Source organism: Leopardus geoffroyi, chromosome E3 (genome assembly GCF_018350155.1).
Source record: "Leopardus geoffroyi isolate Oge1 chromosome E3, O.geoffroyi_Oge1_pat1.0, whole genome shotgun sequence".
NCBI classification, from domain to species: Eukaryota; Metazoa; Chordata; class Mammalia; order Carnivora; family Felidae; genus Leopardus; species Leopardus geoffroyi.
The window spans coordinates 15,864,578-16,008,756 of NC_059340.1; the positions used below are offsets into that span (position 1 = coordinate 15,864,578).

At 42.5% G+C, this 144,179-nt stretch overlaps 3 protein-coding genes and 2 non-coding genes across 10 annotated transcripts; 3 read left to right on the plus strand and 2 right to left on the minus strand.

Annotated features, from left to right (window-relative positions):
- Window positions 1–9,111: 9,111 nt before the first annotated feature.
- ASL (argininosuccinate lyase) lies at window positions 9,112–18,859 on the plus strand. 3 transcript variants are annotated; one of them, XM_045460355.1, is made up of 17 exons: window positions 9,112–9,223; window positions 9,331–9,488; window positions 12,776–12,970; window positions 13,341–13,424; window positions 13,668–13,724; window positions 13,868–13,965; window positions 15,164–15,241; window positions 15,332–15,409; window positions 15,880–15,932; window positions 16,279–16,341; window positions 16,520–16,634; window positions 16,808–16,892; window positions 16,980–17,039; window positions 17,311–17,394; window positions 18,234–18,314; window positions 18,461–18,567; window positions 18,672–18,859. In XM_045460355.1, the coding sequence occupies exons 2-17, from the start codon at window positions 9,477–9,479 to the stop codon at window positions 18,814–18,816; spliced, it is 1,395 nt and encodes a 464-aa protein (XP_045316311.1). In that variant the 5' UTR covers window positions 9,112–9,223; window positions 9,331–9,476; the 3' UTR covers window positions 18,817–18,859. The 3 variants fall into 3 exon arrangements, with proteins under 3 accessions (XP_045316311.1, XP_045316310.1, XP_045316309.1); XM_045460354.1 differs by having other exon boundaries at window positions 9,129–9,223; window positions 9,434–9,488; XM_045460353.1 differs by lacking the exon at window positions 9,112–9,223 and having other exon boundaries at window positions 9,236–9,488.
- Window positions 18,860–30,308: 11,449 nt separating this feature from the next.
- LOC123589838 lies at window positions 30,309–30,414 on the plus strand. The gene has a single exon (XR_006708485.1). It is a non-coding gene; the product is annotated as a U6 spliceosomal RNA (small nuclear RNA).
- Window positions 30,415–39,386: 8,972 nt separating this feature from the next.
- On the plus strand, window positions 39,387–52,921 carry GUSB (glucuronidase beta). Of its 4 annotated transcripts, none has more exons than XM_045461795.1 (12): window positions 39,387–39,657; window positions 41,053–41,238; window positions 41,568–41,749; window positions 41,930–42,072; window positions 42,525–42,712; window positions 43,034–43,186; window positions 43,437–43,615; window positions 43,694–43,840; window positions 46,215–46,299; window positions 47,895–48,071; window positions 50,894–51,029; window positions 52,551–52,921. In XM_045461795.1, the coding sequence occupies exons 1-12, from the start codon at window positions 39,448–39,450 to the stop codon at window positions 52,718–52,720; spliced, it is 1,956 nt and encodes a 651-aa protein (XP_045317751.1). In that variant the 5' UTR covers window positions 39,387–39,447; the 3' UTR covers window positions 52,721–52,921. The 4 variants fall into 4 exon arrangements, with proteins under 4 accessions (XP_045317751.1, XP_045317753.1, XP_045317752.1 ...); XM_045461797.1 differs by lacking the exon at window positions 39,387–39,657 and adding an exon at window positions 39,750–39,858; XM_045461796.1 differs by lacking the exons at window positions 39,387–39,657; window positions 41,568–41,749.
- Window positions 52,922–54,900: 1,979 nt separating this feature from the next.
- VKORC1L1 (vitamin K epoxide reductase complex subunit 1 like 1) lies at window positions 54,901–119,199 on the minus strand. The gene is made up of 3 exons (XM_045461799.1): window positions 118,917–119,199; window positions 62,425–62,534; window positions 54,901–58,793 (listed from the first exon to the last, which is right to left on the minus strand). Exons 1-3 carry the CDS (start codon window positions 119,108–119,110, stop codon window positions 58,567–58,569), a joined length of 531 nt encoding a protein of 176 aa, XP_045317755.1. The 5' UTR covers window positions 119,111–119,199; the 3' UTR covers window positions 54,901–58,566.
- Window positions 110,346–110,418, minus strand: TRNAK-CUU. Its single transcript has one exon. It is a non-coding gene; the product is annotated as a tRNA-Lys (tRNA).
- Window positions 119,200–144,179: the final 24,980 nt, after the last annotated feature.

Consider the following 144,179-nt stretch of genomic DNA (forward strand, 5'->3'; position numbering starts at 1 on the left):
GCTCTGGGCTGACAGCTCAGCCTGGAGCCTGTTTCAGATTCTGTGTCTCCCTCTCTCTCTGCTGCTCCCCAACTTGTGCTCTCTCTCTCTCTCTCAAAAATAAATAAACATTTAAAAAAAAATAACCAATGGTTTAAAGAAAAATAACCATGAAGTAGGAATAGGAGGGAAGTTCTGAACCTGAGAAAACGGGATCTATGAAAACCTGACTGTAGTGGATGGAATTATGCCGCCACCACCCATCCCCCTGGAAAAATATATTCAAGTCCCAGCCCCCCTAGGACCTGTGAATATGACCTTATTTGGAAATCGGATCTTTGCATTGTACTCAAGTGAAAATGAGGTCATAATGGATTAGGGTGGGCCCTAAATCCAATGACTGGTATTTTTCTAAGAGAAAAGGAGAGGGAGATTTGGATACAAAGACGTAGAAGAGACACTGGAAAGAAGGGCTTGTAAAGATGGAGGCAGAGATCAGAATGGTGCAACTACAAGTCAAGAATGCCAAGGATTTGCCGGAATCACCAGAAGCTGGGAAGAGGCAAAGAAGGCTTCTTCCCTAGAGCCTTCAGAAAAAGCATGGCCATGCCGGCACCTTCATTCCAAACTCTGGACTTCAGAACTGTGAGAGAATAAACTTCTGTTATTTCAAGCCATGACAGTTTGTGGTACTTTCTTATGGCCATGCTAGGGAATGAATATACCTACATCTAACACCATACTTAGTGGTAGAAGACTGGATGCTTTTCTCCTAAGATCAGGAACAAAATGAAGATGTCCACTCTCATCACTTCTATTCAAAATTGTACTGGAGGGGGGCACCCTGGTGGCTCAGTCGGTTAAGCTTCTGACTTTGGCTCAGGTCAAGAACTCATGGTTCCTGAGTTAGAGCCCCACATCCAGCTCTGTGCTGATAGCTCAGAGCCTGGAGCCTGCTTTGGATTCTGTGTCTCCCTCTCTGTCTCTGCCCCTCCCCTGCTCGTGCTCTGTCTCTCTTGTCTCAGTCTCTCTCAAAAGTAAATAAACTTTTAAAAAAATTGTACTGGAGGGACTAGTCAGAGCAATTAGGCAAAAAAAAAAAAAAAAATGTATTCAGTTTGGAAAGGAAGAAGCAAAACTATTTATTAGCAGATGACATGACATTGTATGTAGAAAATCATAAGGAATCCACTAAAAAACTGCTGGATAAACAAATTCGACAGATTTCGAGATACAAGATCAATATATAGAAATCAATTGTATTTCTATATATTAACAGTGAACAGTTGGGAAATGAAATTAAGAAAAACAATTCCATTTATAATACATCAAAAAGAATAAAATAGTTGGGAATGAATTTATTAAAAGTAGTGCAAAACTTGTGCCCTGAAAATTACAAAATATTACTGAAGGAAATTAAATAAGATCTTATTAAATTAGAAACATCCCGTGTTCATGACTGGAAGACTTAATATTGTTAAAATATCAGTACTCTCCAAATTGATCTACAGACTCAATACGTCATTATCAAAATCCCTACTGACCTTTTTTTGCAGAAATTGACAAGTTAATTATAATATTCATATGAGGATACAAGGGACCCAGAATGGCCAAAACAATCTTGAAAAGGAAGAAAAAAGTTCGAAAACTCAGTTTCCAATTTCAACACTTGCCATGGTACCACATTAATCAAGAGAGTATGGTACTGGCATAAAGTAGACATACAGGTCAATGGGGTAGAATGGAGTATCCAGAAATAAAGCCTTACATTTAGGTCAATTGATTTTTGACCAGAGCGTCGAGATAATTCAAGGGGGAGAAAACAATAGTTTCTTTCAACAAATGGTACCAAAAAAACTGCATATTCACATGCAAAATAATAAAATTGGATGCCTAACTCACACCATACAGAAAATTTTAACTGAAAATTAACAAAGTAAATCTTCATGACTGAGTTAGGTAATATTTTCTAAGATATGACACCAAAAGTGCAAGCAACAAAAGAAAAAAATGGATAAATTGAACTTCATCAAGATTAAAAACATTTCTGCTACAAACAATACGAACAAGAAAGTGAAAAGACAATCTAAAGAATAGGAAGAAAATATTTGCAGATCATATATCATATATCTGATAAGGGACTTGTATCATCAAAATTAAAAACTTTTGCTCCAAAAAAAATGCTGTTAAAACAAAGAAAAAACAAGATAGTACCTCACCAAAGAAGATAATACTTGGATGGCAAATAACCACATGAAAAGATGCTCAGCATTAGTCATTAGGGAAATGCAAATTAAAGCATTAATGAAACATACTATGCACCCATAAGAGTGACTAACGTTAAAAGACTGACCATTTGAAGTGTTGACAAGGATGTTCAGAACTGAAACTCTCATATACTGCTGGTGGGAAAAGTACACCTGTACGACACTTTTCAAAACTATTTGGTAAGTCCCTAAAAATTAAACATACACCTACCATGTGGTCCAGACATCCCACTCATAGGTATTTATCCAAAGGAAATGAAAGCATATGTGCATAGAAAGACTTGCCATGAGTTTTTTAAAAGTTTTATTTATTTATTTTAAAAGAAAGAGAGACCACAAGCTGGGGAAGGGTAGAGAGAGGGAGGGAGGGGATCCCAAGTAGGTTCCTCACTGTCAGCACAGAGCCCGATTCAGAGCTGGAACTCACAAACTTGAGATCATGACCAGAGCTGAAATCAAGAGTCGGGCACTTAACCAACTGAGCCACCCAGGCGCCCCTGTACGTGCATGTTTTATTTGTAATAGCTAAAAATTGGAAGCAACTTAAATGTCCACCAACAGACATCGGATCAACAAACTGGGGCATATCCATACAATGGAATAAAAAGAATTGAGCTATTGATACATGTAATAACATGGATAAATCTCAAAATAATTATGCTGAGTGAGAAAAGCCAGACAAAAACAGATTAGATAGATAGATAGATCGGGAGAATGCTAGCTAATATGATTGCAAAAAGCAGATCAGTGGTTTCCCAGTTATGGATGGGGGAGAGGCAAGAGGAAGGGATTATAAAGAGGTATAAGGATCCTTTTGGGTATGATGGATACATTCACTACCTTGATTATGGTTAATTTCATGGGTGTAAGTATATGTCAAAACACATCAAATTGTACACTTTAAATATTTTTGTATTATTGTATATCAGTTACATCTCAATAAAGCTAATATATACACTATATATATGTGTATTATATATAATATATATATAATACACACACACATAATATATATATACATATATACATATATATATATATATATATATGTATATATATACACACATACCTTTGAGTATATCCAGGTCCATTAGGGTTTTAACGGTGGGATTGTGAGCATTTTTTTAAAACACTTTTAAACATTTTAACAAGTTTTGTTTTGTTTTGGGAGAGAGAGAGGGCGCAGGTGAGTAAGGGGAAGAGAGAGAGAGAGAGAGAGAGAGAGAGAGAGAGCAGGGCTCACCTGAAGTGGGGCTTGTGTTTTACCTGAAACAGCCCTGGTGGTCACCCAATTCAGGGCTCAAGCTCACCTGATGTGGGACTTGAACTTATGAACCTGCGAGATCATGAGCTGAGACGAAGTCAGATGTTTAATGACTGAGCCACCCAGATGCCCAACACTTGGAAATTTTCAAAAATTCTCACTTGAACAGCTATTGACATTTTGCAAATCTTATATCTCACCAACTTCACTACTTTTTATTGTTGGAGCATTTTAAAATAAATCCCAGATAAAGCATTTCACCTGACAATTTTTCAGTATGTATCTCTAAAAGATTAGAAGTTTTTTTTTAAGTTTTTATTTATTTATCTTGAGAGACAGAGAGAGTGCAAGTGGGGAGGGGCAGAGAGAGAGGAAGAATCCCAAGCAGGATCCACACTGTCAGCTCAGAGCCCCATGTGGAGTTTGAACTCATGACATGTGCCCTGAGGTTATGTTTTTTTTTTTAATTTTTTTTTCAACGTTTATTTATTTTTGGGACAGAGAGAGACAGAGAATGAACGGGGGAGGGGCAGAGAGAGAGGGAGACACAGAATCGGAAACAGGCTCCAGGCTCTGAGCCATCAGCCCAGAGCCTGACGCGGGGCTCGAACTCACGGACCGAGAGATCGTGACCTGGCCGAAGTCGGACGCTTAACCGACTGCGCCACCCAGGCGCCCCCCCTGAGGTTATGTTTTAAAAAGTTCTTAGATTTTAGGGGTGCCAGGGTGGCTCAGTCAGTTAAGCATCGGACTCTTGATTTCATTTCAGGTCATGATCTCACCATTGTGAGATTGAGCCTGACATCAGGCCTGCTTGGGATTCTCTGTCTCCCTCTCTCTGCCCCTCCTCCTGCTCATTCTCTCTCTCTCAAAATAAATAAATAAACATAAAAAAAAACACCACACATAACCTTATGTCATTATCTATTGTAGGTATTTTCTAAAGTGAATGTGAATGGATTTTGTAATATATTATTGAAATTTTTCTTGAGATAATTTTAGATTCATATGCAGTTGTAATAAATGATCAGAAACATTCCTTTACACTCTGCTCAGTTTCCTCTAGTGGTAACATTTTGCCAAACTATAGTATATCACAACTGGGATATTGACATTAATATAATCCAATGATCTTACTCAGATTTCCCTATTTTACTTGTATTCTTTTTATGTGTGTGCCTATGTATGTATTAAGTTCTACACAATTTAATCACCTGTGTACGCTCATGTACCCATCACAAAGTTAAGATACTGAAAGTCCCAACACCATAATGATTCCTCATGTTGTCCTTATATAACCACCTCCCCACCATCCCTGACCCCTGGCAACTGCTACTCTGTCCTCCATTTCTAAAATTTCATTATTTCAATAATGTATCAGTAGAATCATATAACATGTAACCTTTTGGGACTGACTTTTTTTCCCCCTAAGAATAATATCCTGGCGATTCAGCAAAGTCATTGCATGTATCAATAGTTCATTTATTTTTATACCTTGAGTTATATTCCATAGTATATATTTATACTGTAATATATATTTTTTTAATTTTTTTAATGTTTTTATTTATTTTTGAGACAGAGAGAGACAGAGCATGAACGGGGGAGGGTCAGAGAGAGAGGGAGACACAGAATCGGAACCAGGCTCCAGGCTCTGAGCCATCCGCCCAGAGCCCGACGCGGGGCTCGAACTCACGGACCGCGAGATCGTGACCTGGCTGAAGTCGGACGCTTAACCGACTGCGCCACCCAGGTGCCCCAATACTGTAATATATTTTTAAGGGTCATTTTTTACATACAAAAATTATCATCATCGTTCTGCTGCTTCCAAAGGGTACCAATAATTTATTTTGCCATTGTTGGGTGGCATGTTGTATAAACGTTAATAAGGTCATGTTACTTGATAATTTTGTTTAGATCACTGATATCTTTCCTGATTTTTCTGATACTGGTTCTGTCAATTATAGAGATAGGGATGTAAACATCTCCCATTATAATTTTGGAGTTATTTATTTATCCTTAATCTTTGCTTCATATAATTTGAAGCTGTGTTTTTAGGAACATACTCATTTAGGATTGTTAATACTTAATGATTAATTGATACTTTTATCATTATACAATGACCCTCTTTATCTCTGGTAATATTTCTTGCCTTAAAGTTTACTTTGTCTGATATGGATACAGCCATTCCAGATTTATTATGATTAGTGCTTAAATGGTATATCTTTTCCATCCCTTTTATGTCTTTATGCCTACGTCTTTATGTTTTAAGTGATTTTTTTGGTATGCAGCATACAGTTGGATCTTACTTTTTTAAATGCATTCTGCCTTTTATCTCTGCTTTTAATTGAAGTGTTTAACCCATTTACACTTAATGTAATTATTAATACAGTTGTATAAGTCTATTATCTTATTTTTTTCTATCTGTATTTGTTTCCTTTATTCTTGACTTCCTTTGGATCAAGAATATTTTAATATTCCATTTTATCTCATCTTTTAGGTTTTTAGATGTATCTTTTTTTGGTGGTTGCTCTAAGGGTTACATTATGAATCCTTAACTTACTCCAGTTTGCCCTGAATTGATATTAGTATATCTTTTCATGTATAACATAACCACCTTACAACAGTATAATTCCATTAGTATCCTCTTCCACTTTGCTATAAAACTAACAATACATTGTTATTATTTTTAGTTTAATAGTTGTCTTTATTTTTTTAATATTTTATTTTTAAGTAATCTCTACACCCAATATGGGGATCCAACTCACACCCTGAGATCAAGAGTTGCATGCTCTACCAACTGAGCCAACCTGGCTCCCCTACTCATTTGTCTTTAAGGAAATTCAGAAGAGTGAATAAAGTCTTCAATACATAGTTGCTCTTTCTGGTGTGTGTTTGTTTGTTTATTTTCTAAGTAGGCTTCATGCTAAGCATGGAGCCCAATGTGGGGCTATCCTGAGATGAAGACCTGAGCTGAGATCAAGAGTCGGGCACTTAACCCACTGAGCCACCCAGGTGCCCCTTCTGGTGCTTTTTATTCCTTCCTGTAGACCCAAGCTTTCATCTTAAGTCATTTCCCTTCAGCATGAAGAACTCCCTTAGCCTTTCTTTTAGTCTGGGTCTTCTGGCAGTGAATTTGTGCGGCTTCATTTATTAAGGCTTGAGAATTTGATCCAATCTCAGTTACCATTTCTGTTGCATTATAGGATTAGGCAACCCTAGCAATTCCCTTGGAATGGACTCACCCGGTCCCCAAACTCTAGCAGCCACACTCTGGAAGTCTGAAGGGAAGCTGAGTCTGCTGGTCATCAAAGAGGCCCCCAAGAATATGGCTCTTGCAACTGATTTCCACCATGAACCAAGGCCCAGTCTTCCTTCTAGTCATGCTCCTACACCAACCTTTAGGGTCCCCTAAACAGCCTACTTGGGGCAGGAGTGGCTAGACTATTGTATGGACTGAATGTTGTCTCTTGAAAGTCTGAGATAGTCACTCTTCAGATCCCTTGTCTGACCTCTCTATGGACTACAGGTAGCAGATGATGGCCTCCTGGTGGTTAGAGAGGACCTGTCCTTCCTATCCATCTTCTCTGTGCTGATTATAGACTGGCCACTGGCAGGCACATTTCTCTGAGCCTCTCTCAGTCTCTCCGAGGTTTTGTTCGGGATCTCAGCTTTTTCTAAGAGAACTTGGCTGCTCTGCTCTCATGAGTCCTAAGTGCCAAGGACATTTCCTCAATATAAAGGGTCATGCCCACTTTAGTGTCTACTGTCAGGGTCTTAGCTGCAGACTCTTTTGATTCGTCTGGGTTTTTTTCTTCACAAGCCTTCTTGCTACCTCTTTGTCTTCCTCCTTCTCCTGAGTTCCCTTCCCCAACCCTGCAGGGACCTCTACACAGGACAAGCTTGCTATTTGCTGCAAGCAAACCTGTGCTCACAGTCTCTCTTCTGTCATGTGTGGGCAGCCAGACTGTCTCCTTCTAACTGGTTGCCATGGGGCATGTCCACTAATCCCTAACCCTTTGCAGCTTCAGCCTCTCCATCTATAAACAGGACTGTTGTAAAGGAAGATCGATCGTGTAAAGGCTTTAGCACAGTCTGGCACCAGTTGAGCCACTGTGTTAGGTGTTATAGTTACAGTACTACCTGTGTTATGCACTGTGTTTATAGCCCTGCTCCCAGATGTCTTCCCTGACTCCCTTTCCAGCCTCAGTTCATTTGCCAGAGCGTTGGTCCCTGCGTGTTGCCTGATATTCAGGGATGTGAACTCATGTTTGCAGAGTACTGCTGGCTTTCACACTTGGCCTCCCAGGAAGCTATGTCAGGCCTCAGACCCCAGCAGGTAGATCCCAGGGACTTGCCACAATGCTGTTGCAGTTTAGAGGACCACATGGCTCAGAGCTGGTTTCATGGGCTTCCACATCTCTGTCTACCTGTGGCCTGATGCAGCCCAGTTATGGGACTTCTGTGGGAGAAGACAGGAAATGGCTGGGGGGGTCACAGGGATAAAGGGGATGAGGCCTTGCTTCCAAGGAGCTCTCAGCTGGGTAGGGAAGAAGACCCAGAACTCACAACTACAGTGCTCCCAATTTAGGGAAAGACTACTAGATGTACCTATAGGATCCAGTGCAACCACAGAGCTGGATATCTGGGTCATCTGGGAATCTCCCTGACATTGATGACATTGATGATGCTTGGCTAGAATACCAATGAATAAATGGGAAATAGTGAGACAGTGGAGGAAGGGCATTCCAAGCACAAGAAAGAGCATTTAAGAAGGCTTGAAACAGCCTGATACATTCTAGGAACTGCAAGTGATTCCAGTTTGTTGGTTTCTATGATCTACAGGACCAAGACCAAATTGTCTCTCTTGACATTCAAAGCCTTTCGTAATCTTGCCCCAACCTACTTCCCACCGTTCCTGCCCACCCCACTCCTGTCCCTTTGTTATAGCCACTCTGACCGCTTCCTGTTCTGCAAGCAGGCTATTCACATTCTGGCCTCCCAGGCTTTGCCCAGGCTACTCCCGTTGCAGGGAAAATTCTAATCCTCTTCTTTGGGGAGCTAACTCTCCTCTTCCAAGACCCAACTCAGGGGACATCACCAGAAGCCATTGCAGGACAGAAGTTGGATGCTGTGCCACCAGCGCCTAGAAGCCAGCTTGTTGTTTCTGTTGAATAGTTGACCAGATCAAGGAAATCTTCCCTGAGAACCCCAAGTAGACACCCTTTCCACGCTGCCTTAAATGCTCCCAGAACACCCGTCCAAGCTTTGTCAGGGCTTCTTGAGGCAGGTATTTCTTTTTCTTCAGGGTCTAACCCTACCTGGCCCAAACGAGTTGAGGTGCCAGGCACGTGTTTGTTGAATGAATGAATGATCGAGCAGGCCTTTTCACCTTATGTATCCTGTGAGCCTGCTAGGCCTAGCCCACTGTCTCCAACGCCTGGCACAGTTTGTTGCCCTCAGCGCTGTCGCTCGGGCACCACCCTCACTGCCCCTGCCCGGTCCTGGGGGCTGCTCTACCCTAAGCCACTCCAGGGAAGGCTCCGCCCACAGCCGGTGTTGGAGGGTGGAGGCAACGCCCACCTCGCCAGGCCGCCTGGGATTGGTGCGGCCGCCGCCAGGAGGCGGGCAGGGGCCGGGCAGAGGCTGAAGCTCCCTGGGTCAGAAAAACCCCGCCAGGTGGCTGGCTAGAGGGTGACCGCGCGGCCAGGAGGTGGTGAGTGCCGGGCAGGCGGGACGGGAGGGACGCGCGCGGCGGGCGGAGCGGAGGACGCCGAGGACCGTGGCGCGCGCCCTAGGCACTGCCCACGTCCGCCTCCCCAGGGCTGCGTTGGGTCCAGCGCCGCGCCGGAGCCCAGAGCCCGCCCCGCCCGAGGGACTCCACCCAGGGGTCGGAGGAGGTCGTCAGTCTCGGCTTGTCTTCCAGACCCAGACGACCGAGGCTCCTGAACGACGAGGAACCGCCCAACATGGCATCGGAGGTGAGTGGGACCTCGGGGACCCAGGTCCTCCGTGTCTCCAAACGAGGGGGCGGGGCGCTCTGAGATCCAGCCAGGGCCCGTGACCTGCACACGGGATTTCGCCATGCCGGACGCGCCGCCGGCCACCCTGCCGGTAATTGTCTCCTCTGGCTCCAGGCGGTGGGTTCCTCCTGGAGCACTTGCTAGAGCCTGGGAAAGATCTTTGCGCGGACTTCTTCTCTCCCCCTCCCCGCTCCCCAGGGGCGCTGCTAGGGAAGGGGGCCTTGGCCTGACAGCGCTTCCGGCGAGGGGGCAAGAAAGGAGCTGCCCACTGATTCAGCCTCCTCACCTCTTCATTCCTGCTTTCCCGATGTCCTTCTGTCAGTCCCCACCCTGCGCCCCTTCTCCTGTTGTAGCAATTGTCATTACGTGGCAGAGTCCACATGACTCTGGCTTGTGGAAAGAACCAGGAGGTAGGGGACCATGCCCTGTGGCCCCAGTGGCCCCAGTGCCTGGTGGCTTCCTGTCTCACTGGCCTCTCTTCTTTAGAGCCAGAGGACTCCTGGGTTCTCTTCCTGACCACTGAGTGGCAGGAGTCCTAGGTACAGGTTCTTTTCCTTGGGCCTCAGTTGATTTATCTGGCAAATGGGAATAATAATAGATTTCCGCCTCCCTCTGTAAGGTACTGGATCATGAGGTCATTGTTTTGAACCCTTCAGGTGAAAGGGGCTGTTTGCTTGATGCCAATGAAGGAACCTAACCTGGAGCCTGGGAAACCAGAGATCTAGGTTCCAGTCCTTTCTGGTCCTCATTAGCTAGCAAGTCACTTCCTCTCTCTAGGCCTCAGTTTGTCCATTTGAATAGACTGGATAAGAATGCCTGCCCTGCTAGTTTCTGGATCAGGGCTTGCACTTTGGAGGCAAACAAATTTGGTTTCTGAAACAGTCACTTGATCTCCCAGAGTAACAGTGCCCACCTCATAGGAGGGTGTAATAGCATATGTAGAATGCCTAGCACAGGGCCAAGTTGTTGGACTATAGTAGGTGCTCAATAAATGGTGGCTAATGATACAGTAACAACAGGTTATTTCCCTTGCGCATTCTTTTTTTTTTTTTTTTTAAACGTTTCATTTTATTTTTTGAGAGACAGAGTGCGAGCAGGGGAGGGGGCAGAGAGAGACGGAGACACAAAATCCAAAGCAGACTCCAGGCTCTGAACTGTCAGCACAGAGCCTGATGCGGGGCTCAAACCCATGAACATGAGATCATGACCTGGGCCGAAGCTCAACTGACTGAGCCACCCAGGGGCCCCTCCCTTGTGCATTCTAAATTGGCTGTTGCTCATTCCTTCCAACCTCAAGCAGTCCTGCTCCAAAGGTATCACTCTGGCCCTGATGTGTCCTAGCTTAGAGGAGTGCTCTCTCCCTGCACATTAGCCACCCTCCCCCCCCCTCTTCAGAGCCCAAATGATGGCACCTCATTCTGACCTCCATCTGGGGTCTTTTTAAGCCTGCCAGTGGGGTGGGAGCTTGGCCCCAATACAGAGTGGGCTGCCTTCAGGAGGCCAGAGCATCAGGTGACTTTTGCTGGCCCCAGGCCGTCCTGTGGGTTGGTACTAATTGGTTTGGCTGCAGCCCCACTTGTTAAGTAGTTGTTATTACTAACAACCCAGGCAGGGAGTCCAGAGGCCTGCTGGAAGAGGCAGTGCCAGGTTCCCGGCTGAGGGGGGTGGGCTGGCTCTCAATCCTGGCTGGTTGGCCCTGGCCTGCTGGCCCCACTAGTCAGGACCAGGGACCCACGTGGTGCTTTGTGGAGATCTAGGCTTGGAGGGTAAGGGATGGATCTGGCTCAAAAGGTTGAGGGGGGTGGAGGCTGCTTCTGCAGGTCAGAGTCCTCTGGCAGTCAAGGCTGCTGGGCAGTGAGGAGGTCAGCTCACAGTCTGGGGCCAGAGCACAGTGGAGGCCCCCATGGTGCACACAAGAACCAGGAGTGGCTCTAAAGTGCCGCCTGGCTCTAGCGGCCCTCAGCCCCTCCCTTACTAAGAGAGGTTACTGGGTGCCAGGCACTGTGCTATGTATGAGCTTAGTAAATTTAATCTAATGAAATACTCACAAGTCTATCAGGTAGGTACTACTCTTGACTTTATATTATAGAGCGGTAATCCCAAGGCTTAGAGAGGTTGCATAACATGCCCACAATCAGGTGACTAGGAGAGGTCCTGGACATTGCAGGGGGACAGAGGAGGACATAGGTCCCCAGAGGCCATTATAAACTCCCCCTCCACAGGAAAGTTGGCAGAGAAGTGACATGCCTACCTGCACCCAGGCAACACTCTCCTAATCCTTGGCATTTTGGGAGCTAAGGCAGCTCCCCATGTGTTCTGTACCCCTCCCCCATCTGTCATATGCTGTGGCCTATGCCCTCTTTCAAAACAGAGGTGTCTCTGTCCCACCCCTCCGCCCTTGGCTCCCGGAGGGACAGAAGGTCAGCTAGTGACCTTCTAGAAAGCCAATGATAACAAATGTGTCAGAGGTGCTCTCCAAGGGAGTGGTGGGGGTTGGGATCTTAGGCCCCACCCCAAGCTGTGGTAAAGAGATGCTGGTCATTTGAGTCTGATGGGGCCCCTCAGGTGCTTCTTGCCTGTCCCTGCCACAAAAGTTCAGGGTATCAGGGCTATCAGAGCAGCCCTGGTGGAATGTGGGGTTTAGAGCCTGCATTCTGCTGCAGATAGCTGGGCCACAGTCCTGGCCCTACCGCCCCCAGCAAGGGCAAGCCGTGTAACTGCTCTGTGCCTTGCTTTTCCCCTTGTTTCCCCAAGGATACACTTGGTACCTGCTTCAGAGAGTTTCCGTCCGCGCATGCCAAGCAATTAAAGTTATGCCTGGAACACAGTGAGAATGCACTACATGTTAGCCAGTATTCTTATCGTTAGCGCTGGAATATCAGCTGGATTCAGACTCTGGACTCCAGAGTGACTTCTCCCCTTGGTCAGTGACAAAAGGTCCCAGAAACTCTGCTGTGGTCTCAGGGTGTCTTATACCCTGCCATCATTTCCTTAGCGAAGTGTCACATGGTAGGAAAGAACCCTAAGTTCAGTGTCCAGCCACATTCCCACACTGACTCCCTGAGTGACTTCAGGCAAATTCCCGATCCTCTCTGAGCCTCAGTTTCCTTGTCTGTCCAGCGAGAATAACCCTGCCTGCTGGCTCCCACTGCCATCAGACTTCATAACTCTCCTGCAGGCCCTTTGTGAGAGTCACTGTCCTCAAGGGTGGGGAGGACACTAACTGCTCCTGCTCTCCTGGCCAGAGCGGGAAGCTATGGGGTGGCCGGTTTGTGGGAGCAGTGGACCCCATCATGGAGAAGTTCAACTCATCCATTGCCTATGACCGGCACCTGTGGGAGGTGGATGTGCAGGGCAGCAAGGCCTACAGCCGGGGCCTGGAAAAGGCGGGGCTCCTCACCAAGGCTGAGATGGACCAGATACTCCATGGACTTGACAAGGTACTCTCTCCACCCTAAGGGCCACCCTAGAGCTCCTCCCTGTGGTCCCAGGCCCCTACCAAGTCCCGAGCACAGGTTACAGTGCTCTCCGTGCATGTCATTTCCTGTGATTAAATGTCGAGGTGCCCTTTAAACTGTCTCTCTTCATCCTTTAATGCCCATGGCTCATGGGGGAGGGAGGGCTGGGCCTGAGCTGCTCCCTTGGGGGCGGTGACTGCACCCCCTGTGGAGCACTCACTGTTCCTGTGGAGCACCCCCAGGACTCAGCTCCTATACAGAGACAGTCAGTGATCAGAGTGGGAGTGCAACCAGGGATGGGGCCCTTTGACTGTGGATGCCTGCCCCCTGGGATCATTGCCATCTTCTACAGGTGGCTGAGGAGTGGGCTCAGGGCACCTTCAAACTCAGCCCCAATGATGAAGATATTCACACGGCCAATGAGCGGCGTCTGAAGGTACGACCCCCTCAGGTCCCCCTGGCCTCCCCTCTTCACCTGGCCCTTGGTCACTTGGAGCATAAGTGCCATCATTCTGTTCCTTTCATCACTGGCAGAGTGCAGGCCAGACCCCAGAACAGGCGACCTGGGCAGAGACGGCAGGGACCAGGAGTAGGGAGGGAGGAACCAGGGCGTGCCTGGGCTGACCCCACTGGGCCACGAGCAGGCAGGCCCTGACCCCGTGCCTCCCTCCACCCCCAGGAGCTCATCGGTGAGACTGCAGGGAAGCTGCACACGGGACGAAGTCGAAACGACCAGGTGCTGCTAGCTCTTCTGCCCCGTGCCCCATGCCTTCCCAATCTTGGGGGACCCAGGAGGCAGATTTGGGGCTCGGCAGTGGTCTGGTTCCCCAGTGAAGCAACACATCTGTCTCCCTGAGTGCTGCCTTCTCCTCCCCACAGGTGGTCACAGACCTCAGGCTGTGGATGCGACAGAACTGCTCTAAGCTTTCCGCCCTCCTCTGGGAGCTCATCAGAACTATGGTGGATCGGGCAGAGGCGTGAGTCTCCCATGGACACCCAGGTGGCAGAGAGGGGCATGAGGGCAGCTGGGGGCTCCTCCCCTAAGACAGGCAGATCTAGGTGGCAGAGGTGAAGAGGGTCGGAGAGCCAGGCCTGGGGTTCATGGACATCCTGGAACTCCTAGACTAAGTGAGGCAAGCAGCCAGGAATGGGGGCATTTCTTGCTCTTTGCTACTCCCATGCCAGCCAAGCTCAGCAGGCAGGGCGAGCTCACCCTTTGCGGCTTCATAAGCAGGAGGCTAAGGCACTAGGCAGGTGCCCTGAAGCCTGAGGAAGGGGGCTGGCTGTGCCTGGGGCAGCCACAGTCACTCTTTAGCCTGCCTATGCCCTATGTCCCCATTCCACCCCCCATCCCCAAACCTGCTTCCCAATGGCCTCATCCCAAGCTTTGGCTTCTGTGGCCTCATGTCTTTGGCGTTGGCTTTGTTCCTTGCAGACCTGGCTACTTTGCTGCCGAGAAGTCCCTACCTGGTGTCAGAGATAGGGTTAACCCTTCCTCTTTCCCAGCTCCCTGTGACCTCTTTTTCACAGACCTTACCACCCGGGGGAAAACAAGGGCATAAGAACTGTCACCCTGGGGGTGCTGGGAGAAATAGGGAGTGACTGCTAATGACTACAAGGTTTCTTCTTTGGGATGATGAAAACGTTCTAAAGTTGATGTGGTTGATGAGTGTAGCTAAGGTGTACAGTTTAAATGGGTGAATTGTATGTGAATTATATCTCAGTAAAGCTGTTTATTAAAAACAAAAATAAGCCAAACTGTGTGCCCCTGCCTTACCCACTTTAAAGTGCCCCTGGCTCTTCTAGAGTCCTTGGGAGCTACTTGAGTGCGCACAAACATGACTCCCCGCCACGTAGTCCCCACCATGTGTCTCCTCCTTTGCTTTCACCTCTGCTCAGCACTGAAGACTTAATCACCTTTGGTCTTAGCCAGAGTCCTACTCCTGGGAGGCCCCATGGCACTGGCCTAGTCCTCGGATCGCCCCACTTCTGGCTGCCTCTTTTATGATGTGTTTGTCCCCAGGAGATCCCTTGGTTTCTTGTGCAGGCAGATCCTTGGTAGGCTTGCCCTGCTTTTCCTTGTAGGGGCCAGGCCTGCAGGGTCCCAGGTGTCACAGGCAGTCCTTGTCTGAACTTCCTGAGCCCCTCAGGCCCTGCCTTATTCTTCCCCCACAGGGAACGTGACGTCCTCTTCCCGGGGTATACACACCTGCAGAGGGCTCAGCCCATTCGCTGGAGCCATTGGATCCTGAGGTGGGTGGGTCAGGGGGGCATTATGGAGGGGCTGTGATGGAAAGGAGGGCCCAGGATGCCCTGACCCTCTTGCCCCCTGCCTTCCTACAGCCATGCCGTGGCACTGACCAGAGACTCTGAGAGGCTGTTGGAGGTACAGAAGCGAGTCAACGTCCTGCCCCTGGGGAGGTGAGTGAGGCCTCAGTGCTCTGAGGGCCTAGTTGTGGGTAGTGGTTGGTATGTCACATGGTCCCTGGGGATCCACAGAAGAGGAGGGACCAGGAAAGACAGAGGAGAACAGAAAAGCAAGTAACTGGCTTCCCTGTCCAGGGTTCTTCTGCTGTGGAAGGGAGGGAACCCTGCATGGAACCCCACCCCCCAGCTCTCTCTAAGATGAGGACAACCAGGCTAGTGAGTATGTCAGAGCTTAACCTCTAGGCTAGTGAGTATGTCAGAGCTTAACCTCCAGAGAGGTTCCAGAGAGCCATCCAGCTGCCCACAGCCCACCATTTCCCCACCGTGGGGACAAGTGTTCTGTCACCCGTACTGACTCGGTGGCAGCCCTGACAATCAGGGCTTGGCTCTGGGTGTGCAAGTGTGTATGTGCCAGGGCCTGCCTGCCAGGAGCCCTGGTCACCTGGAATCGCCTATTTTTGCAGTGGGGCCATTGCAGGCAACCCTCTGGGTGTGGACCGTGAGCTGCTCCAAGCAGGTGAGGTGCCCTGCCCCTCCTCCCCAGGGAGATCCCCCTCAGCACCTGCCAGGTCCCACACACACTTGGAGAGGGCAGGAGTCTGGTTGAAAACTGCATTTATTACCTATGGACACTGAGGCTAGAGAGGCCAGAGAAGGCCTGTGGCCAGGGTGCATTGTGCTGGGGAGTCTCAGGGCTCTTGCTTCCTTCTTGGGACCCAACCCCCATATCCTGCCCCTCCCTACTCTCCTCCCTGAAAGGGTCTTAAGGAGGGGGTGGCTGGGCAACCTGGTTTGGGGTAGAGGAGGCCCCTTCTTTCCCTCTAGCCCAGCCCTATTGCCTTCCTCATTTCCCTGTCCTCCAGAACTGAACTTTGGGGCCATCACTCTCAACAGCATGGATGCCACCAGTGAGCGAGACTTTGTGGGTGAGTCCTGGGGACCAGCCCGCTTGTCCCCTGGGGCCACTCCCCTGCACTGTGCTCTAATTTGTCCTTTAGCCTCCTCCCACCCCAAGTTTTGTCCCACCTGGGGATTCTCCAGACTGAGCGAGGAACAAGAGAGGCCTGGTGACCAGAAGGCCTGCTCTCCCTTTCCTCCCACAAGCTGAGTTCCTGTTCTGGGCTTCACTGTGCATGACCCACCTCAGCAGGATGGCTGAGGATCTCATCCTCTATGGCACCAAGGAATTCAGCTTTGTGCAGCTCTCAGATGCCTATAGGTAAGTCCGGGCCCTGCCCTACCCCAGTTCTGCACCTGGCACACGGCTTCCCTCCTCCCCCTGCCACCCCCTGGGCACACCTGGACTGCATGCTGCTGGACATCCCCTGATCCAGCCAGCACACCAGCCGAGAGGCAGGGGAGCCCTTTCAGCCTCAGCATCTCTGTCCCCAGCACCGGAAGCAGCCTGATGCCCCAGAAGAAAAACCCAGACAGCTTGGAGCTGATCCGGAGCAAGGCGGGGCGCGTGTTTGGGCGGGTGAGCAGGGCAGGGAGTGGGGGCAAGGCTCTGGGCTGACCCGGAGGGTCCTGAGGTCCAGCCTCCTGCTTCTCACTCTTCCTTCAGTGTGCTGGGCTCCTGATGACACTCAAGGGACTTCCAAGCACCTACAACAAGGACCTACAGGTGCGAGGCTGGGGCTGTGGATGAGGGGCCCATCCACATACTGCACATACACCGTATCCCAGTTCTCAGGGCCCTGGCACATCCAGGCAGGGGTTCACAGAATTGCCACCTTCTGTCCTATGTACCCAGCCCTTGACTGCCCTTGAGAGCTCTCTCCTCCCTGCTGATGTGGGTTGTACGAGGTGCTGAGTGTTCCCAGTGGAAGGCAGTGGGCATGCCTCGGTGGGGGACAAGGCTGCTGGGCTCTCACTTCCTGCCACATGCCTCCCAGGAGGACAAGGAAGCCGTATTTGAAGTGTCAGACACCATGAGTGCCGTCCTCCAAGTGGCCACTGGCATCATTTCTACACTGCAGGCAAGCCACCCCCCTCTCCCCTCGGCCCCTACACTCTGGGATGGGCATGCCAGGAGGCCATCTTGAGAGGAGATGAGAGTTGATGCATCCAGAAGATCTGAGGCAGGGGGAGGTGGGTATGTGTTTGTTCCTGCCCCTGGGAACACTGAAGTGACAAAAGATGCTAGCTACAGTAGAATGGAACTGGGTTAGACTCCAGGGGTCCCATCAACTGGCCTGACCAGATTTCTTTTTTCGTCACTTACTATGGGAAATTTCAGGATGCGCAGTTGAGAGAACGTATCATGAACCCCTATGGACTAACATGCAGCTTCGACCATAATCAACTCATGGCCTGCTTTTGCTTTGGCTATCTTTACCCACTACCCACCACCTCGTTATTTTTAAGCAAATCCCCATCATATCATTTCATTCTTAAATAGTTCAGGATGTGTCTCAAAGCCGTGTTTCTCAAACTGTAGTCCCGGGACCAGCAGCCTCAGCAGCACCTGAGAATGTAATAGAAATGCAATCCTAGGTCCCACCCGAGACCTCCTGGATTCGAGACTCTGGGGGTAGGGCCCAGCGATTTATACATCCCCCTGGTGGTTCTGATGTGTGCTAAAGCTAAGGACTCCAAAAAAGGGCCGGCAACCCCTAGTAGCACACTGAAACATTATCAATAGTGATGACAAAATGGCTCGAGCAGAGAGGGCAGAGTAGGCTGCATCAGAGTGGATCTGCCCAAGGCTGGGGACATCCTGGCTAATGGGGGTGGTGGTAGGCCTTGGGCCTGGGGCTGGCAGCTTCGCCACCCGGGGTCCCCAGGACTCACCACCGCCACCACTGGCGTCCCCCAGATTCACCGTGAGAACATGGCACAGGCTCTTAGTCCTGACATGCTGGCCACTGACCTCGCCTACTATCTGGTCCGCAAAGGGGTAAGTGTGGAGTGGCAGGGGTGGGGGTGGGGCCAGGAGATGGGGGTGTTGCCCAGGCTGGGGCTGGGCGCCGTTGGGGAGGACATGGACAGAACAGGGAGCAGAGGAAGGCTGAGTCAGTGCCGCCCTTGCCCTGGCTCCCCCAGATGCCATTCCGCCAGGCCCACGAGGCCTCTGGGAAAGCTGTGTTCATGGCAGAGACCAAGGGGGTGGCCCTCAACCAGCTGTCGCTGAAGGAGCTACAGACCATCAGGTACAGCCCCCTTCCCTCTGCTGCCTCCCAAGAGGTGGGCCTGGGCCCCTGAGGCCCCCGGTGGCCCAGCTGGGCCCTGGCCCATCTCCTCCTCCTTCCCCCAGCCCTCTGTTTTCAGGCGATGTGAGCCACGTGTGGGACTACGGCCACAGTGTGGAACAGTATGCTGCCCTGGGTGGCACGGCGCGTGCCAGTGTCGACTGGCAGATCGGCCAGGTGCGAGCACTGCTGCGGGCCCAGCAGGCCTAGAGCCCTCCCCACCCTGCTCCCAAATAAAGTGGGCCCAAGAGGAGACTGCTGCTCGTGTCCTGCCTAGCCTGTCTCCCTCAGCAGCGAGCTTCCAGGGGTCTGCTGAGCGAGCAACGGGGGCCATCAAGATAGTGGAGAAAATAGGCAGGGATGACAGAGTCACGGGTGGAGAAGGAGGAGAGGGGATTGTCCTCATTAGAGCCCCTACCCTGCTTGGGCCCCACACCCTTCACCGCAGGGCAACACAGTGACCTCCCGTCTAGGGTGTCTTGGGAGGCTTGGCCTCCTTGGAACTTTGGTGGCACCTGATGGGCTTGGTTAACTCAGTCCTTGTTCATTGTCCTTCCTTCCAGTGTCCCCCAGGCTCCCCTGCTCATATTCTCCCCGTGCTCACCCACCCTTTCCTGAACAATCAGGCATGATTACAGGGTGTCCTGTGTTCTCGTGGGGGGAATGATGTATTTGGTGGTAAAATCAGTCATCCAGGTAGCGTGTGATGCCACGCACGAGGTGAGCTTCATACACAGGTGAAGCTGTCTCCTTCACCCTAGAGAGTAATGTACAGATAAACTCCCAGCACTGACCATGAGGTGAGGGCCACAGATAGGGGGAGCCTGCCCTGTGTTGCAGTCAAAGAGTTACATTTGGTCTGCAAAGGGACTGAGGCCAGGCCTGGCACACAGTAGATGTTCAATAGCAGTGAGTCCCCAGAGCCGGCAGAGACCTGACCAAAATCCTGGTAAGAAATATCTGAAATTTATGTTTTATTAAGAACAAAGCTAAACTGAAGGAAGAATGAATAAGCCCTCCCACGTGTTTCCAGGAGCAATGGAAACACGGTAAACTAAAGAACCAAAACTCCAGCAGTGGGGACACAACACCAAATTCCAAAAAAGGCCAAAGCCATGGGTCACAGAATGTTCTAGAATAGTGGCTCTGGAAGTGTGGTTTCTCCTCCCCACCTCCTCATCATCTGGGGATTTGTTTAAAAATGCAGACTTTCAGGGGTGCTTGGGTGGCTCAGTCGATTGAGCGTCTGACTTCAGCTTAGGTCATGATCTCGTGGTTTGTGAGTTCAAGCCCTGCGGTGGGCTCTGTGCTGTCAGCTCAGAGCCTGGAGCCTGCTTCAGATTGTGTCTCCCTCCTCTGCCCCTCCCCTCTCTTCTCTTTCAAAAAAGAAAAAAAAAACAAAAAAATTTTAAATGCAGACTTTCAGGCCTTAATGAAACCTATTAAATCGGATTCTGTGTGAGGCCCAGCTGTTTTCATAAGGCCTTCAGGTGATTCTGATGTGCGTTCAACTTTGAAAATCACTGGTCTCTAGAATCTTGTTACCCAGAGTTGCTACAGACCAGCACCTCACCTGGGTCCCAGCCTGACCTGATTCAGAGTCTGCATTTTATTTTATTTAATTTATTTTTTAAATGTTTATTTATTTATTTTGAGAGAGAGAGAGAATCCCAAGCAGGCTCCACACCATCAGCACAGAGCCTGATGTGGGGCTCGATGTCACGAAGCCTGGGATGATGACCTGAGACGAAATCAAGAGTCAGCCGCTTAACCGAATGAGCCACCCAGGCGCCCCAGAATCTGCATTTTAACAAACTCACCAGATGCTTGTTGCACGTGCTAGAGTCAAAGTGCTGGTCCAGAGAATGCTTAAAATCTAGTCTCAGAAATGAAGGGATTTATGTCCATCAAACAGCAGATAGGATTAAAATAGTAATTATAATATATACCGTAATACCCATGATGCAAGGAACACTTCCTGCCATACCATCTCCATCAGTGGGGCACACCCCAATCTAAAGTGGGAGCTTTACGTTCAGACACTCCTATTAAAAGTTTCTCCTTAACTGGAATCAGCCTTCCACATGTGAGCCTAGACACATGCGGTCCAACTTGACCAGAAAGAAGGAGTCTCTCCCGTCTCAGGGAGAGCAAGAATTTGTGTAACTTTTCTCCAGACTGTCCATACGTGGTTGAGTTACGCCCTGTGTCTGCCTCTTTCTATTCTGGCACCAACTGGCTATTTACACCAAAGCTCAGTGTGACCTTGTATTGGGTTCCTATTGCTGCTGTAACAGATTACCCCATACAGTGGCATAAAACAACATAAACATTTATCTTACACTTTGTGAGGTCAGAGTCTGAAATGGGTTTTACTGAGACAAAATCAAGGGTCAGCAGGGCTATGCCTTTTTTTTTTTTCAGAGGTTCTAAAGAAGAATCTGTTTTCATGTAGTTTTCAGTTTCTAAAAACCATCTGTGTTCCTTGGCTTTGTGGCCCTTTCCTTCCATCTTCAAGGCCAGCAGCATAACTGCCATCTCTAACTCTGACCCTCTGCTTCCTTTGTCGCATCTTCTGACTGACCTCTCTGCCTCCCTTTTATAAAGACCCTTGTGATTTTACTGGATCCATCTGGATAAACCAAGATCATTGCTTCATCTCAAGATCCTTAATCACATCTGCAGAGTCCCTTTTACCATGTTAGGTGACATATTTTGGGGATTATGACATTGGGGAATCATTCAGTCTACTACATTTTGTTGTCTGGCTCTCAAGGATTAATGTCCATCCCACATGCAAAACATTCATTCACTCCATTCTATGTTCCCCCAAAGTCTCAACCCCTTATAGCCTCAATGCAAGTTCTAAATCTTATCAGCTCAGAAGTCTCATATCTCATTACCTAAGTCATCTAAATTAGATACGGTGAGACTCTGGGTCTGATCCATCCTGGGGCCAAATTCCTCTCTATCCATGAATCTGTGAATCTCTTATGATTGTGGTTTGGATTAGAGTTCACACATACAAACTCAAGAAACAATCTAATCCCAGAATATAACGCTTGTTTAAGCACAAGATAATACTTAGAGGCATTTCAATTTGAAAAGGAAGAAAATGGAAGGGAAAAAGGAATCACTAGTTCCAAGAAACTTTGAAATCCAACCCAGAACACTCCATTAGGTTTCAAGGCCTGCGAATGTACATTTTCCCTGGTCTCTGAAAGTACAGTGTTCCTATGAAACTTTTCATAAGCCAAAATGCTATAAAGTTATAAAGCAATTACCATTAATTTATATGGAAAACTTTTGATCATTCCCAGGCCCCCCAAAATAACCTCTCCTAGGCTATTCTGATACCTTACCACATATCTTGCTACTGGATGCCCAAAATAAATCAAGGCAAAGCACAGATGCTCATAGACACAGTTCAAAGCTATGGCGGCTTGATGCTGAGATGCTGAGTGTAGTTCTCGGGGAAGGAGCTTGGTGATGCCACTCTCACTGCTCTGGGTACGTGCTACCTCTATAATGGCCCACGGCAAAACAAAATGCTAATTTTGCTTTTTTTTTTTTTTTTTCTTCTTGAAAGCAAAAATCTTTGGATTTCTTTTGGTTAGTGAAAACAGGTACTAATGTAGGTCTTCCATAAAAGAGAAGTTGGATACAGGGGTGCCCGGGTGACTCGGTTAAGCTTCTGACTCTTGATCTCAGCTCAGGTCACCATCTCACAGTTCTTGAGTTTGAGCCCCGAGTCAGGCTCTGTGCTGACAGCGAGGAGCCTGCGTGGGATTCTCTGTCTCCTTCTCTCCCTGCCCTTCCTTCCCCCAATCGCTCTCTCCCTCAAAAGAAATAAACTTAAAAGTGAAGTGGCATAAGGCAAACTTCTGAAAAGCAGGGGATCTCTGTAATCCCCTCTGCCCTTAAGCTCTGCGCCCTGGGCCTGTACCACCACCTGCGGAATGACCGTTCCTTTTTCTTGAAGGGTAGCGCATCTTTGCCGTTGAGTAACTTGTAAATATTTCACCCTGTTTCCTGTTTGAGGAAAATCAGAAAGCCTTCCTTAATTTCCTTTTCTCTCTTTTCCTTTTAAGCCTTGCTAGCACTGTTTTTGCTGATGTAACATTCTCAAGAGCTTTGTATATGTCAGGGGAGTTCACTTCATGAGACAAGGGATTTCTCTACAGATCTTTCCTAGATAATCACATCTCTATTCCTGACTTCTGCTGAGATATCTGAGGGGATCTGGCAATCATGTGCCGGATCTCTTCAAAGAGCACTCTTAACACCAGAGTGCTCTGGTCTTTTGATCTCCAGGCACTAGCAAAAGGTTCAGCCACACCGTAGGTTTTCTCCCTAAAGCATGCTTGCCTGACAGTGAATCTTCTAATTTCGGAATCTTTTGCAATCTAGATAGACTGAGAATTTCCCAAATTATCAAGTTCCTTTTTGCTTAACAGTTCTTTTTTTTTTTTTTTTAAGGTTATTTATTTATTTTGAGAAATTGTGAGCAGGGGAGGGGCAGAGAGAGAGGGAGAGAAAGAATCCCAAATAGACAGTGCAGAGCCCGGTGCAGGCCTTGAACTCACAGACCATGAGATCATGATCTGAACTGAAGTCGGCTGCTTAACCCACTGAGCCACCCAGGTGCCCCTGCTTAACAGTTCTTACCTCAATTTATCTCTCTTGCATTCTATACTCTTAGCTCCCAGGAAGGCTAAGAAAGCAAGTTCCTTGCAAAAGGGAAAGAGGTTGTCTTACTGGCTCTTACGCTAAACTTTAATCATCCCTTGTGGATTGGGGCAGGCCCCACATCACTGAGCCTGTTGTCTTCTGAACAAAATCCAGGTCTACAAGAAAAGAGGGGAGCAATGGCTGTGGGTTTAGCAGCCACTGATGTCCAGAACATATGATTACTGTTCTTTTGAACCAAGATTGCATTGACATCTACCACAAAGCAGGTAGACTCAAAGTCAAAACTCCAGAGTTATGTTCTACATGAGCACTGTGGAAATATGTCTCCTCCTGTATTCTGTAATTATTTGAAAAAGTACAAACTAAAATTTTCCCTTATAGAATTCATCCAAAGTTGGCTTGGCTCTCTGACTCCTGCAAGTTTGATCAGGATTTTATCTATTTTTCTCCTCTGAAATCACCAATAAAAATGATGAAGAAAGTAATGCAGATGACTGAAGCCCTATGGCATATAATCTGAGAACTTTTTCCAGCTTACTTTTTTTAAATGTTTATTTGTTTTTGAGAGAGAGAGAGAGAAAGTTCAAGCAGTAGCAGCAGAGACAGAGGGAGATAGAATCCCAAGCAGGTTCTATGCTGTCAGCACAAAGCCCAACACGGGCTTCTATCCCACAAACTGTGAGATCAGTAATGCTGTCATCTGTTCTAGATTTTTCAAATATCTTACTGAAATCCAGATAGCCTTTGTTAGAGCATTCCCTCACCCAGGTCTAAAAGGGATTAAGAACGTTATCAAAAATTCTGATAAAAAACTTTATCAAAAAGGGAGATGCAGTTATTTTTATAGGATTTGTATTTAGGTGAAACTATATTGGGTCCCAGTATCTATCAATTCTTTTTCTTTTTTCTTTAAAAAATTATTTAATGTTTATTTTTGAGAGAGAGACAGAGCGCAAGTGGGGGAGGGACAGAGAGAGAGGGAGACACAGAATCTGAAGCAGGCTCCAGGCTCTGGGCTGTCAGCACAAAGCCCAATGCAGGGCTCGAACTCAAGCTGTGAGATCATGACCTGAGCTGAATGCTTAACCGACTGAGCCATCCAGGTTCCCCTATCAATTCTTTTTCTAAATGCACATTCTCCACTCCTTTTACTCATTCATTCCTTTTTTTTTTTAAAATAATAGCACTGTTGAGTTATAATTCACATGCCATAAGACACACTTTTAAAGTGTTCAGTTTAATGGCTTTTCGTATGTTGGTAGAGTTGTGCAATAATCACCATAATCAATTTTAGAACATTTCATCACCTCAAAAGGAAGCCCACCAGAAACTTTTGTGCTTCAAAGGAAATGAAAGGAAATTCATAAATGGGAGAAAATATTTGTAAATCATATACCTGAATAGGGTCTAGTATCCAGAATATAAAATGAACTTTTACAATTCAACAATAAGTTGAATTTTATTTTAATTTTATCTATTTGAATTAAAAATGGGCAAAGTATCTGAAGAGATATTTCTCCAAAGGAGATACAAAAATGGCCAATAAGCACACTAAGCAATATTGAACATCATTAATCATTAGGGAAATACAAATCAAAACCAAAATGAAAGATCACTTCATGTGCACTAGGATGTGAGTTACTTTTTATATTTAGTATTAAGGAAAAGGTCCAACTTCATTCTTTCCCATATGGAAATCTATGTGTCTGAGCACCATTTGTTGAAAAGACAATTCATACCCAATTGAATTATCTTGGTACGCTGGTCAAAAAATAGTTGACCAGGGGTGGCTGGGTGGCTCAGTCAGTTAAACGTCTGATGCGGGCTATGATCTCACAGTTTGTGGGACTGAACCCCTTGTCGGGCTCTGTGCTGACAGCGTGGAGCCTGCTTGGGATTCTCTCTGCCCTTCCCCCACTCGCGTGCACTCTCCCTCTCTACCTCAAAAATAAATAAATAAAAACTTAAAGACAGTTGACCAATACAGGGGATGAATTGTATGATATGTGAATTATACCTCAAAAAAACTGACACCCCTCCAAAATAATCAACTATTATTTCTAACAAATAAGTATTGTATGGAAACCAATTTGACAATAAATTCATATTAAAAAAAAAGTATTTTCTACGTGGACCAGATATTGCACTCAATGCTTTCAGTTTATTTAGAGTTTGTGGAACTCATCTTCTTCCCTTTCTCGAAAATTTTTTGTTTCTTCCAGTCTCACCAGTAGGCTAACCAGCATGCTGCTATCAGCCACCACATCACCCACAGAAATTCTACAAACTCACCTTGTTCTCAGTAACACCAATCTCTTACCAACTCCTGTGGCATCTGAATGTGCAAGATTGGGCCTAAAAGCTTAGCCAAATGTTCAGTTATTCACTTATTTTTGCTCAACTTTCCCTCCCCTCCCCATGGCACCTAGACCAAAGCTTTCACACCTTCTTCAACCTCCTAACCTGATCTGAACATCTCCCCCAAGCCCCTGGAAACCATTAATCTACTTTCTGTCTTTATTGGCTTGTCTACTGAATATTTCATATACGTGGAATCATATCATATGTGGCTTTTTGTGCCTGTCTTTTTTCACTTAGCATAATGTTTACAAGGTTCATCCACATTGTAGCATCTATCAGAATTTCATTCCTTTTGATGGCTGAATAATACTCAATTTTATGATATACAACATTTTGTTTAACCATTAATGATAAACATATGGGTTGTTTCCACCGTTTGGCCATTATGAATAGTGCCACTAAGAACATTCATGTACAGGGGTATCTGGGTGGCTCAGCCAGTTAAGCATCCAACTTCAGCTCAGGTCATGATCACATGGTTTGTGGGTTCGAGCCCCACATTGGACTCTGTGTTAACAGCTCAGAGCCTGCTTCAGATTCTGTGTCTTCCTCTCTCTCTCCCTCCTTCACCCCTGCTTAAGTTCTGTCTGTCTCTCAAAAATAAATAAACATTAAAAATTTTTTTTTAAAAAGAACATTCATAAATAAGTTTAACAAAAACCTCTTAATAACTAAATCCCTCAGTCCTTATCCTACTTGACCTCTCTGAGATTCTAGACAGTGTTGACCATTCCTTCAAGAAATCCCCCCTTTTTAAGTTAAATACAATATGCCACAGTTCTGAAAGTAATATTAACATATTAAAAAGATTATACACTATGACCAAGAGAGATTTCTCCTAGAAGGCAAGGATGGTTCAACATACAAAAATTAATCAGTGTGATATACCACATTAACTGAATGAAGGAAAGAAACCCCATATGATTTTTCAATAGATTCAGAGAAAGCACTTGAAAAAACTCAACAAACTAGAAATAGAAGGAAACTAACTCAACATAATACAAGCCATATATGAAAAACCTACAGCAAACATCATATGCAGAGGTAAAAGGATGGAAAGCTTTCCCTCTAAGATCAGGAGCAAGAAAAGGATGCCCACTTCTTCAACATAATCCTAGAAGTCCTAACTAGAGTCATCAGGCAGGAAAAAGAAATAAAGAGCTTCCAAATTGGAAAAGAAGACATAAAATTATTTCTATTCACAGACAATATTGCCATATACGCAGAATATCCTAAAGATTTCATTAAAAAACTATTAGAACTTGGGGCGCCTGGGTGGCTTAGTCGGTTAAGCATCCGACTTTGGCTCAGGTCATGATCTCACGGTCTGTGAGTTCGAGCCCCGTGTCGGGCTCTGTGCTGACAGCTCAGAGCCTGGAGCCTGCTTCAGATTCTGTGTCTCCCTCTCTCTCTGCCCCTCCCCCATTCATGCTCTGTCTCTCTCTGTCTCAAAAATAAATAAACATTAAATAAATTAAAAAAAAAACTATTAGAACTAGTAAATGCAGGAAATTAGCAAGATATGGGGTAATACACAAATACCAACTGCAGTCCTACACACTAACACTGAACCATCCAAAAAATAAATTAAGAAAACTTTATTTAGGGGCGCCTGGGTGGCGCAGTCGGTTAAGCGTCCGACTTCAGCCAGGTCACGATCTCGCGGTCCGTGAGTTCGAGCCCTGCGTCAGGCTCTGGGCTGATGGCTCAGAGCCTGGAGCCTGTTTCTGATTCTGTGTCTCCCTCTCTCTCTGCCCCTCCCCCGTTCATGCTCTGTCTCTCTCTGTCCCAAAAATAAATAAACGTTGAAAAAAAAATTAAAAAAAAAAACTTATAATAAAAAAAAAAAAGAAAACTTTATTTACAACAGCATCAAAAAGAATAAAATACATATGAATTAACTTAACCAAAGAGGTGAAAGATTTGTACAATTATAACTACAAAACACTGCTGAAAGAAATTGAAGAAGACATTAAAAAATGGAATGACATCCCAAGTTCATGGACACTTAGTGATCTACATGTTTAATGCAATTTTTAAGTCAAAATCCAAATTGTGTTTTTAGAAAAATAGAAAAACTCATCCTAAAATGCATATGGAATCATAAGAGACCCCAAATAACCAAGACAATTGTGGTGGGGGGAAGTTGAGGTCTCATATTTCCTGATTTCAAAACCTACAGCAAAGCTATAGTAGTCAAACCAGTGTGAGGACGCCTGGGTGGCTCAGTCAGTTAAGCATCCAACTTCAGCTCATGATCTCACCATTGTGGGTTCGAGACCCATGTTGGGCTCTGTGCTGACAGCTCGAAGACTGGATCCTGCTTCAGATTCTATGTCTCCCTGTCTCTCTGCTCCTCCCCTGCTTGTACTCTGTCTCTCTCAAAAATAAAAAATTAAAAAAATTTAAAAAAACCTGGTGTGATACTGGCATAAAGACAGACATATAGAGTAACAGAACAGAGTTCAGAAACAAACTCTCACATATATGGCCCAACGATTTTCAAAAAGGTGCCAAAACCATTCAGTGGGGAAAGATAGTCTTCACCAAATGGTGCTGAGAAAACTGCATATCCATGTGCAAAAGAATGAAATTGGGCCCTTACTGAATACCATGTACAGAATGAACTAAAATGGATCTATGACATAAATATAAGACCCAGAACCCTTGGAAGAAAACACAGGGTAAAAGCTACAGAACATTGGATTTGGCAATGATTTCTTGGATATGATGCCAAAGGGAAAAAAATAGATTGACTTAATAAAAATTTAAGAATTTTGTGCACCAAAAGACACTAGCAACAGAGTAAAAAGCAACCCACAGAATGGGAGAAAATATTTGCAAATCATGTATCTGTTAAGAAAATAATATCCAGAGGCTATAGTTAACTCCAATTCAACCACAAGAAAACAAACAGCCTGATTCAAAAATGGGCAAAGTCCTTGAACAGACATTTATCCAAGTAAGATATACAAATGGCCAATAAGCACATAAAAACATGTTTAGTATCACTAATCAATAGGGAAATACAAATCAAAACTACAATGAGGTGGGGGGCACTTGGGTGGCTCAGTCTATTAAGCATCCGACTCTGGATTTCAGCTCAAGTCAATGTCTCACAGTTTGTGAGATCAAGCCCATGTTGGGCTCTGTGCTGAACTTTCTTGGGATTCTCTCTCTCCCTCTCTTTCTGCCCCTCCCCAACTCGTGTGCATGTCCATGCACATGTGCTCTTCCTCTCTATCTCTCAAAAATAAATAAATAATCATTAAAAAAACCCTACAATTGGATATCACCTCACACCCAGTAGGATGGCTACTATCAAAACCTATAAAATAGCTAGTGTTGACAATAATGTGGAAAAGTTGAAGGCACTTCGGTACTGTTGGTGGGAATGTAGAAGGACATTAGTCACTGGATTTAGGGCCCATCCTAATCCAATATGACCTCATCTTAACTAATTATATCTGCAAAGACCCTGTGTCCAAATAGAGCCATTCCTATGGGTTAAATTGTGTCACCCCAAAAAAAATTGAGGAGAAAAATCATTGAAGCAAAAAGTTGATTCTTTGAAAAGATCGACAATATTGATACACTTTCAGCAAGACTATCCTAGTCTGGTCAGGTTGTTAGAACAAAACACCACAGAGTGGATAGCTTATATAAAACAAGTCTGTTTCTCATAGCTCTGAAGATTGGATGTTCAAGATCAGGGTGCCAGCATGGTCAGATGAGGGCCCTCTTCTAGGTCACAGGTTTTTCATTGTATCCTTGCATGGTAGAAGGGGTGAGGTTGCTTTCTGAAGCCTCTTATATAAGGGCTCTAATCTCATGAATAAAGACTCTGCCCTCATGACCTAATCACCCCCAAAGGCCCCACCTCCTAATACCATCACATTGAGCATTAGGATTTACCATATGAATTTTGAGGGAACACAAATCTTTAGACCATGGCATAGACTTACACAGAAAAACAAGATATAAGTAACTAAGATCAGAAGTGAAAATGGGAACATTATTACTAAGCTTATAGAGATAAAAAGGATTATAAGAGAATACTATAAACAGTTGTGCACCAACAAATTAAATAACCTAGAAGACACGGACAAATTCCTTGAAACATGCAAATGACCTGAAGTGACTCAAGAAGAAATGGGAAATCTGAAAACACCTATAGCAAAAGATTGAATCAGTAACCAAAAAGCTCCCAACAATGAAAAGTCCAGCACCAGATGGCTTCACAGGTGAATTCTACCAAATATTTAAAGAATTAACACCAATCTTTCTCAAATTCCTCCAAAAAATTGAAGAGGAGGAGACAGTTCCTAACTCACCCCATGAGGTCAGCATTACCCTGATGAAGACATCACAAGAAAAGAAGATTACAGATCAATGTCCCTTATGAATATAGATGCAAAGATTCTTGACAAGATATTAGCAAATTGAATCCAACAACACATTAAGAGAATTATTCACCACGACCAAGTAAGATTTAGCCCAGAAATGCAAGGGTGTGATTCATCATAAGAAAATCAATCAATGTGATACGTCACATTAATAGAATGAAGACAAAAGCATATGATCATCTTAATTGGAGCAGAAAAGGCATTTGACAATATCCAACATTGTTTTATGATAAAAACTCTCAGAAAAATTATGTTTGCTTTGACAAGTAAAATTGGAATGATATAGGGAAGCTAAACATGGTCCCTGTGCAAGGATGGCATGCAAATTTGTGAAGAGTTCCATATTTTTGTCAACTATACTTTGATTTAAAAAAAAAAAGAAACTCTCGGGACACCTGGGTGGCTCAGTCAGTTAAGTGTCCAACTTCAGCTCAGGTCATGATCTCATGGTTTGTGGGTTCAAGCCCTGCATTGGGCTGTGTGCTGACAGCTCAGAGCCTGGAGCCTGCTTCAGATTGTGTTTCGCTCTCTCTTTGCCCTCCCCTGTTTGCACTCTGTCTGTCTCTCTCTCAAAAATAAACATTAAAAAAAAAAAAACAACACCTCTCAGGTGGGGCGCCTGGGTGGCTCAGTCAGTTGAGTGTTCGACTCTTGATTTCTGGTCATGATCCAAGGTTCTGGGATTGAGCCTGGCATCAGGCTCTGTGCTGAGTGTGGAGCCTGCTTGAGATTTTCTCTCTCTCTCTCTCTCTCCCTTTGTCTCTATCTCTTCCCCTTGGCTCCTCCCCTGCTCACGTGTGCACACATGCACACTCCCTCTCTCTCAAATCAAATTATAAATAAATAAATAAATAACTCAAAAGTAGGAATAAAGGGAAATTTCCTAAACGTAATAAAAGGCATGTATTTATTTATACAATTATGATAATCTTTTTTATCGGTATCATAATACATTGGCTTATTAATAATTAGGGCGTTCTGCATATACAATATCTCATTATGGACAAAAAAAATTTAATGTTGATTATTTTCTAGATAAAGGGCATTTGTGAAAAACCCACAGTAAACATCATATTCACAGACTGAAAGCCTTTCCCTTAAGATAAGGAACAAGACAAGGATGCCTGCTTTTACTGCTGCTATTCAATATTGTAGCCAGTGCAATTAGACAAGAGAAAGAAATAAAAGACCTCCAAACTGGCAAGAGATAAAACTATGTCTGTTCATGGATGGCAGGATTCTGTATTTAGCAAATCCCAAAGAATCCACGAGAAAGCTGCTAGAGTGATAGTGTGTTACACCAACCCTAGAAAACTAATACAGTCACATTCTGAAGTTCTGGGTGAACATGAATTTCAAGTGGGGAGAGGCACATTCAATCCACTACACTGGGCTTTCAGATTCCTTTACTGACATTTATTCTTCTATTCCTTTTTTTTTTTTAAGTTTGTTTGTTTATTTATTTAAAGAGAGTGAGTGGGGGAGGGGCAGAGAGAGAGAGAGAGAGAGAGAGAGAGAGAGAGAGAGAGAATACCAAGCAGGCTCCTCACTGTCAGTGCAGAGCCCAATGTGGGGCTCAATCAAAACAATGAATGAGATCATGATCTGAGCCAAGACCAGAAATCTGATGCTTAATTGATTGAGCCACCCAGGGGCCCTTATTCTTCCATTTCTAATCTGAAGATCACTTTCCCAGACAGCTGAGGTGGAAATAAGACAAGCTGCAGGCAGCCAGTCACTATGTTCTTGTTCCACACACAACTTCAAAGCCTCTTATGATCACGTTAGCCTGTTTTTGTGTTTCCCCCTCTTGTCTTCTTATTGTAAACCAGGTCTCCACAAGGCACTGGACCTGTTTGCCTTGTTTCCTGTTTCCCATCTGCTCCAGTTCAGCCAGAACGACTCCCCCTCCCCCACTCATTTGATATTACCCAGTAGAATTTGGATTTCGAGGTTTCCAGAGCCACCCTCCTCCTTAGAGCATCTACTGAACTCCGTGAGTTCAGCCACTCACTTCTGGATCATGTCTTAGAGTTGTATGCTTCCTGCCCAATATTTGAGACTAGGGATTGTCATTTTTGCTAAGGAAAGGGACTGTTGTGGGAGCAGGGACCTGGTTATCTTCCCTAAAGGTGAAATCAGGAGTGGATCAGTTTGACAAGCTCCCTCCTCAGGGTCAGGACCCAAGCAGAGCTTTCATTCGCTGCCTTAGCTGATGCCTGTCCTGTGGCTGACCTTGAAGAATGCCCTCTGCACCCTGAAGTACCCGATGACTCCCCGAGCCAGGCTTGAGAGCTGGCCTGGGCTGTTGGCAACTGCTTCATCTTCAGTCCTTGCTCTGATAAATCCTCCCTCCTCCAGACAACGGGACATTCATCTCTTTTCTCTACTCTTACCCCTTTGAAAGTCCATCTCTGGGATGTCCTCAAGCATCCTTCCTATTGGCAGAGCAGCTCTGCAGTCTGGAAATGGGAGAGGAGGCAGCCCTGACCCATCTCCCAGATGTTTGCTCCTCAAAGGTGAACTCAGACCCCACAGCAGGCAGAGCCTGGAGATCAAGGGCCTGGATAGCGAGAACTTCAATACAAGTTCAAAACCTCCTGACTCCCTGGGTTGTTATTTTTTCCTCCTCTTCCTTTTGTTTCCCCTGGAGTGAACTCTTAAAGAAAAAACAAAACAGAACAAAAAATGCCTCTGGGCATTTTTTTTAGGGAAGGGAGGAGAAAATGTGATTCCATATTTTCCGTAATGTTCTGCTAATCTTGAAAAAAATGTATAAAGTGACAGACCTAAAAACACTGGTTTCATATTCTCAATTCACAAAGTAGGATTATAATATAGACACATTTATTTTCAAACATTAAGAGGCAAAAGCCCAGGGGTGCCTGTGTGGCTCAGTTGGTTAAGCATTCGACTTTGGCTCAGGTCATGATCTCACAGTTCGTGAGTTCAAGCCCCACACTGGGCTCTCTGTTGTCCGGGTATACCTGCTTCAGATCCTCTGTCTTTGTCTCTCTGCCCCTCACCCACTGTCTCTCTCTAAAAAATAAATAAGTATTTTTTTTAAAAAAGATGCAAAAGACCACATATTATATAATTCAACTTACATAAAACATCTGGAATAGACAAATCTATACAAAATCTAGACAAAAAATAGATTAACGGTTGCTTAGGACTGGATGGGAGGGATAGAAGGATAGAAAGCAAAGAGCACAGAGTTTCCTTTTGAGGTGATGAAAATGTTCCCAACTTGATTGCAATGATGGTCACACACATCTGTGAATATACTAAAAATTATTGCATTGTATACTGTAAATGAATGAATTATGTGGTGTTTGAATTCTATTTCAATAAAACTGTTAAAAAAAATAAACATCAGGGGGTGAATGGGTGGTTCAGTTAAGCATCCGACTCTTGATTTCAGCTCAGGTCATGATCTCACGGTTCATGAGATCAAGCTCCACGCTGGACTCTGTGCTGATAGCTCTCTTTGCTGAATCCACTGCAAGAATGGGGACCATTTATCACTAGCCAGACTGTCCACATTCCAGAAATGTTGTCACTCTGAAAGACCAGGTATTGTGAAAGCCCAGAGGAATCCTGTGGAGGGACCTCATCACTTTAGAAATCAGCCTCCTTGGAAAGAAAAGCAAGAGATTCTGGGTTGACAAAGAGAAACTGGTGACAGTTCACACAGTCTGTAGTCAAATATAGCACATGATCAAGGGTGTTCCACTGGGTTTCCATTAGGAGGAGTTCTGTGTGTGCTCACTTCCCCCATTTATATCTGTATTCAGGAGCGTGGGTCTCTTGTTGAAATCTGATTTTTCGTGAATGAAAAAAATCAATCTGCTGGGTAAGTGAGGCCCGGTATTACTTGTTCAGTATCTCAAGCCCAGAAAGTTACTGGCATTGAACTTGTACCAAACTCAGCTTCTTTGATTCAGCAAGCTACAGCAGTTAATCACAGGCTATCAGAAAAATTTTAGATGTTATCTGTCTCTTAGAAAGGAACTGATTGGTGGACTGATGAAAAGATCTGAGGTCGTTCAGCTGCAGAAGCAAGAAGTTGCCAAATGAGTCCCAGGACCTATTTGAGATAATGTTTAAATGCAATAAAATTTATCTAGTGGGGAGCAAAATAGGAAGTCTCAGACTTGTGCTCTGATCAGCTGAGTATCCTGTGACTTGCTTATTAAATTCAAAGCTGTGACCATACAATCTTTGCAGGGACATTTTGTGTTGCTGCACTCGACCACGAAGGGAAAGCATTAGTATTTTCCATCTTAGACATCAGAAAGTCCTTTGGATGTAGGGTAATTTGGGAAAAGGAGTGAATGTGCCATCAACAATGGTAAAAGTAGTTTTGGGTGTATTACCTTGAGTAAGTCATTTTACCTCTCTGAGCCTTAATTTCCTCATCCGTGATAGAGACAGAATAGTCATTTTATAGTCTTTCAGAGCCATAAGGATCCCTTAGCAGAATGCCTGCTCACAGGATTTCTATCGTTATTGTCATCAAGTGATAGGAATCCAGTGGGCACCCACACACACCTCACCTTTGCCCCAGTGATGCTCTGTAGGCTCTCACTTGGGGGTCAGGGACCATGTGATGGTAGTCATGGGACAAGGAAGAGGGTCAGCTGCCAGAAAGTCACAGTCTGGCTAAAGCCAGACAGCCAGGACTCTAGTGCTGTCCCCTGAGTACAAATGTGCTGAGACAGCTGCCATCCCAGGAAGAAGGAAAAGGGAGAGGAAACAAAAGACTTGGCATCTGAACCACGCTTAGAAAGATGACCCGGAGATCAGCCCAAACAGTGCTACAGCCTCCAAGACAAGCCTGGGAAAGTATTTCTGGGCCCAAGAGGCAGGTACATAAGCAGACGTGTGCTGAGGGATGGGAGAAATGCCCAGAAAAGTAGCTTAAGACAGACCTACAGTCAAATAGCAAAATGACTCCATGTTTCAGATACAAAATACCGGTGAATAAAGCACAAAAAGAAACAGACCCGGAAAAATCTAGTCAAGATTAAAGTAAGCGAGGCCTCTTTGTGAACCAGACACAAGCAGAAGTGGTGAATAGGGAGCCACAGGGACCTGCCCTGGGTCAAGGGCAGAACTGGTGGCCAAGCACTTCCCTTCTGTGGGGCAGCAGGAAATGAAAGCACCCATGTGTACCAGCCCCATGGAGGGCCCTCAGGATGCCCAGTAAAGGGGAAGATGAGCAGACCCACCAGGCCGCCAGGCCACATCTCTATTCTTAGAACACAGCTGGGCAGTCTTGCGTGTGAGCACAGGATCAAGAACCGCCTGAGGAATGGACGGCGTGGAGTTGGTTGTGAAAGTGCGAAATGGAAACAGCCTAATTGCTGCATAGGAAAAGGGCAGGGGCGCCTGGGTGGCTCAGTGGGTTAAGTGTCCAACTCTTGGTTTCTGCTCAGGTCATGATCTCGAGGTTCGTGGGACCGAACCCCTGGATGGACTCTGCACTGACAATGCAGGGTCCTGCTTAGGAGCCTGCTCTCCTCACTCTGCCCCTCCCCGGCTCATGGTCTCTGTCTCTCTCAAAATAAACAAACCTTGAAAAAAAAAAAAAAAAAAAGGAAAAGGGCAAAATCAGTGGTGGTGTATTCACACAGTGGAATCTTCTCCAGCAATTAAAATGGGTGAACTAGAGCTATGTGTATCCGTGTGGACAGTTTGGGCCAAAGCACATGATGTGGCTATATGTGGTCCTGGGGGTGGGAAAGTAAACCCATCCCCCCAAGGAAGGATGCTGCTGTCAACGAATGGTTTTTCAGTCTACCTCAGGTATTCAGAGAGAGAGGAGCAAGGTCATTTCAGACTACGACCAGTGTCAGGGATAAATCAGGGAGACGTGAGAAGGTGACTGGAGAGGGTGCTAATTTATATTAGGTGTGTCAGAGAAGACCCTGCCCCTTATTTCTCCTGTTTAAAATTATCTTCTGGGGGTGACTAACTGGCTCAGTCAGTTAAATGTCTGACTTTTGATTTCGGCTCAGGTCATGATCTCACGGTTCATGGGTTCAAGCCCCTAGTCAGGCTTTGCACTGGCAGTGCAGAGCCTGCTTGGGATTCTCTCTCTCTCTCCCTCTTTCTCTGCCCCCTCTTCTCTCTCCACCCCCAAAATAAATAAATCAACATTAACTTCGATTTCCAAACTGTTCACTGGCAGTTGAGGGGCTACATCATCTGGTGGCCAATTCAGACAAGTTCTCTGACAAATATTTGGAGGAAAGCCTCAGAAATAAGAGCAGGAACTAGAAACCAGTGCCCAAGAGAGCTGAAACTCAGTAACTTGCCTACATTTGTTAGTTAGGCTAACGTTCTCCTTCTGGCAAATGAGTCCTTAGAGTAGAAAGAATTTGTGCACCTGTATTTGGGAACATCAAAGAGGGAGCTGGTCTCATTCCCAGATCAGGTTTAGGGGCTGGGGAGAAGAAGATTTCGAGGGTGAGGTGGGTGGGGGCAGCAAGTGAGGAAGACAAATGGGAAGGCCAGGTAGAGATGCTCCAAAAGAACAGCTATGGAGTGGCAGGTGACCCCAGGAAGAGGCAGAGCATTGGTGGAAGAATGGCTTCCAGAAAGTGAGATGAGGACTGCTAGATCCAGAAAAATGGGGCGGGCAGAAGAGATGGCTCTTCAGTGTGGGTAAAGGAGCAAGTTTATAGTGAATGGGGATGGTGAAGGTAGGAGGAGATTGTGTTCTGGAACCTCAGAGGCAGTGGGGTTTCAGAAATAAAGAGTCTAGAGTGTGGTCCAGTATATGAGCAACGATGGGAAAAGAAAGGACTAAAGTCAAGTAGACCACAGAACTGAGCCCCAGGATGGGGAGGCTACTCACAGGGACAAGAAGTAGGATGGAGAAGGGGCTGAGCCACGGGCCGAATTGCACAGTGAGTTTGTGTGCGCAGGGAGAGTCTTGGAGACCAAAGGGGTGTGAGGATAAAGCTGTCTGAATGGAGTATTAAAGAATGAGAGGGGTGCCTGGGTGGCTCAGTCAGTTAAGTGTCCAACTTCAGCTTAGGTCATGATCTCACGGTTCGTGGGTTCGAGTCCCACATTGGGCTCTGTGCTGACAGCTCAGAGCCTGGAGCCTGCTTCAGATTCTGTCTCTCTCTCTGCCCCTCCCCTGCTCACACTCTGTCTTGCTCTCTCTTTCAAAAATAAATTTAAAAAACCCCACAAAGACAAAAAACAAACAAAAAAATGAGAATGAAGGCAGAGGGAAGGGCATGAGCGAAGGCACAGAGTCATGCAGCAACATGGTGTGTGCAGGAATCGAGGGCCAGGAATGGGTGTGATGGTTGACAAACCAAGCCTTGGGGTTTGGATTTATCCTCAAAGAGATAGGGACCTGCTCATTTTTCCTATTCCTATACTCATAATTTTGGGATGTCTCCAGATACATCTTTGGATCTGCTCTCTACCTGCCTTCATTTCTTTGGTGACCACATAAATTCTCAAAGCTGACAACTTCCCAGTTTACATCTCCAGGCTCATATATTTATACAAGGCCAAAAACTTAGGGGTGGAGGTGGGGTGGGGAGAGGGAACTGGGCCAATGGGCTTTACCCACCAGGGTCTGTTTTTCAGGTTCACCTTTCATTAGTTCTCTGTCTTCTTCCCCATTAGACGGTAGAAAATCAATTTGTATTAAAGCTGAAGGGTAAATGAAAAATCAATTTATTAATTTTAGGAGACAATAGACCTTTATTTATTTTTTGCCTGTTTTTTCAAAAATATATTTTTGAAAATTCGTTTTTTTTATTTTAAATGTTTATCTATTGATTTGTTTTATAATTGATTTATTTATTTTGAGAGAGAGAGAGAGAGAGCTGGGGAAGGACAGAGAATGAGAGAGAATCCCAAGCAGGCTCCGCACTGTCAGCGCAGAGCCTGATGTGGGGCTTGAACCCACTAACTATGAGATCATGACCTGAGCCCAGATGAGGAGTCAACCAATTAACTGACTGAGCCACCCAGGTAGCCCTATTTATTGATTTTTGAGAGAGAGCGAGCACAAACAAGGGAGGGGCAGAGACAGAGAGATACAGAATCTGAAGCAGGCTCCAGGCTCTGAGTGGACAATACAGAGCTGGATGTGGGGCTGGAATGCATGAACCACAAGATCATGACCTGAGCCAAAGTCCCACACTTAACCAGCTGAGCCCCCCAGGTGCCCCTATTTATTTATTTTGAGAAAGAGAACGTGGAGGAGGGGCAGAGAGAGAGAGGGAGAGAGAGAATCCCAAGCAGTCTCCGCACTGGCACTGACATCGCTGAGTCTGATGCAGGGCTCAAATTCACCAAATTAGATTATAACCTAAGCTGAAGTCTGATGCTTAATTGAGCCACCCAGGCGCCTCTGCCTGTTTGATTTAAAAAAAGCATTTATTGGTTTGATTAAAAGAATAATGTTATGTTCATTGCAGGAAATTTCAAAAAAATCAAAAAAGTATGAGAAACAAAATGGAAATTATCTATAACACCAGTAATGCTTCACATCTATCTGTATTTCTGCGGATACAATATTTTGATCATACTGTATGTACTTTTGCATCCTACTTTTCTTGTTTTTATATTGTGAGAAAAAAAACCCTTTAAATCTTGTCAGCTCCTAAAATATATTTTATTTTTACTATTCTGGGGACTCTGTTGGCAGTATGAAGGCTCATTATTAGGTTGCTTTGTTAAGTATAAAATCAGCAAAAAGTAAAAAAAAATAGTAATCTTAAGAATCAGGTAACTGTACAAACAATTTTATCTAGACCAGGTTACTGGGGCCATAAGCCCCCTCTCCTTGCATCTTTACGATCCCACAACACCAGTTGGGAGCCCTGAGCCCCTGGTTAGAGGTTTGGGGCTCAGGTGATGGTAGGTGGAGGCCCACGGTCAAGGCTACGGCCGCGGGGTGCACGCCACTAGGCACCGCAGAGACTTCGCCTGGGCTCACGGGCTGTCCGGCTGTTTCCCTGGGTCCCGCTCTGGCCGCAGCCCCGGACCGACCGCCCCGGGCGGGGGAGCAGTCGGACCGGGGAGGACAAGGCGGCGGGGCGGGCGCAGAGCCGGGGACCTCTGCCTTTCAGGACAGGGGCTGGAGGCTCGGGGTCCCTCTCCCCTGAGGGCCTAACCTCGGGCTCCCCGCCGGCCCACCCCCACCCCCGCCGCGGCCCTGTGGCCAGCAGACATTGGCGTCCCTCCGGCCCCAGAGGTCCTCCGGACCGGGCACTCGCCCTCAACCAAAATGGCGCGGGAGGCCTCAGGTGGGGCACGTGACTTCGCGCACCGCCCCGTCCGCCTCCAGCGCCGCTCCGAGCCCGGCGGTAAGCGGCTGGCTGTGAGCTGCCACGCGCGAAGCATGCTCCGGGGGCCGGCGGCGGTCTGGGCGGCGCTCGGCCCGCTGCTTTGGGCCTGCGGGCTGGCGCTGCGGGGCGGGATGCTCTACCCCCGGGAGAGCCCGTCGCGGGAGCGCAAGGAGTTGAACGGCCTCTGGAGCTTCCGCGCCGACTTCTCCGAGAACCGGCGCCAGGGCTTCGAGCAGCAGTGGTACCGGACGCCGCTGCGCGAGGTGCGGGCCCAGCGGGGGAGGTGGGCAGGGAGCCTTCCTCGGAGGTCTCGGAGCTGTCGGCCAGGAGGAGGTTAAAACTGGACGGCTTTGGAGGCGTGGGATCAGACGACGGGGAGAGGGACTGCGAGGGAGGAAACGGGTGGAGGGCCGGCCCGGACGTCCGGGGGGCGGCGGGGCAGGCCTCTGCTCCAGCCCGGTTCGGTAAGACTGGCTGAGCCGGACAGGCTCGCGGCGCTGGCACTGAGCTCGGGGGCGGGAGGACAGGAGGTGTAGGCGTCTTGGCACCAGCCCTGCGCTGGCGCGAAGGACCTGGGGTTCTGAGGTTCAGAGAGAGGACGGGGCTTGGCACCCACCCGGCCAAGGACTCCTCCCCGGCTCTCCCCTCTGACTTGGGTGGTGTCGGCGGGAAGTGGTGCTGGGCCTGTGTGCCCACTGGCCCTCTCTTCTCTCCTAGATCCTTTTTTCTCAGTCTTTGCCATCCATTCCTCAGGGGAGGAAGAACTGGGTGCCGGGCTTGTGCCCCACTCACAGTTTCCTCAGCAGAGCAGCCCCTGCCCCCACCAGCTTCCTCCCCGGGGCAGTCGGTTGTCTTCCTCTTAGGGTCTGGTCTGAACAGATCCTCTTGCCTCTGCCTGGGTTGTGGGCTGGGCTCGCCCTTGTCCACAGACTGCCCTGAGAAGGAGCTGGCTGCCCCCCAGCCCCAGACACAAACCATGCTAGCAGGAGGATCTCTTACCAAGTTATGCATCCATTCAGCCAACGTTTTTTGAGTCTCTTACATGCAGGGCTGTGCCAGACCCTGGGATACAGCTGTGAGGGACAGAGGAAATCCCACAGACAGGACGTCAGGAAGGTCTTCCCCAGGCTGCTTCCAGGCTCACCGAGCTGTCCTGCTGGTGTCTAGCCTTCTACTGGAGATGTTCAGGGGATGCCCTGTCAGGCTCAGGCTCACCCAGTTCTGCCAGGTTGTCAGAAGGCAGTATCCCATGGGCCCCCAAAGGCCTTCCCTGACCATCCCTGCCACCCTCCACACTCTCTTCATAGAGCCGATCACCTGACAGCGGAAGCCTTGCTCACGGTTTTATTCCTAGCACCCGGAACAGCATTGTAGGTATTCACTGCACACCGTTGATCGAGTGACTGAGTGACCGCTGTCTGCTTCGTGGAGTTGTGCGAATTAAATGAGCTCCATAAACGGCATCAGTCAGTTGCTGGCAAAGAATAAGAATGGTGGGGTGGCCTGGAATCCCGGGGCCCAGGGGAAGTCATCTTACCCAGCCTTCTTCCTGCAGGCCAGGTGGCTGGGGGACGTGGCCCCTGGGGAAGGGGGTTGCCTGGGTCCTGGTCCTCGATTCCTAGGTGGTCCGGACCTGATCCCAGCCCTTCTTTCCTCAGTCGGGCCCCACCCTGGACATGCCGGTTCCCTCCAGCTTCAATGACGTGGGCCAGGATAGGCAGCTGCGCAGCTTTGTTGGCTGGGTGTGGTACGAGCGGGAGGCGACCCTGCCCCAGCGATGGACTCAGGACCTGGGCACCAGAGTGGTGCTGAGGATTGGCAGCGCCCACTACTATGCCATTGTGGTGAGTACAACAAGCATCGGTCAGGGCGAGTGGTCAGGTGCAGTTGCTGAGCAGCCTGGGGCTGCCTTGGGGTGTGTGGTTCCCAGGGGTCACCTGACAGCCTGCCTCCTGGGGTGGACTGGGGGGGGTACACCCATGTCCCACACTGGGGTTGGTGCCCTGGGTTGGGGGAAGGTTGCCTGATCTGTTCAGCTGGAGCTTCATTCCTCCATTCCTGAGGCAGGGGGCGGCTGGTGGGGCCCTGAGCCCCCACATACGACACTTCTGTGTGAGGGAGTGCCTGCGATAGCCGCCCTGACTTGCTGTTCCCTCCCCGTATCTCTCTGCAGTGGGTGAATGGGGTCCACGTGGCAGAGCATGAGGGGGGCCATCTCCCCTTCGAGGCTGACATCAGCAAGCTGGTACAGAGTGGGCCCCTGGCCTCTTGCCGCATTACCATTGCCATCAACAACACGCTCACCCCCCACACTCTGCCGCCAGGGACCATCCTCTACCAGACGGATACCTCCAAGTGAGCGGCACCCTGCTCCCCCCTCCACCCCACTCCCCACCCTGCCAACTGGTCTTCCCACTAGGGGCAGGGTGGCCCTAGCAGAGGTGAGGCCCTGACTCTGGGAGGCCAGGGAGACATGTGAGCTGAGGTCAGAGTATCAGAGCAAGGTCCAAGTTGGCCATTGTTCTCCCATCCTAGGTATCCCAAGGGTTACTTTGTCCAGAACATAAACTTTGACTTCTTCAACTACGCGGGGCTGCATCGGCCCGTGCTCCTCTACACCACACCTACCACCTACATCGATGACATCACCGTCAGCACCAGCGTGGACCAAGACACTGGTAAGGGCTCCCTGCAGGAACTTCCCTCAGCCAGGCCCCAAGTGGCTCTGCTCCCTGTTTGGAAAGATGCTCCAGGAGAAAGCCTCTGCCAGCATCTCTTCCCCCTCGGGGTTCCCATCCGCCCAAAAAGAGCTGAAATCCAGCCTGTCTGAACTGGCACGGGCAGCAGAAATCATTCATCTGGTCTGACCTCATTTTGTGAGGGAACGAAGCCCAAGGAGAAGTGGGGCTTGTGTAAAATCATAGCTCAGGGTGAATTGCTTAGGATTCATGAGAATCTGTGTCCCTTCCCACTGTGCTGCCCTCGCCTCATCTCCCCTCACTGCAGGTTGGGCTCCAGAAATAAATGGTTGTTGGCTGAGGACTCCTCAGAGTGGTGGCTGCAGGAGGCTCTCTGTGTGACCTAGATCGTGTCCCTCCCTTTTTGGTCTGATCTTCCTTGTCTCTTGCAGGGCTGGTGGATTACCAGATTTTTGTTGAAGGCGGTGAACACTTTCAACTGGAAGTGCGTCTTCTGGATGCGGAAGGCAAAGTCGTGGCCCAGGGGACAGGGGGTCGGGGCCAGCTGCAGGTGCCCAATGCCCACCTCTGGTGGCCATACCTGATGCATGAGCACCCTGCCTACCTGTACTCATTGGAGGTAACGAGGTCTTTTGCCCCCACCCAGCAGCCTTGGCTTCCAAGGGGGTGCAGGACAGGTAGTCAGGTACACGTGGTCCTCTGAGCTTCCGGTCTGATTTTCTCACCGCTTGGTAGGGAGGCCCAGTTTTGAAGAGCAGGCACCAGGGGCAGGGTGAGTGTTCCTCCTTATTAATGGCAGAAGCTGGGAATTTCTGCATTTCTCTGCGTGCAGCCCCAGACGTTGGCCGTTGTGGTTCACGAGGGGCCTTCCCACTGGAGGGTGGGCTGTGCGGGGCTCAGGCCAGCACGGATGCCTCACACTGGTGCTCGGCTTTCACAGGTGAGGTTGACCGCGCAGACGGCAGCTGGGTCTGTGTCTGACTTCTACACTCTCCCCGTGGGGATTCGCACGGTGGCTGTCACAGAGCACCAGTTCCTCATCAATGGGAAACCTTTCTATTTCCACGGGGTCAACAAGCATGAGGATGCAGATGTGAGTCGTGGCTTCTGGGTTCCTGTGACAGTTGTTGCTCACCACTGCCTTCCGCGTGACCCCTGAAGCAATTGAGGGTGACTCAGAGCAGTGAAGCAAACTGCTTGAAACAGTTGCCGGATGGGGCCTGATGGGGCCTGTCCTTGTGCTAGATTGAGGGCTAATGGGGTGACCCTTCCGGGGCCTGGCTCCAGACGGAAGTGCATCTGGGACAGGGGAGGGAGGATCACTCGACTGTGCTCTCCCCTAGATCCGAGGGAAGGGCTTTGACTGGCCACTGCTGGTGAAGGACTTCAATTTGCTTCGCTGGCTCGGGGCCAACGCCTTCCGCACCAGCCACTACCCCTATGCGGAGGAGGTGATGCAGCTCTGTGACCGCTATGGGATCGTGGTCATCGACGAGAGTCCCGGTGTGGGCATCGTGCTGGTGTGAGTGCCCGCCGCCCTCCCTGCTCAGCCTGCCGGGGGCGCAGGCGCTGACGGCTCCTTTTCCTCCCTCTGCCACAGCGAGAGCTACAGCAACGTGTCTCTGCAGCACCACCTGGAGGTGATGGAGGAGCTGGTGCGCAGGGACAAGAATCACCCGGCTGTTGTGATGTGGTCTGTGGCCAATGAGCCCGCTTCCTTCCTGAAACCTGCCGGTTACTACTTCAAGTGAGTGCTCCCTCTGCCCTGGGTGGGGTCAGGGGTGAGACCTCAGCCCTTTGGTCTGGGTCAGCCTTGGGTGGCAGCGCTGAGGTTGGCTCTGGGACAGGCATGTGCTATGAGAGGCAGCGTCCACTCCCAGCCCAGGTGGGGGTGCCTCCGTACATGGTCACTGCAGGGCACCAAGTACACACCCACCACTTGTGATTTCAACCCACTGAGCCCCGGTGTCCCTTTTTCACATCTGAAATGAAATCTAGGGTTAACTTTTTTTTTTTTTTTAAGTTTATTTATTTTAAGAGAGCATGTGCAAGTGGGGGAGGGACGGAGAGAGGGAGAGAGAGAGAATCCCAAGCAAGCTCTGCACTGTCACCACGGAGCCTGACAGGGGGCTTGAACTCACAAACCGTGAGATCATGACCTAAGCTGACACCAAGAGTCACATGCTTAACCGACTGAGCCACCCTGGGCACCCTTGGAGTTAACTTCTGCACAGAGTGACTTAGAGACATAACTTCAGGTTATGAAAAGAACGGTGGCCTGGCCCAACTATGATATAGAGGAGGGTCATTTATATAATTACACGTGAGTGCATGAGCCAACTCCCCAGAAGAGCCAGTGAAGGGGTCAGACGCTTGCACTTAGATGTGGAACCGCCTGAGAACGCAGCTACAGATGCTGACAGTGGGGGCATCGTTTTGGTGACTGATGCCACCGGCGGTGTTTCCTTCACTGCTGTGCATTTATGAAGTGGTGACTCACTCTAGGTAAAGTTCCAAGCCAAACCAAGTATAGTTTTCTCTCAATTTTTATGTTATCTCCATTCCTGGGAAATTTAGTGCATGTTACACCTGCAAAAACCACTTGGTGATGCTTTGGGTTCATCTCTGTAAAGTGGCTTTATGAAACTGGATTATGTAGGCACATAATTATACACAGGTTTTTCAATGACATGCATGTTCTGACTGTTTTAAGTTACATTATTAGACAGGATCAGCCCATCTTTTGTTCACAGTCCCATTCACTAAATGCCAGTAGCTCCCCCCACCCTGGCATTGCAGTGGACAGAAACCACGCCTACGGGTGGTTTCCAGCGGTGGGAGGGCCTACTACCTCAGGGTGGGGGTGGTCCTTGGTTCCTTGTCTTTCTTACAATCATACAGTTGTAACTTGGCCCACAGAGGGGGATCACTTCGCTTGGCTATAGAGGCAGCAGAGGCCATTCAGTGTCGTAGAGTACTGTGAGCTGAGCCGTGGGTACAAGATGCGGGGCTCTGAGCAGGAGGCCCACTGGGCAAAACTCTGGTCGTGCAGCCTTGTGCCTTGGGGCACAGGCCTGTGTGAGCCAGGGCTGGGGAGACAGAAGTTTGTTGTGGGGCAGAAAGCGCAGGTGTCCGAGAATGGGTGCCTGCAAGCTTTTCTGGGAGGTGGAGAGAAGGTGATGCATGATCGTTGGTGCAGTAGGGAGGTGGCCAGGGAATGGCTGGAGCTGCCTGGGCATCAGGAGCTCAGCGAGGCTTCAAAGCTTCCCGGAGGCACACAGGTTGTTTCAGAGTGTGGCTCTGGGACTCGAGGTGAAGGGTGCTGTTCTGGCTTGAGGAACCGCAGCCCTCGTATGAGGAGAGCAGGGTGGGAAGGGTGTCATGGAGAAGGAAGCCAGCTGTGGGGACGGGGAGCAGAGGAGCAAGCTTGACCAGTGAACGGAGTGACCTGTGCTGAGGTGGCCTGTGACGGGTCCCCAGGCTGAGCCCCGAGCGCAGGCTGGGCCCTCTGTTGGGAGCCTCTTTCCGCAGCTCCTCCTTGGTGAATGACACGAAATGCTGTTTCTTCTGAGTGTGGGGGTGACTCTCCAGTGTCAGTTAAGTGCCCTGCTATTGTCTCCCAGAGCCCTGTGCCTTCCACTCGTAATGGCAGCATAGCGTTTCCCCGTGCAAATGTCTGGTCCCACTGCTCCTGTTCCAGTCTCCAGTGAGCGCCCAGTGCACACACAGCCCGCCTCCTCGCACACATCCTCTACTCACTTGTTAAATTAACGTCCACGTTGGTCCACGCCCCACCCGTTCCCTGTTTTCAAGAGGTTTTTCCGAGATTCCGGCAGCTCCCAGCCCAGCCCAGCCCAGCCCAAGGACCCCAGCTGTGAGGGTGGCCTTCCCTCTGTGGGGGTGGGATTTGGGGAGCGAGAAGGAAAGAGGCCAAGGAACGTGATCTAAGGCTAGAAGACCGTGTTTGCCTACCGAAAGGAGTCTTCAAGGTCGGGGGGGAGGAAGGGTTTTGTCTTTAGTTTTTGGCTGCGAGACAGGGTGGAGAGAGAGAGAAAGAAAGACGGCTGTATGAGGGCCCTTCCCAGACTGATGAGCCTGTGTCTTCTGCCCTCTGTGGACAGGACGCTGATTGCTCACACCAAAGCCTTGGATCCCTCCCGGCCCGTGACCTTTGTGACCAACTCCAACTATGAAGCAGACCTGGGGGTGAGCCTGGGGGTCTCTGTGCCACTTCTCTTCCCTGCCTGTCCTCTCGCCTTGCTCTGATCCTTGCTAACACAGGCTGCTAGGAGGAGCCCTGAGCAGCCAGTCCAGACGCGTCCCTGGATGGTCTTCAGGTTAAAGATAACTAGCTGCTTGTTTGCCCAGCAGTATGGCTTCTCAGTTCAAGGAGGCTGGGCACAGGGAGGTTTCGTGCGTTCTCAGGTCAGAGTCAGGGTTTGATGCTCCGCGGTTTAGTATGCTTTTAAAGTGGCACAGGTTTAAGGGAGCTTAAAGTTGTCACTGTCCAGTGTTTCTCAAACCCAGCTGGTTGTCAGAACCACTCAGAGAAGCTCTTTGAAAGTACAGATGCCTAGATGCTGATCTAATAAGTCCAGGCTGGCAATCTGAGTTTTTAAGAAGGGAACCCCTGACTGGAATCGAAGGGTCAGACAGGCTCACTTGGCTGGCTGGACCACACGCATCCCTCCCCACCCCCTGGCGCAGCAGCCCCTCGGAAACTATGCGCAGGGTTACACTGAGACTGTAGGTAGAACATGGCAGCAAGAGAATGTGTCTTCACCAGAGAACTGAAGGCCAGCCCTTAAAAGGAAAGCACTACAGAAAGAGAAAACATCTGCAGAAAGAATGGAGGAGAGAACGCAATGTACAAAATGAACTGGGAACACTCCTTTTAACATGAGCGACCAAAGGCTCGTAGCCCTGGTGTTTCCCTTGCCATCTTTTGAGAACAGCCCCTTCAAAGAAGCATAAAGACTGTGCCCAAACACCAGCATGGCACAGGCGGGCACGGATGTCCTCAGAGCCCAAGTGGCATATCCTCGTTCTCGTCTTCTGTGTGGATGGGGCAGCCAGTGCCTGGGCCACAGAGGGTTGCCAGGCTCACCTGGTGGGATGTGTGATCCGTGTGCAAGTGTCCACCCGCGGGCACTTCCCCAGCTCCCTCTTTCTGCCCGCTGCTGTCAGCCACAGTTTGGAAAGGGGCTCGGTTGCTTGGGAAGGTCGGACCACGTCAGCCCCAGTGCAGGCTTTCGAGACTGGCTTGTGTTCTGGTGATAGGAGAGGCCGGACAGTTGGCTGGCCTAGCCCTTGCCACTCAGTCCTGAGCACCGCACTGTGTAGACATGAGGGGTCCCGCCCATCATTGCCGCTGCCCTCCTAGGAGGGAAGTTTTCGGCCACTCTGTGGCCCCAGCACCAGCTCACGAACGACATGGTTCACCAAGACCTTTGTGGGGAAAAAAACCGCCTCTGTCCTTCAGTTGGGAACATTTCCCAGGTAAGGGAAGCCCAGTGACAGGAGCGCCACCGCCCCGGGCTGGCACCGTGGCCAGCTCATGGGGCATCTGCTCTACCGCTCAGTCTCTCCAGAGCTCAGCTACAGCCAGGTCAAGAGCGTCAGCGCAGGATTATAGACTTGCCTTATTCAGGTCACTTCTATGTCTGCTACACGTGGGAGCACCTAGATCATTCTCTGCAGCCCCCTTTTGCCTCCTGTGCCGGAAGAGCCCCCTGAGTTTGTGAGCCCTAATGCTCTTACAGTCTTTGGGTTCGTGAACAAGTTTAATGCTCTCATCCTAGGCGCCGTATGTGGACGTCATCTGTGTGAATAGTTACTACTCTTGGTATCATGACTATGGTCACATGGAGGTGATTCAGCTGCAGCTGGCGACCCAGTTTGAGAACTGGTATAGGACCTATCAGAAACCAATAATCCAGAGCGAGTACGGAGCAGACACCATCGCAGGGTTTCACCAGGTAAGTGGTGTAGAACATCGTTTATTTTACACTCTCGGACACTTCCCCAAGCTGGAAATGTGCTCCTCTCCCACCCGTCACTTGTCCTGATGATCTCCATGCAGTGCTGGCTCACACCAGCCTGTCCTCCACACTCGCGGCTGCCGGACTCGGGCCTCCGCCTCGCTTGCTTGGTCCTCCTTACTGGCCTTGTTTCCAAAGAGCCTCCCCTAGCTGCCCGAGTGGTCTCCTGAGCGAATCCGAATCTTGGGAGCCTTGTCATTGGCTTCCCCTGACCCCCACGCTAAAGCCCCAGTCCCTGGCCGGGGCAGTCAACGTCCTTTGCTCTCTGCCCTCTCCCAGGTCGTCGTCCTCTGCTTTCACTCCTGGGCTGTTTTCACTGTGCTTGTTGGCTCCTGCTCTGGTGTGGGCTGTTCCTTCTGCCTGGAATGCCCACGTTAGCACCACATTCACTGACTACGGGATTCTTACTCTGTTCGCATCTCAGCTCAGACGTCCCCTCTTTGGTGAGGTTTACCCCGCCTGCCCTAGGCAGAGGAAACTGCTCCTTCTGCCTGGTCTTTGTGTCAGCGTTTCTCACTGGGTGTCATCATTATCTCTTTGGCCCCCTCCCTGACCAGACTGTGGGCTCCAAGAGAGAGACTGAATCCTATGTATCAGTGCTTCCCAAGCCCTCAGCAGTGTCCGGCCCTCAGTGGGTGCTAAATAATAATTGTTAAGGAAATGAATGAAATCTTGGAGCAAGGTTTTTTGTTTTTGTTTTTGTTTTCTGTTTATTTTTTATTTTTGAGAGAGAGAGAGAGAGAGAGACAAAGGATCTGAAGCAGGCTCTGCACTGACAGCAGAGAGCCTGATGCAGGACTTGAACTCACGAACTATGAGATCATGACCTGAGCTGAAGTCAGATGCTCGGCCAACTGAGCCACCCAGGCGTCCCCGAGGAAGATCTAATCACTAGCTTTTCTCTCTCTCTCTCTCTCTCTCTCTCTCTCTCTTTTTTATTCATTTCCTTCCCAAAGATATGATGCTTTATCTTGGGGATTTTTTCATGTGGGTTCTTGAAGCACAGCCAGCCCCTCATCCCTACCCAGCTTTCTTACACTCAACTGTCACAAGTACCACATTCCTTGTTGACACATTTTTAAAAAAATTTTTTTGTAATGTTTATTTTTGAGAGAGACAGAGACAGAGTGTGAGTCGGGGAGGGACAGAGAGAGAGAGAGAGAGAGAGAGAGAGAGAGAGGAAGACACAGACTCTGAAGCAGGCTCCAGGCTACGAGCTGTTAGCACAGAGCCCAACACAGGGCTCAAACCCATAAACCACGGGATCATGACCTGAGCTGAAGTTGGATGCTTAACTGAGCCATCCAGGTGCCCGACACACCTTTCTTAATATGCTTATCCTTGGTATGTTGAACAGCTACCTCTATGTGCTATATTATTCTGTTCATACCCTTAAATTCATCTTGCTTACACAGAATGCCACTTTACAAACTGGTAAAGTAAGGGAAAATAGCTTATGAAGACAACGTATATGTACATCAGTTCTCCGTTTTTGAAAAGGTAACCAACTCTGAATGTTTAAGAAACTCAGTCTAGATCTAGTGCTGATAGGACCCTTTGCAGTGATGGAATGTTTCTGCATTGTCCAAGAGGGTAGCCACCAGCCACATGTGACTCTTGAGGACTTGAAATATGACTAGTTATGACTGAGTTGACTTAGTTTAATTCGGTTTTAAGAATTAGACAATGTGGTTGTCTAATGGGTTGTTTCCATTAAGACAAAGTAAGAACATCTACATATACAACTTTGGAACTGGAACAAAACCTGGCTCAGTTGTACCGTTACATTACCAGTGTGTCCTCGATAGCATTTCTATCCTTCTCTTTGGAAAAGAAAGCCAAGGCCTACAGGGCTTTGTTCTCTTGTAAAGTGACTGAAAAGCTCTATCCTTGAACGTTTAAGATTTGAGTGCCCCTCAGATTGCCATGGGATGAAAACTGAGACCGTCCCAAGAACCTCTAAAAGGTCATTATATCTTAGTACACAGCACACAGGCGCTCTTCATCAGGTACTGAATGAGTCCACAGATGTGGCCTCTGCCTTTGTTCGTCAGGACCCTTCTCACCTGTCAGGTCCTTGACGTCTCCTCAAGGGAGCTTTGCCTGGCCCTTCTCAGCCCCACCGCTAACCACCCCCTGGCTCTGGCTCTGGCTTTGCACTCTGCCAGTCACCCCCGTTTACCCTCATTACGCCAACACCTTGGGTCTTTCTTGTCGGAGTATAAAGCCTGCAGGGGCAGGGACACTCGCCTTTCTTGCTTGTCACTTCATCACCAGAGCCTCCATCCATACTAAGTGATTATTTGTCGAGTGGATGGATGTGCTAAGTGGCAGCTGCTCACCCAGACCAGATACAGAGGAATGCGAGTTGAGTTCAAATGAGTCACACTATTTCTCAAATCGTCAGCTGGCAGCTACTTAAAATGTGAGTTTTAAATTTATTATCTGAAGACTCATTTTTGCTTCCAGTGTAGCTCAGCTTTCAGGCTGCACAGGTGAATAGAGATGGAAGATAAAATATCAAACTCTGCTTAGAAATAAAGCAGTTCCTAATTAAGGTTCCTTAAACAATCCCTTTTCTTTACTCTGGGCTACGCCACAGCCTGGCTGTATCTCCACCCGCGCCCGAGTCCTGCAGTCACTGCAGCCCACCGTGGAGACGGGTATTTTGGTCACGTCACATGGATCTTTATTTTTATCTACCATTTACGATTCTGCCGGTTCTGCCTCTTAACTTCCCTCTTTGCCTTGAATTCCAGGACCCACCTCTGATGTTCAGCGAGGAATACCAGAAAGGTCTGCTGGAGCAGTATCATTTGGTTCTGGATCAAAAACGCAAAGAATACGTGGTTGGAGAGCTCATCTGGAACTTTGCCGATTTTATGACTAACCAGTGTAAGTGGCAGTTGGGTTTGCGGAGTGTACTGTTCCTCATTTTTTCAGGTTGGCCTTTTAGTTCAGGACATTTGTTTGTAAGAGCAGTGGAAACGAGGGGGAAAGCTCTAATCGGTGTAAGCTACGTGAGGATTTCCTAGTTTGGCAAGCAGCAATCACTTGCCTGCTTCCCAGATCATTTCATGGTAAAAAAGCAAACGGAGGATGTATTATCTTGAGGCAAAAATGACCAACTTGCCTCTGTCTGTTTCACAACAGTGTGGAAAAAGTGGACCTAGCGTTGGATTCACGTGTGGGATACACTTATTATTCCAGAGTACGGTACAAAGCCTGGGAAACTTAGTATATTTTGGTGTGTTTTACATCGTTCACTTGTAGAAGGCAGGTTTACCAAATGCAAGTGTCGAAGTGTTTGGAATGTGGGAGGGTCTGAAAGTCTTCGGCGAGAATACCGTCTGCATTCTTTCTCAAGCGGGGAGACGTGAGGGCCACTTCAGTGCCATTCATCGTGGATCCCATTTCTTTCTATACCTGTAGGTGTTACTGGTTTCTTGATATCCCATAAACTTAGCATAGCGATTTGGGGAGGTAAGGAAGGATTTGCTAGTAGTGGGATTTACAACCTGTTATTCACAGGGAAAGACAAGTCTTTGGAAGGCGAAAGTTTAATGAAAAATTAGAATGGAAAGAGGAAGGTAGGGTAAAAGGAACAAGAACTCAAGCCTCTCTCTGGCAAGTGAGATCGACGGCTCCTGAAGTCTGGTTCCGTGAATGGATGCGCTGGCTCTGTGTAGTAAGAAATTAGCTGTGTGACTGTGGACAGATGATCTGACCCTGTCACAAGCCTGTAAGTGGGGATGAGCCCCCTGCGGGTCAATGTAGGAATTCATGTGATAAAGTGCTTGGCGCAGTGCCTGGCATTTGCTTCTCGTGGAAAGACCTTCTCGTTCAACGGAAGCTGTGGTTACACCTGAGGTGGAGAGAAGGTGTGCTGGGAGCCTGTGGCCCGCTTCGCCTCCTTCCCAGCTTCAGCTGCTGCAGAGCAGCTGACCAGCCACTGGCAGTTGGAACCCAGCCGGAAGTCTGCCTGAGAGAGCTTTGAAATCTGGTAGATCCCACCGAGGCACCCTTGCCTGGTCAGGACCCCAGCTCCCACTAGGAGAGCCATCTCTTTAGAAAAGCCCAGGCCTTTCTCAGGGTAACTCTGTCTCAGTCCCCACTCTCATTACCGGGCAGCTGGGTGCTCATGTTTCAAACCTTATTTTGCAGATAAAAGAAAAATAATTTTAGATTTTCCTCTAAGAGACAACAACAACAACAACAAAAATATACCAGGGAGCTGAGCTGTTTGGGGGAGCAGCAGGTTAAATCTTTAGCCTTACATTAAGTGGCCACTTCAGACCAAGCAATCCTAAGTTTTATAGAAAAGGACATTTCTGTTTCGTGCCCAGCTTGTCTCTAGGTTGGTTCCCGTTTGGCCCATCAGAAGTCATCTGAAATACCTTTTTGCCTTGTTTTTAGCACCGCAGAGAGTAATGGGGAATAAAAAGGGGATCTTCACGCGCCAGAGACAACCAAAAGGGGCAGCGTTCCTTTTGCGAGAGAGATACTGGAAACTTGCCAATGAAACCAGGTATCCCTGGTCAGCTGTGAAGTCACAGTGTTTGGAAAACAGCCCATTTACTCTTTAAAGCAAGAACCACCTCTGCTGACAAGAGCAGATAGCAGCCCCTCCTCCACAAGTAAGGGGCGACTTCCACAGCAGTCCTGGACTGTGCATGGCCGACTGGGAAGTTTCTGGCCCAGATTTTGTACTAATTTACCAGAAGGGAATGTCAGAGGTGCAAATAAAAGCTTTCGTAGTGTGGGAGTAAAGAGTTGTCTTAAAAGTGGCCATCCATAAATGCGATGATCTGTATTGCTGGAAAGCATCTGAAATTCTTATGTGTTAGGCTGTTCTCACAAACTTAACTGTGTACGGACTCTTGCGAAACTTGCTTCCACGCTCACACCACAGCCGGAGTTGCTGGGTGCAGACGGCACTTCTGTAGGACTAGCCTGGCAGCCCTCAGGCCCCAGGGCCTGTGCAGCGAACCAGGAGCGTGAGGAAAAGACGACTGCTTCTTCAGCTTCCCAGATGAGCTCACGTCCCAGTGAATTTACAGAAAGCGATGTTACTGAAATAATCAACAAGGTCTGTGTGCCAATTTCCACCAAGTTAAGCTGACAAATAAGCATAAGAAAGGTAAGAGATGAAGAATGTCTGGATCAGAAGGGAGCTCAGAGCTTACCAGTTCTTCCAGGACATTATTCCAACCCCAGCCATAGTCTAGTCTTGACAGAAATGGACAGAGGAGCATAAAGGCCCATTAGTCCCTTCATATCCGACTCCACTGAATGTGACAAGACCCTCTTAAAGAGGTCAGGCCTACAGACAAGTAGTCTAGGGCTTTGTCCTTTTGGATGATGCCACCTGTCTTGCTCCTAGAGGATGGTCTTATTCCTTATGGAATCACTCCTCCTCCTCTTCCAGAGGCTCCGTTAAGGCAAGTGAGGTACATTATTCCAAGATGGCAGTATCGGTCCTGGTTTAAAGCTCAATGCTGTGGGGGCGCCTGGGTGGCTCAGTCAGTAAAGTGTCTGACTTTGGCTCAGGTCATGATCTCATGGTTTGGGAGTTTGAACCCCGCATTGGGCTCTCTGCCGTCAGCACAGGGCCTGCTTCAGTTCCTCTGTTCCCCACCTCTCTTTGTCCCTCTCCTGCTCTCTCTCTCTCTCTCTCTCTGAAATATAAATAAACATTTAAAAAAAGGGGCATCTGGGTGGCTCATGTCCAGTTGAGTGTCCGACTTCAGCTCAGGTCATGATCTCACAGTTTGTGGGTTTGAGCCCCGCGTTGGGCTCTGTGCCGTCAGCATGGTCTCCCTCTCTCTCTGACCCTCCCCCAGTCATGCTCTGTCTCTCTCAAAAATAAATAAACGTTAAAAGATAAATAAAGCTCAATGGTTTGGAAAAAGGCTCCCTTTGGTGTCCAGTCAAATGGAGGACCGTGAACCAAAGCAGTTAATACAGAACTTGATTCACTTCACTTGTGGTTGATTCACATGTCTCAACACATACCCATTTGTATCCTTTCTTTCCAAACTCCAGGAAAGACAGTGAAGATAACTGAACCTTCTTTTAGTGGCCATCTTTAGACCACTTTTAAGAAATGCAGGTGTTGTTGGTTCAGATATGAAGTTAGGGGTTCTGGGGGTTACATGTTTGTTTTGTTACCACTGAACTTAAGTTCCTTGAAGGAAATCAAGTTTTGCGTTCCATTTAATGTCAAGGAATAACACAGAACTCTTTACTTAACAACATTAAAAAAAATTAAACACTTAAATGTTTTACAAGTTAGGAGTGGTAAGGTCCATTTCCTAAATCCTGAGGTTCTAGAGAACGCGTTTGTTGTATTCAATAAAATATGGCTGAACTATATTTTAAATGGATTCATCTTCCTTGCAGATGTTACCTTTTTAGGGGACTGAGTGGAGCATTCAGGGGGAGCTGAAGTAAAGCCGTGGGCAAGATCTGATCAGCACGTGCATGTGCTTCTAGAACTCTAAGCACTAATTCCTTTCTCATGAATTCTTGACAGCCATATATATCATGAGCCCACACGCATTCCAGTACTGGAATCTCTTAAGATTTCTGCCTGTGTCTTCTATAAATTACATCTAATTTAAGGGAAAAAGAATCAACTCAGGACACCTGTAGAAATGAAGTTACAGTATCAGCTTCAAGAATAATTTGTAGGAAGACTGGATTCATTGCAGCTTTTTGTTTGAAATGTAATACTGCAGTGTAAGAAGGATGGCCGTACAGCTTCCACAGGTAACGTCTACATTTATTTTATACCAAAAAAGTTATGTGCAACAAATAAACATTCTTACATATTTACATTTGTTTTTACCAGTTAGCAAAACTGTGTCCTAAATCTCTGGTAAAGAATATTTCTATCTATATTAAAGGGGAAGTCTGCCCAGTGAACTCCACTTTAAATGAATGTTTACTCCAGAGCTGAAAGCACTAGTAATAAATATTTTCGATGGAACATACTATACAGATCATACACCTAATACTTAGGCCATGCTTAATACAGTTTTATAACAAAACATTTCACCTTTTCTGGGCTAATTATTTGTAAAAAACAAACAAACAAAAAAACCAAGTAGCCTGGATTCCCACCCCTGCCCCTTTTGTTTGATTGAAGGGTAGTTCTCACAGATTAGGAATCATTAGTGCTGCCTAAAATGTCTGAATAGAAATGTTCCACCAATGCTTGTATCTCGGGGGAAAACCCATGAGGACAAAGGTTGCAGGTTAGGTATTCCTTCCCAATAGGTTGCCAATGATAGTGAATTTCTTGTTGGCATTTGTCCAATACAGATTTTCAGACAAGGTCTGTCAGCATTCACTCACGTTAAGCAGTGGTTCTAATCTCAGTTACAAAGCAATTGCTGAAGATTACTTTGCACTTTTGCTGATAATCTTAAAGATATAAATGAAATACAAACAAATAAAAGCCAACAATTTAGGTTTAATTAGGTTTAATTTCACTGTAGTCTTGGTCCTATATCCTACTTAGTAGGGTCCAAAGATCTCTTGTACCAAATGGCAGATCTCTGTATGAAACAGTCAATGCTTTCAACATCTTTAAAAGTAATAGATTTAAAGAGAGGTGACATACATAAAGGAAAAGTAATTCCTGGCACACAGCTAGTTAAACCTGAGTTATTTCACCAGTTTACCTTCCTGGAAAGCACCTAGCTGAAATGCAAAACTGAATGAAATCCTCCAAATCACCTAGATTGCCTAGAATTTATCATTTAACCACAGCTTCTCTCATTTCTTCAAATGATATGACTACACAGTAAATAAGAGTCTTCATTTGTTACATACAACTTATTCCCAAAACCAAGAAGCATGGAAACTTCTGCAAAAAACAGAAATCCAATTCTCCCTCCCCCCACTGCAGTTTGTTCTTCAAGGTCGGTGGCTGGTAATGTCGCAGTGTTTTAAATATTCAGTCTCAAAAAGTCATAACGATCCTCAAATTTTATAGCATGGTGTTTTCTCCTTCTTGGAGTGGAAGAGAGGATGTAGAGGGGAGCCTAAATTCTTCCAGGGCAAAAATATCCCAGCACCCACTGGGGTCCTGTTACTTACTGACATACTGGCATTACCCTGCTGTTACTTCAGGCGGCACACCTTCATCACTCAGTGAGAAAACAAAGAGATTAATTCTACTGGGCTCATAGGAATGTGGCAAAAAATTTTCGTACAACTGAAACAGTGGTGTTTCCCCCAAGGCTTAGGAAAGCAAAGGAAAATCTTGAAGGGTCTGGCTGAACGTTTTTACATTTTATCACATGAGAGTTAACATTTGCAAGAACACAACATCAAGACAAGCTTTAACTATACTCTGCTGATTGATACCAAATATGATGAAAATCCATTTGAAATTGGGACATGAGGAACTTATTTAGCACAACCAGTGTTATATATACCACAGAAGTCTTCACTGTTAACCTTTTCCATTCTAGCCTAGAAGAAAGAAGCAGTAAACTGCCTGGCAGACCGGGAAGCACTGCGATAAGGTGACCTCATTGTACAAGTTCTCCAACATTATGACTTGTTTCTCCACAAACACCAGACATCCGATCGATGCTTTCTAGAGTTCTTTAACTAGAAACAAGAACAATACACACATAATAAAACAGGCATTGAAATATTCACATTCATGGGAAAACAGCCTTGAAATCTGAATTCAACTTTTACAAAACCTGTTAAAACCCGTTGGAAGTTCATTACAATTCAGATTTTATACCTGCCTTGGGCCAGAAAAATACATTGCATCAATTAGGACAGTTAGTTGGAAACTGCTGAACAGTTGCTGACTCTACACAGTACGGTTTACAGAGCAGAGCCTGTCTCCTCCCTTCAAAAAGAAGGCTTATTAAAGAAAAGTCACCGGTCTATTTTTAACAATGATTAACTGGAAGCAAAAACATTGCTACTACTTCTCAATCTAAGGAACAAAATGATTGTACAGAACCTTTTTATAGACTGATGCAGGCTTTCTACTTCATGGTAAGAGGAAGGAAGGACACTTCTGCCCAAGTTCAACACACAAAATATTTGGTTTGAGATTTAAGACAGAAGGCACTTTTAACATTCTGATATAAGGTGTTAACCATAGAAACATACTGTCACACTTTCATTTGGGTTTATTCAAATCACTCTTAAAACCTATGCATTGCGTAGTTACTAGAAGGAGTAGTGACACCATTAGTGTATTTTACCTTCAGATATTTCTACCCATACTACTCCCGGTTATGCAAACTGAGCAGCGTGTCAGCCCTAAAATTTACAAATCTAGTATGGACTCTAAAACAATTAGAAACTAGACGTCCAATTAGTGCAGAATTAAACAGGAAATACTACAGAGCTACCCAAGAGCAATCCTACTCTGGAGCAACTGGGCTTATACTGGTTATTTCAAGGTCCTAATACTGTTTGGTCGACTGGCACCGATGTTAAGGAAGAATATCTGCATGAAAATTCAACTGCTGTAAGAGACTTTACCTAAAAATGCCATGTTAATATTTCCAGCTTTTCTCCAAAGAAATCTACCCATTTCCCCATTTTTAGTGTCCTGAAGGCCTTGGATGTGAAGGTCTGGTCACATGACTCATTTGGTAAGGTTATAATCAATCTAGTTTTATGACTAGACACAGGCTTGACTTGAATGTCCAAATTTAGTTTCTTCCTTTCTGAGGAAGGAGATGAAAGGGAACCAACTACCCTATTATTTTTGCTGTCAGTGCTGGACCCACAGCTGTCAGTACTTTTCACAAGATGCTCTGTATGGACTTACTATTTTCACTATTTCTTCGGTCAACGTTGAGCTGACAGTTCTTCATCGCTACACTTCAACTAAACTGTACAGTAAGTTCTGCAGGGATGGATCCAATATTTCTACCTTTATTTACAAATATCACATAAATGGATTCTAGTTGAATCTACATGTTTAAATCCATCGGCTAAAAACATATTACATATTGTAAACATGGCAATATTTAATACAGTATCTATTCTAAAATATTTTCATGTCATGATCACATTTGTTATACCTGAAATTGAATTTATACACATTAGAGAATTACTAGCAATGGTTGCTCACTTTACAATCAAGGGCAGGGGGCTAGGGCTACATTTTATTATTTCAGAAACATTTTCAAAGTAAAGTTAAAGCTTGTCTTTGATTGGCTCGGCATATCCTTTTTTTTTTGTATCCATATTTAAAATGAAAGATTGACACAAAATAGCTAGGGCCCCTTCTAATTTATAGGATTTTATAAAATCAGTTTAAGATTCTCAGGGAAAGTGTCTGTTGTGAAGAATTAAAAAAAAAAAAAAAAAAAAAAAAAAACCGCTGCAAAATAAACTTAAAAGGGAACTTCAGGCCGTCAGTCCGGAGCTGGTCAGGCTGTCAGTCTTGCTTAGGCTGCAGCTGCCGTTTCCAGGCCTCATTCAAATAAACTAGTCGTTTGTAGTTGATGATAAGAAGAATGAAGTTCAGCACATATGTGATGACACAGATGATGCAAAACTCCTTCAGCACAAAGTACAGAATGTAGGCCAGGTACAATGACCCCACCACAGACACGATGGAGGACGTCATGAGGATTAAAGCTGCGACTGCACTTGCTGTCATGCCTGCAAGAGAAAGAGACGTGTGGCTCCGTCAGTCCTTGACAATGGCGAGAAAGTTTCTGAGTTAAAAGCTAGCACTCCATGATTTGCTGCAGCGTTGCAATACTGATTTTACTGCAAAATGCTATGGAATTTGAGAACAAAAGTTACTCATCTATTTTATTAAGATTATGCAGGGTGACTTTTGCACACAGAATACCAGTTTTATAGCTGCAGTGTTTTTGATTTGTCAGTATTCTAGGTGAAGTATCACTTCTATCATAAACTAGCTTTAGTTAAGTCATGCAAAGAAAATATGCAGTCTTGTAATCACATTATGCAATGAGCCAGTCTGTGAAATTGACAGTCTCACCCCCTCCTAATGGATAAAGGAATGTGAGGACCACAACCTTCTCTCCCAAGCAGGACACGCTTCCCCTGGCCTTTGCACTGGAGGCTCCCCATGTGTGGGAAGTAAAATTTGCTTTCCATGTTTAGATCAAATTTATCAAAAATCCGAAATGGGAGATGATTATACCAATATGCTGCTGAAGAAGGGGAAAAAAAATTGTAGTAAACATTTCAGAAAGGGCTCACCCTGGAAGATAACGGAAACCACATTTGGCCAGTCGGCCACATGTGGGTCAAAGCAGATCAAGAAAAAAGGCAGTTATGTGCACTAAACCAGGGCTCTCTCGGTGCTGACATCCTCACGTGTATTGTTTTGTAATTTCCCACAGCTAACAGAAATGAGAACGTGTGTGCTTATTCTCAAGGACAGAGGAGTTAGAGCATTTTACACTACCCTCCTACCCAACAACTAACGGACAAGGAAAACACAAAGAGGAAAAAATAATTGGTGGTAGGAGGTTTGAAGAAGTTAATTAAGGAGCTGAAATCCCCACCTCCTGTTGAATGAGAAGCTGCCTGGAGGCTACAGTTTCACCATAAAGGCCTGACTTGCCCACAGGACTGGTCAGTACTAAAGTATGACCTCTCATAAGACTCTTCAAGACTAAGATACTATTGGATTACTTACAGTGAGGGACTGGCCAACCTGGCCACCTGCTTTTGTAAATAAAGACTGACTGGAACCCAGTCACACTCACTCATTTAGGTAACATCTGTGGTAGAGCTGAGTAGCTGCGACAGCCAGCAAAGCCTAGATGGTTTTCTGTCTGGCCCTTTACTTAAACAGTTTGCTAACGTCATCGATGCTAAATGTCTCAAACTTCAAAAATTAATGCTGCCACATTAATTTTAAAAAGAAAGTGAGTTTCAGAATGATACGAACTGTTATTTACTTCCTCCATGTCACTCTCTTCCTTGAGATAATAATCGTTTTCACCTCCTAATACTGATGTGTGGATTAAAAGAGCTGATAGGTGGGGCACCTGGCTGGCAGAGAGTGCAACTCTTGATCTCAGGGTTGTGAGTTCAAGCCCCATGTTGAACTTAGAGCTTAGTTAAAAAAAAAGAAAAAAAAAAAGATAAATAAAGGAGCTAATAGGTACAAAGCACTTCGAATGCTCCATAAATACTGGCTGTTGGTTAAGTACTATTGTACCAAACCTGTCCTAATGTAACGTAATGTAGGCTGGTGGCTTGGGATACAATTCCCAGTGGAATTTACAATGTGCTGTAACTCTAAATAAATGACAGTACTATCAAACAATGGAATATTTTGCAGCTGTAAGGAAGGATGAAGACACTTAGTGGACGGCTATGGATATCAATGTATTAGTCAAGCAAAAAAGAAAGCAGAGTATATAGAACAGTATGTATAGCATCTGCCTTTTATATTTTAAAAGCAGGAAAATTAAGATGATATATTTGTATTTTCTTGGATATGCCTTGCGAAACTCTACAGCAACAACAAGCAGATACCAGTTGGGCATGAAAGGCAGTAGGAAGTGGGCAGAGGGGGACGAGGGGTGAGGTAGGCGTTTTGCTGGACAGCATTTTAATTTTTTTTTTTACTTTTGAACTCATGAATGTATTACCTATGGAAAAATTAAAAATGCTGTCTCTCAAACACCTTAGAAGGGAGTGAAGATGATGTGCTCTGGAAAACTGTTAAATGAGCTCACATATATATGCCTTCAATGTGCCTCCAGACATTAAAAATGCATGTGAATGCACAAAATTGTGAACAGAAAAGATACAAAGGATACACATGATTTAAAAATATATATATAAGGAAATTCACAAATCAAATATTATAAATAGAAATTTGTTCCATCTCTACCTCCAAAAATTAACATAGTCAAAAGCATGTTTTGGGCTATTTTAATTTTGGCTTATATGTTTGGATTTATAGATTCTTCTTTAGAAATCCAAACAGAAAAAATAAATGGAATAAAAAATAAAAATCTCACTCCTGGCCTCCAACCACCAGACCCTTTCCTATGCATTCACATGCATATATGTAACATAAACTTGTATCTATTATACTATAATTTACTTTTTTCACTAACCTATGTCTTGATCCTTCCAGAATATACATGTAGACCTACTTTTTCCTTAAATGGCTACATAGTATTTTCTAGTATGGAGGTAACCTAATTTATTCAGCCATTACGTTTGAATGCTTCCAATTTTTTTGCTATTTTAAACTGTACTGCTGTGCATATCCTTGTGTATATTTTTGTATTTCTATAGGATATTGAACAGGGCAAACTTGATAAGGAATATTTAGAAAACTTAGATTCACAATTTGCCTCATAACAAATCAACTTCAGCTAGACAGAAGAGCAGAAAAGAGCTGGCAGATAATAGGGCAGAATATTAACAATTGAAGCCCAAAGATAAAAATGGATAGATTTAACTCTAAAAACATAAAAAATTTTCGTATGATCAAAATTCACCAAACTAACATAAAAAAGGAAAAAGAATGGGTAAAATGTTTCTAACAAATATGGAAATGGACTATTATTAGGATCCCATCAACAAAAGTGACAATGTAAGGAAATTAAAATGTAATAATGGCTATACTTTGTAACTACTGAATTAGAAATTTAAACATTAAAAAAAATCTATGTGTTTTGACTCATCCATCTCATGTTTGGAAATTTATTTTGCAGAACTAATTCAAGGAGGGAGGTGTGTGTGAAGGGGTCTTTAAACGATGTTGATTACCACAGTGTTAATGAGCATAAAAAAATTGAAACCTTGTTATCAACAACAACAAAAAACTGAAAAGGAGAAACAACATAAGGATTCACATAAAATTAAGTAAAAAGAACACAAAGCAATGGGAATAGTGAAGGTGTAAAGGTGATGAAATTATGCACATGGTTCACTGTTAATGTTTTCTCAGTGTGTAATAGTTTTAAGTAACCACACAGTATATAAAGTAATAAGAAAAAAAGTTTCCAGGGAAGACTGGAGTAATAAGTTCTCTGATTGGGACTGTTTTTTCTGGACACTATGGGATGTTGCCATCCTTGATTAAACACCAACAGATACCAAGTTCAGCATTAGCATCATCAAAATCTTAGGGAGCCAAATTTTCACAAGAGAAAAATGTACTGCAAACTAGTGGTTCTATCATTAACATGCTTTTATTTAATATAAAGACATTTCAGGGAAAAGACACAAAGTACTAAATGGAATACAACAAAACAAACTTATTTTTGTATTGCTGTATACTTACCAAGTAATAATTGTAGTATATAAAATATAAGTCCAAAGACACTGTTTGGCTGGTTTAATACACCATCCTTTCCAAAAATGGAACCCAAAAGACCAAATCCTCGACCCCATCTGTAAAATAAGGAAAACCAATAACGCTATTTTGAGTCCTCCTATTTTTAAAAATATAAAATTACTTGAGAATGCCATGCCAATACACCCATCTGAATCTCTAAGTTGCCTATTTCTATATATTCTCTTATGCAAAAGGTAGGATAAAGTACTCTTTTTCTTTTTAAATGTTTATTTATCTTGAGAGAGAGAGCGCACACACGCACGAGCAGGGAAGGACAGAGAGAGAGGGAATCCCAAGCAGGCTCCGCGCTGTCAGCACAGAGCCCAACGAGGGGCTCAAACTCACAAACTGCAAGATCATGACCTCAGCCAAAGTTGGATGCTTAACTGACTGAGCCACCTAGGCACCCTCAAAGTACTCTTTCTCTGATGGCATTAGTATCTGCAGAGAAAGGGCTCTCTCAATTTAAGCCAGAGCCTCCCAGCAGCAGCACTACTCACATTTTGGGCTAAAGAATTCTTTACAGTTGGGGGCGGTTCAGTGCACGACAGGGTGTTTAGCAGTATCCCTGGGCGCTGCCCACTAGAGGCTAGTAGTGCAACCCGCCAGTTGTGACAACCAAAAATGTCTTAAGCCATTGCCAAATGTTCCTGGAGGGGGACAAAACCACCCCCATTGAAAGCCACTGACTTAAGCTGCCCTACTTCTTCATTCAAAGTCTGTAGATTGCAGTGTTGCTTCCTGACAAATTTCGCCAGGATATGCAAGAGGAAATGTATCTTGGGAACACATCTTTAAATGTAGAACAAGAGCAGAAACTATAGGCCCTTCCTAGAATCACACATACCTCAAGAGTAAAAAACTGACACACTATTTGTTCCATTGTTTTTATTTGCAGTTTAACCTCAAGTTTTGCATTTCACTTCGCATTTTCAGAATCATATTTTCCTATTTTTTAAAAAGATTACTTCTAATCTAATAAAATTTGATTGAAATATCAAACTAACATTTACTTCGGATGAAAACTTTTGAAGACAACTTTAACTACGAGCATGCTTTTTAAAATACCAGAAAGAAAACACTAATGGTTTTAAGTCCATAGCAAAGCACTCAATAAAACCTAAACTTTGGTTTGGAAAACAAACTACCTAAAGACAAGGATAAATAAGTGATTCTTTATTTGTCACACTATTTTAAATTTTTTTAATGTTTATTTTTGAGAGAAAGAGAGAAAGAGCGTGAGTGGGGAATGGCAGAAAGAGAGGGAGACACAGAATCTGAAGCAGCCTCCAGGCACTGAGCTGTCAGCACACGACATGAACTCATGAACCGCAAAATCATGATCTGAGCCGAAGTCGGACGCTTAACTGACTGAGCCACCCAGGAGCCCCCATCACCCTATTTTAAAAAATATATATATTTTTTACAAGCAAGTGAGAGCCCTGAAGATTTTTACTGTACAGAGTTACACACTTTGAGGAACACAAAATAATCTCCATGTTTTTGTATTCTTTCACACATCAAATACTCATTGTGCATGTTCTAGGTGCAGATAATGGGTCAGGCATTGGAATCCAGGAGAGTACCAGTCAGAAGAGGTGGTGCCCTTGTGGAACTCTTATTCCATTTAGGGAGGAGAAGTAGTGAACAGGTGAACAAATGACAAAGTTATCTTCAGAAATGGATGAAACCATTAACAGATATGTGGGAAAAGTGAGGCGGGAGATTATTCCAGACCAGAGCTTCTGAAAATTTAAAAGTGCATATGATCACTTTGGGGTCTCATTAACACGCAGGTTTTCCTTTAGCAGGTCTGTGTTAGGGCCTAGGACTCTGTGTTTCCAAACAAAACAAAACAACTCCCAGCTCAAGCTTCTAGTCTGAGGACCACACTCAGTACCACTCAGCTCTAGACGGAGAAGGGGTGGAGGGAGCTATTCTAGCTAGATGGTCAGAGATGGCCTTTTCCAGGAACTAAAATCCTGAATGAATTAAATCCTGAATGATGAAAAGCAGCCAATCTCAAGAGGAACAGCAAGCACAAAGGCCTTGAGGCAGGAATGAACGATGAGTGTCCTAAAGCCATCAAGGCTGACACAGCGATGAGGGAAGAATGGCAAGAGAATGAGGCACCCAGTCATTTACATCATTTATGGCCTTGTTTGTAGGCCATGATGAAGAGTTTGAATTTTATTCTAATTGCAATGGGAGGGCATTCAGTGGCTTTAAAATAGGAGAGTAATATAAGCTTATTTATGATCGCTCTTGACTATTGTGTAAAAAACAAACTGCAGGAGAGCGAGAGCAGACGGAAGAAACTATATGCAATCAACTTCTTAGCCCCACTCATCTGAAGTAGGAATTCAAATGTAAATCACCACCTTTGGCAATGGAAATAATTGGGCAGACTGCCAAAATTATAACCGCAAACAGAATTTTTATATATTCCAAACACTGATCTCTAATTATTCACATAGGATCATGTCGATCTTTTTCCATAGAATGAATATATTGGCTTATCAAAGTAATATGTATATAAGGTTTAAAAATCAAATAACACTGAAAGTCTTACAAAATAGACACCCCATACTCCAGCCCTCTCCACACAGTTCTGACCCCCCAGAGGCAACCATTTTGATATCTTTTAACCTTTTTTCCCTATTTAATTCCACATTTCTAAATAATATGCATGTTTACATGGCTATTTCTTGACTTCTGGATTCTAAACATCCTGATTTTCTAATATGGTAGGCCAGAATGTTGCTTTAAAGAAACATTTTATTGTGGAAAGCGTTAAATGTACAGACGCAAAGTTAACAGAACAATCCATATAATAATCTCATCACCCGGCTTCAAAATTAAACCTCTTTTGTTTCATTTCCACCTCTACCCACATACCACTCATGATGATTTTTAGTTACTTTTTAAATTTTAATGCACAAATCTTAACTTTGCTGTAATTAAAAAAAAAAATTTTTTTAATGTTTATTTTTGAGACAGAGAGAGACAGAGCATGAACAGGGGAGGAGCAGAGAGAGAGGGAGACACAGAATCCGAAACAGGCTCCAGGCTCTGAGCTGTCAGCACAGAGCCCGACGCGGGGCTCGAACTCATGGACCACGAAATCATGACCTGAGCCGAAGTCGGCCACTTAACCAATTGAGCCATGCAGGTGCCCCAACTTTTCTGTAATTTTGATGAATGGAACACCTGACTACTCCTGGATACATCTGAGTAGTCCTGGTATACTAATTCTGGTATACTTACTAATAGTGTGAAAGGAGAATTTAAGTACCTTTCCTAAACAAACAAACAAACAAAACCCAAACATTCCAACACCAGAGAGTCTTCCCATCTCCCCAATTAAGTTGTTAGTTCCTTCCTGTCGATCCACACTCCTCTTTACCACAAGCAGTAAGTACCTGGCTATCTAGGTAGGAATCCAACCTCAAAACCAAAATTAGATCTCTGGTCTTCCTGATCACACTGCTACGCCGTTTCCCTCACGTCACATTAAGTTATAAAGTACAATTACTACCATTCTAGCATTTTCAACCAAACAGAACGATCACTTAATTACTTGATGAATATAATAAAGTTTAATAAACTTTGATGAACGATGGAGTAAGTATTAGCAAGTCAACTCACAAAGTAGACTGACATTATGTAAGATTATTTTCCTTGGAAAGGTCAATGAGAACAGATTTTCATAAATGACACTTAAAACTGCTAAGGGTGGTTGTAATTTAAAAACTTCTTAGTGAATTTTTTTCAAGTTGGGACATTTGAAAATACTGAGTTTTCCCCCACTTCTAAAAGCTATATGGAACTATATGAGATACATTTTATGTGCTAACTTTATTCCTGGCTTTATCTTAGTTTCTAACCATTTTCTCCTTGTCCCATCTATAATCACAATTCTATTATTTTACTTATCCCAGACCTGCCCCAAGTAATTTATGGAAGGAGGTGGGATATTAACCAATTGAGAAAAAAAAAATGTTCTCATTTTTTTTAAATGATGATCTTTTTGGTCATTAAAAAAAATTATTTTAATATTTATTTATTTTTGAGAGAAAGAGAGAGACCAGAGCACAAGCAGGGGAGCGGCAGAGACAGAGGAAGACAGAATCCGAAGCAGGCTCCAGGTTCTGAGCGGTCAGCACAGAGCCTGACGTGGGGCTCGAACTCACAGACCGCGAGATCATGACCTAAGCTGAAGTCGAATGCTTAACCGACTGAGCCACCCAGGCACCCCTTGTTGGTCATTTTTTATTAAGTTTTTAATTTTAATTCCAGTGTAGTTAACATACAGTGTTATATTAGTTTCAAGTGTACGATATAGTGATACAACACTTCCATACATTACCCAGTGCTCATCACAACTGTACTCTTTAATCCCTATTACCTATTTTGTCCAATCCCCCCCACCCCCTGCCTTCCCTCTGACAATCAGTTTGTTCTCTATAGTTAAGAGTCTGTTTCTTGGTTTGTCTTTTTCCCTTTGCTCATTTTTTTTGTTTCTTAAATTCTACATGAGTGAAATCATATAGTATTTGTCTTTCTCTGGTCTATTTCGCTTAGCATTATACTCTCTAGCCCCATTCATGTTGTTGCAAATGGCAAGATTTCATTCTTTTTTTATGGCTGAGTAATATTCCATTTTACACACACACACAGACACACACACACACACACACACCACATCTTCCTTATCCACTCATCTGTCGATGGACACTTGGGCTGCTTCCATATCTTGGCTATTGTAAGTAATGCTGCTATAAACATAGGGGTACGTGTATCCCTTTGAATTATTATTTTTGTATTCTTTGGGTAAATACCCAGTAGGGCAGTTGCTGGATCTTAGGGCAGTTCTATTTTTAACTTTTTGAGGAACCTCCATACTGTTTTCCACAGTGGCTGCACCAGTTTGCATTCCCACCAACTGTGCAAGAGGGTTCCTTTTCCCCCACATCCTGGCCAAAAGCTGGTTCTTGTGTTTTTTATTTTAGCCATTCTGACAGTGATATCTCACTGTAGTTTTGATTTGCACTTCCCTGATGAGTGATGTTAAGCATCTTTTCATGTGTCTGTTGACCATCTGTATTCCTTCTTTGGAGAAATGTCTGTTCATGTCTTCTGCTCATTTTTTAAATTGGATTATTTATTTCTTGGGTGTTGAGTTGTATAAATCCTTTATTTATTTTGGATATTAACCTTTTACTGATGTCATTTGTAGATATTTTCTCCCATTCATTAGGTTGCCTTTTAGTTTTGTTGGCTGTTTCCTTTGCTGGACAGAAGATTTTTATTTTTTTTATTTTTAGAAGATTTTTATTTTGATGAAGTTTATTTTTGCTTTTATTTACCTTGCCTCAGAAGACCTATCTAGAAAAATGTTGCCACAGCTGATGTCAGAGACATCACTGCCTGTGCTCTCTTCTACAATTTTATAGTTTCAGGTCTCACATGTAGCTCTTTGATCCATTTTGAGTTGACTTTTGTGTATGGTGTAAGAAAGTGGTCCAGTTTCATTCTTTTGCATGTAGCTATCCAGTTTTCCCAACACCATTTGTTGAAGAACCTGTCTTTTCCCCATTGTATATTTTTTCCTCCTTTGTCAAAAACTGACCATGGAATTTGTGGGTTTATTTCTGGGTCTTCTGTTCTATGGATCTATGTGTCTATCTTAATCCAGTACCATACTGTTTTGATCACTACAGCTTTGTAATGTACCTTAAAGTCTTGAATTGTGATACCTTCGGTTTTTTCTTTTTCAAGGTTCCTTTGGCTATTTGGGGTCTTTTTTTTAAATTATTTTTTTAATGTTTATTTATTTTGGGGGACAGAGAGAGAGGGAGACAGAGGATCTGAGGTGGGCTCTGTGCTGACAGCAGAGAGCCCAATGTGGGGCTCAAACTCATGAACAGCAAGATCATGACCTGAGCTGAACTCAAGTGCTTAACCAACTGAGCCACCTGGGTGCCCTGGGGTCTTCTATGGTCCCATACAAATTTTAGGATTACATTCACAAGTTTTAAACTTCTGATGACTTTTATTTATTTGCTTATTTATATATTGGAAATCATTTGCTTTTTTCTTTGGTATTTAAATTTTGTAATGTGTGATGATTTTGCTTTTACCATTATATTTTAACAATACAATTTAATAATAGCAATTGAAAAATTCTCTTTATACAACAAATACATAGATATTTGAGTTCTAAGTATGTGTAGTAAATTTAATCACCAAATTTCCACATGGAGAGACCTCCATTTCAGCAATACTTCCTGCCTCTTGACCCATCCCCTCACTTATCTCTTGCTAGGCTGGTAGCAAAAACTTGTTTGATTGATCAGTTTACAAGAAGGAACTGGGCATCTGTAGATCAGACCCTTCTGGATTCCTTCTTTGGGATCTATCTGAACAAAGCTGCATCCAAGACTAAACTTTTTTTTTTTTTAATGTTTATTTATTTTTGAGAGAGAGAGAGAGAGAGAGAGAGAGAGAGAGAGAACGAGAGCGAGCGAGCACGAGCAGGGGAGGGGCAGAGAGAGAGGGAGACACAGAATCCAAAGCAGGCTCCAGGCTCTGAGCTGTCAGCACAGAGCCTGATGTGGGACTTGAACCCATGGACTGCGAGATCATGACCCAAGCCGAAGTTGGATGTTTAACCAACTGAGCCACCCAGGCGCTCCTATTTTTTTTAATTGTGGTAAAACACACACACACACACAACACACACACACACACACACATTAAATTTACCACCTTAACCATCTTTAAGTGCACAGTTCAGCAATGTTACATATGCTTGCATTGTTGTGAAACATCTCCAGAACCTTTTTATCTTGCAAAACTGAAGCAACTCTGCTTTTCTCTCTCCTCCCAGTCCCTGGCAACCACCTTTTCATTTTGTTTCTATGAATTTGACTACCTTACTTTAGATACCTCATATAAGTGAAATCCCACAGTACCTGGCTTTATGTGACTGCTTATTTCATTTACTACAGTTCCTTCAAGGTTCATACATGTAGCATGTGACATGATTTCTTTGCTTTTTAAATAAAAGGCTAATATGCCATTTTCTGTGTATACCATACTTTGTTTATCCATTCGTCCATTCAGGGACACTGGGTTGCTTCCACCTCTTGCCATATAAAGCTTGTTTGCTATTTTTTTTTTCTGGTACCCCAAACAATTACAACTGCTCTGGTAATTTTTCACCCATTCCTCTGACAGAAACAAGCCCTCTTGATAGTAAAGTTTCAGGTAAAGCCCAATGTCCAAGCAAATCAAAGATGAGGCCCTTCAACAAGAGCTAGGACATCCTCTCCTACCATTTTGTTGTGAGAGTTAACAGCATGGTTCATGGGAGGAAGATGGCCCCGGGTGAAGATTAACAAAAAAAAAAAAAAAAAAAAGATATTTCTCTCATTCTAAAATCATGGATTATGATACATCATCAACTTAGTAACAATTTTTCAGAGGAAAAGGTACCATATAAATATCTACATTCATCCAGATGTTAAAGCTAAATAACAATGGAACACAAAAATCAGAGAAACAAAGAAGTTAATGTCTGGGTTTAGAAAATCTTTGTCAAAGTTTCTTTTGAGGAAATGACCAGCTTGTACCAGGAAAGGGCCTCATTCCCAACCCACTGTGGACACGAGGTGTGGAACAAAACTTAAAATTTTTTCAGGATGAAAGGTCTGTTTTTTCACATTATCTCAAGAACCCAAAAGGGTCAAAAACCACTAAAAAGGAAAAATGGATCCTGGAAAATGCACAACAGTGGGATAATCCTTGTATTGGCCTAGCATGGTATCTGGTAATACCATATGTGAAAAAAATACTTGTGATTACTACTATAAAAATTTCTGAGGAACTTGATGGAAGACTTGTATTCTCATTTGGTAAGATTTTTTAAATTTGTTTTCATGATATTAGTTCTCTGATCTTGGAGTCACCCTTCTCAGAGGCAAGCACTTTCAACTCATTTGAGTGGTTTCTTTGGTATTTACCCAGAAATTTCTTTGTCTACACATTCAAATGATCTTTTCAGATAATCTATTCAATGATGCAGCAAGCCACAGAGAAATACAGTCCATACCACGGTCTGGCCTTTGGCTTTCATGACATTGCTTAGTGTTCTCCACAATCTTTGTTTCACTGTTGTCTCCGTAATTCAGCCGCTGCGGCGCTTCCTTATATTCTCAGCCAGCAAGCTTCCTTCACATTTCTTCCCTCCACCCCCAAGGTGAAGTCTTACGGTGACCATATTATTTATTTATGTAAAATTTAACAACTCTTTGAACTCTGTCAGTATTTTAATTAGGATTATTGTTGCTTTCTCTTCATCATTTGGTTACATTTACACAGGTTTTGAATGGTCCACCCCATCCCTTGTTTTCCCATAAGCCCTGGGAAATGTACTTTTTAAATGTACTTTTGATCAAAGTATCATTTACATATAGAAAACTACCCACAAGTGTATTAAACTTAATTTCCAGGAGTCTCCACTCCCGTTTTCTTTTATTTGATGTTAAGTCACTTTTAAGCAATAAATTCCTAGTCCTGGTATTTTTAAGGTTCAATTCCATAGGAAATGCATTTTTTTCAGTAACATATTATATCAGAAATTCTATTAAAACTATAATTACATTTCTTTTTGTGCACAAATTGCTTTTCCTGGAGTTAATAATTCATTCTTATTTTTTGTCTATGCCACCATCATAAATTTTCCAAAATCCTTCTGAGCAATATTATCCTTTTTTTTGACACCCTAACATGTTTTTTATTTTTTAAGTTTTAAAAAACTTATTTGGAAATATTTTCAAACTTATAAGAAGTCACAAAAATAAAAATAGAACAAAGAACACCCATATATTCTTTAGAAAGACTCACCTACTGTTATTTTACCCCATTTGCTTTTTTATTCCATCTCCCTCTCCTTCTCTCCACACATACACACACATACTGACTGTCATCCTAACTTCCAATCTCTTCCCTACCTCAAACCTTCTTAGATCTTCCTTTTGCCCTTGGTTAATCACTTGTTTTGGTGAAACAATCTTTTAGTAGCTTCCCTGAGAAAATATTACACTGGAGGTAACATTTCTGAGATGTGGAGTCTTAAAATATCTTTCTTCTACCATCAGAGTGGATTGGTAGTTTTGGGGGTATATAATTATAAATTAAAAATAATTTTCCCTCAGGAGTTTTAAAGCCATTGTCCTTGAAAAACCTGCTGCCGTTCTGACCCTTGAATATGTCCTGTTTTTCTTCCTTTATGAGACTTTTAAGAAACTTCTTTTTAATCCTACTGATCTAAAAAAAATTTTTTTTTTTATTTTTTTTTTTTCAACGTTTATTTATTTTTGGGACAGAGAGAGACAGAGCATGAACGGGGGAGGGGCAGAGAGAGAGGGAGACACAGAATCGGAAACAGGCTCCAGGCTCTGAGCCATCAGCCCAGAGCCCGACGTGGGGCTCGAACTCACGGACCGCGAGATCGTGACCTGGCTGAAGTCGGATGCTCAACCGACTGCGCCACCCAGGCGCCCCTAAAAAATTTTTTTAAAGTTTATTTTTGATAGAGAGAGACAGAGCACGAATGGGGGAGGAGCAGAGAGAGAAGGAGACACAGAATCCTAAGCAAGCTCCAGGCTCTGAGCTGTCAGCACAGAGCCTGCCTGATGTGGGGCTCGAACTCACCAACTGTGAGATCATGACCTGAGCCGAAGTCGGACGCTTAGCCAAATGAGCCATCCAGGTGCCCCTAATCCTGATGTTCTAAAATTTCACAGGGGCCCCTGGGTGGCTCAGTCAGTTGAGCATCCGACTTCAGCTCAGGTCATGATCTCACAGTTGGTGAGCTCAAGCCCCGTATCGGGCTCTGTGCTGACAGCTCAGAGCCTGCAGCCTGCTTCGGATTCTGTGTCTTCTCCTGTCTCTGCCCCTTCCCATGCTCACACTCTGTCTCTCTCTCTCTCTCAATAATAAATATACATTAAATTTTTTTTTTTAATTTCACAAAGGATGCGCCTTGATATAGGTCTTAAGTTGTTCATTGTGAAGGGTCCTTGGTAGGCCCTTTGAATGTACAAATTCATGTTTTTCAATGCCAGAAATTTTGCACATATTACCACTTAGCCAAATGTTGGACTTCTTAAACTGAACCTCTAGGGTTTTTTTTTTTTACCCCTTTCTTTTATTTTCCATCTCTTTTTCCTTTTACTCCTTTTTCTTGGAGATTAACATGATGTAACTCTTCCAAGTCTTCTATTAAATTCACTTATTAAACTTACTGCTACCATATGTTTAATTTCTAAGTGTTCTCTCCTATCCTATGATTATCCGTTTACATAAATAGAATCTTCTTTGTTTAAAGATACCACTTATTTCTTAGATCTAATGAGATAAATCCATCCATTTTTATTTTAGGTTTACTTCTTGGCAGCTTCATTTAGTTTCTTCTGAGTTCCTTGGTGTCATCTCTCATATTGGAGACTTTTCTCAAATGTATGAGGATCCTTAACTGTCAATTCACTTGTAAGACCAAGGCATTAAAAATATGAATGTCAATTCTAGCCCTGGACAGAATACAATATGGCTATTCCAGCCTCTCTCTCTCTTCCTTACTGATTACAACTAAAAAATGAACAGAATACAGAAAGCAACTACCTGAGGATCCTAAAAAGTAAAAATAGCCAGTGGATAGAGAAGAAAGGTCAAAACTTGAATAAAAACCAGAACGGTGGAATTTTCTGAGGGTTTTTCCTCCTTTACCTTCTTCTTTTGAACCGAGGGTGGTATAAGTTGTGGAACTGTCCATGGGAAGAGATAATAAAAAAGCCCCACTTTCTGGCCAAAGGATGAGTAAAAGGGACCCATGTGAGTTGGAGAATGTGGGAGCCACCAAGTTTGTTTTCACATTTAATTTTTCCCTCCTGGTCTTGCCTAAAGGGAAGCAAGAGAACTGTACCTCAGGCATGGTTTGAGATACCTTGAATTCTGAGAGAAAAGCCTCTCTCTGTCTGGAAAAAATAAGAAAAGGGGCCCCTGTGGTCTTAAGTATGTGGGAGTAATCCTGTAATTTTTCTCTTTTCTCTCATGGCTTTACCCCAAGGGTGAAGTCAGTCACGTGGAACCGTATAACTGTAAGAAGGGCTAAAGCTCTCTGTGAGAAACCTGTCTTTTTAGCAGGAGGAATTGTGAAAGGGGCCACTGGGAGTCAGAGATTAGGAAGAGAATCCCAGCAAAGAGCAAGCCAAATAAGGGACCCTTAATTCTGAAGAGGAATTAACAGAAGTCCCAGAATCATCCTTGAGATGCAGCATGGAACAGATCCAAAGAAGCATAGCAAAGTCTTTGAGAACTAAACTACTGTATAAACCACCACTCAAGGTGCAGACTAACTAACTACTGAGTGTGGCATGTGAAGGGAAACTCAACCAGGAGAACACGGAAAGCATCGTCTACAGTGGGAGAGACAGAACCTGTAGTCTTAATCTGATTGAGTTAATTGCCAAAACAAACATCAACATCTCAGAAGATCTTTAACAGGACCCAAAGTCTAACAAAATAATATTCAAAATACACTTAAAATAACATGCCAAAATGACATAACATACAAAGAATTAAAAAAAGTGACTAACTCTCAAGGAGAAAAAATAATTAATAGATGTCAAGCCTAAAATAACACAGGTATTACCAGTATAAGATTTAAAACACTTACATCTCTATTCCACAAGGTGAAAGTAACCAGAAATGACTGGAAAGGTAAAAGTTCTCAGCAGAGAAGGAATCACTAGATAAGGTCTAACAGTCATGTCATGGAAATCTAGAAGAGACTGAGGTGCACACACACACAAAGAAATACTGGTAAAAACTCCACAAATTTAGCCAAATATAAACATTTATAGACTTGACAAACTGGGTAAACATGAAAAAGTTGATAAATTCAAAGAACATCACACCCAGACACATCATAAACTGCTAAAAACCAAAGATTGAGGGGAGAAAACTCCTGAAAGCATCCAGAGAAAAATAATACATTACCTTAAAGGAACAATAATTCAGGAGACACTGAAGGCATCTTTTTTTTATTAAGATTTTATTTTTAAGTAATCTCTACACCCAATGTGGGGCTCAAACTGACAACCCTGAGATCAAGGGTCACAAGTGCCACCCACTGAGGCAGCCAGAAGCCCATGACACCAAAGCATCTTTAAAGTACTGAAACAAAAAGAACTATCAACCAAAAATTCTATATCCAGCAAGAGCATCTTTCAGGGATCGAGGATAATTGAAGACATTTCAGAAGCAGGAAACTAAAAGAATTTATTAACCACACACTTGTACTAAGAAAAATGCTAAAAGCAGTTCTTTACATTGAGGGACAAGGATACGAGAAGGAAACACGGGAACTTCAGAAATTAAAGAGGGGAGAACAGAAATGGTATATATTTGGGTAAACATAATAGATTATTAGTCTCCTTATGAGTTCTTTAAAATATGTAAGACTATTGAAAACAAATGTTATAACATTGCTGGGGCGGGGGGTTCAATATATGTAGATGAAACACACATGACAACTATAACAAATGGGACAATAAAGGTCCCTTTATAGATGTAAAATTTCCATATTCTCCTTGGTTATTAAATACTAAATCTAAACAGAATATGAAAGATTATGTATATCATAATCTCTACAACTACCACTAAAAAATAATTCAACTAAAAAATAATTCAGAGATATAAACAAAAAGCCTATTGTGAAGTTAAAATGAAATATAAAAACATCCAGGTATCCAAAAAAAGGTAAGAAATCGGGAATGGATGAGCAAAATAAGAGAGGGTACAAAGAGGGGGGAAAAAAAAAGGTAGACCTAAATCTAAACATATCAAATATTAAATTAAAACTAAACAGTCTGGGGGCGCCTGGGTGGCTCAGTCGGTTAAGCGTCTGACTTCAGCTCAGGTCACGATCTCACGGTCCATGAGTTCGAGCCCCGCGTCAGGCTCTGGGCTGATGGCTCAAAGCCTGGAGCCTGCTTCTGATTCTGTGTCTCCCTCTCTCTCTGCCCCTCCCCCGTTCATGCTCTGTCTCTCTCTGTCCCAAAAATAAACGTTAAAAAAAATTTTTTTTTTTAAAAAACTAAACAGTCTGAACACATCAATTATTATGTTGTACACCTGAAACTAATATAATGTTATATATGTCAATTATACCTCAATAAAAAAAAATCATCCCCCCACCAAATCAAAAGACAGGCATTGTCAAAGTGAACTCAAGAACAAAAAAGGACTGAGTATATGCTGCCAATAAGAAAATCACTTAAATATAACACAGGTTAAAACTAAAAAGATAAAAAAGATATGTCATACAAACAGGAATCTAGAAAAATCTAGAAAGCTAGATTAAAAAGGTTTTAAAAATGGTAAAGTTTGTGTTATGTATACTTTACCATGAAGGGGGGGAAAAAAACCTAGAGTGACTATATTAACATAAAAAAAGTAGTCTTCAGAACAAGGGAACTTATCAGGGTATAAAAAGAGTATATAATGTTAAAAGTGTCAATTTAACCAAGATGACAAAACAATCCTAAATGTGTAAGCATCTAATAAGAGAACTCCAAAATACAGCAGTGATAGAACTGTAATAATAAATAAATAAATTCATAATTATACTTAGAGACTTCAACAAATCTCTCAGTAAGTGATTGAACAAACAGAAAATCAGAAAGGATATAGAAGACCTGAATAGAAAATCAACCAACCTGATTTGACTTTTATAGAACATTCCACCCAACAATAGAATACATGTTCTTTTCAAATACACATAGAACATTCACCAAGATAAACCATACTGTAAACAAAACATAAACAAACATTGTAAACAAACTTGAATAAATTTAAAATAACTGAATCCATAGAAAGTATATCCTCTGACCATAGTGGGAATTAAACTAGAAATCAGTACAGAAATATACCTGAAAAATGTCACCAATTATTTGGAAATTAACACACTTCTAAAAACAAAAATCCACAGATCAAAAAGTCTTAAGGAAATTAGAAAATATTTTGAACCCAATGAAAACATATCAAAAGCACTGGTATGCAGCTAAAGTAGTGCTTAGAGAGAAATTTGTAGGATTAAAAGAAGGAAGGGAAAAAAACTAGGGCAAAAATCAATGAAATTAAAGACAGAAAAACAGGAAGACTGGGGCGCCTGGGTGGCTCAGTCGGTTGAGCGTCTGACTCAGGTCATGATCTCACGGTCTGTGAGTTCGAGCCCTGAGTCGGGCTCTGTGCTAACAGCTCAAAGCCTGGAGCCTGTTTCAGATTCTGTGTCTCCCTCTCTCTCTACCCACTCCCCAGCTCATGCTCTCTTTCTCTGTCAAAAATAAGTAAACATTAAAAAAAAAAAAATTAAAAAAAAACCAGGAAGACTAAATGAAATCAAAAGCTGATTCTCTGATAGAAAAAAAAAAACTAAAAAACAAACAAACTGATAAACCACTAGCTACAGTTCATAAAAGGAAAAAGAGAGAGACAAGGAAAGAGAGAGATATATACACAGACACAAAATATCAGATATGAAAGAGAGGATATCATTACAGACAGGTATAGACATTAAAAGGATAAGGGAATACTACTCTATGTCCATAAATTTGACAATTTACAAATAGAGCAATACTTTGAAATTCACAAATCCTAAAACTCACTCAAGAAAAAACAGAATCTGAATGGTTCTACTAATAGTTTAAAATCTTTCCTCGAAACAAAAACTCCAGGTCTAAATGGTTTCATTGGCAAATTCTAGATAATATAGAAGGAAGGAATAATACTAAATTCGATACAATCTCTTCCAGAAAACAGAAGAGAATGGGACACTTCTCAACTTCATTAATTTGAGGCAAGCATTACCTTGACATCAAAACCAGACAAAAACATTACAAGAAATATTAAAAGAAACAAAACTGCCATAGACCTGAATCACTCATGAAAACAGACACAAAAATCCTCAACAAAATATTATAAATCAAATCCAGCAATACACAGAAGGGATAATGGGAGCACTTGGCTGGCTCAGTTGGTAGAGCATGCAACTCTTGACCTCAGGGTTGTGAGTTCAAGCCCCACGTTGGATGTGGAGCCTATTAAAAAAAATAATAATAATGAATCATGGAATCTACCCCCAAAACCAAGAGCACACTGTATACGCTGTATGTTAGCCAACTTGACAATAAATTATATATAAAAAAAATAAAACAAAATAAAAAGAAGGGATAATGTATCATGACCAAATGGGATTAATTCTGAAAATGCAAGGCTGGTTCAACATGGAAAAACCTATCAATGTGTTTCATCATATTAACAGACTAAAGAAGAAAAATCACATGAGGATTTCAATAGATGCAGATAATGCATTTGCTAAACTACAACATCCATTCATGATTTAAAAAAAATGTTCAGCAACTGAGAAGGGATTTTCTTTGACCTGATAAAGGTTATTTAAATATATTAAAAAAAAAAATCCCTACGGCTAACATCACATTCAACAGGGATAGACTAAATTCTTTCTAAGATCAGGAACAAAAGCAAAGTCTGCTCTCACCACTCCTTTTCAACATTGTGCAGAAGTCCTAGTCAGTACAATTATGGAAGAAAATAAAAGTCACACAGATTAGAAAGTTAGAAATAAAATTCTACCTGCAGGCCACATGACCGTCTACATGGAATCCTAAGCGAGAGGATAAATATACAAAAAGATGATAGACCAAATACAAAAATAGAACCCTGACCTACAAACTCTGCAGCAACTAGTTGAGGAAGCCAAACCACAACTTCTAGAGCTATTGACTGATTCCAAACATCCAGGACTTGATCAATAATTGTCAGCTTCTCTAATTTTTGCCTCCACTTCCAATTTAGGACCAACCAGAGAAAACCAAATACGCTCCCTTAACCAATCACATAGGATTCCCCACTGCTAGTCAGGCAAGCTTCCAGCTTCCCCATACCAACAACTTCCAACAAGGACAACCTGAAGCTTTCTTTTTCATTAAAAAGCTTTTATATTTTCCTTTTAGATTCCCTTTTGAGTCTGTACCAAATGGAAGTAATGGTGGCTGACACCTTACTTGTTCTCATTTGGGTGATCTTCATGGATAGTATGTTAATTCTCCTCAGACTGATCTATAGAATCAATGCAATTCTAATCAAAATGCCAGTGAGATTTTTTCTGTAGATAGTGACAAAAATTTATACAGAGAGGTAAAGGAACTAGAAGAGCCAAAGCATTTTTGAAAAAAAGTGTAGGGGCGCCTGGGTGGCTCAGTTGGTTGAGTGCCCAACTTCGGCTCAGGGCATGATGTCATGATTTGTGGGTTCGAGCCCCACATCGGGCTCTGTGCTGACAGTGCAGAGCCTGGAGCATGCTTCAGATTCTGTCTCCCTCTCTCTCTGCCCCGCCCCCATTCGTGCTGACCTTCTCTCTCTCTCTCTCTTAAAAATAAACATTTTAAAAAATTGTTTAAGAAAAAAATATAGCTGGAGAATACATATTAATTTCAAGATATTCTAAAGCTATAGTAATCAAGACAGTACTGGCAAACAGGTAGATACAGATCAGCAGAGCAGAATACAGAGCTCAGAAACAGACACAATTGATGTTTTTGTTTTTTTCACAATTGAGGTTTTTAACTAAAGTACAAAAACAACTTAATGAAGAAAAAAATCTTCAACAAATGGTGCTGGGATTATTAAACATGGATATGCGAAGGAAGGAAGGAAGGAAGGAAGGAAGGAAGGAAGGAAGGAAGGAAGGAAAAGAATGAAAAGAAAGAAAAGAAAAGAAAAGAAAAGAAAAGAGAAAAGAAAAGAAAAGAAGGGAAAGGAAAGGAAAGGAAAGGAAAGAAAAGGAAAGAAAAGAGAGGAAGAAAGAACTTTAACACATTATCTCATACCTCAAGCATAATTCACAACAGAGAAAATTACCAATGTGGACTTCGAAACTTAAAACAGTTGGTCTTGAAAATAGTGTCAAGAAAATGAAAAAATAAACTAGAGACTGGGAGAAGATACTTGAAAAGATTACATATCAGGTAAAGAACTTTTATCCAGAATATATAAAGATCACTAAAATCTCAACCATGAGAAAACAAACAACTCAATCAAAAAAGAAAAAGCAAAAGATTTAAATAAAAACATCACCAGATATATAGAGATGGCACACGAACATATGGAAAGATGTTCAGCATCTTCAGTCATTAAAGAAATGCAAATTAAAAATCTAATGACACACTACTACATACATAGCTACCAGAATGGCAAATAAACAAAATATAACAAAACTAAGCATACGCATCTAAGTGCCGATGAGGATGTGAAGCAACTGGAACTCATACATTTGTTGACGGTCATGTAAAATGTTACAGCTGTTTTGGAAAAGAAATGATTCGTTTCTTATGAAGTTAAACATACATGTGTCCTATGACCCAGCAATCCTGCCTGTTCATCCATGAGAAATGAACACTTATGCTCACTCAAAAATTTGTTTGCAAATGTTTATGGTAACTTTATTTATAATTGCCAAAAATTGGAAACAATGCAATTGTCCTTCAACAGATAAATGGTTGAACAAACCAATCACTCAATATCACTCAATAATAAAATGAAAGGATATATGCAACATATATCCATGTTGTATATGCAACAACCTGGATGAAACTGCAAATACATTATAATAAGTTAACAAAATGAGACTCAAAGACTGGGTACTGTAAAATTCACTTAAATGATATTCTGGAAAAGGTAAAACTATAAAGACAGAGAATAGATAAATGTCTGCCAGGGATTAGGGATGGAGAAGTGTGGACCTCAATAGGGAACTGTTCTGATGCGATGGGACTGGTGGGCACCTGGCTGTGTGCATCTGTTTAAACTCAACAAAGTGTAAGCAAAATAGGGAATTTCACTGTATGTAAGTTTAAATTAATTCAGTTCGAAACACAGAATGGAATTTCTATTATTGGATGTGGTTTTGTCAACATTATATGTTATCATAAGTAGATAATTAGGCAAAGAGCTATCAATTGTATCAGTAAGGGTCCCTGAATGTCAGTATCTGTACATATTTTACCTAGAAAATAAATTTCTGTACAAAATAAAAATTCCACCAGTCTCCTACTGCTAGAGGTAGGGATGTTCTTACAGCTGTGTCTACTTTCCTATTCTTTCTGTCCTTGTAGTTTTATACAATTTCTTTTATTCCTTTATTCTCATTTTCTTGGGGGTTCCTGAGGGTTCAGAGATAAACACATGCATAAAAGCTATTATGTTTACCTGGAAATTACTCATATTTTATCAAATACATATGTGCCAAGCAGGTGGTATCTGAAGCAGTAGGTAGGAATTGTGAAGTTGGACAGAGAACACACGAATCAGAGTATCTACCCCCAAGAAGCTTAGTCTTTAAAGAATGGGGAAAAGTCATATTCAGAAACACAGAAATACTGTAAAGTACCTATGTATCTAAGTGAAGAGAGCTTAATTCTGCTTAAGAGGGTTAATAGGTAATTGGTACACAGCAGAGATTGATTGGGGCGGGTGGGTGTCAGAACTGAAAGATAAGACCAGTTAGGAGACTGCTGTGTCCATGAAATGTGAAGGTCTGAACTAGGACAAAGAGCACAAAAGATGAACTCAAAAGAAATTCAGAAAGAAAAATGGACAGATTTGACAACAGAATTGTGAGGGAGTAATGACTGGATAGATGGTGAGGCCACTCATGAGACAACACAGGAGGAAGAACAGTGGATGACTGAGTTAGGTTTCTGTTTTTGTTTTTTAATGTTTATTTATTTATGTTGAGAGAAAGAGGAGAGAGACAGAGAGAGAAAGAGAGAGAGAGAATCCCAAGCAGGCTCCTCACCATCAGTGCAGAGCCCAACACAGGGCTCAAACTCAGGAACCGTGAGATAATAACCTGAGCCAATATCAAGAGCTGGTCGCTTAACTGACTGAGGCACCCAGGCGCCCTGGAGTTATTTTTAACATGTTGAGTTTACACATATCTCTGAGCCACACAGATAGTTGTGTTTAATAAGAGGCCCAAAATAAAAATCTAAATATTTATAAATGGGTTTAAACTGTGGATTTAGCAGTGTGGTTCTAAAAACAATAGCCATGAAAAAGATAGCTCAGGGAGAGTAGTTTTTTAAATGTTTATTTATTTTTGAGAGAGAGAGAGGGAGACAGAGTGTGAGTAGGGGAGGGACAGAGAGAGGGAGACACAGAATCCAAGCAGGCTCCAGGCTCTGACCTGTCAGCACAGAGCCCGACGCCCGGCTTGAACTCACAAACCTCAAAATCACTACTTTAGCCAAGTAAGACACTCAACCGAGCCACCCAGTCGCTTATTTATGTTTATTTATTTTTGAGAGAGAGGCAGTGCGAGGGAGCGAGAGCGAGCACAAGCAGAGGAGGGGCAGACACAGAATCTGAAGCAGGCTCCAGGCTGAGCTGTCAGAGCAGAGCCCAACACAGGACTTGAACCCATTAACTGTGAGATCGTGACCTGAGCCAAAGTCAGATGCTTAACCAACTGAGCCACCCAGGTACCCTGGGAGAGTATTTAGAAAAAGATTATATAACGAAGGAGTCCATGAGGGTGACTGAAAACTGGCTAGCGCAATAGGAGAACCAGGAGAGAGTAAGAGGAGTGAATGAAAGAGAATTTAAGGAAGAAAACAGTCTTCAATATCAAATCCCAAGGAAAAGATTAGTAAGATACAAAGTGAAAAGTACCTCCCAGATTTGGCAATTAAGCTAGTGATTAACCATGACTTAAAAGAATGGGCAGGTCTTAGGGGTGCCTGGAGGGCCAACTCTTGATTTTGGCTTGGGTCAGGATCTCATGATCATGAGATCAAGCCCCACATCTGGTTCTGTGCTGGGTGTGGAGCCTGCCTAAGATTCTTTCTCTCTCTCTCTCCCCCTCTGCCCTCTCCCCACCCCCCAGAAAAAGAATGGGTAGGTCTTTTTTTTTTTTTAATACTTATTTTTGAGAGAGAGAGAGCGAGTACGAGCGGGGGGGGGGGGGGCAAGGGAGGGGTAGGGAGGGGAGGACAGAGAGAGAGGGAGACACAGAATCTGAAGCAGGCTCCAGGCTCTGAGCTGTCAGCACAGAGCTCGATCGATGCAGGGTTCAAACTCACGAACCCGAGATCATACCTGAGCCGAATTCGGATGCTTAACTGACTGAGCCACCCAGGTGCAACATCACTTTAATGTTGGTATGCCCAATTCCAATGTGGGGCAGGGGGCTTCTTATCCCCCACAAAACCAAGCAATTCTTGAACACAAGCAAGCAAGCTGTCTGAGAATTCAACTCAATTCCATCACTACGTGGAGATTCCAGATTCCATAGATTAAGGGCTAAGTCCTACAAGACCGCCTCCAACCTCAACTTCAGAGGCCAGCTGCCAGCCCCAGAAGCTCTCTGAACCCAGTCCTTCTTGATTTTTAATGGAGGCTTCATTACATAGACTAGCCCAAAAAACTCCAAAACCAAACACCAGAATTTATTAATCTAAGAGGAGAAAGAAATCAGTGGGAGAAAAAGAAATCGTGAGATATTATTTTTAAATCCAAATATACCAGTAATTAAATTAACCATGTGAAAGGTCTATTAAAATATCTGCTAAAGCCACTATTATCAAAACTTGTGGGATTTAGCTAACAGTACGTATAGAGAGAATTTTTAACCATAAATGCATGCATTAGTGATCTAAATATGAATCTCAACCAATTAGAAAAATAAAAGCAAATTAAACCTTCCCAAAGTAAAAGAAACTAATATAAACAGTCAATGAAATAGAAATAAGTATAATGGCACAAATCAAAGATTAATAAAAGGAATCAATGCCTAGAAAGACCCATCTTTAATTAAAAAAAGAGAAAAACAATTTCAAGAATGAGAAAAAGCACACCATTTACAGAAGCTACTTAATGTTCATTTTTCAGATCCCAGCTTTTGACCCTTGACGGGGGAAAAGCCTCCCCACCCCTCCTGTCAGCTTCCTAGGGTTTTTACTCTCATACAACCAAGCTCCTTCCTTGAGAGATTTTCTTGGATTCTGCACATACATTTATGTGCTATTACTGTGTCTCCCATGAGTCTATGCTCCATGAGAGGGATCCCTCACTGTGACTACCCACAGTCTAGCACAGTGTACAGTCATTTATTTAACAAATACTGAGTGCCCACCATGTGCCTGGTACTATTTTAGGGGCTCAGAATACAACAAACAAAACAGACAAAATTCTATGCCTTACATTCTCATGGAAGGAGTGGCAAGCAAACAAGTAAAATATGTATGTCGGATGGGGAGAAACAGAAACAAGGCAGGGAAAGGGGAGTGTGGGGCTGAAAAAATTACGTTTAAAATTTAAATAGTCAGTGAGGTGAGAAAGCAAACTATGCCCACCTGGCAAGTTTGAAGAACAGTCAAGAAAGCATGGATGGAACAAACTGGAGGGGAGAGCAACAGGAGACCAGGAAAGACAAGGAAGAAGAAAGCAATAGGAGACAAAGTCAAAAAACATCAGGGCAAGGGTAGCAGCAGATCATACAGGATGTTTAGGCCATTATTATGACTTTAGCTTTTACTCTCAACGAAATTTGTGTGTGTGGCCACTGTTTATATTAAATTTTTTTTTTTTTTTTTTTTACTGTTTATTTATTTTTGAGAGAGAGAAAGAGAGAGAGAGAGTGTGAGTAGGGGAGGGGCAGCGAGAGAGAGACACAGAATCCGAAGCAGGCTCCAGGCTCTGAGCTGTGATCACAGATCCCCGTATGGGACTTGAATTCATGAGCTGAAGTCAGACACTTAACGGACTGAGCCGCCCAGGTGCCCCGCCACTGTTTATAATTTAAAAGGATCACTCTGGCTGCAGTGTTGAAAACAGTCTGAGGGACAAAGGTGGAAATCAGGAGTCCAGTTATGAGGCTACTACAATAATCCCCCAAAAAGACCATGGTGAGAAATGGTTAGGCCTCACATAAATTTTGAAGGTACAGAGAGCCACACAAGACTTGCTCACAAATTGCATGTGCAGTGTGAGATAAGGAAAATGGTCTAAGATGATACCAAGGGTTCAACTTGAGCAGTTGAAAACAGAAGTTGGTATTTTCTGAGCTGGTAAAGAGAAGGCTTTGGAGAGACAGAGAATTGAGGGAGAATTCAGTTTTGGACACATTAAGTTTAAACTGCCCTTTATGTATCCAAGTGATGAGATGTCAGATAGGCAATTAGAGGAGTCTGCAGTTTAAACTAGAGATAAAAATTTGAGAGTTGTCAGCACATGGGTGGTATTTAAAGTCATGACACTGAATGACATCACCAAGTACCCTTTGACAAATGACTCAATTCATCAATCAATGACTAATAAACAAATGACGTGGCCCTCTGAGCTGTCAAGGATCAAACAGTTTTGTTGAACTTTGGGGACTTGAACTTCAGTTGGAGTGAAACCACAACTATGGGGCTTGTTGTGTGTGTGTGTGTGTGTGTTTTTTTTTTAAAGAAGAATCTTCTCAAATATCACCTCCAAGGGGAAAAAATGTATAGCCAACATCAGGGCAAGGCAAGTTTCCTCAATTTCCTCTTACTTGTTCTCCAAAGTTGGTAGATTTCCTATTTGACACCATGTTACCTGCATTCTAACATGCATTCTATATATACCTTGAAATGGATGCTGTACCTATCTTATCAAATCCTAGGGGTAAAAGTAACCTTTGTTGAGTGCTTGAAGATTATCCCAACCATTCATTTTGATGGGTATTAATTGGAAATCAACCTGGGCCATCAGAAACCTATGGCCTGGGCTCAATCAGGTTAAATGTCCAACTTCGGCTCAGGTCGTGATCTCACAGTTCGTGGGTTCGGGCCCTGCATTGGGCTCTGTGCTGACAGCTCAGAGCCTGGAGCCAGCTTCGGATTCTGTGTCTCCCTCTCTCTCTGCCCCTCCTCCGCTTGTGATCTCTCTCTCTCTCTCTCAAAAATAAATTAAAAAAAAAAAAAAAAGAAATCTATGCCTTTGGACAACATTGTCCATCCTGTGTAAAACTGTTTGCATTGAGTTTCAGTTGGCATTACATCTGGTAATTTCTAAAGGGAACAATCATATGATAACTGCTTTACTTTGTTTGCTATAGGAATATTGCTGAAAACACTGTCTGTATGTGTCTTTTATGCGTAATCCTACAAGAAATTTCTTTTATAATTATAACGTATAGTAATATAGTAGTTTATAATTAACAGTAAGAAGCAGGATAAAACTTCCTAGGGTTATAGTTATGTTTCACATCAGCATTTCTTAAAAGTGGCACTACTGACAGCTGTGACCAGACTCTACCCACTAGATGTCAGTACTTCCCTACCCTTCCCATGCCCAGTTGGAACAGCTAAAAATATCTCCACATGGTCAAATGTCCCCTGGGAGGCAACATCGCCACACATTGAGTACCACTGCCCTATATCTTAACAGAATTTTGGCTTACAAAGGTGTATGTATTTATGTCAAAACTCAGAGAACATATACTATCAGTGAGTTGCACCGTGTGGATTTTAGCTCAAAAGAAAACAAACTACAAACACACAGTGAACTCCGGTTAATGATATACATGCTAAAGTATTTAGGGTTTTTTCAGTGATGGTTGGATAGAGAGATGGATATTTGTATAGTCATGTATAATGTATAATGCAGGCATAGTAAAATGTTAGTGGTAGAATCTAATTGGTGAATATACAGGCACTGTAAAAAACTCTTTAAACTTTTCTGTATGTTTGAAATTTTTCGTAAGATGTTGTGCTATTGTCATTGATCCATTACATAAATCAGGTACCCAGTGGAGCCAGTTCAGAAGCATGGGGATACTTGTGCATTGGAAAGGATCAGCTGTAAGCACTGTGATCTTGGAAAGTCACAAGTTATACCACACGGTATGTTGTCTCTGATGGCTCCTTGAAGAAGAAACAATGCTCTACAGCTCCGCTATCACTAATAACTTATATCAGCAAGTTCACACTACTTATGAAGTGTGAAATAATCTGAAATTTCAGTTAAAACTATAAATGCCGGGGTGCCTGAGTGGCTCAGTTGGTTAAGTGTCAGACTCTTGATTTTGGCTTAGGTCACGATCTGCACTAAGTGTGGAGCTTGCTTGGGATTCTCTCTCCTCTCTCTGCTCTCCTGCTCGTGTTCTCTCTCAAAATAAATAAATAAACATTAAAAAAACCCCACAAAACCCTGTAAATGCCTGCACACTGTTTCATAAATGCATTGTAAAATACTTGAGAATTAAAATGTAATAATGACTAAATATGTTGTATTTCTTGTTTCTAATAAGGCATTTTTACTGTAGTATTATCTTATTATGTAACTATATTCCAATACTGTGTAATGTGCTCTGTTGTGTCATATAATAAGTATCAAATCCATTTAAAAGATACAGTGAAACCGGTTATTTCCTATAGACTTAAGTACTAGTGCATATAAAGCCTACAGCTTTACTGCGGGCAATACAATCATCTAGTCCACTGACTTTCAAAGCATGGAACACAAACCAGTGGTGGTCTATGAACTCTCTTATGGATTCATGTTGAGATCAATTCAGAAACTGAAAGTAAGCACTTAGAAACTTTTACAGAAGTGTAACATTACCATGACATCAAAGTGCATTGGTGGATTGTCTTGTTGAACAGAATACAGACAGATCCAAGTGTGGACAAACTCACGTGGTGAGTTGTATATGGCATTACATGTGCTAGTCAAGCATAGAATCAAGTTACATGTGAGATTTTAAGGTAATCTTGCCAGCTACCTGAAGGTGTATAAAATTCTGAGAAAATGCACAGGCTTATTCATTTTCATAACTAGTTAATTTTATGAACATTTTGATCTTAATCAAGCCGGCTTTTTATTTTATTATTTAACATAATTAGCTAAATTAGAGAAGTGAAATTTAGATTACTGTAACCTAATTTACTGAACAAGCTTCAGTGGATTTTTCAGCATCTTTTTAGTGGAAAAAACATATCTTTTCTGAATGCACCAGTGGCAGTAAACGAAATGAGAATGAAGGAAGCGGTTCTGAATAGATGAAGACTAGCAGAGGCCTACTTTCAATCAGGAGTATGATCCCTTGTAGAAGGAGTTCAGTTTTGTAGCCATAATTGATGGTGAAGTGCTAACATCACAGTATGTTAACTGCAGAGATATACTGGTTAATGGAACAACAAAACCATCTAAATTTAAGGAGTGTTTATATATAAAATGTGCACAAAAATGAGTTCAAAACCAAAAGAATTACTTGAAAGAAAGAGCACTGAATTTAAAAGGCTAACAGAAGCAGATATTCAGTATTTCATCCATAAATGTTTGTTTTACAGGCTTCCTATCCTAGCACTTTGGACTGTTAAAACTAAAATGGTAAATACGATTGTTAAGAAACAAGAGAATAACTAAATAAAAAATATTTGCTTGGAAATATTGGGTAAATCTGTATTTTTCGAAGCTAGCACAGCTTACCACATTTAGAAACTAATGATCTGGAAGAACCAATTTACAAAACAATACTTGCAAAGTATTTTTCATTGTACCTGGACAAGTGCACAGATATTGCTAATATGTTGTTTAAATATGAAGGAAGAACTCTTGCTCTCAGTGGAACAGCCAGCAAACACAATCAGAGCTTTGAACTGGATAAAACTATGAAGAATTACACTGCCAACAAAAGTGATCTGGAGTTTTGCAGAGAACAATGTTCTGATGGCACAACTGATATGACAAGAAAACATTCTGGAGTAATTTTCCAGATGAAGAAGCATCAGAAAGTAAATCAACACACTGGTTCTTTTGTTGACAAAATCTTGTTACACAAAAAGTCAGTTTAACTCAACAGCGGGTTTAGTGTCCTAATAAAAATCATGAAAATGTAAAGCATCAAAGATTATTTTATTATGTAATAATAAAGATGTATCTTATAAATGATTACTAATGGATTAATGTTAAAACAATGTTAATGTTAAGACAATGGCTACTGGGGGGAAGTTGAAATTACAAACTCAGTGTTTTCTGTGAGATAAAAAACAAGTTTCATTCCACTTTTCAAAGATGGCACTGGATAACCAAGTTGTATAATATCTTCAGTACTTTTAATGATCTTAAGCCTTCCTTACAAGGAAGAAATGCAACATGCTTTTCAATGGCAGTTGAGATAAAGCGAAAAACAAAAGTTTCCTTGGAAGAAGTTTTTATAGATTATCACCATATGATTTATAAATGTAACAGGACACTTTGAAGTTTAACTTTCCATCCAAATGAGATCCACAGATAGGAAATGTAATAGAACCGAATCTATTTCTTTCATTTAAAGATAATTTAACCACTGACAGCATAAACTGCTGGAATTCACTACTGTTGAAAGATAAAGCATCACTTGTTTTTGGTTAAATTCTAAATGAATATTCTGAGCTTGATGAAACTGTTTTTAAGATCACTTCTTCTAATCCCACCAACATAATTAACATGTTCTCTCCTTTATTTTTAAATTTTTTTCTTCAACGTTTATTTATTTTTGGGACAGAGAGAGACACAGCATGAACAGGGGAGGGGCAGAGAGAGAGGGAGACACAGAATCAGAAACAGGCTCCAGGCTCTGAGCCATCAGCCCAGAGCCTGACGCGGGGCTCGAACTCACGGACCGCGAGATCGTTACCTGGCTGAAGTCGGACGCTTAACCGACTGCGCCACCCAGGCGCCCCATCTCTCCTTTATTTTTTAATAGAATACACATTTTATTTTTTATTTTTATTTAAATTTAACATTTTATTTTATTTTTGAGAGAGAGAGACAGAACATGAGTGAGAGAGGGGCAGAGAGAGAGAGGGAGACATAGAATCTGGGACAGGCTCCAGGCTCCAAGCTGTTAGCACACAGCCCGATGCAGGGCCTGAACCCACGAACCGCAAGATCACAACCTGAACCAAAATTGGACACTCAATTGACTGAGCCACCCAGGCACCCCTTATTTTTATTTTTGAGAGAGACACAGAGAGAGAGAGGCAGAGGGAGAGACAGTGAGAATCTTACGCAGGCTCCACACTTACCGTGAAGCCTGATGTGGGGCTTGATCCCACAACCCTGGGATCATGACCTGAGCTGAAATGAAGAGTCAGATGCTCAAATGACTGAGCCACCCAGGCACCCCACAAATCCCTACTTTAGAGTACTATTAAATAAAAGCATAGCAACAGTTTAACCCTATGTCATCATCTGAAAGTACTGCCAACTTCAATCCAACCTAGATAACAAGCAAGACATAAGCTCATTCGTCACATTTAAACTTTAAGTACTGATAAGACAATGCTTGTTCAAGGTTTATGTTAGGTGTCTAAAATACCCAACTGCTGGGGTGTCTGGGTGGCTCAGTCAGTTAAGTGTCTGACTCTTGATTTCAGCTCAGGTCAAGATCTCACAGTCATGAGATCAAGCTCCACATTGGGCTTTGTGCTGACAGCGCAAGGTCTTCTTGGGATTCTCTCTCCCTCTACTTCTGCCCCTCCCCTGCTCGTGCTCTCTTTTTCTCAAAATAAGTAAATAAACTTTAAAATAAATAAAATACCCAACTTATATTTATCATAACTTTATTTTTATTATTTTTTTTAGGTAATCTCTACACCCAACATGGGGCTCAAACTCAGAAGAGTTGCATGCTCCACTGACTGAGTCAACCAGGCACACTTCTATTTCATAACTTTAGATACAATCACCAAATAACATAAAGTTAAGTGTAATAGAGAAATTTACCATAGTAATTGACTATACATGCACAGTTTTTATAATTCTTAACATTATTTTACTGGTTATACTATTAAAATGCAATTTTGTCAGTTGCATAAACTACTTGACCTTTTATTTAGCATGTGTTGTTTGCATTTATTTTTTGATAAATGTTTTTTGTAAACTATCAGTCCATAATAGATGGGAAATTTTAAAAACTCATCTTCTACTAGTTTGAAAAACACTGGGCTAGCCTAAGTAGCTACTTGCATCTTGAGTTTCTGTCAAGAGTAAATCCACATAAATCCTGAATGAATCTCTATTAACTGAAATTTTACAAACACTTGAAGTAAACTTAAATTATTAAATATTTGGAAACTTTCAAGTTTCCAGATACAGAAAAATGTCTTAACTGGTTGTTGGTATTCATATGCAGAGTAGTTGTGGCCTCCCTTTATCAGAGGAGTTCACAGGTCTGGCACATTGCTTTCTTTTTTCACGGTAAATAAAGAGAACCTGGACTATAGCATATTTTCATATTTAATCCAGCATTTCAGCCACTGAAACTACTGTCTCCAATGGAAAAAAGAAACTGATGAGGATTCTCTTAACAGCAAAACCTCCCCAGCTGAGATTAACAAACTGAACAAAATTGTCTTTGTAAATATCAACATGTTCTGATTGTAACCTTAGACTCCCTGAAGTGTAAGTAAATTTGAACTTGAAAAATAATTAAACACCTGGTTCAGAGATCTGTAGATCATTAGGCTAGCTAATATCAATGAAAATATTAGACCTTCCCCCCATGATTTAAAAATAATACTGGTATTCACAGTGGCATATATTGCCAGTAATTAAAACTGGACACTGGGAGATGTACTGTGGGTTATTCAGGAATATGAAAGCAAATCTAAGCCACTCTTTTTTTTTTTTTTAACGTTTTACTTATTTGGAGAGAGAGAAAATACAAGCAGGGGAGGGTCAGAGAAAGAGGGAGAGAGAGAGAATCCCAAGCAAGCTCTGCACTGCCAGTACAAAGCCCGATGCGGGGCTCAAACTCACAAACTGTGAGATCATGACCTGAGGCAAAATCAAGAGTTGGACACGTAACCAACTGAGCCACCCAGGTACCCCTAAGCCACTCTTTCAAGACGTAAGTCAGTGCTGGGAAGAGAATACCTGAGGCCATCAGAATTATTGCTACCATAAATAGTTTTCAAGTATGAAGGGAAAAAATTTTAAACCTCCATTTAAAAAATCTTTTTTTTCAACGTTTATTTATTTTTGGGACAGAGAGAGACAGAGCATGAACAGGGGAGGGGCAGAGAGAGAGGGAGACACAGAATCGGAAACAGGCTCCAGGCTCTGAGCCATCAGCCCAGAGCCTGACGCGGGGCTCGAACTCACGGACCGCGAGATCGTGACCTGGCTGAAGTCGGACACTTAACCGACTGCGCCACCCAGGCGCCCCTAAACCTCCATTTTAACTTAAGGTTTTAATGATTAATTTCACATTAATGTGAAAAGAAATAGAATTCTAGCAGCTACATGCACAAAACTGAGGTTCAGTCCCATTCCCTTCAAATCACCTATCTTTAATTTTTTTTTTTTTTCAACGTTTATATATTTTTGGGACAGAGAGAGACAGAGCATGAATGGGGGAGGGGCAGAGAGAGAGGGAGACACAGAATCAGAAACAGGCTCCAGGCTCTGAGCCATCAGCCCAGAGCCCGACACGGGTCTCGAACTCACGGACCGCGAGATCGTGACCTGGCTGAAGTCGGACGCTTAACCGACTGCGCCACCCAGGCGCCCCTCAAATCACCTATCTTGAGTCAATACGTTAAGATTTGTTTTCCATCCCTATACGAGGATTCTTACAACTAGAAAAAAAAACTTAAGCATTGCTTTGTAGCTTTTTTATTCATCACAGGTTAAACGGTATCACTCCAAAATGCAATCTCAAATCTCTTTCATTCTGCAAAAGTCTCTGCTGACCTCTCAGGAGAAAATGTAAACCGCAAATTATGGATCTCCTTCACTTTCTGGTACACCACTACCACTACTGTTTTACTTATTTTGTTTATATCATCTGTGTCTGGCATTAAATTGGACTTCAGGAGAAAAGGAACTCTCATTCATCTTTGGGTTCCCAGGTCAAAATTCTAAAGTATAAATAACTAAAGAAAGGAATAACCAATTCTTTCAAGTTCCCAATTGCCGTCCTCTAAAGAATAGGTATTTTGTATTCAAACTTTCATTACTTTTTCTTTGACCAGCTCCCTACCTTCTGGGGTCTCAAAAAGTAGTTGAAGAAGCAGATGCTGTCTAGGGGCGCCTGCCTGGGTGGTTCAGTTGGTTAACCGTCCGACTTGTGATTTCAGCTGAGGTCATGGTCTCACAGTTTGAGAGTTCAAGCCCCCCATTAGGCTCTGCACTGACAGTGTGGAGACTGCTTGGGATTCTCTCTTTCTCCTTCTCTCTCTGCCCCTCCCCTGCTCTTGCTCTCTCTCTCTCTCAAAAAAAGTAGATGCTGTCCAGAATCCTCCCACAGAACAATATTTGCAAATAAAAACTCCTGAGCCCTAACTTTGTGCTACTAAAAGCCCGTGATTCCACATTTTAGTTGTGTCAAAGTGAAGTAAGGGAACAAATAACAATACTAATACTCCATTTTCTTTTCTTTCCCAGCCCTAAAGTATTTTAAAATGTACTACACAGTGAAGTTTATCCTAGAGCTGAAAAACAGACATAAAATCTGAGTCTCAAATAGTTGATATAAACTGAGAGGAAAGTAATAAAATGCACAGAGCTTAATATTTTTTTTTTAATTTTTTTTTCAACGTTTATTTATTTTTGGGACAGAGAGAGACAGAGCATGAACGGGGGAGGGGCAGAGAGAGAGGGAGACACAGAATCGGAAACAGGCTCCAGGCTCTGAGCCATCAGCCCAGAGCCCAACGCGGGGCTCGAACTCACGGACCGCGAGATCGTGACCTGGCTGAAGTCGGACGCTCAACCGACTGCGCCACCCAGGCGCCCCCAGAGCTTAATATTTTTAAAGAATCTCAGAAAATTCTGCATATGGGGAAAGGATTAATAGAGATGAAAAGATTTTCAGAGATGAATAACATGACTTGCCAAATTTAAAACAGCAACAGAAGTAGTGAGTAGCAGATAAACTACTACCAAACAAAAAGTGACATAAAACAATAAATGGATAAATTATCCCACAATAATAGAACAACAAAAAGGACAAAACAGACTAGTAAGATGAAAGAAAAAAATGTTAGAAATATTATACAGACCAACCTTACCAATAATAGTTGTAGAAAGAAAAAAAAAAACAGTATTTATTCTTTTAACAAATTTATTGAGCATACAGTAAACTATTGCCAGGCACCAAGGAGGCAATAGTGAACAAGAGTGATACGGAAAAGTTCATATTCTAGAACAAATAAAGCTGAAGTAATAACCAAAGAAATGAAAACTAAACTATTAAAGTAGGAAGAAGGAAGGAGGGAGAGAGGAAAGGAGGGAAGGAAAAAGGGGAAAAAAGTGAGAGAACGAAGGAGAGAAGGTAGTTGAAGGAAAAATAAATGTACACATTTTGTGTTCTAGCTAAATTTAATGCAGAGATTGGCAGAATTTTCAAACTTCAAAGATAAAGAAGTATCCCATAAGCATCAAGTTACAGTTTAGAAAACAATCTGATTGGCAATGTTTAATACTAGGCATGTAACAAGGAAAAGGTTAAATTGGCACTCCTATACACTATAGGGGGAGTGTAAATAGGCACAATTTTCTAAAGATTAATTTAACAATCCCACTTCCAGGAATCTAGCTTAAGAAAATAATCAATGATGTAAAGATTTACATAAATGTGTACAAGGGTGTTCAACACAGTATTATTTAAAATGGCAAGTTGAAAAACAACCTAAATGGCAAATTATCTAGGATGAAGCAAATTACATTTTGGATATTCAGTGGAATACTATACAGACATTAAAAGCTCTTTTCAAATATTTTATTATATGTCAAAATGCTTGTGATCCAAACTTAAATGGAAATGAAGAGCATGGCCTCAATTTTTTTTCTTAAAAAAAAACAAAAACCCCAGCACATATTTATGTATAGACATTTGGATGAATATGCATGTGTACACATACATATTTATAAACAAAAATCAACTGGCAGTGCACTAAAATATTAATAGAGGTAATTTTTATCTCTTTTACTTTGCAAAGCTTTTCAAGACCATTTACATTTAATGTAATGACAGGTTGATATGACTATGTTTAAGTCTAGCATCTTGCTGTTCCCTGTTTGTCCAAACTGTATTTTATTCTCTTTCCCCTCATTACCTGCCTTCTTTTGGATTAATGGAGAATTTTTTTAGGATTCCATCTCCACAATTACTTGATTAGCTATAATTCTATTTAATTTTCCTAGTGGTTACTCTAGGTTTTACATTGTATCTTTATATTACCTTTAACTTAGGCTGCTTTCCCATAGCAGATAAAGAGCACCTCATGTATTATTTAAGAACTTTCTAATCATATATTTCCATTTTCCTCCCATCTTTTTGCTGTTGTCATACATTTTACTTCTATATGTTATAAAAATCCACAATACATTATTACTTTTGCTTTAAAAACCAAGTATCTTTTTTTCCCCCAAAATATTTATTTTGAGAGAGAGCACAAGCAGGGGAGGGACAGAGAATCCCAAGCAGGCTCCGCACCACCAGCGCACAGCCCATGCAGGGGTCAAACCCACAAACCATGAGCCAAAATCGAGTTGGACACTTAACCGACTAAACCACCCAGGTGTCCCCCAAGTATCTTTTTAAAGCTACTAATTCCAGAACATTTCCATCACTCCGAACCTAAACACCATACCTGTTAGTCACTCAAGTCAATGATCATTTAAAGGAATTAATAATAAATATCTTTATATTTACCCCACATTTACCACTTCCGGGACTTTTCAATCCTTTGTAAAGATCCATATTTCTACCTTAAATAATTTATCTTTTGCCTGAATAACTTCCTTTAACATTTCTTGTTGTACAGGTCTGCTGGCAACAAATAAGTCTCAGCATGAGTTTGTTCAAAAGTCTTTATTTCACTACTATTTCTGAAAAGTATTTTCCAAGGTAAGGAATACTAGGCTAACAGTTCTGTTTGTTTTTAAGCACTTTAACGATGTCTCTCCACCGTCTTTTGATTTGCTAAATTTCTGATAAGAAATCTGCTGACCTTCTTGTTACCCTACATAATGTGTCTTTTTTCTCTGCCTGCTTTTGAGATTTTGCCCTATCACTGGTGGTCAGCAATTTGATTATGATGTATCTTGATGTGGTTTCCTTTATACATATTCTCCTTGAGATTTGTTGTGCTTCTTGAATCTGTGGGTTTGCAATTTTCATCAAATTTGGAAATTTTCTGGTCATTATTAAAAATGTCTTTCGGGGGCGCCTGGGTGGCGCAGTCGGTTGAGCGTCCGACTTCAGCCAGGTCATGATCTCGCGGTCCGTGAGTTCGAGCCCCGCGTCAGGCTCTGGGCTGATGGCTCAGAGCCTGGAGCCTGTTTCCGATTCTGTGTCTCCCTCTCTCTCTGCCCCTCCCCCGTTCATGCTCTGTCTCTCTCTGTCCCAAAAATAAATAAACGTTGAAAAAAAAAATGTCTTTCATTCTCCTCCCTCCCTCTTTTCTGGGCTCCAATACACATATGTTAGACTGTTCTTGTTCCTGACTACTGTTCCTGTTCTAGACATTGATGATCTGCTAATTTTTCCTCACATTTTTTGTCTGTTGCATTTTGAACAGTTTCTACTGTTACATCTTCACGTTCACTGATCTGCTGGTGCCTCATGTGCTGCTAATCCCTTGAGTATATTTTTCACTCCATTTCCATCTCTGGAAGTTATATTGAGGTCTTTTTAATATCTCTCCATTATGTTAACCATTTCCTCTACCTACCTGAACATATAAAGCATATTTAAAAGAGCTGTTTTAGGGGTGCCTGGGTGGCACAGTCGGTTAAGCCTCTGACTTTGGCTCAGGTCATAATCTTGCAGTTGGTGGGTTCAAGCCACACATCAGGCTCTGTGCTGACAGCTCAGAGCCTAGAACCTGCTTCAGATTCTCTGTCTCCCTCTCTCTCTGCCCCTCCCCTGCTCACTCTCTCTCAAAAAATAAACATTAAAAAAAAAATAGAGCTATTAAAAGAGCTGCTTTAATGAACTTTTTTATTCCATCATCTCTGGGTTTATTTCCATTTTTTTATTTTTCTGATTATTTTCTAATTATAGGTCCTATTTTTCTGGTTCTTTGCTTGCCTGGTAATTTTTTAATTGGATGGCAGGGACACTGTGAATTTTATGTTTGGGGTACTAGATTCTGCTATATTCCCTTAAAAAGTGCTTGTTTTTGTTCCAGAACACAATTAAGTTTCTTGGAATCATCTGGATCCTCCAAGGCTTGCTTTTATGCTTTGGTAGGGCAGGTCCAGAGCAGCCTTTATTTTAGGGCTAATTTAGCCCTATAACCAAGGCAATATCTTTTTGATGCCCAACATATACTTTGGCTAGTGAGAACATACACTATTCCCAACCTTGTGTGAGTTTCAGCCCACTATTTTTCAGTGGAATTCTTTTTTTGGCTTCAGGTAGTTTCTTCTTATGCATGTGAAGATCAGTACTCAACCAGACTCAAGGGTACACACCTGCATATCTCTGGGGTTCTCTGGGCAACTTCTCCTCCCTTACATTGTGCCCCACAAATGAGAGCTGACTTTGCCCCATCAAACTCCCATCTCTGTCTTCTCAACTCAAGGAAACCACTGGGCTCTATTTGGGTTCCCCTCTCCACTCTGCAGCCTGAAAAACACCTCCTAACAAGAAACTGGGGCAACCACAGAGCTCGGTAAATTCGTTTCTCTTCTTTCAGTGATCACAGCCGTGTTGCCTCTCATCCAATGTCTCTAAATTGTTATTTCATATGCTGACTTTCCAGTTGTTTAAAATAGCAAGGTAAATTCAGTCCCTGACATTCCATCATTGCTGGACAGAATCAATTTTGTGATCAACTAGTGATTTCACAATTTCTTATCTAAAGTATTCATCCAGAACTCTCTTTTTTAGTACCTAACAATGCTAACTACTCCTTTTTTTCTTGGAATTTGTTCCACTCTTAGTTTGACACTAAACTCTTAATTCTCCTGCTTCTCTATGATTTCTTATTCTTGAATCCCCAAATATAGGCAAATTTCCAAAGTTCTGTCCTTGCCACATTATCTTCTCCATCTGTGCAGGATTCTCACCATGTGTGATTTCAACAAGCCCTACAATTGCATTTATGACCTCTTTCTTTTGCTGCTGACTTTTAACACAAGAGAAGCATCACATGTAACTGGCTCTGGACTTTTTCATTCATGAACAGAATACAAAGAAAAAAAGCAGAACACAAAATGTAAAATCTCAACTCCATTTTAAAATGTGAGAGTTCATACATATACTTTCATAACACGTAACCAAAACAAATAAACACACACACCCAGAAGTTAATTCAGTTAAAATGTTAAGAATGATAATCTATTCTATGGATAATTTTTTCTTCTATATACTTTTCTGCATTTTCTACACAGGCACACATAAACACACACACACTGGCATACACTAAATTTATAATGAAAACTTATTTTCTAAATCCCCACTTCCAGCTCACAGCTTCAGCATCTCAAACCAATATAGGCCAGCATCTCAAACCAATACATATTCAAAGACTAGTCACATATCTTCCACCTAGAGCCTGCCTGTCCTTCTCTGTTCTGTTTAATAGTACAAAGTCCTCTCATAAACTTCAGTCATTTCAACTTGTTCCTCTGTCCCCACACTCAGTCAACAATCCTGATAGAATGAGTCTCAATTCATGGGAAACAGTATTACTGCAGAAAGCTCTAGAATAATGCTTTTAAGCAGCACTGAATAGCTAGAGAACGAGACCCCCCCCCCCACCCTTTTTTTTCCAGGTCAGAGATACAGGAGAAATCTGCAAAGAGGAAGCAATGCCCTTGGCATAGAACCAGGTTGTGCCAGGGGTAAAGAGGTAGACTTTGAGGAAAGGGCCAAAGTTGGACAATAAGCCCAGGGGAAAAACTACTGTACTGAGCAGACTGAGAGTCAAGAGGCTGGGGACTTAATGACCCTCTATTATGGTTGATACCTATACATGAAAACAAGGAGAAATATGTAGTAAAATAAAACTTTAAATGGCACTATGGTATAAATCTGTTTTGCTGACAAAACTGGCATTAAATGATGGTTGATGTGAATAATACACACTACCAACTTTTACATATAATTAACCAGCTCTGAATGATAAAGTCTTACCTTTTTATTCTAATGCTCCTTTAAAAATAGGTAATAGGGGAGCCTGGTGCTTCAGTCAGCTGAGCATTGGACTTCGGCTCGGGTCACAATCTCACGGTTCACAAGTTTGAGCCCTGCATCAGGCTTTCTGCTATCAATGTGGAGCCCTCTTCAGATCCTCTGCCCACCCCACCTCCCTCTCTCTCAAAAATAAACATTAAAAAATAATAAAAATCGGTAATAAATGAACAAGGTACAGAATTCAAAGATCACAAAATACGATGTCTGAGCCTTGAGGACATTATGTTAAGTGAAATAAGCCAGTCACAAAAATACATACGAATATTTTATGACTCCACTCTTATGGGGTATCTAGAGTAGTCAAATTCATAGAAACACAATGTAGAATGGGTGATTGCCAGAGGTAAAGGGGAGGAGGAAACGAGGAGCTGTTTAATGGGTTTGAAAAGTTCTGGGGGCACCTGGGTGGCTCAGTTGGTTAAGCATCAGCCTTTTGGTTTTGGCTCAGGTCATGATCTCATGGTTTGTGAGTTTGAGCCCCACTTCGGGCTCTGCTGACAGTGTGGAGCCTGCTTGGGATTCTCTCTCTCTTTCTCAAAATAAATTAAAAAAAATTTTTTTAAGTCCTGGATACTGGTTATACAATGTGAATAAAATTAAATTAAGAGTACTGAATTGTACACCTGAAATGCTTAATACAGTACATTTTATATTATGTGCACTTTGCCATTATGAAAATTTTTAAAATTTAAAAGTATACGAGTATTCAGGGAAAGTATCTCCCATTTTGTTCCCCAGCCACCAACTTCTCCCCAGGCAGCCAGCATTAATATATTTTTCTATACTTCCAGAAATATTCTATTTATATACTTTTTATGTAAATGACTTAAAAAATATACCCACACAAAATACAGTTGGTCCTTAAAAAACACAGGTTTGAACTTTGCAGATTTAGTCATAATAAAATTTTTTTGATGAATACAGTACTGTAAATGTATTTTCTCTTCCTCTTAAACATTTTTTCTCTAGCTTATATATTTGTATAATATACAAAATATGTGTTAATTCACTGTTTATGTTATGTTCACGGCAAGCCTTCCAATTAACAGTAGGCTACTAGCAGCTAAGTTTTGGGGGAGTCAAAAGTTACACACTGGAAATGCAAATCAAAACTACAATGACTTCATACTAGTCAGAATGGCTAGTATTAAAAACACAAGAAATAACAAGTGCTGGCAAGGATGCGGAGAAAAGGGAACCCTCACCCAGTTGGTGGGAACGTAAGTTGGTGCAGCTGCTATGGAAAACAGTAGTTTTCCTCAAAAAATTATAAATTCTGTATGATCCACTAATTCCACTGCCCATTTACCCATATGAAAACACTAGTTTCAAGATATATGCACTCTTATTTACTGCAGTATTATTTATAATAGCTAAGTGCTGAAGGCAATTTAAGTGCCCATGGATGGATGGATGGATGGATGGATGGATGGATGGATAAAAAAGATGTGGTATATATGCACACTGAAGTATGACTCAGCCATAAAACAGAACGAAATCTTGCTATGAGTGACAACATGGATGGACCTAGAGGGTATCATGCTAAGTGAAATCAGAGACAAATACCACAAGATTTCATTTATATGTGGAAAAATCTAAACAACAAAACAAATGAACAAACAAAAACAGAAAAATTCTCACAGAGAATTTTGCCAGAGGGAAGGGGGGTTGAGGGGACAGGCGAAACAGGTGAAGGAAATTAAGAGGTACAAACTTTCAGTAATAAAAAAGTCACAAACAGGGATGAAAAGTATAGCAAAAGGAATGCAGTCCATAATATTACAACAATGTTGTATGGTGACAGAGTGTAACTGCATGTATAGAATTGTGGATTATTTTCAATACCTGAAATGTAACACTGCATGTCAACTATACTTCAATTTTAAAAAATGCAAATTGTACTACACAGGTGGTCAGTGCCCCTAACCCCCATGTTTTTCAAGGGTGAACTGTATTAGCTGATACATATATCATTCATGCACCTTGCTTGGTCTCTTAAAAACATCTTAAAAGAGATGTTTCTAAATTAGTTCACAAAGAACTCCCTTTCACTTTTTAAGAGCTGCTATTCATTCACTCTATTACATTACCATTAATTATTTCACCAGTTCCCCACTGACTGGTAATTAGATTTTGTCCCAACTTTTGTTATGATAAGCATGGCAATGAATGTCTTCATACTACTTAACTGCCACATACAAGAGTGTATATGTATGTATTCGTGTTTACAAGCACAGAAAAGAACTGCTAAAAAAAAGGGGGGGGGTATGTGCATTATGACTGTGTATATACATGTTACTATCTATTTAGAATTTGTTATTGAATTATAGCATACATTCAGAAAAGTACACAAAAGCTTGATGAATTTTCCCAATGTAAGCACAACTGTGTAACCAGGACCCACATTAAGATATAGAACACTACAAGCCTCCAAAAGCTTGTCTTGTGTTCCTTTTCAGTGAGGTAACACCACTCTGACTTCTAACAACATAGCTTTAATTTTGTGTTTTGGAACTTGTATTTTTGTCTGGCTCTTTCACTCACCATCATGGTTGTAAGAACCATCTATTTTTGTGTGTAAATTGTAACTCATTCATTCTTGTTCTCTGTAATATTCTATTGTATAAACACATCATAATTTATTTATCCTTACTACTCTTGAAGTACATACATTTTTAATTTTAATGGATATTATCAAACTGCTCTTCAGAGTTTAGAATCCTACCATTACTATATGGAACCTGATACTTCTCTACATCTCAGCCAAGTTAATCAAAATTTTTGATCTTTGCCAATCTAATACATTAAAAACGTTTTCAATATAGTTTCAATTTGCTCTTATTATGGCTGAAATTTCCTGTTTAAGAACTATTTGTGTTTATTTTTTCAACTGTCTTTTTTTAAGCTTGTTTGTTTGTTTGTTTGTTTTGAGAGAGAGAGAAGAGAAGGAGAGAATTCCAAGCAGGTTCCACACTGTCAGCGCAGAGCCCAATGCAGGGCTCGAACTCAAGAACCATGAGATCATGGTCTGAGCCGAAATCAAGAGTTGGATGTTTAACTGACTGAGCCACCCAGGTGCCCCTATTTTCAACTGTCTTTGAATGTACTGTGCCCACTCGTCTGTTGAGATGTTGGTCCTTCCTGTATTTATTTAAAAGGATTCCTGTCTTTTCCTTTTCTTTAAAGGAAATTAGCTCCTTGAAAATGATGCACGGCAAATATTTTTTCCCAGTTTATCTTTGGCATTCCAACTTCATTTATGCTAGTTTTTGCCATGCACAGGTTTTGTCTGCCTTTATGCAAATTAATCAACTTTTTCTCTTTATGGTTTCTGAGATTTTATAAAACTTAGAGCAACTGGAACTCTCATATGTTGCTGGTGGGAATGTAACCTGGTATACTCACTGTGGAAAACAGTTTGGCAATATACACTAAAATTAAACATATATGTAGCCTATGACCCACCACTTCCACTCAATTCCAAGAACAAATGAGTACTTAACACCCAACAAACACATACAAGAGTGTTCTAAGCAGTTTTATTCATTTTAGAAAAAAAAAAGTAAACAACAAAAATTTCTATCAATGATAGTGTGGCATATTAACACAATACTACACAATAAAAAAGAACTGCTACATGCAACATAAATAAATCTCATATAGTGTTAAGTGAAAGAAATGAGACACAAAAGAAGACTTAATATACTGATTTATTTGAAGATCAAAAACATGCAAAACTAATTGATGGCCAGAGGCCCAAAAAGCGATTACCACCAAGGGGGTTGGTACTGACTAGGAGGCAAATATAAGGGTAACTTTGGGGGTGCTAGAGAGTCTATTTCCTGATCTAGGTGACAGATCCTGTTACACGTATACAGATACATAAAAAATATTGGCCCTTTAAAATATGTGTACTTTCCTTTTTTTTAAATTTTTTTAAATTTTTTAAATTTACATCCAAATTAGTATATGGTGCAACAATGATTTCAGGAGTAGATTCCTTAGTGCCCCTTCCCCATTTAGCCCATCCCCCCTCCCACAACCCCTCCAGTAATCCTCAGTTTGTTCTCCATATTTATGAGTCTCTTCTGTTTTGTCCCCCTCCCTGTTTTTATATTATTTTTGTTTCCCTTCCCTTATGTTCATCTGTTTTGTCTCTTAAAGTCCTCATATGAGTGAAGTCATACGATTTTTGTCTTTCTCTGACTAATTTCACTTAGCATAATACCCTCCAGTTCCATCCACGTAGTTGCAAATGGCAAGATTGCATTCTTTTTGGTTGCTGAGTAATACTCCATTGTGTGTGTGTGTATGTGTGTATATATACATATATATATACACACATATATATACCACATCTTCTTTATCCATTCATCCATCCATGGACATTTGGGCTCTTTCCATACTTTGGCTGTTGTTGATAGTGCTGCTATAAACATGGGAGTGCATGTGTCCCTTCGAAACAGCACACCTGTATCCCTTGGATAAATGCCTAGTGTGCAATGGCTGGGTCGTAGGGTAGTTCTATTTTTAGTTTTTTGAGGAAACTCCATATTGTTTTCGAGAGTGGCTGCACCAGCTTGCATTCCCAAAATATGTGTACTTTCCTATCTGTGAATTGTATCTCAATAAAAGCTTTTCTTTTTTTTAAGTGAGATGGCAGGCTAGCTTTCTTTTTCCTCAAATGGCTAACACAATACTACTTACTTATCGAAGAATTCACTGTTTTCACCTTCATTACCTGTGACATTTCTATAAATGAGGTCACAGCACTACTCTCAGCTCTGTTCTGGGGATAACCTACCTGCTCCGGCATGCTTAATCACTTCAGCTTGAACCCTGACTTTCACAGTACTAATTCTCCTTCGTGAATTATTGATTTTCATATTTTATAAAAAATTCCATTTTTGTTCTTTCATATAAACTTTAGAATCATGTTTTTAAAAGCCTGTGGAAATATTAACTGGGATTACACTGAATTTACAAATTATGTTTGATCAACTCCAAAATACCTTCAACGTAAGATGTACAATTTTATGTAGCCCTAAAAAAAGGACATTGCCACCCTGACATAATGCTGCCTTGTGACTGAGGATTTTTCTTTTAGGCTTATTAAAATAGCTCTTTTAGCATATGCATATGAATTGTGCTTATAATGAAAGGAAAATAAGTAAAATAAACTGGTTAAGATGTTCATAAATAAAACTTCTTCACCACTACCACATGGCCAGAAGTGACTAGAAGGTATCCTCAATTTTAAGGCATATCTCAATTAAAAAATTTTTTTAATGTTGCTTATTTTTAAGAGAGAGAGACAGAGACAGAGCACGAGTGGGGCGGGGGCAGAGAGAGAGAGGGAGACAGAATCCAAAGCAGGCTCCAGGCTCTGAGCTGTCAGCACAGAGCCCTACACAGGGCTTGAACTCGCAAGCCACGAGACGATGACCTGAGCCGAAGTTGGACGCTTAATCAACCCAGGTTAAGCCCAGGCACCCCAAGGCATATCTCAATTTTAGAAATGACAAGACGCAAAAGTGTATTTAGCAGACAGTCTACAGGGATAATGATATCTTTCCAATGTGACAGTTATACTATCTAAGAAAAAGTTATGTTTCAGCATTTATTCAATTCTTTTATGTCCTTCAGTGAGGTTTCACATTTTTCAGAGATACCCTTTGTCTTCTTGTTAAATGTTTTGTTTTTTTTTTTAATGTATTTTGATATAGACTTTTTTCACTTTAAAAATTCTGTTAGGAAGATGTACAAAACTGCTGTTTAGAAATCTACAAAACATTAATGAGAAAAAAATTAAAGAAGACCAAAACACACTGAGAGACAATGTTCATGAACTGGAAGATACAACTGTATAAATATTTCAATTATCCCTAAACTTATTCAATGCCAATTCCAATCAAAATCCTAACAAGTATTCTTGTAGAATCTTACAACCCGATTCTAAAATGTATATACAAATGCAAGGAGCCAAAAATAACCAAGATTTATTATTTACTATTTATCAAGATTTATAAAGCTACACAGTAACTCTCAAACCTGAGATTCTAAAGAGCTTCAGTTCATGTGCTTTTATCTATTATATTTATCACACTTGAAATTAAAATAGAAAACTGAAATATTTGTTCACTTAAAAATAACAAGAGGGGTGCCTGGGTGGCTCTCTCGGTTAAGCTTCCGACTTCGGCTCAGGTCATGATCTTGCAGTTTGTGAGTTCGAGCCCCATGTCGGGCTCTGTGCTGACAGCTCGGAGCCTGCAGCCTGCTTCGGATTCTGTGTCTCCCTCTCTCTCTGCCCCTCCCCTGGTTGTGCTCTCTCTCTGTCTCTCAATAATAAATAAATGTTAAGAAAAAAAAATGTTTTAATTAAAAAAAATAACAAGAAATCCATTACATATTAACAGAAATAAATTCTTTATGAAAAATCACTATTTTCCAAAACAAAAACTTAGTGAAGAGTCACATCTGGCTTAAAAGGAGACAGTTTTTGTCTAGAGACAATTAAAAAAAATTCCACATAGATTGTTGACCTAAATGTGAAAGACAAAATGTAAGAGAAAATATCTTTAAGAGAATATCGTCAATACCAAGATACAAAAAGCTGATTATAAAGGAGGTTAACTATGTTAAAACTAATAATTTCTGTTAATCAAAACATACCTTTAAGAAAATGAAAAGGCAAAGCAAGCCACAGAGTGGAAGAGAATATACACAACACAGATTATCTGAAAAAATATACATGAACATACACAGACATATATAGACACATGTATATACATACACACATATATACATATAAATATGTATATATACATGTATCTTAAAATGAATAAGACAAAGAACGAACACCAGGTAGAAAAATGGGCAAAAGACTTTAATGAGCCTTTCAAAGAGAAGATATCTAAATGGCCAACAAAAAAACAGAGGAAAGGCTGCTCAACCCCTTTAGTAATTAGGGAAATGCAAATTAAAACCAAATAGGAATGTTAAATAGAACAACCACTTTGGGAAACTGTTCTATAGTTTCTAACAAAATTAAATACCTACCCTATGACCCAAAAATACACTGAGAGTGTGTGTGTGTGTGTGTGTGTGTGTGTGTGTGTGTGTGTATAAAATCATACAATGGCACTAAGCAATAAAAAAATAACTGATAAAACCAACAACTTGGATGAACTGCTATTATGCTGGGCAAAAGAAGTCAGACACAAGAGAGTGCATACTGTTAGGAGTCCTTTTACATGAAGTTCAAGAATAGGAAAAGCAAATTTACAGTGAGAGAAGTCAAAACAGTATTGTCAGGGGGCGCCTGGGTAGCTCAGTGGGTTGAACGACCGACTTCGGCTCAGGTCATGATCTCACGTTTGTGAGTTTGAGCCCCGCGTCGGGCTCTGTGCTGACAGCTCAGAGCCTGGAGCCTGCTTCTGATTCTGTGTCCCCCTTTCTCTCTGCCCCTCCCCCACTCATGCTCTGTCTCTCTCTGTCTGAGAAATAAATAAACATAAAAAAATTAAAAAAAAAAACAGTATTGTCAGAATAACAGCTTCTGACTGAAAAGTTGCATAAGAGTACTTTCTGAGGTGATAGGAATGTTCTTCTGAGTAGTGGCACATGCATATATAAAAAAATTTTCAAGTTGTACATTTAGGATTTTTGCATTTTACTGAAATACACCTCAATAACCCACAAAATCCATTACATATATACCAGAATGGCTAATAAAATTTAATAGACTGACAATTCCAACACCCGACAAACAGGTAGAACAACAGGAAATCTCATACATTGTTGGTAGGAATCTAAATTATTGCAATCACTTTGAAAAACAGTCTGGCATTACCAACTAAAATTGAAGACACACAAAAATGTTCATAGCAGCATTATTCATAATTGCTGCAAAGTGAAAACAACTTAAGTGTCCATCCAAAAAAAGAGTGAATAAGTTAATTGTGATGTATCTGTATAACAGAATAGTCAGCAATGACACATAAACTCTAGCTCCGTAAAACATGGATGAATTTCACAAAATACTGTTGAGTGAAAGCAGCCAGAATAAAGAATACAAACTAAATGGTTCCATTTAAATGGAACCGTTTACAAAGTTCAAAAAGCAGGAAAAACTAAACCAAGTTTAGATGCAACCTCAGGTAGAAAAGTAAGAAAGTGAGTATCATAAAAGTCAGGACAGAAGTTAGTTACTCTTGAGAAGGAGGAAGAGTATATTTGATTAAGAGGGGGTTTAAGGGAGGGCTTTCTGAAGACAATAGTCTATTTGATGACCTGGATGTTGGTTACAAGGGTTATGCTTTGTCATTACTACGTCAAAAAAGATGCACAGCTCAATGTCTCTTCCATATGTATGTTACAAATCAGAACAAAAAAGGTTAAAAAAAAAAAATCAATGGGACCTGGTGATTGATTGGATTTGGTGGGGGAGGGGAGGGTGGAGAAACAACCAAGGACAACTCCCAGGTTTCTGACTTGCACAACTGCTGGGGCAGTGATGCCTTTCACTGGGATCAGAAAAAGCATTTTCAGGGTAAGAATATTAATTAAATCTTGGACACATTAAACTTATAGCACTTTGGAGACATCTAACTAGAGATGTCCAGCAGGCAATTAGATATGCAGATCTAGAGTTCAAAAGAGAGATATAAATTTTGAGGCTATAGACATAAATTTCCAGGCTAGAGATATAAATTTTAGGTTCATCTGTGAGTGATGCCATGAACACGGACATGACTGTTTAGAGAAAGAAGACTAACAAGAGGGTAGGGCTGATTCCTGGTAAACCAACATAATGGCTAATTGCAGGAGGATAAGCCAGTAAAGAAAGCTGAGAAGGAACCAAGTGGTAGGAGGAAAATCAAGAACATGTCATGAACCATTAAGCAAGGGAAGAGAACATCTCATGAGTAATAAGTCACCCACTGCAGGTTGATGCATACTTAAGAGAGAATATGGCTTATGTGCAATACTCAGCAAGCCAGTTATTATTCCACCTCTTTCTGGTTGATTTGAGACAACCACCCAAGAGAAAAACCAATGCTTCTGAGAATGGCTGAAAGTTTCTATGTTATCTTTAGAAGTGAGCAATCAAGGCCCTTCTCACTGTTCTTTTTCCCTGATTCTCACGAAGGAAGAGGACAGATTTGAGAGCACTGATTGGGTCTGTGTGATACTGGGTAGAATCGCCATTAAAAGTTCAGCACACGAGTACAGGCTCACTTTTCTGCTTCTTCTACATGACTAGAGTGGTATGAGAAGCCCTCAAGAGGGTTTCTCTTCTCTAAATGAGAGCCAGGGCCAAACCTACTACTTGGGCAGAAAAGGCCTGAGGCGTGTGGCCAAGGCCAGATCAGCAGTCAGCCAAAGCAAATGTGTGCTTTGGTTACACAGCCCTGGGCACTGATAGGAATGAGTTAGAGCAGGCTTTGCTCACATCACAAAGGAAAAATCTAGCCATGCTTGAGAATTGGGGAGATGAAAGGGGTCCATATCACAGCCTGTTTTAGTTTGAAACAATTTAAGACTAACTGGATTAAAAAAAAAAAAAAATTTCCACATGAACCCAGCTGGGCTCATTACATTCTTTTGTCTTGGGAGTTTGGTACCCAAGTCCTAGTTAAGAATAAATGCAAAGTATTTTAGTTTTTCATTTGTAAGTACAAATATTTAACATAAATTTCTTCCTTGGGGAGACTATAGACTTGAAAATAATGGTTGCAGACTAGAGAAAATTGTTCCTGGGATCCATGACCAGGAATACCATCATAAAATTTCTCAATTTACAGCACCACATAAATCACATACAAAACAAGACCACAATGGGCATCTAGGTTAAAATGATAACAGATTAGTAACTCCAGAAATAGATACAATATGTTACTTGATGGGAAGTTTTGAGTAAAGGTTGACTCCCAAATTCATCTAAAAATTAAGTACAATTCTAATCAAAATCTAATTTGGATGTTTTTTAGAACTCATCAAAATAAATTCTAAAATTCACCTGAGATGGAATAGCCAAAACATTTTTTAAAATGAGCATATTTGCCCTATCAGATATCAAATTACTATTTAAAACCACAGGGCAGATGGGGACTATAGTAATGGAAATGTGTGGAAACACAGACAACATGTCACTAGAACAGAGCTGAGAATCCAGAAAGAGGCCCTATAAAATACAAGGAAATTCTTGTGGTACTTCAAATATGGTCAAGTCAATAAATTGGGAGTTAGGCAAAAGTCTATCAATTTAGAAAAAAGTTAGATCCCTACCTCACACCACACACAAAAGTATATTCCATTCAAACTAAAGGAGCTAAATATGAAAAAAAATCCAAACAAAGTATATGAAAGTTAAAAAAAAAACCAACCACCTTGGGATGCTACAGATTTTGCTGAACAAGATTAATGAAAGAAAAAAAAAACATGTTTTAAAACAATAGCTACATTTTATGAGCATTTACTTTTGTGCCAGGTGCTATACTGTTTACAGAAACTGGTGCATTGGTACACTTCATATTCACAATAATCCTGAGTTAGACACTACTATCACCTTCATTTTATGAAGAGGAAACTGAGAGAAAAGAGAGATCAAGTTATGCAGCCAAGATTTCAATCCAGGTACTCTTGCTCTATAGAAGTCTGTGATATTAATTTTTAACACAATGCACAAGCAGAAATAAATCAAACTTATAAAACACAGTGTATTTGAGTATACTCCACCTTAATTCATATTTTGTCATGGATCTTCCACTATTTTACTTCTCAAATACAATGATTATTTACTTTTTTTATTTTTGAGAGAGAGAGCATGCACAAGCAGAGGAGGGACACATAGAGAGAGAGAGAGAGAGAGAGAGAGAGACAGAGAGAGAGACAGAGAGAGATGTACAGAATCTGATACAGGCTCCAGGCTCTGAGCTGTCAGTACAAAGCCCAGTGCAGGGGCTCGAACTCTGAAGTTTGAGATCATGACCTGAGCCAAAGTCAGACGCTTAACTGACTGAGCCACCCAGATGCTCCTCAATGACTATTTTTAAAATGGTCAATAATCACACAACAGTGAAAATAGCATCCTTGAAATTCCCCTAAGTTAAATTTTTTTTTTTTCAACGTTTATTTATTTTTGGGACAGAGAGAGACAGAGCATGAACGGGGGAGGGGCAGAGAGAGAGGGAGACACAGAATCGGAAACAGGCTCCAGGCTCTGAGCCATCAGCCCAGAGCCTGACGCGGGGCTCGAACTCACGGACCGCGAGATCGTGACCTGGCTGAAGTCGGACGCTTAACCGACTGCGCCACCCAGGCGCCCCAAAATTCCCCTAAGTTATAGATGCTCATAATGAAAGCAACCTTATAGCTTATAATCTAATGGTTTTAAAAATTCTTAGTAAAAGAATTTTTTCCAAATGAAATTTTATGTGGATCTATAATGAGAAACAGATTAAAGTAGTATTTCATTCTATCACTGTATTTTATTTAAGTATTTACAGCTTTTTAAGTGTTTTATTTTATTTATTTTAAATAGGCTCCACGCCCAACGTGGGGCTTGAACCCACAACCCTGAGATCAAGAGTCTGATGCTCTACTGACTGAGCCAGCCAGGCATCCCCTTATCAGTATATTTTAAAAGCTCAAGTTTATAACATTTACAATGAAGGTGTTCTGATTAACACAAACTAAATTATGGATGATTGGGGCAGTCAGACTTGTTATGTTTTGATTGCACAGTATCAAGAAAAGCCCGATCCAAAGAGATTAACAGTTGCAAATGATAAAGACTTTTTTTTGTCATTTTTTTAATAGTACATTAATGCTATCTAAGGATTTTATTATACCTGTCCAGAAGTCTAAGTAGAAGAACATTCCTAAGTTAAATCTCTAATAATAAATCTTAAAATATGTAATAATAATGACATGACATATTATGCATAAAGCAGTCACATGTAATAGAATAAGGCAGTAAGAGTTCCATAATAGTGAATTTGCTGATATAATTTTACATGAGCAAACAAGCACCGGCCTGAATTTTTAAAATACCAATATATAGCTGTAATTCTTCTAATCAATAGTATTTTTTAGAATTCAAGTATATACACAAAGAAAGCAAGAAACTCTATTATAAGGATTGTTATCCTGAATGGTGGTATTATGGATAATTTTAATTTTTTTTTTTTTATCTTAAGAGAGAGAGAGTGCGCGAGCAGGGGAGAGGCAGAGAGAGAGGGAGGGAGAGAGAGAAAATCCCAAGCAGGCTCTGTACCCGCAGCATGGAGCCCAACACAGGGCTGATCCCCCAAACCGTGAGATCATGACCTGAGCCAAAATCAAGAGTAAGACACTTAACCGACTGAGCCACCCAACTGCCCTAGGATAATTTTAATTTTGTCCTTTTGCTTATTTTCCCTCAAATATCTAAACATGTTACTTTCCCCCTCTTCTTTTTTACTTTTTATCTCAAAATAACTATAAATCACAGGGATTTGCAAAAAAATGCACAGAATGGTCCCCAGGTCACTTTTCCAAACTTTATATCTTGGTTAATACCTTGCATAACTATAGTACAATATCACAATGAGGAAACTAATCTTGTTTTTGTTTTTGTTTTTTTTTTTTGAAAGAGAGAAAGAGGAAAGAGCAGGGAACAGGCAGAAAGGGAAGGATCAGAGGATCCAAAGTGGGCTCCATGCTGACAGCAGAGAGCCCAACACAGAACCCGTACCCACAAACCTCAAGATCATGACCTGAGCCAAAGTTGGACATTCAACCTACTGACCCACCCAGGTACCCCCAGGAAACTAATCTGGGTACAATCTAGAGTTTACTGAGATTTCACTACCTGCATGTTTGTGTATGTGTGTGTTTCTATGCAATTTTATCACATTTGTAGCTTCGTGTAACCACAACTGAAATACTGAACTGTTCCTTCCCCACAAGGCTCCCCTCAAGCTACCTGCCTTAACCAAGCCATCCCTTCCCCCATTCTGAACTCCCTGGCAATTACTAATCTGTTCTCCATTGCTATAATTTTGTTATTTCAATAATGCTATATAAATGCAATCATACAGTATGCAACTATTTAAGATTGGTACTTTTTCTCACCTAGCATAACTATCCTGTGAGATAACCTGGCAGTATAAATCAGTGGTCTCTACTGTGTTAAAAAATTTAGCATGTTATGCAATTGAGTATACATAAATGTTTATAATGTTTTAAAGTTTAACATGTTAAAATGTGAATCAAATGCTTATGAAATCCCTGTTGTACCACCACACAACTAGGAGTTTAGGGAATGAATTTTGAAAACGGATAATCTAATACCAATCTAGTGCAACTGAATACAAACACTATATAGAAGAGAAACCCAAGGCTCAGTGTTTTTAAGTTTTGTCCAAGTTTACAAGAACACATGGTTTATAAGAATGCCTGGTTTTGCATTTTTCGGGACAAGCTCTAGATTCCAGTCCTTTCCCAACCCAGGTGGGTCTATGTTACATCCAAATATGGCCACTTGCTAGTCCCCCCAAAGGGCCACCATTTTCTGCCTTTCCCAATACTGTTCCCTAGAGTCTTCCAAATTGTCAAGGAAATGAATCCCTGTTAAATTCCTACTTCTGTATGGTGATTTAGCCAGCACCACACCCCAGGCCCAATTCTCCTGACTCCATGTACAGTAGGTCCATGACTCAACATCTCTCTCAGAAAGGGCTACCCCACCCTAGTACGAATTCAAACTAACTTTCTCCCCTCCCCGCCTCTGGTGCCTAGATGCCCTTTATCTTCCTTTCCTTGGCAATTATGTTAAGTCTTCCTGATAGCTCACCCTACTGCATACCTGTTCACTAAGTGTGACAAACTCCTTATCTTCACAAGTTGAGGATTAGAAGGCAACCACTCCAGAAACAACTTCTTATATACCATACCTTCATAGTAATGTCCTTACTTTTCTAAAAAAATTGCTCTAAAAAAGTAAAAGCTATAATACAAACACTAGGCATTTTGGCATACAGATGTTAAAAAAAAAATGGCACCAAGGTTGGCATAGTTTAAAAAATTTGGCTGATATGGGCATCACTGTGTCAATATTAGATCACTCAATCTAATATTGAGACAGATTGCCTGGGTTAGAATCAGGCCTCTGCCATCGTATTATCTAAATCAAGTTTCATTTGTATTTTGTGTGCCTGTTTTCTCAACTGTAAAACAGTGATAAAAGCACCTCATAGGACTGTTATGAGAACTAAATAATACAAGTAAAGCATTTAGAACACTGCTTAGCACACAGTAAGTATTATCTTAAATTTTCACAGTTATCTCTAATGCATGGCAGTCTGGTCACCCTTTGTGGATAGGCTTCCTTTCCTCTTGTACTCTAAGTTTGTACTGCTTCTGAAATTTCCATACCAAGAAACAATAGTAACATAAGAACCTATATTTTATTTATTAGGCTCATATCAGTCAAAACAAACTACTAGAACAAATTTTCTTTTACATATCAGCAATTATTAACAACATAACAAATGTGAATATAAGCACTTAAAATATGTGATGGAAAGAATGCTAACAAAAAGTAAGGTACACATCAGAATATATAATATGATAATTTATGTTTAAAAATGGGGGTGGCACCTGGGTGGCTCAGTTGGTTAAGTGTCCGGCTTTGGCTCAGGTCATGATCTCACAGAGCATGAGCTTGAGCCTCACATCAGGCTCTGCGCTGACACCTCAGAGCCTGGAGCCTTCTTCGGATTCTGTTTCCCTCTCTCTCTGCATCCCCACCCCACTTGTGCTCTCTCTTTAAAATAAATAAATAAAATAAAAATGGGAAGAATAATACGGTCATATTTATGCTTATATGTGCACAAAAAGCTCTGGAAAGTTTCACGGTTGCTGATGGAGGACAACTGCATGTTTGGGTGACGGGGTTATGAAGGAGATTATTCACCATATATGCTTTAGTATCTTTGAATTTGAAGCAGCAAATGCATTATCTATACAAGAATTTAACTGAAAAAAAATGTAGGCGGGGTCTCTAAACAAGTACTCTGGAAGCCAGGCTTCTAGTCCCAATCTGCTGTAACTGTGTTACCCTGGGCAAATCGTTTAACCTCTGAGTCTAGGCGGACAAAGCGAGGAGCAGCAAAAACTTCAAGGTTCTATTCTAAAAATGTAAGATCTCAGGGTGCCTGGCTGAGCATGTGAGTCTTGATCTCAGGCTCATGAGTTCAAACCCCACGTTGAGCAGTAGAGCCTACTTTAAAAAAAAAAAAAAAAAAAAAAGGAAGATTTCAACAAAGGGGTAGTAAGTAGATGGCACTACTACTTTTTTTTTCTGTCATGAGAGAGGTACTAAACCAACATTTTGCAAAAGAAGGCAACTTTTTGAGGAGTTGATGGCTTTCAAATACTATTTTACAGCTTTTAAAAATGTAGAATTGCCAAGCCTACTAATCTTTAAAGATAACTTGTAGTATTCTTAACAAAAAAAAACCTTTCTTAGAAGGGGGTCTAATGTAACTTGCAGAAAATACCTATAAAGAATATTCTGCATATCATATTGTTTCTCTTGCCATGCTTCTGAAATTGTTTTAAATGGACTTTAAGTCTTTATACTATGGCATGGAGGGAACAATAAAGTATAATAATTTACATTTAAAAAATACACAAATGACTGGGGCACCTGGGTGGCTCGGTCGTCCAACCTTCAGCTCAAGTCATGATCTCACGGCTCGTGAGTTCGAGCCCCGCTTCGGGCTCTGTGCTGAGCCTACTTCATATTCTGGGTCTCCCTCTCTCTCTCTGCCCTCTCCCGCTCATGCTGTCTCTGTCTCTCAAAAATAAACATTAAAAAAAATTTCTTTTAAATACACAAATGACTATACCTTAAACAAACAACTTACATTACTTAACGGCATTTATTATCAGATACTGCAAAAAAAGTAACATCTCCAGTCAATGGCAACAGCCATAATTGAGTATATAATTTATTCCAGGTACTATCCAGGTATTCACTGTTAATCCCACCTATCATTGTTAATCCCACCGTTCTCTGGCAAAGCAGGTTTTAACAGCCCCATTTACCATATGTAGCAATGGAGGCTCCCTGAAGGTAAGTGACCAGCTTGAGGTCACAGTCTAACAAGCAGCAGAACTAGGAGCCCACCAAGAATCTTTGGATCTGAGCTCTGCACAAAACAGGGGCTACTTAATGTTGGCTGGAAGGCTGGTGCAGGTTTGCAACAGACTTTTTACTGATTTATATAAAAGTGAGGAAAAATAATAAGAAAGGAAACTTTTTAATAAAGCTAAATGATTCAATTTTATTTCATTTTACTTTACAGAGAGATGGTACGGGAGGGGGCAGAGGGAGAGAGAGAATCTGAAGCAGGCTCAGCAGGGCCTGATGCAGGGTTTGATCCCATGACCCTGGGATCATGACCTGAGTTGAAAGCAAGAGTGGATACTCAACCAACAGAGCCACCCAGGTGCCCCTAAATGATTCAATTTAGAGGTCTTTTATTCTGAAATTCTGTCCTCTCAAATTATTTGAGTTAAAATACCCTTTTTTAAAATAAAATGATAGTGAATGTAGCTAGTGATATGTTACTGTTTTTATTGGCTACACCTGACAAAACAAAACAAAACAAAACAAAACAAAACAAAACAAAACAAAACAAAAATTGGTAACTCCACTGCACCCAATTTGGGGTGGTGGTGGATAATTTCTTCTTTAAAAACAATTTTTTTAAGTTTATTTATTTTGTGAGAGAGAGAGAGACAGCGTGGGTGGGTGGGGGAGGGGGGGTTGGGTAGCAGAGAAAGGCAGAGAGAAAGATTCCCAAGCAGGCTCCTTGCTGCCAGTGCAGAGCCCCACGTGGGGCTTGAATCCATTAAACCTTGAGATCATGACCAGAGCCAAAACCAAGAGTCGGGCGCCTGACAAACTGGGCCACCAGGTGCCTTCTTCTTTTTTTTTTTTTTTTGCTTAATTTTTATTTGAGAAAGAGCGCACACTCAGGGATGAGGGGAAGAGGGAGAGTGGGAGGGAGGGGGGGAAGGGAGGGAGGGCGGAAGGAGGGGGAGGAGGAGTAGGAGAGGGGGAGGGAGGGAGAGGGAGAGAGACAGAGAATGAATTTTAAGCACAGGCTTAAGGCTGTGCTCCATGCTCAGCACAGAGCCCAACGCAGGGCTGGATCCCATGACCCTGGGATCATGACCCAAGATGAAAACAAGAGTCAGATGCTCAACCAACTGAACTATCCAGGTGTCCCAATAATTTCCTTTGAAATCCAAAGTCTGGAAACTATTCCCTTAAGACAATGATGCCTTCCTAAATACTAGAGGACTTTACAAACACACATACATCCCCACCTAAAATTCTCTCTTTAATCTCTATTCTGTTTGGATTAAGACACTGAAGGACTGAAAAATGAGAATAAAGTGGGATTTAGCAATCCAAAGTCACATGAGTTAACACTGGGGGGGGGGGGTGCTTACTTTAGGATTCATCAGGTAACTTTCCTTATCTTTTATCTGCAATTCTACTCATTCTAACTTGGGCTCAGACTTCCTTTTCCTAAAATAGTCACATTTTTAATACCTCTACTAAGTGGCAATCAACAATTAAGTCAAAGAAAAAGAATTACTTGAGGTCTCCAATAATCTGATTTTATTTAAAGACTCTCTGAAAAAATAAAAATTTTTAACAATGTTTATTCTAACTATATACAAAAAAAAATTGGTCTATAAATCAGACTCAAGCCACTTTAATTTCCAAATTTCTGTGCCTCCATTAAATACACACACACGGTATACACATATACATACATATATATATATGTATATATATATATATATATATATATATATATATATATAGTTTTGTAAGCAGTTTATAAACAGTTTAATCAAACTGGATAAATTTCTTGAAAATAATTTTATTGTGTATAAGGCAAATAAGTTATTTACTCCTTTTGTTAGCCACGTTTTATTTCTTACCTATCTCCTTTAGCAAGCATCAAACTTATTTTATGTAACTAAAAGTTAGTTGCAATCACAACGTATTAAATTCACATTTAAAACTACGGTTTTTAAGATCCAGTTATTTTTAGTCTTACTTTTATATTACTTTATGGTGCTTTATTAAAAATTTTAAAAAGAGCACAAAAACATGGACCTTAAATGACATATAACTGAAAATACTTAGAGTCTGCACTTATTACATGGTTCAAAACATGCCTTCTCAAAGGAAAATCAATTTTAAGAACTTAACCACACAGTTTGGGTAACATAAAGCAGTCTTTCCATGCCCACATGTTAAAAGGCCCAGTTAAGTTTATTATAGACTACAGTGTTTGCAAAATCTAAAATTGGTAATAATTCTGCCTAAACTCCATACTCACCTAATATCAAAAGTTATTTTTATTTCTTCTTTTTTAAAATTACTTAAAATATACTGCTGGATAGTCTTTTCACTATATATTTATTCAACTAACTCTGGGTGCAAGCTACTTTTAAGTGTAAAAGTCCTTTTCAATGGAAGTGAAAATAACATAAAAATGTTTGCATAAAATACACTCAGTGGCTCTCAAAGAGACGCTGAGTCTATTAAGTCTATTAACTTGGTTCAAAATACCCAATCAAAAATGTTAGCTTTTGTCACATTGATATATTTTAACTGTTAACTAATATCTACATTTTAAACGCACTGTGTTTAATGTAGCAATAATGATGACTATTTTCTCACTAACGCAACAGGATTTTAAGGGCAAATGAGATAGAGCTGTCTAACTGGAAAAGACTGGCAGCCTGCAGTTTGTAAATAGTAACAAGACAAACTCCCATGCTTGCTTCTTCATGTAATCACCAATATGTAGGTCAAAATAAACTAGTGAGCTATACATTACCATCTACCTAGCAATTACGGATCAACAGGAGGGGAAGAAACTGTTCAAATATGACTACTGTTAAGAAATGCAAATACTAAGCATCGTATGTCTTTGTAAAAATTGTAATCTATCAATTCTGAAATCATTTTCACTTTTGCTACTTTTAATGAACCCTCCTCACTAATTTAAAAAAAAAAAAAGAAAAAGCCGCCACTTTAAGATGTAAATTCCTCTTTTTTTCCAAAGTAACTTGCCTTGGAAAATCTAACGCAGAAAATAAAATATAACAGATAAATCACTACAACATTTAAAAAAAACCTAAAGTTATCAGTAAAAAAAAAAAATCCCTTCACTTAGGCAAGGCGTGTATTTTTAATCTTCTATGGGTATCCCATTATACTAATCAGCAACGTTTAAAAGTCACCAAATGCTCCAAACACTACCACCACACATGACATACTCCCTTTTACTCAAATGAAGCTTAAACTAGACCCAAACTCAGGCCAATTCCCCCTCTCAGGCACACTGAAATATACGAGGGGGAATCCAAGAAATCAGATATGTTAAGTGCCGGTATCTTCTTCCAGAGTAGGGTCAAATTCGTGTTTGCCTGCAAATGTCACCGTCTCAAGAAGTCTGCAAATTCTCATTAGCGCTATATAGTACAAAGAGGCCTGACCACAGAAACACCTGTCCTAGCACTGAGAAGACAGTGGGAAATGCAACCCAAGCCCACGCCGGCCGCACAGCCTCCGGCTGCAGCGAGCCGGGACGAGGGGTGGACACTGACCTCACCGCTCCCACGGCAGGGTCCCACACGCTCGACCCGCCTTCCCCGGCGAGAACCAGGAAATCTGTCAAGCCGGCCGGGACCCACCCTCCGCGAACCCCTCTCGCTCCTTCCCAGCCCGGCCCCAGCCGGCCCAACTGCTCCCGGTCCGCTCCGGCCTCCCGGCTGCACTCTGCCACCTCATCCCTCCTCGCCGGTCTCGCGGCCCCGCCGCCTCCACCCCGGGAGCCTGAACTCGGGCCGTCCCCCGGGCCGGAGCCCCCGGCCGCCGCCCCCGGCCCCGGCCAGGCTCGCAGCGCCGTCGGTCCCTCCGCGGCCCGGTCCCCGCCGCCCCCCAGGCCCGAGCTCCCGCCGCGCGCTCCCCACCCCCAGCCTCCGCCCTCACCCCGCTCGGCCGCTCCCGGCCCGCTCCCCCCAACCGGGCTACCTGGAGGCAAGGGCGGCGGAGCACTTCACCCAGGGCCCTAGGTCGCAGAGGGCCCGGTGCTCGGGGTCCCGCTCCTTCTCCCGCTCCACGTGGTAGGCGTAGATGGAGAGCAGGATCCCGGCGGCGCACACTGCATACCGGGCCACCCGCTCCCACCGCGGCACCGACACTCTCAGCAGGACGGGCGCCGCCATCTTCCCCCCTCCGCCGCCGCCGCCGCCGCCTCCTTCGCCGCCGCCGCCGCCTCCCTCCGCCTCCACCTCAGCCGCCGCCGCCCGTCGGGGCCCGACCCAGCCGCCGCCGCTACCGCCACCGCCTCCGCTGCCGCCGCCACCACCGCCGCCGCCGCCGCGCCCCATTGGCTCGACCGCCTCCTCTGGGCCCCGCCCCCACAGGCGCGCGGCCCAACCGCCCCGAAAGGAGAGCCCGGCGGGGCGGGGAAGGCGCGCGCGGGCGCGGCGGGAGGGGGCGGAGCGCGCAACCGTCGGAGGCCGGGCCGGCAGGCGGAGACAGAGGCGGCGCGGCGCGCGCGGCGGGCGGGACAGAGTGGAGGGGCGTGGCCAGAGGAAAGAGGGGCGGGGCTCCGGGAGGGGAGGGGAGGGGTCGTGAGGGGACGGGAGGGGTCATGAGGGCGGTGAGGTGCCTGAGGGCTTTAGGGGACTGGGTGCCCCGAATAATAAATTTCACGTGTGACTGAGTAAGCCCTTGGCCCCTCCCCCTGGGGGGTGGCGATCATTGCCATCCCTTTTTCCTTTTTTGTCATCATTTGATATTTTTGAACCCAATCCAGATTAACCCTGGCCAATGCCTGGAGTTCCAGAGCCATGCTTCCATTACCTGATATTCCCCACAACCTCCAAGCACCTCCGTGTTCAACAGGTGCAAACTTAAATATTTTTTAATTATTTATAAAAAAAACAACAAAGTTATTTATGAATGCCTTGCTTCTCTGTAAGTTGAACTTGAGATAGGTTAACATAATTAATGTAATATAGAAAAATATAAAACGAACTAAAAAAACAGGAAAAAGAAAAAGACGAATCAGAATAAAAAGAAAGACCAGGAGTAAGCACACAGGTAAGCAGGCCATAGGGTCTTGCATAATTATTAAGATTGAACCATAAATTTGGCTCTGAGCTTCCTGGTGATCACAACTAAAAGGAGAACATGTGTGTGTGTGTGATTCTCACGGTCTCTAAGAAGAAACACACCATTCTTGGGGATGACCAGCTTTTCCCTGGTTTCAGTTCTCAGAGATTTCAGGAGCTTTATATAGTGATTTTGAGTAACAAGCAATGTCCTTGTTGGTAACAGATTACCCCAACGTTAGCAGCTTAAAACAAAAATCCCTTATTTTCTCACAATTTCTGTGGGTCAGGGATGTGGGTACCACTTTGCTAGGTCCTCTGGCTCAAGGTCTCTCACATTCAACTTGTGAGTCAGGGCTGCAGGCATCTCAAAGTTGGATAATCCTCTTTCAGGCTCACTCAAATGCCATTTACAGGCCTCTGGTTCTTTATTAGTTCCTGGCTACATGTACCCCTCCATAAAAAGCTGCTATCTTCCCCTAAGACAAGAGATAAGAGAGGGAGATGGAAGTCACAGTCTTTGTTGTAATATAATCTCAGAAGAGACAGCCCATCACTTTTACTTACTCTATGACTTAGAAGCTAGTCCACAACCCAAGTGTCCATCAGGGATGAATGGATAAAGAAAATGTGGTATTATATATACCATGAAATAGTTATCCGGCCATAAAAAAGAAGGAAATTCTATCATTTGAGACAACACTGATGAATCTTGCGGACATTGTGGTAAATGAAATAAGTCAGACAGAGAAAGACAAATATTATATGATCTCCCATGTATGTAGAATCTTAAAAGGCCAAACTCAGAAACAGATAGATTGGTGATTGGCAGGGGCTAGAGGTTAGGGGAAATGGGGAGATGTTGATCAAAGGGTACAAACTTCCAATTATAAGATGAATAAGTTCTGGGGATAGAAGGTGCCACATGGTGAATGTGGCTAATAATACTGTATTATATACCTGAAAGTTGCTAAGAGAGTAAATCTTAAATGTTCTCACCACATAATACTCACAAATTATGTGAGGTGATGGATGCATTAACTAACCTCATTGCGGTGGACATCTCACAATCAATTTGATCACAAAATGATCAAATCATGTATACTTTAAACTTACACAATGTTATATTTCAACTATATCATAATAAAGCTAGGAGGTAAAAAAAAAAAAAAAAAAGAAGCTAGTCCCTAGGTCCAGTCTGCAATGAAAGGGAGGGGATTACACAAAAACATGGAAACCAGGAGAGGGAATCACTGGGAGTTTATCTTACAGGCTGTCTACCACAGTCCTCAAAAAATCACTACTCTCTCTAGTGGTTTCCATAAATCTGAGTGAACTCATTCTGCTGCACCCTCTCTCCTTCTGTATCCCTTTCCTGACTTGATGAGATCTGTTGATTATCTGGCTTCTTTCACTCATCATCATGTCTATGAAGTTTATTATTAATAATTGCGCATAGCTATTATTATTTTTCATTGTTGTGTTATAGTCCATTATATGAATAACCACAGTTTTATTTGTCCATTCTCTCCCCACTGTTGATAGACATTTATCCTGTTTTAGCAGTTATGAATGAAGTTGCCATGAACATTCTATAAACGTCTTTTGGTGGACATAAACACTCATTTCTATTGGTAATAACCCCATGAGTGGGATTAGAGTCAGACAGAATTAGTAATTACTGCCTCTGTCAATTCAGGTCTTCCATAAAGAAGATGCCAGAGTAGAATTAGATATGCAAGACATTTCCAGGGGGCCTTGCCTGTGAAGGCTAAAGGAGAGAGGGAGGAAGAGTAGACATGGGGAACCTCCAGACCACAGTGCAGATCTGACCGCTGTGAAAACTCCACAGTCTCAGCCAGGCTGACAGGGAGCCCAGTGTACAAACTGTCCACCATAGGAGCTGTGTGCAGTGTGGGATGGCCTGGAACTAGGACCTCTGCCATGCACAGTCACGGGCCGGGAGCAGCCTGGAAAAAGCATGGCCTCAGCATGAACACTGGGGTGGGTCTAAAAGTGTGGCAGCTGGAGCTATTGGCCAACTAGCCTCCTTGCAGCAGGCTCTCTTGAAGGGAGATCTGAACGGTGTATCACCAGGGCCACCAAGCTACCAAACGGTTTTCCAAAGTGGTTATACCAATTAAAACTCCCACTAGCAATGTCTGAGATTTCTTTATACTCTACGTTCTCACCAACCCTTGGAAGTGCCAATGCTGTTAGTTTTACACATTTTGGTGGTTCTCTGGAGGGATCTCATTGTGGTTTTTTTTAAAGTTTATTTATTTTGAGAGAGAGAGTGTGTGTGAGAGAGAGAATGCAAGTGGGGGAGGAGCAGAGAGAGAGGGAGAGAGAGAATCCCAAGCAGGCTCTGTGCTGTCAGTGAGGAGCCCAATGTGGGGCCCAACCCCACAAACGGCGAGATCATGACCTGAGCTGAAATCAAGAATTGGACACTCAACCAACTGAGCCACCGAGTGCCCTTTATTATGGCTTTAAAATAGCCTTTGCTGACGACTAATGAATTGGGGCACTTTTCATATGCTTATTGAGTACATAAATGTTCTCTTTTGTGAAGTGCCTACCCAGGTCTTTTTCCCACTTAAAAAAAAAAAAATATGTTGTCTGTCTTTTTCTTATTGGATTATAGAAGTTCTTTATATATTGTGGATACGAGTCCATATGTGTATTGGAGATATCTTCTGCCACACTGTGTCTTTTTTAAAAAGTTTTTATTTATTTTTGAGAGAGAGAGAGAGATTACATGCATATGAGCAGAACAGGAACAGGTAGAGAGGGGGACAGAGGATCCAAAGGCTCCATGCTGACAGTAGACAGCCCAATGTGGGGCTTGAACCCACAAACTGTGAGATCATGGCCTGAGCTGAAACCAAGAGTCAAACGCTCAACCAACTGAACCACCCAGGGGCCCCACCTTGTCTTTTTTTAATTGTGTTTGTTGCTGAACAATAGCAGAGACTGTGAATTCCTCACATACATTCCACTACCTCTCACCTTGGAAATGTCAAACTCCTACTTATTCACAGCTTAGATATCTCTTTCTCCTGGAAGGCTTTCCCACCTCTATTGTAATAGTGAGGATTTTGGTAACACAAACTCAGTTCACCAGGCCAGGGACTCAAACCCCATCAGGACTCTCTCTGTCCATCTTCCCACCTCTGTGTGTTGATTTTGTTCTCTCAGGCCAGCTGTGTGCATTTGGAAGGAAAAGTGGCTACTGGTTCCTCCATCTTGCATCTTTGTTTTCTCCTACCAGAAGGGAACTGCCTGCCATCCCTTAAATCCAATTTTAAAAATCCTGATGAAGAATTCCAGGTTGACCAGCCTTAGGTCACTCATGGGCCCTGTAGCTAGAAAGAGTGCTGGCTATGACAAACCCACACACCCACAGGAGATTCTGTAAAGGAGCAGTCCTCCCAAAGAACGAAAAAGTGATATTCTCAAATGCAGGAAGAGGGAACTAGGCAGACAAAGTAGGAGGCTAATCCATTCACTTATTTCACAAATGTTTATTGAGTACCTACAACGTGCCAGGAACAATTGCAAGTGTTGGAGCCATAGAGAAGATGAGCAACAGCCATCGCCTCACAGAGCTCATGTTGTGTGGGAAGCTAGGTGAGGCTGTTGTGTGGGAAGCTAGCTGTTCCTGTTGAGGGCTCACAGAGAAGAGCCCCTGTTGTTGTACAGAGGAAAGTCCTCTGTTCCCAGGCAGGTAGAGCTGTTCACCAGCCTTTCTGCAGTACCAGCAGACAGCCAGGGTCTTCACTGGCTGGTGGGCAAAACTCTGGGAGATGGATTTCCAATTCAAGAATGTAAACTTCGAAATTTATACACAGATGGAAACGTCATACATTGCTGGTGGGGCATGTAAAATGGTGTAGCCACTTGGAAAACGTGTCTCAAAATGTTAAACATAGAATCACCATGTGACCCAGCAATTCCATTCCTAGGCACATATCCAAGAGAATTGAAAACATGTGTGCACAGAAAAACTTATTCATAAGTGTTCATAGGAGTATTATTCCTAATGGCCAAAAATGTCCATCAACTGACAAATGGGTAAACAAAATGTAGTATGTACATACAGTGGAATATTACTATTTAGCCATAAAGAGGAATGAAATAGGGGTGCCTGGGTGGCTCAGTCGGTTGAGTGTCCAACTCTTGATTTCGGCTCAGGTCATGATCTTGCCGTTTGTGGGACTGACTGAGCTCCACATTGCTGTGCTGACAGCAAGGAGCCTGCTTGGGATTCTCTCTCTTTCTCTCTCTCTCTCTCCCCCTCCCCAACTTGTGCGTGCATGTCTCTCTCTCTCTCTCTCTCTCAAAATAAATTAATTAATTAAAAAAAAAGGAATGAAGTACTGATACATGCTTCCACATGGACGAACCTTGAAAACATGCTAAATGAAAGAAGACAGACCCAGACACAAAAGGCTATGTATTGTATGATTCCTTCTATTTTTTAAATTTTTTTTAATGTTTGTTTATTTTTGAGAGAGAGAGAGAGAGAGAGAGAGAGAGAGAGAACGAGCAGGGGAGGGGCAGAGAGAGAGGGAGACACAGAATCCAAAGCAGACTCCAGGCTCTGAGCTGTCAGTACAGAGCCTGACTCGAGGCTCAAACTCACGAACCCGCAAGATCATGACCTGAGCTGAAATCAAGAGTCAGAGGCTTAACCGACTGAGTTCCCCAGGCACCCCTCCCCATTCCCTTTCATGGAGGCTTGGCAGGGATCTCTGCTCTAGCTCGTCACCTTGGTTTCTGGGGCCTCTGCATCCATGGCCACATCCCCTTGGGCCACTGCAGTTCCATCCCTGGGCTGGTTTGAAGGCCTATCTTTCATCAACACCTGAAGATGTTCCTTTCTTCCTGCCAAGTATGGCTATGTGGTTAAGCTTTTTTTCCCGGCATGTTTTATCCAATATTTCTGCATTTTCTGTGTTGGCTCAATCTACCATGCCAGAACCAGAAATCCAAAAAGGTTTTCATAAGCTTGTTCATGACCCCAAACTTGCTTTGCTGAGTTAGAACGCTAGACTCTACGTTTTCTGTTTGGGAAAAGGTCACAACAAGGATCTAGCAGGACAGTACTGGAAGTAGCTGACCAGCAATCTTTCTATAGCAGGATCTGTGAAAGCCCAAGCCTCCCAGGACCCTTTAGGAAAACACCACTGAAAGTAAGTGTCCTACTGAGAGGGGATGGATGTGTCATTTTCTCATTCAAGGGATAGTAGAGCCTGATATCATTTCATAACTGCCAGTACAGAGGAAATGCTCATTTTTAAATGATGAGGAGTGGACCAGTAAACATCCTATGTACATGGATGACCCACTGTCTCACTAGGCAATGAAGCCATCCACTGAGCACACATCTAACAGCTAGACACTGTCAGCCTCTTGATATTTAAACTTCATACGATCTGTATAAGGTAGGTATCATTATCCCCAGTTTTCAGGAGAAAAGTAAGTCTGAGAGGATTAAGTAACTCGCCCTATTACTTAAGAGGTAGAACTTCGTATCAGGAGTGTTGAATCGCTATATTGTACACCTGAAACTAACATTACAGTGTATGTTAACTAACTGGAATTTTTTTTTAAAAAGCGGGGGGAGGGCTTCAATTAAAACCTAGGCCTGTCTGATTCAGGTGTCTCCCGCTTTCCACCTATGTAGCTCCCCTGTGGGAAACCACCTCTCAATTTCACTCGGATGCTCTGTTTGTTACTAGGATGCAATGAATGGATTATTCACTACCTCTCCCCTTCCATTCTACTCTATCAGTATAACTAAGTTCCAAGGTCTTGTTTCTGCATCCAGGTGAAAACAGATATTTCCCTGTGGTCTGAAGTAGGCTGAACCCAGGGTTAAATCCTGAAGTCTGCTGAGATTTCATCTGCGCGCTGCCATCCCACATACTACCTTGGGGCAGCCTGAGGCCCCTGTGACATGTCTTCATTGAGATCTGTTCCTCCCCAGATCTATGAACCCCAGCACAGGTACCCTGACTTATAGGATAAGCTTGGTCCCCGAGCTTCAGGAGGAACTCTGAAGCCTGTGACTTCCCCTTCTGGGCCTCCTGTCCCTGTCATCCTGTTCTAGTTCTTTTCCTGTATTAGCTCATTTAATCCTGACAACAACTGTTGATGCAAAAACTACTGTTTTCAGTGGTGTACAGATAAGGAAACTGAGGTTCAGAAAAGCTAAGTAAACTGCCAAAAATCACACAGCTAATGAGTTGCAGAACTGGGATTCAAACTCCAGCAGTCTGGTTCCCAGATCCATGCTCTTAACTCCTGTGCTATGATCTAAGATGCACAGAGAATTTGGACTTTTTCCTTTAGTATTTATCACTATATAATATAATGTGCATTATTCTTCAAAAAAAAAAAAAAAGAAAAGAAAAGAAAAGAAACTATTTTAGGGGCCCCTGAGTGGTTCAGTCAGTTAGGCAACCGACTTTTGGTTTTGGCTCGGGTCATGATCTCATGGTTTGTGGGGTCGAGTCCCACGTCGGGCTCCATACTGATGGTGTGGAGCCTGCTGGAGATCCTCACTCTCCCTCTATCTCTCTCTCTCTCTCTCTTTCTGCCCCTCCCCTGCTTGCTCTCTATCTCTCTCTCAAGATAAAGAACTAAGCGTTAAAAAAAAAAAAACAAAAACCTCTTTTATGTTTGTCTCTATCACTAAAATATAAGCCTCACAAGGGTAGAGATCTTTGTCTATTTTGTTCACCACTATATCAGCAACTATGTCAGCATCTAAAACAGACCTGACCAGAGTAGGTACTTAGGAAGTACATTTTGAATGAATGAATGAGTACTGTAAAAATGTTAACCATTAGTGTCTTTGCACAAAAAAATAGGCCCACAGCAAATATGTTTCCCCACATAAAAGAGAAGTCCTCCCCACAGAGATTACTTTCTTTACCATCCCAGACCCAAAGGCAAAACTCAGAAGATTTTGTTTGCCCTCTCTGCTTTTATCACACTCTCTCAAGCCCTTAGCTTTCCTGAGGATGTCAGTGTCCATCCAATGGCCATGCAATTACCCTGACTCATCGTCCCAGATCTCCCTCAACTCTGATGACCTTTGCTTCCATTCCACCTAAATTGCCTATAGGAGTGGCCTTTGCGATCCTTTCAAATGTCCAGATTTCTGAATTCTTGAGCTGTAATATTCTGCTCTTTGTACACACCCTCTGTGGCAGATTGTATTTTCCAAGATGGTTGCAATGAGATTCCCCCATGCAACATACTTTTCTCTGTGATGTTGACCCTACTCCTGTCAAGGTTGAGTCTGTGTTCCTTTGAAGCCAAGAGGGTCTGTAACTATGGCAGAAGTGACCCTCTGTATTTCCAAGTCTAGATCATAAAAGGTGATACTTCTTCATGGTCTTCTTGGAATGTTTGCTCTTTGAGCCCAGTCACCACGCTGGGAGGAAGTCCAGGCCACAGAGGGAGGCTGCACTTAGATCTCCCAGCCAACAGCCCCAGGTCTTAGCTGACAGCCAATATTAGTCACCCAACATGGGACTGAAGATGGCTTTGAGATAACTCCAGTCCCAACCATACTAACAGCATGAGGAACCCAAGTGAAAACCACCTAGCCGAATCCGGTCAACTATACCAGAACCATTAAAAAAAAAAAAAAAAAAAAAAAAAGGATTGTGTTTTAAGCCTCTAAATCTTTGGGGTTATACATTATGCAGAAAGAGTAACTGAAACACATTCTTTTCCTTCTAGGTCTCCAGTTCTCTTATGCACCAAACCTAGTCTCTCACTGGAAACCTGCTGTGACCTAATCAATGTTTTCCCCATAGACCCAGCAGGAGATGGGTTGGGGCATCTTTCTCCTTTTCATGGCCATTTCCAGACCATTTTTCATCCTGCTTGGCTAACCTAAATGTCTCTGCATTCTCCCGCATTCTATCACCAAGAATATTCAATCTGTGCGAGTGCAGCAAGCCTTGGTTTTACAGGGTTCCCTCCCTAAGGATTTCTGAGATTCTCTGAGGAAGCTAAAATGCCACCCCTAAAGAGGTGAGTTAATTTGCTCACAGTCCATATCACAGCCAGCAGTGAAGCCACATGCCAGCAGTACCTGGCTGTCCCTGCACACCACACTTTCTTTTCTTGTATACACTCTCCTTGCTATATGAGAGCAAGAATACTTTTGATCTAATCAATGTGCATGCTTTCTGTTTAAAGCAAAATACATAATAAATTAACCCTGCCAAGGTATCGAATTCTTAGTGGAACCATGTGTTAAAAGCAGCTGTCTTCAAACACAACTCTTATGAATGTTTATAATTTTGTTTCCTGATTAGAGACTTCCCATGATACTCTGAACTCAACAATTCACAGGAAGCCCAAGAATAAATTATCAAAAAATAATTAACAAAAATCTTTACTTTATTTAATTATTGTGTTGGTGATCTTTTCTTGCTGGTATAGAAAATATTTTTTAGAAGATGCCTCGGTGTTTAGGAACAAGGAGACTTCTAGCAACTTTTTGGCCATAAGTTGGATACAACACAAGGTAAACCTCTTTTATATAAGAAATACGTTTCACAAAAGTGTTGAATAAAGGCACATTTTGAGCATCAAAGGAATTGGTCTGGAATAAGAGTAGAGGAGCAGGATTGTGTAGGTTAAGAGCATAGGTTGGAATTGAAGCTTTAATCACCCTTCGCCTCAGTATCTTCATCTATAAAATGGGGGTGGCAGTAATACCTGCCTCAGAGGGTTTGAGGAAGGTTAAATACATGGTGACTGACCCACACCAGGTGCTCAATGAATGTTAACTCTTGTTATCTTAATCTTTGTCTCTATGTATAAAAGAAAAATGCAGCATTCAGTGAAAGTTTTTCCAAAAGCAATGGCTTAAAATAAACTGCTATTTGAAGACTAAGATTATCATTTGGGTAAATGCTATCCCAAATTTAACTGATCTGTATTCCAATAACTACATGAAACACATCAAATTGTGTAGTTACTTAGAAGAACATTTAACAACTAATGCAAAATGCAGATTCCTGGGCTTTGCTTCATATCTGATTCCCATCAGAGAAGATGCCTAGAAATGTGCATTTTTGTGAAACCTCCCTCCAGGTGATCCTTATGATCAGGCAAATTCAGGCAGTAACATTGATTGAAGGGTTGGGGAGTGTATGATTTTCCTGAGGAGGGCATTTTAGTAAGCCTCACCTTGAATAGTCTCCAGGTTAAATGATATTGTTGAGCAGCTGTTTTCAAATTCTAATGTACTTAAGAATCACCTGGAGAGGTGGTAAAAATTCAGATTCCTAGTCCTACCTTTAAGAGATTCAGATTGGGGCGCCTGGGTGGCGCAGTCGGTTAAGCGTCCGACTTCAGCCAGGTCACGATCTCGCGGTCCGTGAGTTCGAGCCCCGCGTCGGGCTCTGGGCTGATGGCTCAGAGCCTGGAGCCTGTTTCCGATTCTGTGTCTCCCTCTCTCTCTGCCCCTCCCCCGTTCATGCTCTGTCTCTCTCTGTCCCAAAAATAAATAAATTAAAAAAAAAAAAAAAAAAAAAGAGATTCAGATTCAGAGATTCAGGTGGCACTTGGGAATCAGCATTTTTTAACCAGCCCCTCCCCTCTAGGGTGAGTCTTTGAGAAGCATTTTTGACTTTTGTCATTCACATGCTAGAGAGGAAACAGACATAGATATTTTTTAAATCTGACTTTCCTATGTAATTTGAACATCTCAGACCTCCTCAACTTGTAGGTACAAACAACTTCACAATAAAATTATAAATGGATCTTGTGAAATTCGAATACTAGATGATTATCCAAGGATCAGTTCTCCTCTCCAGGTATACATCTGGAGATCTCAAAAAAGTGCCTTCATGTGTATGTGTGTTTTTTGTTCACCAGACTGATGGCTCAAATTTCAGCCTCACCACTTACACGCTGTGGGCAAGTTGTTATTTATCTATTGCTGCATTACAAATTATCCCAAAACTTAGTGGTTTAAAACAGCAGCAATCATTTTATTATTTCTCATGGTTTCTGTGGTTGGGAGTTTCAGCAGGGTTTGAGTTGGCTCAGTGTCTTTCATGTGGTTACAATCAGACAGTGGTTGGAACTGGAATAGCAGGGGGTGGAGGAGCTGGGGTTTGCTGGATATCTCTCCCTCTTCACGTAGTTTCGGGACCTCTCTATGTGGTCACTCCTTGTGGGTAAGTTTGAGCTTCCTCACAGCATGGTGGCCTCATAGCAGTCAGACTGCTTCCATGGTAGCTCAGGGTTCGAGGATAAGTATTTCTTTCTTAAAAAAATGTTTGGGGCACCTGGGTGGCTCAGTCAGTTAAGCGTCCGATTTCGGCTCAGGTCATGATCTCATGGTTTGTGGGTTCGAGCCGTGCATCAGGCTCTGTGCCGACAGCTCAGAGCCTGGAGCCTGCGTTGGATTCTGTCTCCACTTTCTCTGCCCCTCCCCCGCTCATGCTCTCTCTCTCTCTCTCTCTCTCTCTCTCTCTCTCTCTCAAAAATGAATAAACATTATTGCCACATTATGTTTATTCATTTTTGAGAGAGAGAGAGAGAGAGCATGAACAAGGAAGGGGAAGAGAGAGAGGGGGACAGAAGATCTGAAGTGGGCAGCAAACCCTTTATGGGACTCAAACCCATGAACCATGAGATCATGACCTGAGCCAAAGTCAGATGCTTCGCTGACTGAGCCACTCAGGCACCCCCAGCATAAGTATTTCTGTAAAGAAGGTGGAAAGTGCATCTCCTTTGTGACCTAGGCTTTGAGGTCACATTGCCTCATTTCTGCTGCATTCCATAGGTTACAAGAGATTCAGAAGCCTGATCAAGATTCACGTGGAGGAGAATAGACCCCATCTTTCAATGGTAGGAGGATCAAAGTCACACTGCAAAATAACACGTGGGTTAGAACATATTGTGGCAGCCATCTTTGGAAAATGCAATCTGCCATATAACCTGTCCAAGCCTGACTTGTAGAAGGACGATGATAATAATATCTACTCACTAGGGTTGTAGTGAGGACTAAGAGAAGAAATACATGGAAAGCACTTAGAATAGTAGCCACCATGCTCCATAAATACTACCTATTATTATCACCATTATCATCATCACTCTTTCTATTGCTTACTGAATGGGCACTGTGCAGTCATCGCCCCCACAGGTCCTCAGAACTGTCTCTCTGAGACCAAATACACCACTGCCTCTGGCCTCTATTTCCCTGAAACACCCTCACTGTCTGTAAATCTTCCACCATTGCTAGTGTCATGCTGGCTGAGCCAAGACCCTGCAGCCGCCGGTCCCCACACATTCTCAGATATTCCAGTGCATAGACCCCACACCAACTGGCTGCAATCCATTGCTGCCACTGCCTCAGCAGCATTATTGCCACCAATCCCAAACTCTAGCAGGCAGCCCAACATTTCCACAAAGGAGTCACCTCTGAGTGACCTGCCCCCCCCACCTCTTTCTGTCACCCCATGCCTGAGGGGCAAATACCTGCTGATTCCCCCCACCACAAACGTCCATTGAGAAGCAAGTAACAGAATCAAACAAGTAAACAAAACAACTCCCTCCCTCAGTACTATGCTGAGTTGTGGAGGCTGGAACACTGTTGTCTGGGCCCTAAACTGGCCGATTGTAGTAAAACCTTTTCTCATGACAGACATGGTTGTTCTCCCTGGAGCAAAACACACTCCTAGGATGGGTTCTGACATCAGACCCAGGGCTGTTTCCTGCATACACCTCCTCTTTCCTCCTCACCCTGGCCCTGTTTAAACATGTGGCTATCACACCAGGTGCCATGAGGAATATGGTAGTTTCCATAGTCTCCTTCCACTGGTCCCGACAAGTGTAGTTGTAAATTGTAAACCAGACTGAAGTTGATTTTCCCCCAGGGTCTCCCCATACAAGTCAGTAGATGCAGATAGATATTTGGGAGGAAGGGAACCACTTAGGCCCAGACACGGAACACATTTAAATCCCAGCTCTGCCTGCCGGGATACTCTGTCATACCTACCAGGACCCCCTCAACCACTTGCTTGTTTAGAAAATAGGCAAAATGTTCCATGTATTTAGGAAAGAGTTTTCATGATTTCCTTGACTTAGGCTGTGGTGGGGGGACTGTTACCCTGGATGGACGACATAGTCCTTCAAGGAACAGATTTCAGCAGGTGTTTTAGAGGAGATGAGGAGGGGCATAAAGAGATCACCAGGAGTCAGACTTCACAGCTCAGGCTGAAGAAGCAGTTCTCACAAGTGATTCTATGGGCACTGGGGTCCACACCGTGCACTTTGGTACACAAATGTCAGTGCGGCTCAGAGGAGGCTGGGGGACTCAAGTGTCAAGTGGATGTAAGCCCCACTGCGGTGGACATCTGTTCTCACCCAGGGGTACCCAGGATCTAAACTGCTCTTACACTTGGCAATCTCCACCTAAGGAGACAGAGCCCACCTCCCACTGAAAGAGCTGAAAACACTAGACACTTGCTTTTCTCAGCTTTGCTGGAGGTAATGTATGGGGGAGACCCACTGGCCTTGTGTCAGGAAGTAGATGCAGTGGCAGCATCTCCATCTCATTTCTTCTGGAGGTGACAGTGACAGAGTTCTGGTGTCAGTGGGGACAGTCTGGGTGTACAGCCAGGGCATCTTGGAGAGGGATCTCCTCACTGAAATAGCCCCCAGATAGGATCTGGACGTTTGTTTCTGTCTATAGACATCATCATCATGTTTTCTCTGGTTATCCAGGAATTTTGAAAACTATCCAATATCATTTTAACAAGAAGTTCTTTTTTTTTCTTCTTCTTTTTTTTTTTTTTTAAGTTTCTGTCTTTATTTGTTTTGAGCGAGGAGGGGGTGGAGAGAGAGAATCCCAAGCAGGCTCTGCACTGTCAGCACAGAGCCCAGTTCAGGGCTTGAACCCATGAACCATGAGATCATGACCTGAGCCTAAGTCAGGCACTTGACCAACTGAGCCACCCAGGCACTCCTCGTTCCTTTTTGTTTTTTTTTTTTTAATTAGCCTGAATTGATATGATGCTTGCCCGTAAGACTTTGACCAATACCGGCACTTTTAAACATTTTTTAACTCTAGAGACTTCAGAGCACAGTACTCTCCACAAGGATACCAATGTCTACAAGGGTGCCACTGGCCCAGCAGGGGTAAGTCCTGTCAGAGGGCTGTGGATATCAACCAAGAAGACCAAGGCTGGGAGGTGGGGGCTGGGGAAGAATGCATTGGATGCCCTGGGGTAGCAAAGTTGCCAGTTCTCACCTGTAAAACATTCTTAGGAGACTGGCCTTAATGGTGGAAGGACGATCCTACCACAGCAGGTGAGAGTAAGACCCAGAGAGACATTTAGCGTATTCATGACTGTCGATGTGACCTTCATTTATCTCCAGGCCCGTGTAGCCCCAGGAAATCTGTTATTCCACAACAACCTCCACTGTACCCTAGGGAACCTGTCAACCAGGCCCTGGCCACAGACTGTAACCTCAAAATGGGGATCATGAAAGCTTGTTAGAATGCCTGGGGCTGAGAGAGAAAGAATTCTGGAATTTGTTGTTTGTCTCTCTCTCTCTCTATATGTTGTCTCTCTCTCTCTACATATGTATATATATCTATATATATCTATATATAGATATATATATATATATTTTTTTTTAAGAAGGCTTCACACCCAGCACAGAGCCCAACATGGGGCTTGAACTCATCACCCCGAGATCAAGACCTGAGCTGAGATCAAGAGTCGGATATTCAACCAAATGAGTCACCCAGGCCCCCCTGTTTGTTTATGTTTTTAATTGAGGTATATCAGTATGGTTTTTGTAAAAAACAAAACAAGAAAAAATAAAAAACAAAACCAAAACCCTCTTTTTTAAGTTAAAAAAAAATCTTTACATTTATTTATTTTTGAGAGACAGAGCACAAGCGGAGGAGGGGAGAGAGAGAAGGAGACACAGAATCCTAAGCTGGTTCCAGGCTTTGAGCAAGCTGTCAGCACAGAGCCCTACATGGGGCTTGAACCCACCAACTGGGAGATCATGACCTGAGCCAAAGTCGGATGCTCAATCGAATGAGCCACCCAGGCTCCCTCCTCCCACAAAAAAACCTCTTTTAATGCCTTTGCCTATAGCAGGTGATATAGGAAGGTGGTATGAAGAGAGGGAGAAGGAGACAGAAAAGAAGGAAAATAAGACAAAAGGAATAGGGAAGAATTTCAAGCCAGCAGTATCACTTTCACACATCTCTGCAGGGTTTAGGCGGCAGCATGAGATGTCAGGCCATCCAGGGTGTGCCCGTATCATTGTCACCATTCTAAGGGAGGCTTAAAGTTCATTTCCCAGTGAGGTACTTCAGGGTTAACAATGCCCTACCATTTGAAGGAAGGAGTCCAGGGCTTGGCTGCCACTTAAACTGTCTCTGTCTCAGTGCCCTCAAAGGAAGAAGAGAAGGGAGAATTCAGGCACTTTTTTTTTTTACTATAAGTTCAAGTGTCCTTTCAAAAGAAACAAAAAAGAAATCACAGAAATATCTATAATGCTACAAGACAGGAACCACAATAAGAACAAACGGTAAGCTTTTGAGTCGGAGCCCTCCCAGTGGGGAGGGGGTGGCTGGCAGTGAGGACCAGAGCTTCTCCAGAGGGTGGAAGTGAGAGGAGCTTGCAGGGGCCATGACGGCTCACCCTGCTCCTGAACCCGCTCGCACCAGCAGCCCTCTTACAGCCAGCCAGTTAGTCTTGTGCCAGCAACTGTGGCCAATTAACCCTTCTTATTTCGTGAGGATGAAAAGTGAGTGATTATTTTTTTGGAGCAAAGAAGTTGACTCTGAACTTTATAGGTGAGGGGATCTTTTGAGATGACTGAGTCCTACCCCTTTGATAGCAAATTTCAGTAAAATTAAATCTGTAAATGAAACACTTGACACACTGAAAGGAGTCCTGGTAGATGAAGCAAGTTTAAGAGAGTGAGGGTTCTTGGGGTGCCTGGGTGGCTCAGTTGGTTGAGCATCCAACCTCGGTTCAGATCATGATCTCACGGTTCATAAGTTTGAGCCCCACGTTGGGCTCTCTGCTGTCAGCACAGAGCCCGCTTCAGATCCTCTGTCCCTTCTCTTTCTGCCCCTACCCTGCTTGTTCTCTCTCTCTCTCTCAAAAATAAATATACATTAAAAAGAAAGAAAAAGAGAGAGCGAGAGAGAAACTGAGGGTTCTTGATAGTCCTGGATGAAGTGTTGGTTATTTACTGCTGGACAACAGATGACCCCCAACTGTAAAATCTTTAGTGGCCTAAATGACAATACCTGTCATCTCAGAGTTTCTGTCAGACAGGAGTCCAGGCTTCCAGGAACCCACAGCCTAGCTGTGTCCTGTCTCTCTGGGTTCTTACAAGGTTTCATCAAGTTGTCAGCCAGGGTTGCAGTCTTATCTGAAGGCATGACTGCAGAAGGATCTGCCTCAAAGCTCCCTTACATTGTTCTGATTGTTGGATTCACTTCCTCACTGGTTGTTGGACTGAGGGCCTCCATTCTCTGAAGCTGTCGTCCACGGGCTACCCTCAGTTCCTCTCCATATGGCAGCTCGCTTTATCAGAGTGAGCAAGCAGAAAGAGCAAGAGAGGGTGCCAGCAAGAAAGAATGTGCTAATGAGATGGAAGTCCCAATCTTTTGTAACTTAGTCCTAGAAGTGACATCGCATCACCTTTGTGTATTCTGTTCCTTAGAAGTCACCAGGTCCAGCCTATACTTAAGAGGAAGGCATTATACAAGGGAGTGAATGCCAGGAGGCAAGATTATTGGGAGGCACATCAGAAGCTGCCTGCGAAAACAGGGGTATATAGAAGGTAGGAAAAGGTCAGAACCACAGAAGTATAGAATTTTCTGATTGAAGTGAAAGGGCCCCAATAAATCCAGCCATCTGCATGTTGCCTGAATTCCTAATATAGCTCCCTGTCAAGTAGCTTTTCACTCTACATCTGCACAATGGTGTAGTTAGAAATGGTAATCCTGGTTATACTGGGCTAGAAACCACCTGCCTATAACATTCATCCATGCCCAAGAGGCACGCTATAACCCATGAAAATGGTGGAAAGGTCAGAAGATTCTATTCTCTTTAATGGTTAACTGCTTTGATGAAAGCTAAAAAGTAAATTGTAAATAAAGATTTGGTCTAATTTTAAAGTAACCTGGAACATGTAGAATGTTTCTCCAGTTATTAGTTTATATATGTTGACATATAAAACGCAAAAGATCTTCCTAAGAAGCTGGACAAGTCAGTAAGTTTTAAAGAAAAAAGTAGTGGGAGTATCGAATATTACCAAAACAGACATCAAAGTCAGCAGCTAAGACAATAAACAGATTAAAAGGAAGAGAAGGCCCTAGTGCTTTACTCCTTTGACATTAAGGATATTTTTCATATGGAATTTTGAATTTGGCAAGAAGTGTGAACTGTGGCTTCATGACTGGCAGACAGCATTTCAGAGTTCACAGACTGCTCTCTGGGAAACTGTTGTAGCCAAGGTTGTGGCATCATGCTTGACCACTCACTTCTTCAAAGAGCTAGCTCAAATGGCTATTTGTAAATGTCAACTCTAGTCTCAAAAGAGAAAAGATTGTAGAAAGTAATTATAAACTATCAGAAAACAATAAAGCTAGGAGGGAGGGAGGGAGGGAGGGAGGAAGGAAGGAAGGAGGGATGGAGGGAGGGAGGGAAGGAAGGATCTTTTCCCTTGAATACTCCTCCCTTATTTTGGGTGATTACAAGATTATAGGAACTCACATAAAGCCTACCTTGAGAACCACAGCACTATTTTGGGTGTGTGCTTATTGGAAAACAAAACTCACTAATTAACTCATAGAATAGCCAAGATGCAAGGATCTTAGGGAACATGTGGTGTCATCCCTAATTTTGAAGAAATTGGGTTCCAGAGAGACTTAAGTAACTCACCAAGTAATTAGAGCAGAGTGACACTTAGGTCAGCTATTCTCACAGGGGGTCCAATATGAAACAACTAAAGCCAGCTTGGTAATGTCTCCATCTCAGGGGGCAACCAGTTTGTCCTTTGCCTTTTGCACCGACTCCACAAGAGGTATTTCTCAACATTGTGTTTATGCAAACTCTTGAGCAGCACAGACTCCTGAGCTAAGAGACTCTCCACTCTGTGTGCAATTGAGGGCAAAGGCTGGGATAGCTTGGCCCTGCTCCAAACTCTTTCCTCGGAGGCCTGAGGGGACAGAAAAAACACATGTACTTTTCCTAGTTGGGTGAATAGAGACCAGGCTCATCAAGTAGAGGTGAAAGTGACTTTATTCTTGAAGTAAATGAAAAACACTCAAACCTGAGGAGAACATTGACTGTTTCTAGTCAGTATAAAACTTTACAACTGGCCAACTCTCATGGAACAGGTGGGATAGGGGAGAAACCTGAAAAGATAGTTGATGTTAACTCTAGTGGAGACAGAAATAATTCGTCTGCTTTTCTTTATGCTTTCTCTCAGCCCAGATGAAACAGCTTTTAATTCCAAATGCAAAATAAACAACATGGAAATATAAGACAGCACATTGAAAAGAACCAAGAGTCAAAGGAGGAAATTTGTATCCAGAGGTGTTCCATGAAATTGGATGCTGAGAGATAAGAAAAGGAAAAAAAATGGAGAGTAAAGAAAGCAACATTTTGAGAGCTGAGCAGGTTTGTTTTTTTTTTTTTTATCAGAAATAATGTTTATTGGACTCCCCTCCATAAAAAAAAAAAATTGCTTATGGAAATAAGATTAGTATCTTTTCCCTTTGGTTCCCAGAACACCTAAAAAAGGAGATGAGAGGGAAACAGGGGAGGAAGGAGAGAAAGAAGGACTTGGTGAGAACTGGGGAAATCTTCAAGAAAGTTGGGGGGCAGGTCCATGCTTTTGCTTCTCTGCTCTCCCTTCCAATTCTATAATTGGCACAAGAAAGGATTCCAGCCCTACTTCGGCTTATCTCTCATATTCTTAAATCCATGCCTGTTCCTCAAGTATTTAGTTAGGGAGGAAAGCTGTGAGCTGGTAAAGTCTGCTCCCCCACCACCTCTGGAATTTTCCCCACGGAAATAGGACACAATAAAGTCAGACAATGCGAGCATTCACACCAGGGCAGCCAGGGATGCCTTTGTTCTGGTGAACCAGAATGAAGCTTAACTAAATATGCTGTGAAGCAACTTAAGCAAAGTGGAAAGAGAAAATGATTTCCCACTTCTAGATATAGCAAAATACATTAGCAATAGCGCTTGGGTCTAAGCAGATCCGATGAGTTACAAATGATCATTTTCATTATGGCCTAATGAGATCACAGTTGAAGTAAGTTAATAACGATTAAAGTTAATGAAAAAGGGTGCTTATATAGTTTGTTTTCTCTAAAGTTGTGTCTTTTTTTAGCCCCACTTTATTGAGGCATGATTGACATACAAAAAGCTGTACATATTTAATGCATACCACTCAGTGAATTTAGGAGTCAAACTGTGTCTTCTTGGGGTTATACGGTAGTTAGATTGCTTAAACATTTTAAACATTCAGAAATGCTACCTGGATCACTTAAAAGGCAGTGCGTGATGATACTAAGTGTCTAAATTTAGCTGTTTTGATAACAGCTCTCTTTGATTAAAAGAAGGAGTTTAAAAGACACTACCTAGGAGTACTCTGGGACAGAAATGATGATAGCGAGATTGAAACAGTTGTTGTGGGATGAAGGAGAGGGAGGCACACAGAAGAGGTGGTCCAGAGGTACAATCAAATAGGACTGGGAGAGCAAGCATATCAGGTGGGGAGCATGAAAGGAGAATCAAAAGAGGGCTCCCAGGTCCCTGGGTTAGATGGCCAGGTTTGGCATGCGGCTTCAGTCACTGAGCTGGCAGATGAAAGAGGGGCAGTGCCACCATGCACCCAGTCAACACACTCTGATCAAGTGACTGCAGAGGGCTGTGTGTTCTCCAGATTGCTGCCAGATTATGGACAACTCACTTGCCCTGGCTGCCTGTCTTCACAGTTACAAAATGAAGCTTGTTTTAAGACTCTGCTAACATCGTGTTTAACAGTTGGTGTAAATATTCAGAAGCCCTCAGATAATGTACACATTTAATGAACTTTATGGGTAAACAAATTAAATAAAATGAATTCCATGAAGACAAGAATTATGCCTTTTGGATATCCCATTTGGTAATCCCTCATTATGCACAATATGCCATTTAACAAGCATGCTGGGAGAATGGTCCTTTTGGTGGGGGACAGGGGACCAAGAAGGTGGCAAGGAACAGAGGGACACAGCCCTAGTGACACCCTCCTCTACCTTGCCTCACTCTTGTCCATTCCTTTCTATAATCCAATAATTTAAAAATAGTTTCCCAAATATGAAATGCATGCTTCATTCAATGACAGAATAGACAATGTTCAAATTTACTGAGAGGGAAAACCCCCCATTTGGAGGGGCGCTTGGGTGGCTTAGTCCATTAAGCGCCCTACTTTGGCTCAGGTCATGATCTCACAGTTCGTGGGTTTGAACCCTGCATTGGCTCTGTGCTGACAGCTCAGAGCCTGGAGCCTGCTTCAAATTCTGTCTCTTTCTCTCTCTCTCTGTTCTTCCCCCATTCATGCTCTGTCTGTCTGTCTGTCTGTCTCTCTCTCTCTCACACACACAAATAAATAAACATTTAAAAAAATTAAAAATTTTGGAAATTAAAAAAAAACATACATAGGTCAAAGGAACTGAAAAAGAAAAAAAAGCTCAATTAAATGTTATTAGAGAAAGCAGAAACAATTTTAAGGAACTTGGTGTTTATACAGACCGGTATGGTTGGTTTCTTGTCCTCTCTTTTCTATTTCTTGTCCCTCTCAAAGTGTGGGTTTCATTGACAAACTTGGGGAAAGAGGTGTTGAAGGAACATTCATTATTTAGAAATCCACTGCTGCCCAAGGGCTATGTTGAGTCATAACTAATACACTTCAACTGGGAGCCTGTAACAATGATTTCTCTTTGTGTGAACTCTTGAGCAACACACACTCCTGAGCTAAAGACACTCCACTCTTTTTGCAATTGGATGGAGCAGATGTAGTAGGAGAGACAGGCATTGTCTCCAACATCAAAGGAATGAATGAAGATATTGGTTTGAGAAGCCAGTGATTTCCCAAGAAGCCTCCACAGCCTGACCCCACTGGGCCTTCCCAGGCACAGAATGTGAAGGTGAAGGAATCTGGGGCTGGGTCATATTTTCTCAGAGTCCCTGCTCAAAACTTGGCCTGGAGTGATCAAAGGAAGTTGACGTAGCTCCTCCTCATTGTCCTGCTCCTTCTCTTGTCCCTCCATGTTCAATTTCTCAACAAGCAGCTAGAATGTTCTTTAAAACAAAGACAAGTTACTCAACCATCCAACAACCTCCAAAATTCTTAGAATAAAAACCAAAGACCTTACTAGGGGCTCAGAAACTCTTTCTGACAGGCCCCCATGATCCTCTGACATCATCTTCTGCCTCTCTCTCCTGTTCTGGCCACACTGGTCTCTCCGTGGTTTCTCAAACACACCAGGCACATTCCTTTCTCAGGGACCCTGTACTTGCTGATCTCTGTGTTGGAAGACTCTCAGATCTTCATGTGACTCCATTTCTCACTTCATTCAGGTCTTTGCTCAATTCATCTTGTCAGAGAGGCCTTTCTTAACCCTTCCTCTAAGCAGTACCCCCTTATTCTCTATCCCCTTGCCCTGCTTTTTCTTCATAGACTTATCATATCCTAATCTTACATTATATCTTTAATGCTTATTGGAAGAGAAGGAATCTTGTACTTGATGAATGAATGAATGAATGAATGAATGAATGAATGAGAAAAGAGTGATTGATGATAACCAGTGAAAGGTTATTCCCTTTAAATTAGTTCAGATTCAATAATAGGAAATGCCATCAGATGAAATGTTTCAATGGTAGGTAGGATCTCCATATAAAGGTAGCAAATCCCAATATCTCCCTCCATTGATAATCATTCATTCTCAAGACATTTATTGTATGCCTAGTATGTGCCAACTACATTCTGAGAATGAACAAGATGAGACTCCTGCCATATGGTGCTTAGGTCCTAATTTGGGGAGGAGGACATACAATTTAAAAAATAAATAACAAGCTAATTTTTTAATGTGATATATGCTCTGAGGGAACTAAGCAGGGTGATATTATGGGAAGGAGAATGAGTTCCTTCTTTAGACAAGATGAGAGAGAAATCCTCTGTAGAGCTGATGCTTGAGCTGAGGCCTGAGAGACAAGAAAGATCTAACCATAGCATGGAAGTCCATTTCATGCAGGGAAGAGCACGTGCCAGGGTCCTATGGAAGAAAAATACTTGGTATTTATAGGAGCAGAAAAGAAACCCTTTTGCTGGAGCACAATGAACAAGAGGCAAGGGTTAGAAGAGGACAGGCCCAACCAGATCTAGGATTTGGTCTTGTTTTTATTTTACTTTTTTATTTTATTTTATTTTATTTTATTTTATTTTATTTAACTGAATTCTAAACCATTAAATGCTGTCAAGTGTAGGACTGACATAATAATTTATATTTGAAAGTCACTCTGTATATCAGTTATCTATTGCTGTATAACAAACCATCCTAAGCTTAGTGGTGTAAAGTAACAACAACATTCATGATTAGTCTCACAATTCTGGAGGCTGATTAGACTCAACTAGGTGGTTTTGCTCAAGGTCTCTTGTGTAGTTGTCTTTAAATATTGACTGTGACTGGAGTCATCTGAAGGTTTCTTGGCTCAAATACCTGGTGGTTAACGTGAGCTATCAGCTGGGACCTTAGCTGGGGCTCTGATGGAACACCTACATGTAACTTGCCCATGTGGCCTGGGCTTTCTTTGTTTTTTTAACGTTTATTTATTTTTGAGACAGAGAGAGACAGAGCATGAACAGGGGAGGGGCAGAGAGAGAGGGAAACACAGAATCTGAAACAGGCTCCAGGCTCTGAGCGGTCAGCACAGAGCCCGACGCGGGGCTCAAACTCACGGACCGTGAGATCATGACCTGAGCCGAAGTCGGAGGCCCGACCGACCGAGCCACCCAGGCGCCCCTGGCCTGGGCTTTCTTAAGGAATGGAAAATGAGTTGCTAGAGAAACAATGCCAAGAGAGAGAGCCAGGTGGAAGTCATATCATCTTTTATGACCTGGACTTGGAAGTCATAGGCATGTGACTAAGTCCATGTTCAAGGGAAAAAGAAATGGATTCCACCTCTTGATGACAGAGTGTCAAAGAATTTTCAGACATGATTTAAATAAACCACTACATCCTGGTTCCTGAGTGGAAAATAAATTATATGGGGACAACAGTGGAGGAAGGGAGAACAGCTAGGCATCAATGCACTATTCAGGAAAAAATGACAATGGATTGGAGATGAAAGACATGCAGAATACTAGGCCACATTTGGGAGGTACAAATAACAGGACTTGGTAGTGGATTGGATGTGGAGCATAAGAAGGATGACTCAGGCCTTTGGTTTGAACAACAGGATGAGTATTGGTGCCATTTACTCCTATGGAGAACACTGAGGGAGGAACAAGTGACTGGGAGGCAGGAGATGAAAACCAAGAGTTCTCTATAAGACATTTGGCTTTTGGGATGCATACTAGATATGCAAGTGGAAATAGCAAGGAATCAATTGAAATTTAATTTAAGTTCAAGAGATGGGTGTACTCTTAAGGTATAAATATGCCAGTTATTAACATATACATAGCATCCAAAGTCAAGGATAGAAGAAATCACCTATCCAAAGGATGTAGTCAGACAAGATGACTAATCCTAGAGATGCTACAACATTTAGGACCCTATCTGGAAGAAAACATAGCCTCATTTTAGAAGAAAATGCCCCTAAAAGTGCTTTGCACTACAGATTAATTAGGAAATAAGAGCACAAGGATAAGAAAACAATACCACAGAATGAGATAAAAAGGAAGATTATAGACCCAAGCAAGGAAGTAAGAGAGACCAAAATACCACTATTAAAATCTAATCAATTAGAAACAAGGAAGAGACTCAATATGATCAAAAATAAAAATTAATCCTGAGATAACCATAGTGAATTTAGAGGATAAAAGAAACAGATTAAAGCACTCCTCCCAAATTATTGATTATGAAAATTACAAAGAGACAATCCAGGTTGTTAACCAGTGGCCCCGAGGTAGAGAACATAAAACATGAAACAGGAAAAGTGTGCAGAGATATAAAAGAATGTAATCAGCAGTCAAAGGGCACACCATATACCTGGAAAAATTAATATAGAATGACTGGCCCAGAGCCAATCCTGGCTAAGCTATTGGGCAGGAAAGCATGACCTACACATGAGAAGAATCTTCAGGTAGGCTCAGAGCTATCCATATCCACAGCCAGTGCCAGGTGATACTAAAGTCATAACTTGAAAGGAAATCTAGAGTCATAGCTCAAAGGAAGAGAAGAAGAAACAGACAGTGAATCTAGAATATTCCACTCATAAAGATGTCATCCAAGTATAAAATCATTAAGCACAAACTCTCAAACACCAACTCAGGAAATAAAGCACGTATGAGCTAAAATGGAAGCTGAAGATTAAAAAGAATAATCATATTTTCATTATCTTTTTTATAACCTTAAATGATTCTTGAAGAAACAAATATCACTTGTGCATAAGCATTTATCTGAAGTTCAGAAAATCCCCTATCTTTAGTTTCATTAGCTTCTGCTATATCAAACAAAATTAAAGTTAAGACATATATTTAAAATAAACGTAAAATATGTAAAATTGTTTTTATCTATTTGTCTATCTATCTATTAAACTACATATTTTCACAGAAAGAGGTATGAAATGATTATCACCTAATGCTAAAGACAGATTTGGCGGGTGGGGCGGTTGGTGGTAGGAGATTTCATGATTTGTTACTTTCTCCTTTGAACTTTTGTATATGACTTGAATTTTATATAATTACAAATTATTTTTATAAAAACAATAGTCATTCTAAAAATTTTTTAGTGAAAGCAGATATTAAGAGTTACAAGCAATAATATTTGTTCAGCACCTATTACACACTAGATATTTTGCACATATTGGATAATCTAAGCCACATATAACTCATCAAGGTAGGAATTATAAATTCATTTTCCAGAAGA

Coding starts and splice junctions, on each gene's coding strand:
- ASL (XM_045460355.1), top strand. Junction 16,635..16,807: donor CAGCTCTCAGATGCCTATAG/GTAAGTCCGGGC, acceptor CTCTGTCCCCAG/CACCGGAAGCAGCCTGATGC. Junction 18,315..18,460: donor ACTATCTGGTCCGCAAAGGG/GTAAGTGTGGAG, acceptor TGGCTCCCCCAG/ATGCCATTCCGCCAGGCCCA.
- GUSB (XM_045461795.1), top strand. CDS start 39,448: ATGCTCCGGGGGCCGGCGGCGGTCTGGGCGGCGCTCGGCCCGCTGCTT. Junction 41,239..41,567: donor CCCACTACTATGCCATTGTG/GTGAGTACAACA, acceptor ATCTCTCTGCAG/TGGGTGAATGGGGTCCACGT. Junction 43,616..43,693: donor GGTGTGGGCATCGTGCTGGT/GTGAGTGCCCGC, acceptor CCTCTGCCACAG/CGAGAGCTACAGCAACGTGT.
- VKORC1L1 (XM_045461799.1), bottom strand. CDS start 119,110: ATGGCGGCGCCCGTCCTGCTGAGAGTGTCGGTGCCGCGGTGGGAGCGG. Junction 62,535..118,916: donor TCCGCCGCCCTTGCCTCCAG/GTAGCCCGGTTG, acceptor CTTATTTTACAG/ATGGGGTCGAGGATTTGGTC. Junction 58,794..62,424: donor TATACTACAATTATTACTTG/GTAAGTATACAG, acceptor TTTCTCTTGCAG/GCATGACAGCAAGTGCAGTC.